This window comes from Fusarium coffeatum (assembly GCF_003316985.1).
Source record: "Fusarium coffeatum strain FIESC_28 chromosome Unknown BRIP53273_contig_216, whole genome shotgun sequence".
Classification (NCBI taxonomy): Eukaryota; Fungi; Ascomycota; class Sordariomycetes; order Hypocreales; family Nectriaceae; genus Fusarium; species Fusarium coffeatum.
Window position 1 is genome coordinate 1 of NW_022158009.1, and position 117,377 is coordinate 117,377.

The 117,377-nt window shown below is 48.7% G+C and overlaps 41 protein-coding genes across 41 annotated transcripts; 23 read left to right on the forward strand and 18 right to left on the reverse strand.

Annotated features, from left to right (window-relative positions):
• Positions 1-816: 816 nt before the first annotated feature.
• FIESC28_08867 (uncharacterized protein) lies at positions 817-1,518 on the reverse strand (the record flags this gene model as incomplete). The annotated part of the gene is made up of 3 exons (XM_031163004.1): positions 817-840; positions 889-1,368; positions 1,417-1,518. The coding sequence occupies 3 exons, from the start codon at positions 1,516-1,518 to the stop codon at positions 817-819; spliced, it is 606 nt and encodes a 201-aa protein (XP_031012897.1).
• Positions 1,519-2,841: 1,323 nt separating this feature from the next.
• On the reverse strand, positions 2,842-4,378 carry FIESC28_08868 (uncharacterized protein; the record flags this gene model as incomplete). Its single annotated transcript, XM_031163005.1, has 5 exons — positions 2,842-3,202; positions 3,253-3,636; positions 3,689-4,005; positions 4,052-4,073; positions 4,122-4,378. The coding sequence occupies 5 exons, from the start codon at positions 4,376-4,378 to the stop codon at positions 2,842-2,844; spliced, it is 1,341 nt and encodes a 446-aa protein (XP_031012898.1).
• Positions 4,379-6,655: 2,277 nt separating this feature from the next.
• FIESC28_08869 (uncharacterized protein) lies at positions 6,656-7,837 on the forward strand (the record flags this gene model as incomplete). The annotated part of the gene is made up of 2 exons (XM_031163006.1): positions 6,656-7,031; positions 7,080-7,837. 2 exons carry the CDS (start codon positions 6,656-6,658, stop codon positions 7,835-7,837), a joined length of 1,134 nt encoding a protein of 377 aa, XP_031012899.1.
• A 224-nt stretch (positions 7,838-8,061) lies between these two features.
• Positions 8,062-8,535, reverse strand: FIESC28_08870 (uncharacterized protein; the record flags this gene model as incomplete). The annotated part of the gene is made up of 1 exon (XM_031163007.1): positions 8,062-8,535. The coding sequence occupies one exon, from the start codon at positions 8,533-8,535 to the stop codon at positions 8,062-8,064; it is 474 nt and encodes a 157-aa protein (XP_031012900.1).
• Positions 8,536-9,914: 1,379 nt separating this feature from the next.
• FIESC28_08871 (uncharacterized protein) lies at positions 9,915-10,817 on the forward strand (the record flags this gene model as incomplete). Its single annotated transcript, XM_031163008.1, has 1 exon — positions 9,915-10,817. The coding sequence occupies one exon, from the start codon at positions 9,915-9,917 to the stop codon at positions 10,815-10,817; it is 903 nt and encodes a 300-aa protein (XP_031012901.1).
• Positions 10,818-10,919: 102 nt separating this feature from the next.
• FIESC28_08872 (uncharacterized protein) lies at positions 10,920-13,007 on the reverse strand (the record flags this gene model as incomplete). The annotated part of the gene is made up of 1 exon (XM_031163009.1): positions 10,920-13,007. One exon carries the CDS (start codon positions 13,005-13,007, stop codon positions 10,920-10,922), a length of 2,088 nt encoding a protein of 695 aa, XP_031012902.1.
• Positions 13,008-13,368: 361 nt separating this feature from the next.
• On the forward strand, positions 13,369-14,494 carry FIESC28_08873 (uncharacterized protein; the record flags this gene model as incomplete). Its single annotated transcript, XM_031163010.1, has 5 exons — positions 13,369-13,964; positions 14,014-14,087; positions 14,136-14,170; positions 14,218-14,390; positions 14,440-14,494. 5 exons carry the CDS (start codon positions 13,369-13,371, stop codon positions 14,492-14,494), a joined length of 933 nt encoding a protein of 310 aa, XP_031012903.1.
• A 1,633-nt stretch (positions 14,495-16,127) lies between these two features.
• Positions 16,128-17,155, forward strand: FIESC28_08874 (uncharacterized protein; the record flags this gene model as incomplete). Its single annotated transcript, XM_031163011.1, has 2 exons — positions 16,128-16,396; positions 16,444-17,155. The coding sequence occupies 2 exons, from the start codon at positions 16,128-16,130 to the stop codon at positions 17,153-17,155; spliced, it is 981 nt and encodes a 326-aa protein (XP_031012904.1).
• Positions 17,156-17,573: 418 nt separating this feature from the next.
• FIESC28_08875 (uncharacterized protein) lies at positions 17,574-18,196 on the reverse strand (the record flags this gene model as incomplete). Its single annotated transcript, XM_031163012.1, has 2 exons — positions 17,574-17,969; positions 18,026-18,196. 2 exons carry the CDS (start codon positions 18,194-18,196, stop codon positions 17,574-17,576), a joined length of 567 nt encoding a protein of 188 aa, XP_031012905.1.
• A 2,639-nt stretch (positions 18,197-20,835) lies between these two features.
• Positions 20,836-22,675, reverse strand: FIESC28_08876 (uncharacterized protein; the record flags this gene model as incomplete). Its single annotated transcript, XM_031163013.1, has 7 exons — positions 20,836-21,072; positions 21,121-21,221; positions 21,263-21,557; positions 21,608-22,003; positions 22,058-22,344; positions 22,395-22,452; positions 22,502-22,675. The coding sequence occupies 7 exons, from the start codon at positions 22,673-22,675 to the stop codon at positions 20,836-20,838; spliced, it is 1,548 nt and encodes a 515-aa protein (XP_031012906.1).
• A 1,021-nt stretch (positions 22,676-23,696) lies between these two features.
• FIESC28_08877 (uncharacterized protein) lies at positions 23,697-27,363 on the forward strand (the record flags this gene model as incomplete). The annotated part of the gene is made up of 10 exons (XM_031163014.1): positions 23,697-23,861; positions 23,918-24,246; positions 24,292-25,226; positions 25,277-25,579; positions 26,250-26,299; positions 26,371-26,556; positions 26,604-26,769; positions 26,823-26,843; positions 26,896-27,022; positions 27,078-27,363. The coding sequence occupies 10 exons, from the start codon at positions 23,697-23,699 to the stop codon at positions 27,361-27,363; spliced, it is 2,568 nt and encodes an 855-aa protein (XP_031012907.1).
• Positions 27,364-28,322: 959 nt separating this feature from the next.
• FIESC28_08878 (uncharacterized protein) lies at positions 28,323-29,811 on the reverse strand (the record flags this gene model as incomplete). The annotated part of the gene is made up of 3 exons (XM_031163015.1): positions 28,323-29,063; positions 29,289-29,538; positions 29,591-29,811. The coding sequence occupies 3 exons, from the start codon at positions 29,809-29,811 to the stop codon at positions 28,323-28,325; spliced, it is 1,212 nt and encodes a 403-aa protein (XP_031012908.1).
• A 2,210-nt stretch (positions 29,812-32,021) lies between these two features.
• Positions 32,022-33,379, forward strand: FIESC28_08879 (uncharacterized protein; the record flags this gene model as incomplete). Its single annotated transcript, XM_031163016.1, has 3 exons — positions 32,022-32,171; positions 32,301-32,588; positions 32,636-33,379. 3 exons carry the CDS (start codon positions 32,022-32,024, stop codon positions 33,377-33,379), a joined length of 1,182 nt encoding a protein of 393 aa, XP_031012909.1.
• A 1,349-nt stretch (positions 33,380-34,728) lies between these two features.
• On the forward strand, positions 34,729-36,789 carry FIESC28_08880 (uncharacterized protein; the record flags this gene model as incomplete). Its single annotated transcript, XM_031163017.1, has 11 exons — positions 34,729-34,817; positions 34,869-35,073; positions 35,122-35,191; positions 35,241-35,396; positions 35,449-35,614; positions 35,661-35,756; positions 35,805-36,047; positions 36,099-36,190; positions 36,239-36,435; positions 36,504-36,549; positions 36,602-36,789. The coding sequence occupies 11 exons, from the start codon at positions 34,729-34,731 to the stop codon at positions 36,787-36,789; spliced, it is 1,548 nt and encodes a 515-aa protein (XP_031012910.1).
• Positions 36,790-37,269: 480 nt separating this feature from the next.
• On the reverse strand, positions 37,270-38,274 carry FIESC28_08881 (uncharacterized protein; the record flags this gene model as incomplete). Its single annotated transcript, XM_031163018.1, has 2 exons — positions 37,270-38,166; positions 38,215-38,274. The coding sequence occupies 2 exons, from the start codon at positions 38,272-38,274 to the stop codon at positions 37,270-37,272; spliced, it is 957 nt and encodes a 318-aa protein (XP_031012911.1).
• Positions 38,275-39,017: 743 nt separating this feature from the next.
• FIESC28_08882 (uncharacterized protein) lies at positions 39,018-41,117 on the forward strand (the record flags this gene model as incomplete). Its single annotated transcript, XM_031163019.1, has 2 exons — positions 39,018-39,084; positions 39,202-41,117. 2 exons carry the CDS (start codon positions 39,018-39,020, stop codon positions 41,115-41,117), a joined length of 1,983 nt encoding a protein of 660 aa, XP_031012912.1.
• Positions 41,118-41,713: 596 nt separating this feature from the next.
• FIESC28_08883 (uncharacterized protein) lies at positions 41,714-43,717 on the forward strand (the record flags this gene model as incomplete). Its single annotated transcript, XM_031163020.1, has 2 exons — positions 41,714-43,171; positions 43,223-43,717. 2 exons carry the CDS (start codon positions 41,714-41,716, stop codon positions 43,715-43,717), a joined length of 1,953 nt encoding a protein of 650 aa, XP_031012913.1.
• Positions 43,718-45,455: 1,738 nt separating this feature from the next.
• Positions 45,456-46,825, forward strand: FIESC28_08884 (uncharacterized protein; the record flags this gene model as incomplete). Its single annotated transcript, XM_031163021.1, has 4 exons — positions 45,456-45,488; positions 45,562-46,068; positions 46,120-46,438; positions 46,488-46,825. 4 exons carry the CDS (start codon positions 45,456-45,458, stop codon positions 46,823-46,825), a joined length of 1,197 nt encoding a protein of 398 aa, XP_031012914.1.
• An 864-nt stretch (positions 46,826-47,689) lies between these two features.
• Positions 47,690-49,481, forward strand: FIESC28_08885 (uncharacterized protein; the record flags this gene model as incomplete). The annotated part of the gene is made up of 3 exons (XM_031163022.1): positions 47,690-47,930; positions 47,980-48,779; positions 48,828-49,481. 3 exons carry the CDS (start codon positions 47,690-47,692, stop codon positions 49,479-49,481), a joined length of 1,695 nt encoding a protein of 564 aa, XP_031012915.1.
• Positions 49,482-49,633: 152 nt separating this feature from the next.
• FIESC28_08886 (uncharacterized protein) lies at positions 49,634-51,522 on the reverse strand (the record flags this gene model as incomplete). Its single annotated transcript, XM_031163023.1, has 6 exons — positions 49,634-50,242; positions 50,290-50,650; positions 50,699-50,759; positions 50,814-51,031; positions 51,089-51,281; positions 51,330-51,522. 6 exons carry the CDS (start codon positions 51,520-51,522, stop codon positions 49,634-49,636), a joined length of 1,635 nt encoding a protein of 544 aa, XP_031012916.1.
• Positions 51,523-52,973: 1,451 nt separating this feature from the next.
• FIESC28_08887 (uncharacterized protein) lies at positions 52,974-55,085 on the forward strand (the record flags this gene model as incomplete). Its single annotated transcript, XM_031163024.1, has 9 exons — positions 52,974-53,126; positions 53,178-53,311; positions 53,359-53,608; positions 53,665-53,840; positions 53,888-54,087; positions 54,135-54,492; positions 54,552-54,617; positions 54,669-54,722; positions 54,770-55,085. The coding sequence occupies 9 exons, from the start codon at positions 52,974-52,976 to the stop codon at positions 55,083-55,085; spliced, it is 1,707 nt and encodes a 568-aa protein (XP_031012917.1).
• A 2,792-nt stretch (positions 55,086-57,877) lies between these two features.
• On the forward strand, positions 57,878-59,302 carry FIESC28_08888 (uncharacterized protein; the record flags this gene model as incomplete). Its single annotated transcript, XM_031163025.1, has 2 exons — positions 57,878-58,149; positions 58,369-59,302. 2 exons carry the CDS (start codon positions 57,878-57,880, stop codon positions 59,300-59,302), a joined length of 1,206 nt encoding a protein of 401 aa, XP_031012918.1.
• Positions 59,303-60,444: 1,142 nt separating this feature from the next.
• FIESC28_08889 (uncharacterized protein) lies at positions 60,445-61,353 on the forward strand (the record flags this gene model as incomplete). The annotated part of the gene is made up of 4 exons (XM_031163026.1): positions 60,445-60,546; positions 60,593-60,872; positions 60,921-61,088; positions 61,142-61,353. 4 exons carry the CDS (start codon positions 60,445-60,447, stop codon positions 61,351-61,353), a joined length of 762 nt encoding a protein of 253 aa, XP_031012919.1.
• Positions 61,354-61,456: 103 nt separating this feature from the next.
• On the reverse strand, positions 61,457-62,996 carry FIESC28_08890 (uncharacterized protein; the record flags this gene model as incomplete). Its single annotated transcript, XM_031163027.1, has 5 exons — positions 61,457-62,130; positions 62,180-62,351; positions 62,401-62,479; positions 62,530-62,889; positions 62,941-62,996. 5 exons carry the CDS (start codon positions 62,994-62,996, stop codon positions 61,457-61,459), a joined length of 1,341 nt encoding a protein of 446 aa, XP_031012920.1.
• A 1,385-nt stretch (positions 62,997-64,381) lies between these two features.
• Positions 64,382-65,920, reverse strand: FIESC28_08891 (uncharacterized protein; the record flags this gene model as incomplete). The annotated part of the gene is made up of 1 exon (XM_031163028.1): positions 64,382-65,920. One exon carries the CDS (start codon positions 65,918-65,920, stop codon positions 64,382-64,384), a length of 1,539 nt encoding a protein of 512 aa, XP_031012921.1.
• A 2,605-nt stretch (positions 65,921-68,525) lies between these two features.
• On the forward strand, positions 68,526-69,790 carry FIESC28_08892 (uncharacterized protein; the record flags this gene model as incomplete). The annotated part of the gene is made up of 3 exons (XM_031163029.1): positions 68,526-68,657; positions 68,725-68,785; positions 68,847-69,790. 3 exons carry the CDS (start codon positions 68,526-68,528, stop codon positions 69,788-69,790), a joined length of 1,137 nt encoding a protein of 378 aa, XP_031012922.1.
• A 7,046-nt stretch (positions 69,791-76,836) lies between these two features.
• On the forward strand, positions 76,837-78,582 carry FIESC28_08893 (uncharacterized protein; the record flags this gene model as incomplete). The annotated part of the gene is made up of 1 exon (XM_031163030.1): positions 76,837-78,582. The coding sequence occupies one exon, from the start codon at positions 76,837-76,839 to the stop codon at positions 78,580-78,582; it is 1,746 nt and encodes a 581-aa protein (XP_031012923.1).
• Positions 78,583-85,592: 7,010 nt separating this feature from the next.
• Positions 85,593-87,413, forward strand: FIESC28_08894 (uncharacterized protein; the record flags this gene model as incomplete). Its single annotated transcript, XM_031163031.1, has 2 exons — positions 85,593-85,726; positions 85,790-87,413. The coding sequence occupies 2 exons, from the start codon at positions 85,593-85,595 to the stop codon at positions 87,411-87,413; spliced, it is 1,758 nt and encodes a 585-aa protein (XP_031012924.1).
• Positions 87,414-87,834: 421 nt separating this feature from the next.
• Positions 87,835-89,206, reverse strand: FIESC28_08895 (uncharacterized protein; the record flags this gene model as incomplete). Its single annotated transcript, XM_031163032.1, has 3 exons — positions 87,835-88,659; positions 88,768-89,054; positions 89,104-89,206. 3 exons carry the CDS (start codon positions 89,204-89,206, stop codon positions 87,835-87,837), a joined length of 1,215 nt encoding a protein of 404 aa, XP_031012925.1.
• A 970-nt stretch (positions 89,207-90,176) lies between these two features.
• On the forward strand, positions 90,177-90,514 carry FIESC28_08896 (uncharacterized protein; the record flags this gene model as incomplete). The annotated part of the gene is made up of 2 exons (XM_031163033.1): positions 90,177-90,348; positions 90,396-90,514. The coding sequence occupies 2 exons, from the start codon at positions 90,177-90,179 to the stop codon at positions 90,512-90,514; spliced, it is 291 nt and encodes a 96-aa protein (XP_031012926.1).
• Positions 90,515-91,147: 633 nt separating this feature from the next.
• On the reverse strand, positions 91,148-91,435 carry FIESC28_08897 (uncharacterized protein; the record flags this gene model as incomplete). The annotated part of the gene is made up of 1 exon (XM_031163034.1): positions 91,148-91,435. The coding sequence occupies one exon, from the start codon at positions 91,433-91,435 to the stop codon at positions 91,148-91,150; it is 288 nt and encodes a 95-aa protein (XP_031012927.1).
• Positions 91,436-92,260: 825 nt separating this feature from the next.
• Positions 92,261-93,729, reverse strand: FIESC28_08898 (uncharacterized protein; the record flags this gene model as incomplete). The annotated part of the gene is made up of 2 exons (XM_031163035.1): positions 92,261-92,611; positions 92,659-93,729. The coding sequence occupies 2 exons, from the start codon at positions 93,727-93,729 to the stop codon at positions 92,261-92,263; spliced, it is 1,422 nt and encodes a 473-aa protein (XP_031012928.1).
• Positions 93,730-95,278: 1,549 nt separating this feature from the next.
• On the reverse strand, positions 95,279-95,812 carry FIESC28_08899 (uncharacterized protein; the record flags this gene model as incomplete). Its single annotated transcript, XM_031163036.1, has 1 exon — positions 95,279-95,812. The coding sequence occupies one exon, from the start codon at positions 95,810-95,812 to the stop codon at positions 95,279-95,281; it is 534 nt and encodes a 177-aa protein (XP_031012929.1).
• Positions 95,813-96,707: 895 nt separating this feature from the next.
• Positions 96,708-99,575, forward strand: FIESC28_08900 (uncharacterized protein; the record flags this gene model as incomplete). Its single annotated transcript, XM_031163037.1, has 4 exons — positions 96,708-96,872; positions 97,366-97,548; positions 97,593-98,398; positions 98,447-99,575. The coding sequence occupies 4 exons, from the start codon at positions 96,708-96,710 to the stop codon at positions 99,573-99,575; spliced, it is 2,283 nt and encodes a 760-aa protein (XP_031012930.1).
• A 587-nt stretch (positions 99,576-100,162) lies between these two features.
• FIESC28_08901 (uncharacterized protein) lies at positions 100,163-101,945 on the forward strand (the record flags this gene model as incomplete). Its single annotated transcript, XM_031163038.1, has 3 exons — positions 100,163-100,702; positions 100,757-101,740; positions 101,790-101,945. The coding sequence occupies 3 exons, from the start codon at positions 100,163-100,165 to the stop codon at positions 101,943-101,945; spliced, it is 1,680 nt and encodes a 559-aa protein (XP_031012931.1).
• Positions 101,946-102,284: 339 nt separating this feature from the next.
• On the reverse strand, positions 102,285-102,773 carry FIESC28_08902 (uncharacterized protein; the record flags this gene model as incomplete). The annotated part of the gene is made up of 1 exon (XM_031163039.1): positions 102,285-102,773. One exon carries the CDS (start codon positions 102,771-102,773, stop codon positions 102,285-102,287), a length of 489 nt encoding a protein of 162 aa, XP_031012932.1.
• A 709-nt stretch (positions 102,774-103,482) lies between these two features.
• On the forward strand, positions 103,483-103,992 carry FIESC28_08903 (uncharacterized protein; the record flags this gene model as incomplete). Its single annotated transcript, XM_031163040.1, has 1 exon — positions 103,483-103,992. One exon carries the CDS (start codon positions 103,483-103,485, stop codon positions 103,990-103,992), a length of 510 nt encoding a protein of 169 aa, XP_031012933.1.
• A 2,072-nt stretch (positions 103,993-106,064) lies between these two features.
• Positions 106,065-108,221, forward strand: FIESC28_08904 (uncharacterized protein; the record flags this gene model as incomplete). Its single annotated transcript, XM_031163041.1, has 2 exons — positions 106,065-106,322; positions 106,374-108,221. 2 exons carry the CDS (start codon positions 106,065-106,067, stop codon positions 108,219-108,221), a joined length of 2,106 nt encoding a protein of 701 aa, XP_031012934.1.
• Positions 108,222-108,796: 575 nt separating this feature from the next.
• On the forward strand, positions 108,797-110,415 carry FIESC28_08905 (uncharacterized protein; the record flags this gene model as incomplete). Its single annotated transcript, XM_031163042.1, has 4 exons — positions 108,797-109,219; positions 109,266-109,342; positions 109,394-109,862; positions 109,915-110,415. The coding sequence occupies 4 exons, from the start codon at positions 108,797-108,799 to the stop codon at positions 110,413-110,415; spliced, it is 1,470 nt and encodes a 489-aa protein (XP_031012935.1).
• A 386-nt stretch (positions 110,416-110,801) lies between these two features.
• On the reverse strand, positions 110,802-112,729 carry FIESC28_08906 (uncharacterized protein; the record flags this gene model as incomplete). Its single annotated transcript, XM_031163043.1, has 3 exons — positions 110,802-110,828; positions 110,876-112,484; positions 112,536-112,729. The coding sequence occupies 3 exons, from the start codon at positions 112,727-112,729 to the stop codon at positions 110,802-110,804; spliced, it is 1,830 nt and encodes a 609-aa protein (XP_031012936.1).
• A 1,946-nt stretch (positions 112,730-114,675) lies between these two features.
• FIESC28_08907 (uncharacterized protein) lies at positions 114,676-115,638 on the reverse strand (the record flags this gene model as incomplete). The annotated part of the gene is made up of 1 exon (XM_031163044.1): positions 114,676-115,638. The coding sequence occupies one exon, from the start codon at positions 115,636-115,638 to the stop codon at positions 114,676-114,678; it is 963 nt and encodes a 320-aa protein (XP_031012937.1).
• Between the last annotated feature and the right edge of the window lie 1,739 nt (positions 115,639-117,377).

The window sequence follows — 117,377 nt, forward strand, 5'->3', positions numbered from 1 at the left end:
AAAAAAAAAAAAAAAAGAGAAGGGAGGAAAGAGCAGAATAATGTGAAAAGGCAGGCAACAAGCGAGTGATTCGTAATGGTGGAAGCCCTAACGCATTCGCGGCTTTGGAATTAATGATCTGGCACTGCCAGACAACTGTCAACAGCCGGCAGCGACTGTGGGTGAATAGCTATGAGCTAAAGAGAGAAACCAGTGGAGGTGCTTGGAAGGTGCTATTGAGATAACGAAGCCTCCTGTTCCGTGCAAAATACCTTTAGTACAATACGTATTATATATGAAAGTTCATCTCTTATCCAAAGACATTAACTGAACTTTGCATTATTAACACTACTGAACCACTAATAGAGCCATTGCCTCTATTTCTATGAACGTCTTTATCTTACCTATTGATAATATAAACACCTTTCTCTCCTGGCTCTATCCAATTCCCAACCCGACGAATGACGCTAAGGCTTAGGAGGAAGAGAGAATGAAGGAGAAGGAGAAGGAGAAGGACAACGAGCGGATGAGGGATAATAATTTGCCCTGACAGTTCCTAAGCTCTATGTACCTATAATCTTGATGCTAACTCAACTAGGAACGTATATTCCTTGACCGATGATTTTCCTTCCCCCTTCATCATCCTTACTCAGTATCCTTAACGCGCCTAATTCGTCTTTATCTCCCGCGACAAAACCCCCAGATCAATCCCTGGGAGGTTAAAGACGAAATCATCCATCAACATTTACCAATAGGATAGCATAGCATCATGAGGGCGGTCCCCCCTTGTTCTTGGTTTCGTCGGAATGGAGCTCTGGGTTGAAATATGTATATTTATCAAGATTGCGAGAGAATGTAAGACTGCCTCAAAGTTAGAAATACTTCAATGATTCCAGGGGTTCTACTCACAAGATCATGCCAGGCCACGCCGGCATATTCAGAATCACTTTTACCATAGTGCTCGAACCCAAGCTTTTGATAGTATGGCACAAGTCGATCGTAAGTCAGAATTGAGATCCTATTTCCTGCGTCGATCTGCTTCATTCGTTCGATATATGCTCGCATAGCCGCCTTTCCTAAACCAGACCTCTGGTAATCAGGAGAAACGGCAAGGGCATGAAGAGCGATTGTTCTTCCATTCTTCTTGTGGCCCACATCGTAATCGCCCTGGGGGTCAGTCTTCCAGTCGCGAGGATAGTCCATGTCTTCATCTCTGACGGGCTTGTTGGTAGACTTGGTGGAGATGACGTGTGCGAGGAGCACATCGTCTTTGGATTCAGGAGTCTCGACGAAAGGTATGTCTTGAGGAACAGGCGATGGAAGACTAGCCCCAGCGCGAAGGAACAAGCCCATGCATAGTTCGGGGCATACGCTCAAGCGGTAATCGATCTGAGAAGTGTGAGTTTACTTGGTCTTTCAGTGGATGGATTTACGTACCTTTTCTCGAGTTGCTGCCTCGGCTGGTGGAAACGCCGCAGTCTCGACGACGAGTGACTCTTCAAGGTCGTTGATACTGAGTTGCCTAACGTAAAGTGACATTTTGGCTTTGTCCAGTAGTTCGAAGGTAGATATCGTTATGCAATTCCTGGCTGTATTTATATGGTTAGGTAGGTGATGGAGTTGGAAGATCAAGGCGGGGTTTGGTGGGGCTAAAGTTAATTCAAGGGCGCGCTCTTTGAAAAGGCAGGAGACGCTAGAGGTACCATGGCAGGGTCTGGACAAGATCCCTTTTATTCCTCTCATTGGAAGCTATTCCGATGGATGACTTTATGCTCCAAGACATATTCAATATATTAACACGAAGAAGTCGACTCATGTTAATGGGTAGTAGGGAATGAACCCCAAAACTCGGGAACGAGCTGTGGCTATTTTTCTAGACTTCACAGACTCTCTTCTGAAAGAATTTGAGACATGCATGGCAATCAGGGGTGACTTGAGCGGCGCTGTTGATTGCTGGTTGTGAATATGTTTGTGACATCCAAACATAACAAAACTCCACCTCTATCATGTTTGCCGAACCAAACCACCATTCCACGATTGAAAAAGTCTTGAGAATAGGATTTTACTTAACAAACTCCATGGATTGTGTATTACTTCAGGAGTGAGCTCGTAGTTTACAGAAGCGATCTTGCGAAAACGGCGGACATGCTTTGGATCACTCTGCAAACATGCACTCGTAAACGGGCTCTAGGTCATCGGGGTAAACAGATAGATTGCATCACTAACTAAACATTGCTTGCAATAGATGTTTGGGCTCCCTGGCCTTTGGAGGTTGTCGTTCGTCCGATCTCTGCTCTCGACTATCGCTACATTGATATATACAAATTATCTCGGAGATAAACATCCGAAAGGCAACGTGGCCGAGTGGTGAAGGCGCATCACTCGAAACAATGTTAGATATGATGTTCCTTCGGGAGCGTAGGTTCGAATCCTGCCGTTGTCGATTCTTCTTTTTGATGTTTCGTGGTGCTGGGTTCGGCTGCTGTGGACCAGTGGCTAGCCTTTTGCCAGCGGTGAAGCTTTTCGGTGGGACAGAAATGAGAATATATATCAGATAAGATTAAATAGTATGATGTCGGCCCCTTGTTGATAGATTTATCTATAGGAAGTTGTGTTACTGTTTGTTGTAACCAAGTGATGGCAGGAGGCCGTCGCTTGACAACCTCTCGAGAGTCAAATCTCTTGGAGTCGGTCGGTCTGGAAGTTAACAGATATTTTGCAGAAGGAAACCCTGGTTTGATTTATCTCTAACATAGATCTTATTCGTTATATACTGAAATAATGTCTTTATATATATTATATTAATCTAAATAACTTGGCACTATAAACCTACAATACACAGAGTACCCCATCTTTCTACACTTAGCTAATATTCAACTCGCCAACAAGCGCAACAACAGAAGCAAAACCTGCATCAGCCGTAGGCCGGATCGAAAGCACCCTGTTACCCAGATCCCACTCAGCGACGTGGGCATTCTCCTCGGTAGCCTTCTCAGCGTCACCCTCTGGAGTAGCAGGAATACCAAAGACTCGCACAGAACCTCCCGATGTTTTGGCATTTTCAAACATCTCGTCGACTTGTCTAGCGAACTTCGTATCTCGGATGCTGATTTTGAAACCGAGGTTTCGGACCACCACGAGATAGTCTGGGAACGCGAGCTTGCGAGACTCGTCTGAAGCGGTGTTTGACAGTTGGTATCGTCTTCCAGGACTAGGGACGTTCCTTTGAAGTAGTGTTAGCATAGCTTATGGGACCGAAAATCCAGAACTTACCAATCTCCAGCTGGGACCGAAACCGTTTGGATTTCATCATAGGAAAATTGAATATCAAGGCCAGTATCAGTATCGATAGAGTCAAAAGATACCGCCTTCTCGCTTGTGCTTCCCTTGCTGGCGGAGAACGAGAGCCAATGGCCATACGAAAAGCCATCTGTAGCAGCATGACCAAAGTCAGACTCATCAACTTGCTTTCCATCCGCGACGTTAATCTGAGTTGAAGAATCTCCATCACCAACACCGTTTATCCAGTGCTCCACCTGGGATGTGTAGTGTGGTGAGATGAACTCGGGCACGTATGTGATTGCGTGCGGTGTCCTGTCTTTTTCAAGAAGCTCTCGAGTGATCTCAGCTGATGCGTGACAAGCAGGCATAGTGATCCTATGAGAGTTAGATGATGGCTGATAGGTTTGGGTTTGCTTTGGATTCTCACCCGTCAATAGACTGTCCGCCAATAAGAGCTTGAATGATTCTGTTGACATCTCTGGCGAGAGAACTAGCAGCCGGACCTCCAGTATTGAGGAGCATAGCTCTATAATCTGCAGCCACAGCATCAACCTTTTGCTTGGCAGCAGAGAACGCTGGAGCATGTGATGGCCACCACTGAGAAAAGTCTTCGTCTCCAGTTAGTCCATAGCCTTCCTCCTTCTCGAACTTCTCTAGAGCACGTTCTCTCTCACGTAGAGCTTGATCAAGTGCGCTAGTCAGGGTTCGACCAGCCATTGTGATGCGAACCTGCTCACTATCGCCCTGTATCTTGTTAGAAATGCTTGAAGCGACCGCACTGTTTACTTACGACTTTGACGGAGAGAAGATATCTAACAACGGTCAGCTGAATTCTGATAGCCATGGATGAATGTAGTTACTCAAGAAGACATTGGGTGTATGTCTTGTGATGAGACGGATCATAGAACAAATCATTGGTCTGCAAAAAGTTGTTTATGATGTTGTTAATGCCGTAGTTGGTATAAGCAGGGTCAATATCTGGCGATGCAACAGGTGCCTTTTGGGCCTTCTTGGTAAAGAACAGAGCAGGCTTGTGTCCAGGCAGGCCACCAACAGCATTCTGGACTGCCTTGCAGTAGGCCAGCCAAAGGTACTTGTCGACTTCAGAGATAGGCATTTTGGTATTAGACACAAAGGGTATTATGGAGTGAATAGAAAAGACGGAGAAGACCCTGAAAACAACGGCAAAGGGATTGTCGGTTTTAAAGAATTCTGGCAAGTCATGCCTCTCCCGTTGGTAACATCGCTTAGATCTGGACCTGAGACTAACATTTTAGCTCGGTAGGGCCACTAGGCGATAGCTTCAAACTCTATGAGATATGGTGGTAGCCTGGGAGGACTAGCAGGCATCTTGCATCAATAGATCTCGCTCGGAGGACGCGGCCGTAGATCCGGACCAAAGTGGCCTGAGATCCAGCGATAGCTTTATTGATTAGATGATACTAGGAAGCCCGTATTGCTTGCTATCCATGCAACAAGTGTAGGAAATTAATAATCAAAGACCCTACTCGAGAGTGTCATAAACCGACTCAATAATTTTGTCTCTTGTGTTCTTAGCAGTACATATCCTTGGCGCCTAGAGATTACTACCACACTCCATGGCTACCTGCGAAGGACTACCAGCGAAATGATAAGTTGCATCCCCGCTAGTTTGTTGACATCCTCTAACCGAGGTGTCTCAGTTGTTGCCCGCACCTCGTGGTTATTAGTGCAAGGAGTGAACGGCTGAGCAATCTCCCCTGCATTGTCTCGGTTCCGGACCATTTGTCAAGATTCACGAGTAGACGAGTAGGTAGTACATAAAGGTACTTGTTTTCTCTTTCCCCGAAAAATGCACAGCCATCATTCCAAAGGTCGGCAATTCTTGAGGTTCCCCGCGGAACCAATTGCGAAAGTTGGTGGCTTGCGATCAAGGGTCTCTCGGATCTTTACAGAGAGTTTGTGGCTGTAGCACGAGCAACAGTGGAATGCTTACATTGGCCATTGCTAACCATGGGCATTGGCACATCGCAATTGAGATGTCGACATCCGCTGCTCATCAATTTCTGCAAAGCAATGGCATTAACTTGTCCTCAAGCCTGTCTACCCCAGATAAATGCCTCAGCAAACACGCTTTGACAAAGATAGACTGGGTTAGTAGAGAATACTGTTACAAAAAGGCCAGTCTAACCCGACGCCACACCACGTTCTCGCCCAAGGACCGCCAACCAGGCTAAGACCTCGCCAAGAGATGGAACAGAATGCTGCTGCCCATTAACTCTGGGCTAGCAATGAAACAAACACGGGAAAACAGACACATGCTAATTAATCTCGACAACAAAACCGCATCTGGAAAATTCTAGTGCAGACATGAATGCTATCGGACTTGAATGGAGATCCGTGGGCTTGGAACGTGGCGCAGGAGACGGGCGTCGAGAGAAGAGATGTGGGAGTTTGTTTTTCTTGACACGCGGAATAAGGTATAGGTTAACTCCATGGTATTTTGTCAGGTTTTCTCCGGACAGAAGTAGGCAAAGGGTCCGAGTTGATCGCCGATTATCTTTAGAAGCTGAAACATTGACTTTTCTCATCTGACTTTATGATACATAGCGACAATCAGTTTACTAAGCAATTCAAGAAATATTCTAGTTTTCCAGAGATACGAAGCTCATATTCGAGCATATTATTCTACTGAAGTTGTTCCCTGCCGAAATTTGCGAAAAAAACGTGGCTCGGTCGTTTTCCATCCCTACATCGTCGCGACGAGATGCAACAGTCCTGTTCTAGAAAAATATATCCTCCGAGATCACATCTGATAACCAATCGGAAGATACGTAATGCAATACTGCATGAGCAGTCACAGCGTTAAAATTCCAAAATCCTACCTTCTGCTTCAAGTCGTGGATCCTATCCTTCGTGATGTGGGAGAAAGCCGAGCCTCCCCACAAGGCTCGGAAGCTTGCGTGTAACTAACGACACCAAAGAACCAATCGTCGTCACCTTGACTCGCTCAGACATTTTTTACAATCAATCTCATAGGACAATTAACGATATCCCCGGCAGTGCTCCTTAGTGGCCGTCTATGCTTCATGCTTAGTTCGTGGAATATCCCGTCTTTGACTCTATTTGGAGAGGATTGGCGGTTTCGATATCTTTGATGTAACGCGTCACCGGAGACAAACCTCAATGCGCCTCTCTGAGGCTGCGAATTCGATGATGTTGTTGGAGGAAGGCGTGCGGTATGTGGGCTACTATCTGAAATGTTGACGATGAAGCAAGAAGAAGTCTTGGCAAAGAACATTTATAAAAGAGACAGGCCCTTGGCAGTAAATACATATCTCAGAACAACTACACAGACAACCAACTAAGACCTCCATCATTCAACTCTCATTACCAACTCTCAGAAATCCTCACAATGCCTTCTATTAAAACCGTCCTTACCAGCCTCGCCCTCGCGGCCAACATCGCCTCAGCCCATCCAGGACACGACATTGCCCACGAAGCCGCCGAGCGTCGAGAATTCCTCGGCTCTGTCAAGAGATCCTCTCTCGCTCACTGCGCTCCTAAGCTCAAGGCTCGTGGTGTTGAAGCTCGCAATGTTGCCCGTCGTGCAGTCCAAGTCAACAAGGCTCGCCAGAAGCGCGCCTTGAAGAAGCGAGATGCCGACAGCGTCTTGGCCGCTTCTCACAATCAGACTGATCAGGGCTTCACTGAGTGCACTGATCCTGCTACTCTTTTCGCGAGCATCAACTCTTGTGTTTTGACTCCTGAAGTTACTCAGGGTCCTTACTGTAAGTCATCATATACAATACATTTTAAGCGTAGACTAATACCGATAGATGTTGCTGGCGAGTATGTCCGAGAGAATGTCATCGAAGAACAAGAGGGACTCAACATCATCCTCGATTACCAAGTCATCGACGTCGAGACCTGCGACCCTGTTCCTAACGTCTACCTCGAGATGTGGCACTGCAACTCTACCGGAGTCTACTCTGGAGTTATCGCAGGTGGCAATGGCGACCAATCCGACGAAACCAACATCGACAACACCTGGCTTCGCGGTATCCAGAAGACCAACTCTGATGGTGTTGCTCAGTTTGAGTCCATCTTCCCTGGTCACTACACTGGCCGAGCAACTCACATCCACGTCATGGTCCACACCAACGCCACTCTCCTCGCGAACCACACTCTCGGCAGTGACAACTATGCTAGCCACGTTGGACAGGCTTTCTTCGACCAGGATCTCATCGCCCAAGTCGAGACTCTCGAGCCCTACGCTTCCAACACCCAGGAACTCACTCTCAACGAGGATGACAGCATCTTGAGCGAGGAAGCCAAGACCGATGGCGTCGATCCCATGATGGAGTACACTCTTATTGGAGACAGCATCAGCGATGGTCTGTTTGCTTGGCTCGCATTCGGCATCAACTCTACCCGATCCGAATCCGTTACTCCCGCTGCTTACTACTGGAAGGAGGGCGGTGTTGCTAATGAGAACTCTGGCGCTGGCGGACCTGGTGGTGCCGGTGGTCCTCCTTCTGGATCTCCTCCTGGAAGCACTCCTGGAAGCACACCTCCGGCTTCCCCTGACGCTTAAATGGAATACCGATCATATGATTAGTTTTCTTTACCGGTTTACCCAGCATTGCCGAGTCTGTGGCTGTGCCGCAAGATGTTGATTCGTCTATTAGATGTCAGTCTAGTACTGAGTTTGATATTTTGTTGTATACATTAAGTAGGAAGAGCTCGAAGCTGTTGGATAGATGATGGTAATTAAATCTACACTCTTATTCCTACACTAAAATTATATGCTCGCTATATCTACAGCCAGAAGGCCAGTACAAGGCCACTGATTATGCTTAGTGTCCATGTAGCGGCTTCTGACCTCTTAAACTGGGCCTTTTTGTATCCAAATCCCAAGTCAAACACCAAGTGCCGAATTCCATTGATGAAGTGATACGAAAATGGAAATCCCAACAATCCAAACTTGATAGCCGCCTTAGCAACAAAAGGTAACGCACCAAACGCCGATACGAGGGCTGTGGAATCAAAGCCCAGTCCAAGGTAAGGAGCAATAGCATGAGCACCTAATGTGAGATACGCCGTGCCACCAACGAGAAGACCCGTGATTCTAGTCCAGGCTGAAGCGCTGAACCAAATCTGTTCAGTCTTGTAGATGCTAAGGTTGGGGGTTACTGGGCGGTTGAGTCGCTGCTTTACGAGGATTTGCTGGCCTTCAACTAGGTTCAGTCTTGTGATAGTCGGTGCTCTGCAAAAGGTCAGAGTCATGCCCATGTTCGTTTCTGGGTCATGGTGGAGATTTACTGTGACTTCTGTGGGCTTTGTTGTGACAATAAACGGGCGAATACTACTCTGGCGGTGTTACGTGTGAGGATGGTGCTTGGTCTCCCTGGAGCTGCTCATAAGTCAGTATCCGAGCAAGGTCGATAGCTAAGAAAGGCATCGTACCAAGCATTGCGCGAAGGCCAAGTCTTTGCAAACTCATGTTGGGAAAAATAAAGAGTATAAACAAAATGCAAATCAGTCAGTCAAACAGCGCGTAACCGGACTCGACAGTTAACCCACCAGTCATTCGTTCGGTTCCGGGTACAGCAGCGACTTATATACAAACAATATCGGCAACTTCGCGCTTTCATTCCCGGCACCAAAGTTCTTGTAAGTCAATTCGCCAATCGAATCATTGCAATTGCTCAGTTGTCAGTCCAGGCATGACAAGTCCGTGGAGTTTCCGGGTGTTCCCGGTATTCGGTATGCGATGCGCCGGACATTGAACGGCAAGAACGGGCTGTCGGAGACGTATTACCGGCACGACCAAATTTATAAAAGGCTGATTACTGGCATAAGCAATACCTACAGTGCAATTCAGCCATTACAATGGTACAACTGTAGGAACACGGGCTAGTGTCTTCTAGTCGCATGTCAACTTTGAACGCAGTTTCGATCATATTTTAGACACCTTAAATAGAAGCTCGGTATGCTGTTGCCACTATCACATACCCATTTGGGCCGACACCCACCACAACACGGGATCTGCCTAATGCAACTCCCAATTTTGCCTCAATTAATTGCGCAGGTCTAGATTAATCATATTGCCAAGTGTTGTTTCTATTTCAGCCAGGATAAGTCAACATCAAGTTAAGCTCGTAGAGTTTGGAATAAGGTTATGACTAATGATTCGGGTTTCAAGATCGAGGAAGGAACGTCGACAACCTTAACCTTCCATTTTTACTGTTGGCCAACTCATATTTATTCCAGTACTGCGCTATTGAATAAATGCGCGGATCATTGGAGGAGATCAACTTGCAATTAAAGTCGAGACGACCGACAAGTTTCAGCCTTTCAGCTGCATCCCGAATCGCGTTGGCTCAAATGCAATGGACAAGGATGGATCCATGCTCCAGAAGGGCTGAATGACTTGACCGCTGGAGCCTAGACTAATAACCTGAACACCTCACATCACTTTAGGTTAGCATCTAGACTCGTAATTTATGTCAGTCTCAATCTTAGGCAGCTTTTGTAATACCCGCTAACCGGTTATTCACCACCATCTACTGGCGCAATAAGCTTAAATATCCTTCCTTGTTCTCTCCGCACCTGCAAACTGAAGTGCTGGTTCTTTTTTTCTTTCCTCTTTCCTGTTTCTTTGCAGTAAAATGCGCTTCATCCAGTCAACACTCATCAGCCTAGGGCTTTCAGTCCTGGCAGCTGCCTCTGATGAAGATGTCGTCTCATTCCCTGCCATCGGAGAAGTTGATGTCGTCTTCCCACGAAACGATACATACGCCGTAGAAGCGCCTTTCCCTGTTATTTTCGGCCTCCAAAACGCCCCAGTCTTGACCACTTTCAGCGGCACACTCAACTGGGAGCTTAACTGCCGCTACACGCTTTTTGGCATCGGAAGACTGTACCTGGACTTCATGCCTGACTCCGAGCCCTACTACTTTCTCAACACCAGCGACGCCAAAGCCGATCCTGATGAGGACCAGTTTCAATACTGGCGCGAAGAGGAAGACTCTTGTATGCTCAAGTGGGACTTCCGATGGACTACCGTCTGCGAGCCTCGATCTGACGGAAGCGTTCTTTTGAAAAACAATCAATTTGAACGCTCTGGAAATGTTACTTTCAAACTCCGTCCAGGCGCAAAGACTGCTCGTAAGGCTATTTCCGAATACGACGATTGTCCCATTGCCGGCACTGCCATCAAGCTCGAAAGAAATCACACAGTTGGGTGTCCCATCCTTGCGGGAGATGCTTCACCAAAGCCAAAGCCTTGTGGCCTCGATGTCAAGAAGGCTCGAAGTAGCCTCGCAGAGGCCGTGGCTAAGCCTACTACCAGTCTGACTGAAATTCCGAGCAAGAGTACAGATGCAGTTGTGGCAACGGGAACGAATAGCGGCGCTGCGCCGACGGATATTGGAGTGTCAACAGGCAATGGTGCGGATAGTGGTGCTGACAATGATAATGGGACACAAAGCCTCAGCTTTGGTGGTATGACTGGGATTTTGACTTTACTTGGTGCTCTTTCTTGCAGTATTGGAATTTCACTGTTCCTGTAGCATTTGCTACGTATAAATCCAAGGCTCCTTTTCACTACAACCCATTAAGTACCATGAAGGCTACATTCAAGTTTGTTGGATTTATCATATCTACTGGACTACCTATATAAGCCGGAACTTCTGTAACCGAGTGCCCCTCTCCTTTAATGCCGCCTCCGATATTCTAGGATCCTTCACTGAAAAGTCATGCCCATCTTTGCCCCAGACCGGCATGCCACTTTGCGCTCCATCGAGGATAACCTCCATAAACCCGTCGGTGAATGGAACATCGTCTAGCCGAGGGTCTGTGTAACGAATAGGATGCCCTTCTTTGCAGAAACCATACATCATAAACTCCCTGTTCCATAGCCTTTGCCAGCCGTAAAATTCATCGCCGAGAAATGCTTGAGCTGCCGAGAAGCCAGGATGGTAGCCTGCGCCTATAACAAGGTAAGAGTCATCTGCGGCCCGAGGTCGTAGGATGATCGATGTGGTCAAACCGAGAAAGGTAGCGACTATATCCCCCTTACGCGCCTGCATTGGAACACGAATGAAATCTCCACGACGGGTCTTTACACACCCATATGCCGAGCTCCCTACGGGCAAGGACTTTATGTACCCATCGTCGGTCTCCCTTGGATCCTGTGTATCGTCCGCATCGCCCTTTATCCATTTACGTATCTTTCCTCTCCAGCTTTCTAGACTTCGAAGTGAGTGGGCTTGAGGCGCGTGAAGCCTCTCTGTGCTGTAGTCCCTCACACTTCCCCATGTGAACATCAGGATCAACTTGTCGAGAGCCGCGTCATCCTGGAGTGACTCTTCCTTTACCAAGGACAGGAAGGTATCAAGAGTTCTTTGCCGAAACTCAGCAGCCGTTTCGACAAGTGCTTTGCAGGGAAGCGCTTGTGGTTCCGTGAGGATCTCATCGCATGTGACTCCCGTCACCTCCAACACATGTGGCTCGACGAGACTCACTGCAGGTGCCGAATTACCTGCTGCATTTGAATCTAAAACAAGATTTCCCCACGTTCTTTCCAGATCCGCTACCCAGCTTGGACTTGTAGCTGCGTTACAGAGCGTCATAAAATCGAGATCCCGCTGTCTTGTGATTTCATCGAGACAAACCGAGGTGAAGATGTCTTTCACAGACCTGGTATAGTCTACCTCGATCGACTTAGCAACATCTGGCTCGACTAAGCCGCGTAACGCGTATATCCTGTCCCGATCGTCAGAGCATTCCATGTATCCTGTGACAGTAAGAGCCCCAAGCCAATATTCGCTCTTTTGTTCGTCGTCAGCGCAAGCCAGTATTCTGCCTCCAACGATTTCTGCGTTGTTATCGTATGCAACAATATCATCGACAGCATCGCGCGGTGGGGGCAGCAGGAAGAAACAGATAAGGCTGACTGCATGACGGAAGTCTTTCCAAGATATCTCCTCATATCCTATCATCACCACGCTCGTCAGCTTATTTGCCAACACGGCCTCCTGGTGAGTCCACAAACGTCTATGCCAGTCTAATGCTAGCAGTTTATCAACGGCTCTCCGCTGGTGAACAGTCAGTGGGAGACTATCTCTGGCCATGACCCCATCATTAGCGGAATCTCTAAAGGTGAAGATCTCTCTGCGAATATTATGGTCCATTTTGACCGATTCGACCAAGTCGGCATATGATCTCAGGGTGTCTATGGCTAGAACACTCCATGAGGTTTCTGGTCCTAGCCACATTACTACACTTGAAGCGCAGTGATATATATGATGCATCATCTGAACTTGGGTCGCGCGGTCGTGAATGTCGGCCTGGTTGATGCAGATAGAGTCACACCAAAGATTCCGCTTCTCCTGGGGATCTCGAAGAGCTCGCAAGGCTGCAGCTAGATTTTTACCGATAGGTAGCTGTCCCATGGAGGTCTGAAGGGAGCCATCGGAGTGAATATGATGCTCCTGTGCTAGTGTGATAGAGTCTGGTTGAGACTGATCGCCCCAGCAGTAAGATATAGCATTGTAGTATGGTATCTCTTCCTCATCGGGCAAAAACGTCCGGTGCAAAATGGTACCTATGAGAGGGTCTGCAGGCTGTCCAGGATTCAGCTCAAGTATGCGAATATCTGAAGGTAAAAGAGCGGGGTATTGAAAACGCGCCTCCGGTTCGTTGTTATAGATACGTTCTCTCTCAAGTGTTTTAGCCTCGGCGACCATATCTGGTGCCATCGTGACGGATTTGGCCTGGCAAATATCAGTTGTCTGTGGAATGGTGGTCACAATACAACGGATCAGTACCAGGATTATTTTCCAAGCATGTTGGGCGGGGTAGGGTTAGCAAAATCGCATGCAAACACAGATATAAATTGTTGATACTTTTGACACTCAAGATCAAGTTACTTCGACATGACAGTACAAAGAGAAGGTTGCTGTAGGCTACTTTGTCCGCGTACTGCAATGATTAAATAGCCGATATTTAGCCCACGAGAATCATTTCTCCGGTCTTCGGACTCCGATCTTGATGTCATTGTCTAAATCTCTCAATTTACCTCTAATTCAACTTTACAACAAATCGAGGACGGAAATCATAATGGTTGATTTTGTCAAGGTCTACTCGACCGTTTCGGGCGATTTGCTGACGCTGCTGAGCCATCAGTTACCATATTCGTTACCCCTCCTTCGTCGACTACAATTCGCCCAACTGGAGGGAGGATTACCGCAAACTGCAAAAGTCATCTTGGCTGCAGATTCTGAGCTTAGTGACTCAAAGAGTCCAAAGAAATTCACGGTAATGTACGTCGACGTGGGTGGGGGACCGGACACGCAAGCCTGGGTGTATTCCACATACGAGCACCCAAAGCTGGCTACGATAGAGGACACGACCATCTATGAGCAACAACTTGATAGGATTGTCCAAGAAAGCATAGGAATAGCAAAGGAGTATGGTCAAAAGCTTTCATACGGTGATGCTGTTCTAGTAGGGACAATTCACGATTCTGTTCGTGAGCTTCTTTACAAATCTGGCCGAGTCGAGCCGAGAGAGACGGGAGCATACGATAAGTGGCTGTTCAAGTACGAAGATTTGCCTAAAGATGAAGTGGAACTACCCAAGGGGATGTACTGGGCGACAGCGACCGAGGATGATTGTCGGGTGGTCATTTCTCGAACAGATATCCCTAGGACAGTGTAGGTTTTGTCAGCTTGCAGTATGTACCTCGCTGATGAGTTTGCACAGAAAAGCGTTGAGTCGCATGCCAAGTCTGGTAATCAAACTCGAAGACGGGACTCCTATATCTTGGGCATTCCTAGGTATGTGCTCTGAGGGTTGAGAGTGCGGCTCGATTCTAACGTGTCTAGGTTTCGACGGTTCGTTGGTCAGTCTTCACTGCGAAGTAAGTTTGCCTTCTCCAGAGATAAGACGGCAGCTGATTGTATGTAGGAACCATATCGACGACGTGGACTGGCAAAAGCACTCGCTGCGAAGCTATTTCGGGAAAGGTCACTCGAGTTTGCGGACGATGGTTGGTGCTGTGCTGATGTTGCGCCTGATAATGATGGAAGTAGGGGCATGTGCAAGAGATTGAATGGAAAGCCCTATTGGAGGATTTCCTGGTAAGTTTCTGCGAGTAACCTTTAATGGGACTTTGACTGATGGCTATAGGGTATTGTTGTACGTTGGAGAGAAACCTCCGAGCCACACGAACGGAACGACATGAAGAGCAAGTACAATAGTTCGAATCAAGGAGCATACCAAACAGGTTGACGCAGAATGACGAACTTGAAAAGAGATAGAGTCATGTTAATTACGCAATAATTAGAATAGAGAATATCATACAGATCTTGGAAATCCAACATTTGGGTCACCGGTATGGAGTCACCCAAGCCTGTTCTCATACCTCAACAAGTACGAGTCATGATCGGCAATCCTTGACTTATCTGATCTATGAACAAACTCATGGTCCATTAATCGCTCAGGCCTCCTCCGAGATGAAGCGCCGGCAATTTTCAGGTCACGAGCAATAGTTTGTCACAGTTGGGCTGTAGTCCCCAGTGCAAAGACCAACTCTTGGTCGAAGCCCAAGCTTTGATATCCTGGAGTTCGGCGATATCGCGGAAGCTTCCGCCTACTGATGAGCTTAGGCTAAATGGCAAAGCTTATGTCTTTTTAGGAGCATTTAACGTTGGAATTTAATCTATCTAGATTGAATATTGTATTGATCCTTGGTGGACTGAGTGTCTGGGGGATGCCTTCTGCTGTCACACTGGGAGTTGAGGTTAATTGACCCCTAGCGTGCCGAGTTCTTTACCCGACTGTTAATCTCTGCCAAGTAGCTGTCAAAAATAATCCCCGATGAGCTATTATTTCCAAGGATGCTTATAGAATACCAATTATCATCCAATCGCATCACAACCAAAAGTTCCGAATGTCTATCAATATCGTGACTTCAAAAGCCGAGAACAGCCTGATTTCCGGTTATTATGGTACCTGAAACGGTTCAACTTTGACACCTGGTCCTGGCTTTTTGCATGTTTCAAATTGAAGAGAGAAGTTCTAGTCGAGTGCCAAGATGGGTAAAAGTACCGACAATCAACACCAAAACGATTGCACTTGTTTCAATCGAAATTAAATATGGGTCATCGCTGACGAAAAAGAACAAGAGAACGAAAATGACTGTATTTGACAGGAAACGACGTGATTATTGTTACAATTAATGTTTGTAAACTACTGTTTCATTCCAAGAGAAGGGACGCGTTCAAAACACCAAACATAAGATTCTCAACTATAATATCCCAAATATTCCAACATCCAAGTCTCACAGGTGGTGTCATGACATTCAACATCGAGCAATGCCAAGGTCAGAAATACTACCCAAGATCTGTCAGTTACGTTTAGCCGAGGGAGATATCATCATGAGGCTGAAGAACGGCATAATATCGTCTTGGCATATCGGGTTCCTCGTCCCACAATCGCTCCACCTTGATTGCCCAGCCGGCATTAACGCATTGAACGCCTTGTTTCATAAACATGAAGATATCGCCAAGTCGGTCGATAAGCGGACGGAAAAACTATTCAGTCGATCCTCCTTCATCAAAAGCTTAGGCCATGGGCCGATCGGAAGTCCGGCCCGCATCCTGGTAAACAATACGTGATGGTTGTTTCAGCCTCAGCAACCATGTGAAACAAGGGACTTCACTATAGACTTGATCCAATTATATATCTTGGCTTCTTCTTCCACTTCTTGGTTCCAAATCATCCTTTCAGCTCACCATCACTCGCTTTCTATTCAATCTTATACATTCTTTTCTCTTTCAACTCTGATCTGGAATCACCTTCATTTTTTTGACAAAATGGTTCAAATTACTTCCTTCGTCTTTGGGCTGTCGCTCGTAGCTGGTTCTATCGCCGCGCCCTCTCCCGAAGGCCTTTTCTCTAAGCTTGCCAAGCGTGGCGGTACTCCCAACAGCTCCGGTACTCACGATGGCTTCTACTACTCCTGGTGGTCTGACGGTGGTGCCGAGGCCACTTACGAGAACGGCCCTGGCGGTTCTTACACCATGTCTTGGCAGACTGGTGGTAACGTCGTCGGTGGAAAGGGTTGGAGCCCCGGAAAGGCTCGGTAAGTACCTGTTCTAAGTCATCATGACACTATACTAACATCAATAGAACCATCTCTTACGAGGGAGAGTACAAGCCCAACGGCAACAGCTACCTCTCCGTCTACGGATGGACCCGCAACCCTCTGATCGAGTACTACATCGTCGAGCAGTTCGGTGACTACGACCCCTCCACCGGTGCTCAGAAGAAGGGCACCGTCGAGGTTGACGGCAGCACCTACGACATCTTCACCCAGACCCGTACCAACGCCCCCTCCATCGACGGCACTCAGACCTTTGAGCAGTACTGGTCCGTCCGCAAGGATCACCGATCCACTGGTAGCATCGACGTCGGTGCTCACTTCGAGGCCTGGGAGAAGAACGGCATGAAGCTTGGTACCCACGACTACCAGATCCTCGCCACTGAGGGTTACTTCAGCAGCGGATCTTCCCACATGACCGTCTCTGAGGGCGGTGCTTCTTCCGGTGGTGGTGCCTCCACTGGTGGCAACACTACTGAGCCCGAGACTGGTGCCGGTAGCGGCGGTGATGCTCAGCCCGGTGCCGGCAACGGTGGTGACTCTGGTGCTGGTAACGGCCAGGGACAGCCCGATGCCGGAAATGGTCAGCAGCAGCCCGGCGCCGGTCAGGGTAACGGTCAAGACCAGGGTCAGGGACAGGGTAACGGCCAGCAGCAGCCTGGATTCGGAAGCCCTGGCCAGCAGCAGGGTGGTTTCCAGCCTCAGCAGCAGGAGGCCGGCGAGTCTTGCCAGCGCAAGTAAGGTGGAAAGCTAGGAACCTGAACCAGGACATCTTCCAAGGCGATCGAAAGTTTGGCTAGTGTTGGATGATGGGTATCAAACAACTTCTTGTACCTTTTGTACAGAAGTGAAAGGATCCGTATTTATTTCGTGTATATATGAAATACTTGCTTGCAGATTACTGCGACCACTCAGAATTGTCTCCAGACTCCAAGTGACTTAACTGATCACATTCATGTTGTTTGTATTCTTTCTTTTGTGACATGCTGACACTGAGAAAGAATAGCGAGAGAAGTAAAAAACAGTCCGTTACGCCTACCGTCCTAATTAAAAAGAAAGACAAGAAGAAAGACAAAAAGCCGAGGAAAGAAGGCAGAAACACATAACAAGAGCACCAAAGCAAACGACACAGCCATACCATAACCATTCCACACCCATCTCATCGGTTCTCGTTGGACCACTCGTAACTGCCATCAATATAGTTGAAATAGTACCAACGACAAAAAAGCGTGTGCCAAAACATTAAATGTCCCATGCGCATGGGAGGTCTAGTGAGTTGTGGTGGGGGACCGGGAAGTGGAAGAAACTCAGGACCAGGTACAGGCATGATATATGCTTGACGGACTGGATCAGCCTCCTGTGCCGGGGTCTGAGTTGTCGTCGGGGGAGTAGAAGGGCGGACAGGAGGAGGAGGGCGAGGGAGAGCGAGGCGCTGGACAAAAACAGGCGGAGCCTCTCGAGGAGGAGAGGCATCCTGTTGCGCTGGAGCCTCAGTACGGAGCGGAGGGCCACCCTTGCAAGGGCAGTCTCGGCTGCGATGGTCCTCTGAACCGCACTATACATAGGTAGGTATCAGTTTCAAAGTTCCAGATATGTCGTGGGAGAACTTACATGGAAGCAGCGTCTGGGGGGCTTGCGGACACGACAACGATCCTCACCACCTCCACGGCCGCCTCGGCGATCACCTCCACCCCGGCGACCGCCACCACGAGCGCCTGCTGCGTGAGCTTCGGCCAGGGCTTTGCCGATAGTACGGCCGACACGCGCGCTATCGTCAGACATCTAGAATGAATGTTAGTGGCTGTGGACGCCGAGTGTTTGAGATGTAGAGAACTGCCCTCAACTCGCAAGGGGTGTTTGGGGTGAGGAGATGAAAACGTACCTTTCTAGTCTGATATATCGTCACTGTATTCTTTTTATTCTTTGCGAGACGTCTCTTTGTGTATGGAAAGAGGTATGATGTCGTTGCGATAATGGAGGCGTCGGGCTATACTCAGGTGTACTGTGGTATGCTATGTAGATGACGAGGAAAAGAACAGAGGAAGATGAACAGGGGAATAACGGCAAAAGATTCGATAGTGTAGGGAAGCCCTAACTCGTGACGCGTGTTGGTTTATTTCATAATTCAATCTCAAGTTGCGGGTGCCAGGCACTGCCAGACACTGCCAGCTGCAACTAACTGCCAATAGCGGCTAAGATAATTGCAAGCCAGATCTTGCCAGTAAAAGAAAATTAACTTGTGATAGGGAAGTAAAGTATCTCAGGTATATTGTATGCTCCCTTTATCCTATGTCGATAGTACAGAGATTACCTCTGGTGCATTTACCGGCCAAGGCCTTGACGGTGGTAAACACAGAGACTTCGCAATGTCTTGATAGCATGGTAACATATTAAACTCTACGTATACTTCCAACGTACTTGTCTGAGTCTTTAGTTGGCCTAGAGCCTTGCAACGGTATTCTGGAAACGTTCAAATGAACATCGCTTACAAACTATGATCTGTTGCCTCTGCGATAGCAGCCTCACTTTGATGTGCAATAGGCCGTTTCAATAACCTCGGAGTGCACCCAATATTGATATGAGTATTCATAGGCTTGTAAAGTTAACGTCTAAAGTACCTTAACTTGATTCCATCCGAATTACCCCTGGCCACCAAGACTTGTTTGGCATTCCATTATGCACTAATTTGATAACCTCTTCAAGGGAAGCAGAGACTCAAGGCCGGTATTGGACCTTCATTTTCACTGTGTTGTCTTCGCAAGTAGGGTCAGAACTCAGCTGCCGAAGGTGTAGAGCTGGTAGGATAGTTGAGACCTTGAACCTTTTGTTCAACTTCACGCACTTCGTGAGCGGAATTCGTCGAACTTTGAGTTGGTGATTTGGGGCCAGTTTAGCCCATTGTTCTATCACTTTCTCCTCCAAAGTGAACCGTTCGTCGGTGCATCGCCATGTGATTGTAAGTCTGGAGTGACCTTTGGTGCATCGGAATAAACATCCGAATCCATCGCCAGCATCCCATAGTTCCACAGTCCGCAATGCAGCTAAGTATCTTGCTGCGTCACCAACGAAGCACAAACATGCTGTCACTGCCCCTTGGTTCGATCTGCGGCCAAGGTACCTTGTCCTGAAAGCTAGGTTCTCAAGCTTGGAGTCCTGGCGCCTACCTCCTTCCATCATTTCAGCGAAAAACCAAAACCAATTGATAGATTTGTCATATGGGAGGAAGCACTGAGTAAAGTCATGGCTGGCCTTGGCCAAGAGCCCCGATATTTGTTCTCCTGCGTGGAAGGAATGTTCAGTACTGGGACAGTGGCAGCGAATCTCCAATGACCCCTCCCAAGAAGATAGTGCCTTGAGGAGAACTTCCATAGCTTGCGTAAAGGTCTCATTATTCCTGTGCACAAGGTGTTAGCCGTGTCCAAAGCTGGGAGGAAAATGGCGCCTCCTACTGGGTAACAGTCGTTGCGCTCTCTGGTGTGTCTGCTATACACGGGGTGTATGTTGCAAGCTTGATGGTCAACAACACACGAGTTATATAATTTAACCTGATAGCGTTCTCTCCCAGAATGGTTGTTGAAAAGGTAGACAAATCCGTCGCTTCTAGATCCAGTGTTGAAAATGTTTCTTTCTCGAAAAAGTCTTGCCACTCTTTGCACACAGTGGTTAGTAGAGATGCTGGAGGGAAACCGCGGTCGCTGGTGGATTCTTCGAGTCCATATCGAGGAACGATACATTCTAGAATTAAGAGACGAATCTCTAGAGGCATTGATCTCTAAGAGGACGCTATAGTGGGTGACGCAGTACAGCTGGATTTCTCGTTGTATGGAGGAATCACCTCGACCGGCGTGATAATGCAAAACTGAACGGGCTTTCTATCGCTATGGAACGGAGCGATGTGGAGGGATGAGAGTCAACTGACCTGCTACTCTTGCTGGTCGATGTGGTTTTACGAGGCAGGACGGGAGGGCTAATGACCTCCCTTTCTGCGCGTGCGCGTGAGTCACTGTTGGCGATAGTTAGAGTTCAGTGACTGTGGGCGACTTCAACTGAGATTGATAAACCTTTGACCTGCCTGGAGAGGTTAACCTTCAAGTCGAGATGCTAGCCCATCATTGAACGGAGGGCAAGAGAGTTCAAGCACCGCAAAGGAGGAACAGGCTTGTGTCTCTAACACGATACTCGATCAGACATCGCCTGGCTGAGGGTCAAATATGATATACTGCCCAAATTACGCGGATTATCTCTCTTATTAGGCTATTAGTAGTCATATAAGGGATGCAGGTCGTACCATGGAATAGGGCAAGATAGAATTTCATTAACCGATAGTGAACTTAAGCACGGTGAAAGCTTATGCACGTTTGTCCTTGTACTTTGTCTGACCTGCTCCTACACAAATTCAAAAACAGAAGATATACGGATCCCTAGTGCATATATCTCCAGGTCACAGCCTTGTCTCCCTTGGCCGAAAGCTCCTCTTCAGATATTGTCTCGTGTTCGCCAGCCGCCATCCTTCTCTCACGACTTTTGTTGATACGGCTATATCCAAAGATCAAGATAAGAGCTGCGATGATACCACCACCAATAAAACCAAGTTCCAAAGCATGACCCAGGATGTAGCGAGGTCCGTCCTTTTGTCGATAGAAGTTCGATGCCATAGCCTAGTTCTGTAAGTAAAAGAAACAATACAGTTGACCAAGAGTACTTACGCCGCCAAGGTTTCCAACACCGATTTGAATAGCCATACCGACACTTCGTTTGTAGCTTCCGGACAGATTGTTGGCCAACCATGTGATGACTCCAGGGAATGCTGGATAGATAGCGCAAGCCGCAATGAAAACGCCGCCATACACGACCTTTGGATTGGTGGTGGAAATGCACCTGTTTCGATTGTTAGCGTGAAGTTCTTAGAAAAAGCTGCATCAGGGACTTGCATTGAAAAACCGACGATCATGATGCAGAGGAATACTACGATGAAAGGACTCCTCTTTCCAACCCGATCTGATGTCCAGGCAACAATTACAGCCAGGATAGCTGCAGTGATGTAGATAGGTACAGTCATCAGTTGAGCGGTGCTCGAGCTGTAGCCAAGATTTCGAATAATAGTGGGCAAGAAAAGGCTGATTCCATAGAGTGGGCAAACAATCTGTTGATTTGTCAGTATTCCTCTCAAAGCGTAGGTGATGTTTGACTCACTCCCCAGTAAACAAAGATGTTGACCCAAATTTGCCAGTCTTTGAAGGCGTCCCAGACATAAGTCCATTTGAACTCATCGGTCTGGGCAACACGAGACTGGCTTTGACCCTGATATTTGAGTCGGAAGACGACGAAAGCTCGCTCCTCCTCAGTCAAAAAGCCTGCTGTCTCGGGGAAGTCGTAAAGAGCCCAAAAGGCAAAGACAGCGACCAGAACGGTGACAATACCCTCAAGAATGAAGATCCAGCGCCATCCTTCGAGTCCACCGACACCGTCCATCTTTCCAATGGCGAATGCAAGAAGACCGCTGAATGCACCGGCGATAGAAGCAGCGGAAAAGAAAAGGGCCTGTCGGAATTGGATCTCATGCCGGCAGTACCACATTGTAAGGTAATACTATCGATGCTGCAATTAGTTTCCATGCTCAAGGTCAATGTTCTGAGGACTTACCGCGACACCAGGGAATAGACCAGCCTCGGTAACACCCAGGAAGACTCGAGCGATAAGAAGGCCAGTATAGTTCTGAACGATACCCATCAAGGTCATCACAAGACCCCATGCTACCATGATTGTAGGAAGCCAGATGCTTGGGCGGAGCTTTTTGAGGAGCAGATTGGAGGGGACTTCGAAGGCGGCGTATGTAAAGAAGAAGACGGTGAGACACCAGTTGTATTGGTCCGGACTCATTTCGAGATCCTCCTGGAGGCCTTCAATCTTTGCGTTTCCGATATTTCCTCCTAAGAAAGAGGTCAGCTTGGGTTCTGAGATCAGATTGGCGGCGACGTACGGTCGAGGAACGAGAGAAGATAGAGTAGTGCAAGCATGGGAATCAGGCGCAAGTCCATCTTAACAAGTATTAGCTAGTGCAATCTTCCCGTGGAGTATCGGATATACCTTTCGTAGAATCTTCTTCTCATCGAGATGGGAAAAAGACTCGAGTGTCGTCCCAGGCGCAGTTGCCATAGCGCCGATGCGCCCAACCTGTCCTTTAACGTGGCCATGATTAGGCGCTGTCTCTGCTTGGAAGACCTCTGCCTTTTCATTCGGTGGCGTAGAAGAAGGTGCCATGACTGAAGCCGTTGAACATTGACACCAAAAAGAATTGCTGGAGGCTTGATCTGAACGCCAAAAACGTGGACGATCAACGTCCTTAAGTACGTCAAGGAACCCCCATGTCTTTCCCCATGTTTTCCCCGCAAGATTCAGCAGCTGGTATTGCAGATCTCTGGTCTAACGTTGAATCGGCCCTAGAATGTGGGCGTGCCACAGTCGAGGAACCGGCAGACACGACATTGTGACCAGGGAGGGGCGGAATTGGTCAAAAATTGCTGTGGGATGGAAAGAAGGTGATATTTAGTGAACGCTTATCTGGATCAAGAAATTGAGACTGCGAAGATGCTGATGACAGATCCACAGCATAGCAGGGATCGGATCCGATGTTGTCTCATAATCGAGTCATTCTGCCTTCATGATGGTTTTTATCGGGTTCATCTGGCTTTCGTTTGGGGAGCTCAAAGCTTTCATCTTAGGCATAGAACATAGAAAAAGAAATCATCTACCTTGGTACCACAAGTAACGATGTTGAACCGTCCTCTTTTCTCCTAGAGTCACGCTTCTCATGCCCTCTCGGAAGTAGGCGTCATCTCAACAAACGGTTCCGAAGATCCCTGCCAGGACATGGCTTTCACCTTTTCCCATCGATTGGGTTCAACTAATCCAGTGGCGGCGCCCGTTAACAGCTTGACGCAAGGCAACATTCAAGGCTACCATTCTCCCGTAACCTTAAGCTACCGTTTAAATGGTATCGCTCATTATTTGCCCGTTTGTTGTCTCCAAGTTTGGTAGGTGAAGTGAGCGACGATCGCATCCCTAACCCAGTCCACTAACTCCAGTGACACTACTCCAGATTCACTGAACTTGGCGATGGACACCACTAGAACTGGAGCTACCCCGCATCCCATGCCAGTTCCCTGTTCTTCCCTCAAAAGTGGAATCTCTCGTCAACAACTCCCGGATCCGAAAAGCTTCCATCTCGTACCACTCTTACTACCGTCCGAGATGAGCGGAACGGTATTGTAGCGAGACAAACATGCCAACCCGCCTCGTTACGCGCCGTACCCAGTTTTCCAGCTGCGACGAGTGCCGCCGATCACGTGTAGCGTGTGATGCTCAAAGCAACGCCAACAATGCAGAGGGAGGATCTTCTCCACAGTGTACACGATGTCGGAACCGAGATAAAGCCTGTACCTTTCAGGTATGGGAACGTCTTAAGTGCGGTTTCGATCCATAGCTGATTAGCTGTTTTTATAGTGGCTTCAAAATGCCAAAGCGAATGGCTCGGCAGGCGCAAAGCGGCAATCTCGCAGGAGGACCGTATCACGACCGACAAGTGATACATCGTCAACGCGTGAGGGCGGGAACACGGATGCTCCTGAAAGCCTAGATCCTTGCCAAGCTCGTTCTACAACAGCGGATGACGTTCCAGAGTCGGTGCCGCAGCCATGGCACACAGTCACTAGGAGCTCGATTGACGGTGTCGCGATGAATGATACGGATGCAAAATGGCTCGAAACAATATACAGGGAAGGTTTTGAGGCAGTCTTTGGCTCGTGGATGGGCAAATACAGTTGTCCCTTCTTGTAAGTCTCACCCAGTTATGTTAAAGCCAAAGCTCACAGCTATAGATTTGGTGATACTCGAGCCGAAAAATATGTCAGCATATCCGATCTCTGTCGTCACCTAGACGGGTGTATAGTGGATCCTGGAAACAGTCAACTCGTTCGCAGATGTGAACAAGCCGAACAGAGTCTCCAAAGCACTATCTCTGCCTTCGCCGCGCGCTGGCTCCCTGTGACCTCTCTGGAGACTGATGAAGACCACTGTAATCTTGTACAGAGCCTTTGGAGATATGCAAGAAGAGACATGTTACGCGTCATCAATAGGCCATGCTACCGATCGATGCTTTCACTTTTTCTTTTCGCTTTAACACCAATACCTGAAGGGATTTCAGAGGACGAAGAGGCAGATGGCATATCTGGCCAGGCGTGTGTTCATGCAGCGTTGCAGCAAGTTCAGACTCTACGAGCTCGCCAGAAGAATCTTCAATTTAGCGGCTCTAAAGTCTCTCCTCCTCTAAGATCAGATACCATCGTCACAACACCTGAATCGATCGAGTCCTCTGGCTTCATCAATGCCGAAAGTACTGTATACTGGGCAGCCCTGACCTTCGATACCTCGGCTTCTTTGACTCTCAACTGCCGCCCCCTGCTATCATCCGGCTTGTTCGGTTTCGAGTCTGAACTCCCTTGGCGTTTGGTCAGGACCTGTGCAAAGATGTTTGACGAAAACGCTCCACAGTGGAAGCAAGCAAGCTCCAGTATGACCGATGAAAAGGCAAATCAAATCATCGCCGCTGGTGCCTGCTGGAAGCTTCTCGGCTGGAAGCTTACCGCGGTATTCAAAGAAGCGCTGCGTGATGGCCATGAAGAGCCCGAAGTACGGAAAGCCTATTTCGCTGTGGTAGATTCCATCAAGCAATTTGGTATCATCTTTCGCCCACCTTTGGACGAATGCCACAAGAGGATGCCTTTTCTTGGCCAGCAAACCAAGCTGCGATGGTGTAAGTATGGGATAATGTTAAAGTAAGGGCGATATTAACCGACGATGCAGTTTCTCTCATGCTTCACTACCACCTCAGCATACTGATGCTAGTCGATATGATAGAGGCTACAGATCGCCAAGACCTGCTCCCAGACATCACAGATATAAGCATTGACGCCGAAAACACAATCATGAACACACTAGCCTTTGGACTGCACAACACCTTCACACTGAAGCGGCCCCGCGATGATTCGCATGTTGGAAGCAAGACAGTATTTACAATACCCATCGTTTCCATTGATCCATATCCGCATCACGCAGTTGTAGGCATACAGCTATTACGGAAGGCTATTGATCGCGATTTTGCGTTAAGTAAGATTACAGAAGATACGCATGAAAGTCTATTGTCGACATTGGAGGATACATTGAAACACCTACCGCAGAGTTCGAAGTCTGTTCAAGCCGCGATAGAGAAGCTCGCAGATGTTTCGGACACAATGGCATCCGTGCACCAGATACCATAGTCAGGATGAAGTCTTAATTTCCTTCACTACTTCAAGCGCAGGGGTTAAACCCGAGTGGCTGCCGAGACCTCGACCTCGGAATTCGATAATAATAATGCTGGCCAACATGCCCTCCACCTATTCGTTACTTTTGTCGCTTATGATTTTCCGATGACATTCTTAACGTCTAAGGAGGAATTATTTCCGCAATGCGGAAACCGTCCCAATTGCCTTAGCGCCAGCCACTTACCTCATAAGAGCTATTGGTGACAACTGTCCTGGTCTTGTTACCGGATCCGTTGAAACTTTGGAGGGTGAGAGGGGTTGGAGTTTTTTGCCAGTTTGCTTAGGCTATTCTATTGAACGTCGGATCCGGAATGATTGTGGTTGTTTCTATTGGTGTCTGGTGCCAAGGCTTCTCCACAATCGCAACTACCTACTTCGGATTCTTGAACAAAGACGGTTTAATTTGATGGCATTTGCATCTTCAACCTGAACACAAGTCGAAATTATGGTACTCATAGTAACTGACAGACAAGCCGTCACTCTGCTCGGAGCTGGCACTCAAGGGAGACGCCTTGCTTTCATGGTTAGTGGTACGATGAGCTAGAGTGCTTCACGCACGCTGCATCTTCCAGAGCTGATACGAGACGTCTCTAGTGGTCGAGTACCGGCAATGATGTACATCTAGTCGACAGCCAGGAGGCTCAGCTTCATGCGAGCATTGAAGCCATTGACGAGTTCCGATCAAACTCATCCAACACGAACACGTCTTGGGGAACCATTATCACCCACTCACTTGATACTCTACAGGAAGCTCTAGAGGCTTCGTGGTTGGTCGTAGAGGTCAGTAATCCTAATTCGTATATAACGTCGAGATGCTGATGTTTTAGTGTGTCCCTGAGCGCCTCGAGCTCAAGCAGCAGGTCATTTCGCAACTGGATTCCCTTGCGCCGAAAGACACAATCATTGCCTCGAATTCCAGTAGCTATTCTTGTTCGGAGATCTTGAAAGGTCTTGAGTTGAAAAATGAGAGCCGGTTTCTGAGTGCTCACTCTTGTAAGCGAGGCGATGAATATCTTGAGTACCAGTACTGACTTTGATATCTGAAGATTGGCCACCTGAAGTACCTCGTAAGAACTAAAGGTTTACTTGAAAAACAAAGTGTCGTGCTAATTGTATCAGAAATCGAGATCATGGGACATGATACCACCGATCCTTCACATGTCAGCTTGATGATGGAACAGTGCAAAGCTCACGGGTTTCCTCCCTTCCACGTCAAGAAGCCCTCTATGGGATACATCTATAACAGGTGAGCCCCGTCTGTTCCTCTATTTGATGATGATGCAGTGTGGCTGACCTATCAGGATATGGGCTGCCATAAAGCGAGAAGCGCTTCTCACCGCTGCAGAAGGTGTTGCAACGCCAGAGGAAATTGACGGTATCTTCAAGGGAGTTTTGAAAACACCCAAAGGTCCCTTTGAGCAGATGGACTTGGTCGGCTTGGACGTCGTAATGGATATCGAGCAGCATTACGCTGATGCGAGAGGCAACATTCCAACCGCACCCCGCGAATATCTGCAGAAATTCTTGGATGAAGGAAACTTGGGTATCAAAAGCGGACAGGGTTTCTACGACTACAGCAAGCAGTAAAAGTTTCAACGGTATCGAGATCGATAGGCAAGAAACATACTATAGTTGATAATAACGACGGGAGAATTGCTCCGCAATGCGGCACAGTTTTCTATCCTGTTGATAGCTCTCGGGCGGTTATATGTCAATCGTGATATACTTGAAACATTTCTCTCATTGACCCTAGTCCCAAACAAGGTTAAAACGTCTTGGTATCGTCCAAGGTTTTCAAGTTCGACCTTCCTGGAACGTAGTATCAACTAGGGAGTAATCGTTGGGATGATCGTTTACGCGGGGAGGGTGTCATCAGGCACGGCCCGTAGAGGAGCAAATAGAGTGCGCAAGGGAGGTAACACAAAGCTGTCTACTGCAGGGGATGTACAGGGATGGACTATCACGTGTCTATAATAGGCCAAGACAGGCAGTTGGTTCATGGTGGCGGATTCAAGTGTCTGTCTATAAGTAGAAGGTGAATTTTGAGCAATCAGAAAGATAAAAGATGGCATGGGTATCGGATGAGAACCCGGGACTCGGACCGGGAACGCCTCGCTTGGCACATCCTCACACTCCACTGTGATGTGTCTCCAGAGTTACATGATCTCGTGTTTGAGATATATGTGCTATTGATATTGACCTAATTAGGCTCTGTTTGCGAATGTTCTGTAGAATAGTAGCAGTATTAAGCGCAAGGTATGAGCAGAGAAAATTAGCAGCCTAAGAGCTAGTCAAGTTGAACCAACGAGCATAGTCTGACCCCTGTATCCACCGGACAGTCTAGAAAATGGTGAGCACGTCGGCTTGTATCTGTGTCAGTATGATTTATCAGTGAGCTTCGATCAAGTTACACACAAAACAACGTCAAGAGACAGCAATTTTAGAACCAATTTTACTTAGAATTATACTTTGGTAATGAAGTAGAGCGATCTGGCGCACGAAGATAAAGGTTTTTATGTACAGGAGATTGTCCATCACCGCTCAGCCTACAAATAGACGTAGCAGAAGGGGCCAGAGAGTGTGCTCATGAGATCCTTGATCTGTCTATCAGGTCCAACCCAACCCAGGCGGACGTAGTCGTCGAAAGTGGTCTCGGCGCTAGGAGGCATGTTGAGGAAGGTGTTAGTGCCCGCAAGAGCATCCTTTCCGAGGATACGGTTCGAGGGGTCAAGCATTTGCCAGATCCACCAGACACGGTCAATCATGGAGTGGTGCAGGTAGAAGGCAGGGTCACCGGGGGAGGTGTAGACATCTCGACCAGGGTCACCACCCATGGCGTAGTGACCACCACCGTGGATACCGATGTCACCAGTGCCGGGGACACCCTGCATCTGCATCTGGAAGTCGAGAACGTTCTTGGGCTTGAGGATATTGTTAAGAACGGACGTTGCGTTTGCGAATCGTCGGTTGACTGAATCGCTCAAATCACGCTTCAAACAACGGGGGTTGTACTCGAGAGGATGAGGGTTGGCCTCGACCTGGCCACCGGGAAGGTCGAGGGCGGCAGGGCCAAGGTTGACGCTCATGTCCTTGAAGGGACCCGAGGTGACACAGCCACCTCCGTTACCAGTCTTGAGGTAGACGGGAGGAAGACCGCTGGAGGCACCGAGGATAATGTCATCTTGCTCGCCAATGTCCTCACCATCACCAGAGAGTGAGGTTTCGCTGCCATCGAAGATGGAAGATTTTGCAAGGCCGGTGATGGCAGTGAGGGACCAGTCCCAGTACTATTAACAAAGTCAGTAAAAGGAGGATCTACCGTATAGACTCATGAAATCCGGCAGTGTTGGCATAAACAGACAATAATTCATCTCTTTGATGCGAAGAGCAAACCGACGGCTTATCACCAAGTGGATGAAGACTTGTTGAGCCTATCAGAGCAGTCGCTTGATAAGTGGAGCGAGTGTCCACCAACGCTAACCGAACTTCGTGGGCCCTGATTGGGTACTTACTGGTTGAGTTCCCTTGTAACCACACTCGTTTCGAAGAGCCTCCTCGTACAGCCAAGTGAAATATCGATGCCATGAGAGGAAATTACCAGTGTAGTGAATAGTCTGAGTGGAATTCAAGTGGATAGAGACGTAGTCATCAAACCTAGTCTTGGCTCCAGCAGCAAAAGACTCGGGGCCTTTGGCAGGTCGCGACTGAAGACACTTGACAGCAGAGATGTAAGACTTCTTATCAGACTTGGAAAGGGTGTTCCTGTCGGTAGTTAGTATCGGTTATTCTCCGCAAGTGGCACAGCATGTCTTACCATTCCCGTCTAACACGGATGTTCTTCCAGCTGCAGGTGCTGTCACGCTTGGTCTTATCACCAGCAAGCTTCTGGGCAGCCTTGTAGGCGGCAGCAGCAAGATCATTGACCTCATCAATGTTTGTAACCTCAGGAGCAGAGGCGTCAACAGTGGTAGGCTGAGGAGCAGCCAAAACGCCAGCGGCGTTAAGGGCCAGAAGCGAAAGGAGTCCAGCACGCATGATGAAAGAGTGAGGGGAGTGAGATAAAGAAGGCACAGGGATGGCTCCGGTTTCAACACTGGCAGATGTGACTTGAAGGACCAGTGAATAAAGAGTGACGATCAAGCAGAAAGTGATTGAGCTATATACTGCAGGAGAACCTCCTGAACGGAGTTTTCCTTCACTCACTCTGCATGAAGTACAGGCCCAAGGTCCGGGGCCAGAAATAGCGGTCTTGGCTCTCCATCGGGGAACCCATTGATCATGGATGGAGTACCAACACAATTACAGTACACAGAACGGCAGCTCTACCATACAGAAGCTCAAGCCCATGGTAAACATTCGCGGAATCTAGACTCAAAAGCTACAAAGCAGACGGAAGAATCCTTCTTCGCGTAGACTCATAAAATCCTCTATACCTTTTCCATGCTGTTCAACCGAGGCAGGGTTTCGTGTTAATCAGATCTAATCCGATTTAGGATCCTGATCCTGAGAGTTGGCAGGGTCTAATAGTGGACTGCGGCACGGTCGTGAGAGGGGCAGGGATTGATCTGCAAGACCGAGGTACAGCAACGGGGCAATTGTTGGTAAAGGTATTAGTTCAGGGGAATAAGGTGCTTACAGGCCTATCGTATCAATGCAGGATATTTTGGTAAATGAGCACATATAGGAAAGGCTAGGTTAGAATCAATCTCATCACAAATATGAGAGGACGGCAGTTTTTTTCATCATGAAGTTGACAGCACCCTCCACGTAGTGCTGACGGTGGAGAACGTAGGGCCAACTCAGTACCCATTTGACTACCACATAAACGGGGCAATTGCGAACGATGGATGGGCGAAGATCCGGAAGAGTTCCGTTCCTAAGAATCCATGGGTAAAGAGGCCGTAGGTGGAGATGGGATCCATTTGCGAGAATATGCCCGACACTAATTAACAAGAGAAGTCATTCCCGGCCAGCCGCTTGATTTACCCGTTAGGGCCAACGAGAATAAGAAATGGCCATGACTCGTATTGTTCCACTGCACTAATTCCTATTCTCCGATGAAGGAATTAGTGAAGGATCAGATTAGATGGGCAACGCAACACGAAGGAAGAAAAGAAAAGAAACCAACTCCAAGCTCAGACATTCCGTCCGAACTCCTTGATCGACATGCCGATCACCCTCGCGAATCACACAGGAATTAGTGGGATCCAGTTGACATGCAACTTAACCTGGTCAACCCCAGAAACACTTTATATCGCTTTCAATATAAGTATAAGCATGGATGCAATACATCCAAGACGCCATGGAATTGAGTTTGGTATGCAGGCCGCTACAGTTACATACAGTCCATGCATTTCAACCTGCACAGAGCCTCGTTCAGTTGGCTCTTAGTGGAGAACCCCCTAACCACCACCGCTAAAATCCTGTAACGCTTTGGGCGCGCCACCGGGCAATTTAGCGGATATTACTCAGGTAGGTTTTCTGCATGCATGCATATTCTTAGTCTCGGCAATAATCTCAATTCAGGAATATTTTTCACGTCTGAGCGTTTCATACGACAAAGCAAAGCCTGTGACGATCGGAACCTGGCCAATGCGATGGATGGATCCTCCCCATCAGATCATTATTCATGTACCGAGTTTACCGGGCTAGTGCGCCTGTCAGGGGAGAGTTTCCACTCGCCGTCGACCAACTCGTACAGGTACAGCAGCTATGATACGCCTAAATGTCAGAGAGCCGGCGATAACGTCTCGGCAACATGATAACCTTAGATCAACTGGGTAGTTGACCCGATCTTAGTTCAGTTCAAACTAGTCTGGCAGTAGGTCGCTAGTTTCCTCCGAAGGATCAAAGAGGAAATTCGCCAATACTCGGCCGAGGTATTCTGGCGTGACGAGTTCTTGTGGAACCAATTACGCTCCAGCAGTAGAAGACGAAATAACCTGATCACTTTACGAGACTTTTGACCAAGGTGTTTATGTCCCTATTTCTTACACCCAGCGTTAAAGTTCCTATACAGATCCAAATTATGGGAACCTGCATGTTCTAGCTCATGATGAAACCCTGTTAGAAACGTGGTGCAGCTGGGCTGCAAGACACCTTCTCCTTGGAATGGTGCCCCTGACAGGATCTTCTTGCTCCCCCCTCTTGTGTTTGCTTCTTATGTATCCCGTATTCCCTGCCTTGTTGCTCCATCGTTCCCAAGTTCTGGGATCTCTCTTGCAAATTTCTTTACATCAGCGATCATGGATCCAGCCAACCTACCCTCAAATCCGAACGAGAACGGAGCAGCCGATATTCTTGGTTCCACTTTGTTTGTTGTTTGCTTAGCTACAGTTGTTGTGCTTGCTCGCTTGTATGTGAGGGTTTTTATCATCCGTGGTACTGGATGGGATGTAAGTTTATTGTCTCGTCTATGCATATTCTGCTTTGCTTTTTTCCGATCTCACACGTCTACCCCCACCAACTCTCCACTTGATGATTGCCCGACACTTTTCTTAGCAGAGTACTGATCACTTTCCCAGGATGCCTTCATGCTATTGACAATGGCCATGAACTGGGCTGGCGAGGGTGTAGTCATTGCTTCTGTGGCCTATGGTGCTGGAAGACATATTGGTGATGTTGACCCAGCTGTCTTCCAAACCGGAATGAAACTCAATTTCATCACTCAGCCCATCTTCCTTATAGCCATCTGCGTCGTCAAATTGTCAGTGGGATGCGCTCTATTACGAATCGCCTCAACCAAATTCTACCGTTGGTTGATCCTTGGTATCATGGTTTTCATGTCAATCTACACCATTGGATGCTTCTTCGTAAGTCATACTCCTCATAACAAGCTACAAAACACTGACCTGTCCAGACCGTGGTACTCCAATGCACAGACCTTCGCGCCCTCTGGGATCCTATGGTCCCTCGTCAGTGTTGGTCACAAAACACACTACAGAGTCTATCATACACAAACTCTGCCCTCAACATCTTGACTGATCTTTTTTTCGCCATCATCATCCCTACACCCATGCTATGGAATCTCAACGTCCACTTCCGCACCCGTATGACGCTCCTCGCCATTCTTGGCCTTGGTATTTTTGCCTGCGCCGCCGCCATCGTCAAAGTCGGTTATGTCACCAACTATGGTAAGCTCGGTGACTGGCTCTGGGACTCTCGCAACATCACCATCTGGACCGTCGTCGAGCTCAACGTCGGTGTCATCGCCGCCAGCTTGCCCTGCCTCAAGCCTCTCTTCCGTCGCTTCCTCGGCAGCTACTATGGGAAGAACTCCAAAAAGACTCCAACAACTGGTAATACTGGTTATGGGCGTGGTACACTGCGCAGTGCAACACTGCGTAACAGCAAGAACTGGCACACTTTATCAAGCGGGCACAGACAAGACGATGAGACGGCTAGTCAAGAGCACATAAACGATTATGAGCTTCGGGATAGGATGGCTAGCCCTGCTGGTGCAAACACAACAACAGTACTCAGTGATCTTGGACGATCGAGTGATGAGCTGAGCACAGGTAGTACGGGACATAAAGGTTCTTACCCAGTTGGCATCACCAAAACAACCATGACAACGGTTGAAATTTCGACCAAGGGCTCCTAGTCGCCTATATAACCTGTTTTCCGTCTATGTTGGTACGAATATTAATAATTCCACGGCATCCGATTCCATGTCACACTTATGGATATACGATGGATGGAGGTGTATATGGGAGTATCTTGGTGGTCCAAAAACCTTGTACATAGTTTCCAGTATAAAGTTTCCTTGTAGTCAATCAAACGTTCAAAACCATATTATATCGACTCACATAACCTTGAAAGATTGGTAACAAAGTCTGTTGATTTTCGAGTGGGAGGGGAATGTGTCAGAAACCCACACTGAACTGCATACAATGCGCTTTGGTAACCATGAAGAGTTTAGTATCTCCCATGTACATACCATTAATGACCTGTTAATTGCTGGGAACATTTATTTTTTCCATGATTCTTCTGAATATGCGAACCAATGCAAAGCTTCAAGTGCCGAATCTAACAAGTAGAGTTGAAGTCAGGGGTAAATTTCCATGAACATTCCAAACTTCTTCTGTGTTGTCGGATGGGTTCCCGATTGGTAGAATGTCATGCAGAGCTTTGTGGCGACGAATCAGAATCATTGCCGGTCGGATGTCTTGAGCTTGAGAGGGGAACTTTTCCAAATCGATGTATCATATCATGCCATTTTGCTTTTTGCTGTGGGAAGCTCCGTGCTGAATATTGGTTTCGGATGGCCAGCTGAAAAGTACTTATCTATTCTTTCGCGCATTGATTGGCTAATGGCACAGATACTCTGCGACTCTGTGCAAAATAAGGTTTCCTCACTTTAACAATAAGAGAACGGACCAACATGCTGACTGCTTTTGGTCAGCAACAAGCGTTGACATTCCTGCGGCACATACCCTGGAGCTCCGGCGGGTAACGGAGATGACCGGGAAGTACCGACAAGGCTGAACCTGTTTATTCGTCTTATTATTCTTGTCAGTAACTCTTATCAATTGAAATCTGTATAGAATTGGCCTATCTTGAGGCTATTAGAACCATGTGATGGCGATACCAAAACAAGGATGCCAAAGGAGACCAGGGATTCTTTATCATTATCTGCCGTGAGCAGGTCATCCTTCATCTCCTCAGGCCCGAGTAACAGGGAATTCCTAAGCTTATTTTTGCCGGTCTTGGTTTAGTTCATTGGTAAGCTCCATTTCCCCCGCAACGCGGAGAGACCGGACGGCCCACCCCCGATTGGCCAGTGGATCCCAGCAGGACGCGAGTAAGGTGACATCAAACTTCGTATCCCCAATCGAATGGGCTCTCAGCTCAAGATAAGGGATCAATCAGCTTTTTATATTTGGACTGGTCGCGTCTTCTATCCTTTTCTCGCCAAGAACAACGTTCATCAATCAGTTACTGGACCACACAATGACGGCAGATACTCCGGCCCAAGAGGGCCACCTCCAAAAGAGGTTCTCAAAGATCACTATGATCGGCATGGCATTCGCAATTCTCAAGTAAGACAGTTAATGAAACAATGGTATGATACCCAACACTAATTCGCGCAGCACTTGGATCTCTCTCGCCGGGTCCCTAGGACTTGTCATGCCATCAGGTGGCTCTGTCAGCTTCGTCTACGGCTTCATTTTCTGCGTTATCTGCAATATCTGCTTGAGCGCCAGCGTAGGGGAATTAGCATCCCTGTATCCTACAGCCGGAGGACAATATCACTATTCATTTGCCCTATCAACCAAAAAATGGAGGAATCTTATGGTATGAATAACACCAACACCTTAATTACCCCCAAACTAACTTCAACAGAGTTTCCTTGTTGGATGGATAAATATCGCTGGGTGGTTAACACTTAACACAACTGCAGCCTACTTTGGAGGTACTTTACCCCTGAATTGTCAAAGAGCATATCGCTTACCGTAAATTAGCTCGCTTCCTTGCCGCAGCCGCAGTAGCTGGTTCTGGCGGTACATATGAGATCACTCAATGGGGCACGTATTTGATGTTTGTCGCAGTATCAATTGTTGGCGTGTTCCTGAATATCTTTGCCTATCCAATTCTGAACCGATGGAATGAGGGTGCTCGTGAGTCTTGTTCAACCACTCAGGGTCTTCCCGAAGGTGCTAATTGTGATAGTGTATTGGTCCATAACCAGTGTTGTGGTGATCAGCATCGTGCTTCTGTCCACCTCCCCAAAGACTGATGCCAAGTTCGTCTTTACCAATTTCTCCAACACAACTGGATGGAGCGACGGCACGGCTTGGATGCTTGGACTGCTTCAGTCAGCTCTGAGCATGATCGGGTACGTTTTTTTCAGCCAGAATATATCAAGTCTCTAACAATTCTAGTTTTGATGCCGTCGCACATATGACGGAAGAGATGCCCCGACCACAAAAAGATGCCCCTCAGGCCATGGTTGCTGCTGTTCTAGTCGGTGGTGTAACGTGAGTTTGCCTTGTAACCTCCATGAAGCTGTACTAATTTCAATCTAGTGGTATTGTCTTCATCTTGGTCATGCTCTTCTGCTTCGTTGACCTCGACCTCCTTCTCGCATCACCCACCCAGAGCCCTCTCACTGAGATGATCTTCCAAGCCACCGGTAGCCAAGTCGCGGCGACAGTGTTGAGTGTTGCCGTTGCCCTGTGTTTTGTTAATGGAGCCAATGGCTGTGTAACTTCTGGAAGTCGACTTCTCTGGTCTATGGCCCGTGATAATGGAACACCATTCTCCAACTAGTAAGCATTTCTTTATCATCGCATACTAAGTATTACGGCTAACACATGTAGTCTCTCACACCTTCACCCCAAGCTGAATGTTCCCGTCCGAGCTATCTTAGTACAAGCTGTCTTCAATCTTTGCTTTGGATTATTATATCTAGGTAAGTTATTTCGTCAAGCCATGGAAGCAGCATACTGACAAATCAAAGGCCCGGAAGTTGCTTTTAATGCATATATCGCCAGCTGCACACTGTTCCTCAACCTGTCATATGCCGCGCCAGTTCTCATCCTTCTTATCAGAGGGCGACAGCTTGTTCTCGCAGAGCCTCCTGAGTTTTCCCTTGGACATGTGTTTGGATACACGGTGAACTACATCGCAGTCATCTTTGTTCTTGTCACATCAGTTGTAAGTCACGCTTTGTTGCATGGAGGATCACATTTCAGCCTGGAGCTATGCTGACTATCATCAAACAGTTTTTCTGCTTCCCACCAGCAATTCCGATCAACGTATCAACTATGAGTAAGCATTTTTTGCTCTGAGCTTCTTTCCATCATCTAGCTAACATTTGCAGACTACGTGACAGCTGTCTTGGGCATCTTCATCATTTTCGTTACTGGACTGTGGTTCATGAAGAAGAAATCCTACGAAGGGCCTAAACTTGAGTGCATTTTGGGGGAAGAGTTGCCCGTGGCTGATCTGGAGCCAAAGAGAACAGAAAAAGAAGTTGTCTCCAGCTCACATTCCAAGCAGGAAGAATGAGTCGTCAGCATAGAAGGCGGGGTATCTGCAAGCAAGCGAATGGATTTAGCGAAGGATATTTATTAAGTTATTGATTGGTCTTGGGTATTCTCATTTATGTATCTCTGTAATTAGTTCTAGCCCTTATTTCATACTGTTAATTGACCACGATGGTATATCCAATTAAAATCATTAAAGACAGTTGGGTTAAATAGATGCGGCGAATAAGTATACCTTCGACTGGTGCATCAAGGACTAGTGACCTATTAGTAAACGATAAGGGAGTTTGTAAATGTAGAGATGATATGTATAGGCTCAGACTTAATAAGAAACTTTATTACCAAGTCTTGATAACGTTATACTAACTTGAGCGTATGGCTTGCTGTGCTATGGTATTGTACTTGTTTGTAGGTATAGGTGGACAGGAAAGACAGTGCTGATTTGGAAGAACCCCTGCATGATAACCCCCGGTGCGATAAGAAAGAAGATGCTTGTTATAACTCACAGCTTTGCCGATGTACTCCTCACATATCCGTAATGCCAATCCTCCCTCGCCAAATCTTGCCTAATCTGATAGTTGCGCTCCGCAATATCCACCGTCTGCATGTCAACATCTAAGATACGCATCGCCTCCTCGCCATCGGTAAAGCTCCCAGGTACAGTCCCAACAATAGGCAGAGTGACTTGACTGCAACCGAAGAAACCCTCTTCCGCTGGTCCGCCAACATTGCAGTAGATTACCGCGGCAGTGTTCTCGAAAGCTCGAGTCACTAGAGCGGACTGTATGAACATCTTTTCGCAGTTGGCATTGTATGCAAGTCCTTCTTCTGACATGTCCCCTGATGTCCAGTATGAAGGGATTATTATTATCTTGGCGCCGGCGAGGACCAGCTGTCGGAAGGCTTCGGGGAAGGCAAGGTCCCAGCATACGAGGATGCCGACTCGGCCGAGAGGGGTATCGATGACTTGATGGGGGTTGGGGGCTTCGTAGTTGTCTTTGGATGTATTGCGGGCATGATCAACGAAGGACGTCAATGTAAGACGCTCTGGAATCCAGAGGTTGGTCTTGGTGTAAGTGCCCAGAAGGTTGCCATCGTGGTCGATAAAGTCAGACGTATTGAGTAGTGTGGGTCTGGCATCAGCAGCGGCGAGACCACCTTCGTTGGAAGTTTGAGTTACAAATGTTCCAGCACAGATGTTGATGTGAAGCTCTGCTGCTAATGCCTGGTACTTTTGTCGATATTTCTCAGCATCCTCAGGTGTAAGTGCAAAAGATGGCTCTTCTGGCACCCAACCCGTAAGGTGGTACTCTGGCAGGACTGCTAGTGATGCACCCTGAACCGCCGCGAGTCGTATCTGTTCGGCCGCAAGTGCAAAGTTGTGTTCAGCGTCAAGGGGCTTTGTAACTGTTAGCAATCATCTAATATCAACGTCATTGTTTCTTACCTTTGGCTTCATTTGCACAAGAGCCACCTTGAAAGAAGGACTTGATGTTATCAACGCCATATCGATTAGCTCTGATCTTGACAACTGCAGAAGCGAGGGAGCATCAGCATGGCGTTCCTGGTACTGATAGCTATCCAAGATAGCTGGGAATGACAGACGCACTTCGGCAACAATGGTCAAGAAAGGCAAGTAATAGCCGTGATTCCTATGTTAACGACTTCCGTTTCTGGTATTGATATCCTTAGCTTATTATCACCAAGTTCGGAATGGGTTGGTGGAGCAATAGCGAGGCTTGGAGAAGGATGGACCATTTCCTGGGGAATTTGATAGATGTGTTACCTCATGTCTTGAACAGGAAGTAAAATGAGATGCAATGTGATGAGATACGCATATCGTCTCATTGATTTCCGCATTTCCGCCTTGTTTGATCAATTTTGGCAATGTCTTGGAGGAGGTGGCGATGGAAATAGTCGAGTGGAGATTGTAGTACAAAGCTAGTTCCACTCTGATATAAGTACTTTGATACTTTGACACTGTACTCTAGAATGTCAATTGAGGCTGAGAATTACCAGCACAATGAACCAACATAACATCGTCAAGAACGCTGCAACGAGACACGTCCCTGGGAGAATACAATGGAATGATACCTCAGAAATGAGATCCAATGAGGAGCCGATGGCTTTACGCTAAAGAATCACGTGATATGGGGGAGCCTGGAGCCTCTATCTCTCTTCTCCACCCCCGACTATCCCGCACCTTGAAATCTCCACTCCTCAAACGCGGATACAACCAAACGGGTCATAATGCTCTCATCAACACACTCGGCCGCGCGCATGAACATCACTAGATCACGCACGGGTTGCGCCGTGTGTAAGTCTAAAAGGGTAAGACCTTGTCTTTGCTGACCCCGCGATGGCCCTACCTGACCGCTCATCTAGCTCAAATGTGATGAATCTAAGCCCGCTTGTTCCCGATGTGTAAGACTAGGCATCCCGTGTCCTGGATATCAAAAGCCCTTGCGTTGGAAAGGCGGCTCAAAATCACCACCAAAGGACCCTCCAGAGACTCCTGCGGATGCATCCCCTCCTGATAATACCGCGTTACCCCCTCAACAGCCTCAACCAAGCCCAATGTATGCGACTTACCAACCACAGCATCAACCGCAACAGCCTCACCCTCCACCTCCTCCGCCGCTTCAGCCTCAATCTCAACCTCGAACTCAGCAGCCGGAACAGTTTGTCACCAATTATTATGATCCAGGACTCTTAGATCATCTCACTAATGCGATTGACGCCGGGTGTATGGAGCCTTCAGGGCAGGAGGCTCTGGATGCCTCCATGCCTCTCATGCAGTTCACCGATGATATGCTACAGCTATATCCCGACCAGTCACTTGGACAGACACCACCAGATAATGGATCCCAGGAGCAGAATGAGGAGAGACTTTGGCAAGCTAATGCTATGGGGCCGCAACAAGTATACTCGCAAGCTTTGACCAGAGTGGAACCGAACCAACCTTCTGAGCAAGTTATCGAGATGCCGTTAGCACAAGCCCTTCAAGACCATTCCTCTGTTCTCGTCGAATACTACTTCAAGGAGGTATGCGGAATGATGTCGTGCTATGACAGCCCGATGAACCCATATCGAACTACTATTTCAAACATGTGGTCCGGATCACAGTCCCTCTACTATATCACTCAGAGCATGGCCGCTGCGTGTCTCTCGGAGGTCTCACCCACTTTTGCATCAGTTGGGCATCGACTTCGCGACCAAGCTATGATATGCTTATCCAGGGAAGCCAAGATCGCTGAATTAGAAACATCGTCCTTGTTAGCTTTGGTCATGCTGGGGATGAGCCTTTCATGGCATGACCCAGATAGCCTCGGACAACCACAGTTCGACGTTCTCGCTCGAAAGGTTATGTCTGCAGAAGCGCGGGGTGACCCTTTGGCGTTGGCCGATAAGAAAAAGGAGTTTTTTTTCTACAACTCGCTGGTATACTGGAAAATGCTGCTTTCTTTCGTCACGGATATGGACCCCAACATGAGAAGTGCTCAGCCTCAGCCAATCCCGCCGGACTCTCTTGATAAGCACGAGCCTCGCATGCCTCACCCACAGACAGGTATCGGCATCGAGGTACAGGAGTTGGTAGCAAGTGTGGGTAGCCTTGTACGGAAAGAGCGAAAGCGCCTACGCACTCGTCGATTTGTTTCCAAGGATGATATTCAGCAAGCCCAAGATGCCATTATTGCTTCAGAACGACTGCACGCGGAACTCTGTACAATTGAGTTGCCCCAGGAGGGTGATATCGTCGACGCTGGTGATGATTTGACCCCAGCGATTCACCTGGTAAATATTGCGGAAGCATATCGATGCACTGGATTACTTCAGCTGTATCGGAATTTTCCAGATCTTCTTGTGCCTTTTGCACAATCAGCGCATTATATGACGGGCTCGCCTGATTCATCAGGGTCTTATACGGACGAGAGGGCCTTTACGGATACATGGTTGACCTGTTTGGCTCTTCATGTGCTAGATCTGGTCAAGGATATCCCGACAACATCTCGAAGTCGGTCTATTCAGCCCTTGCTGTTCGTGAGCATCTGCAGCGAACTTTCGATCTGTCGTCCATACTGCACAATTTCAAATCTGCAACGATCTCCTGTGGCGAGCATAGCAGCCAGTCCTCGCTTTAGAGTGCCCTTGAACGGCTTGGAAGTTCTTCAAGCAAGGAAGATAGTCATCTCTCGGTTATCAGCATTTGAGAATATCTTGGCGGCTAAGCCGATTCGGCGAATGTTGATGCTTGTTAAGAAGACATGGGCTTGTATGGACGAGGAAAAGAAGGATATGTATTGGATGGATGTGATGATGGATAACGGGTACGAGACTCTGATGGGATAATTGCAAGCGAGAGTGGGATAGTCGTATAAGTTTCCAGGATAGGAGCCTTTCTTTTCAGATGTTGGACTTTTGTTATGCAATTTTAGAGCTGGATTTAGAGGATGCGGGTGGTACCACTGTATAAAGCTTTCAGTTCCCACTTGAAGCCGTTTATTTGCAGGTGACGAAGAAACGGTGAGGGTCATGCTTGATGTTAGTTAGAATTAAGCACTGCGGGATTTTCCTTTAGCTTCCTAAGGTTAAGCTGATGATCCGGCGCAATTGAATGTGGTTCCTAGCATGACATTCCAGGGACAGGGTCCAAAATGTACTTATCCACAAAAAGGAAAATCAAGCAGTGGCTTGGCACGAGCTTGACCAAACTCGGGTGATGGAGCCGCCGGCTCACAACAACGTTGAGTCCGGGGGGGCTGGAATACGGGTCGGCTTCTTGACTCGATTAGGTCAATGGCAAGTCAACACCATCTCAACTGTTGGTGAACCCTTGTTTTTGTGTGCAAGGACCAGATGAAATAGATGGCATATAAACCGCCACTGCCGCTCACTTACCGTCGATAGTTCACCACCATCGTCGTCATCACCATCAATTCAACGCCATGGCTCGCGGTCTTCTCACTCTCTGTGTTAGCGCGCTCGCTGCCGTCGCTGGCGCCGCTAAGTCAGCCGACGTGGTCTTCTACAATGGCAACATCTACACCATGTGCCCTGGCAACAGTACGGCTACGGCCATGGCTGTGCGCGGAGGCAAGATTGAATACGTCGGCAACAAGAAGCAGGCGCATACCTACATTGGAAAGAACACCAAGGTCATTGATCTTGAGGGCCGCATGGCTATGCCTGGTCTTGTAGACTCTCACATGCACGTCATTTCTGGAGGTCTCTCCCTTTTAAAGTGCGATCTGAGCTATCAAACCTTATCGCTCGCAGAGACCCTGGAGCACATCCAGGGTTGTCTTGATGATGAGACGGACAAGACTGACGATGATTGGCTGGAGGTCGTCAACATGGACTACGCTGGTCTTGTGTCAAAGAGCGGAACCGTTGGAAAGAAGCAGCTGGACAAGCTGAGCACTAAGCGACCTGTGTTTATCCGCTCAAGCGACTACCACACTGTCCTTGCCAACTCCCGCGCGCTTGAGCTCTCCGGCATAGATGAAAACACCAAGGACCCCGTAGGTGGAAAGGTTGACCGTCTACCTGGAAGCAAAGAGCCTTCTGGTTCCCTTCAAGATGGTGCCCGCGACCTTATCAAAGTCCCTCCTCCCTCCGAAGCAGAGAACCTCGAGGCTGCTCGTGCCGCCCTCAAGCTTCTCCGCGAAGCCGGTATCACTACATTCCAAGAGGCTGCCGCTGCTGACAACCACCACGACGTCTTTGACACCATCAGGAAAGAGGGTGGTCTCTCTGCCCGCGGGTACTTTGACTTCTGGGTCGAGGCACCCGATTCTGTGGATGGAGTGCCTGCTCTTGTCAAGAACGTCACCGACACGATCAAGCCCTGGAACGACAAGAAGCCTCTTGGTCCCAAGCCTAGCCTTAAGTGGCAAGCCATCAAGGCCTTCATTGATGGTGTTATCACTTACCCTTCTAACACCGCTGCTCTCATTGAGCCCTACTGGGCACCCGTCGACGGCAATGAGAACGGTACCTGGGCTCCTGATAAGAACTCCCTCACTGATCCCTACTGGAAGCCTGCCGTGCTTACCAAGACTCTCGAGGCTCTTTTTCTCGCTGGCATTGACGCTCAACTTCACGTTGATGGCGATCTTGCTGTCCGTGTTGCTCTTGATGCCGCTGAGTCTTTCCGCAAGAAGCACCCTGGCAAGGACATCCGCCTCGGTCTTGCTCACGACGAGCTCTCCCACCAGGATGATTGGGGTCGCTTCGCCAAGCTTGGTGTTGACTCTATTGTCAGCTACCAGTGGTCTCAGCTCAGCTCATTCTACATTCCCAACACGTTCAACTCTCTCGCCGAATACCGTCTGAATAACCTCCAAGCATGGGCCCAGATTGAGAAGCGAGGTCGCCCTCTTGTATACGGAAGCGACTGGCCTGTAAGCTTTCCATTAATTAAATTCTAATTCAGAGACTAATTGCAACGACAGATTGATCCTCTTGACGAGTTCCTCGCTCTCAAGGTCGCAGTCACCCGATCAGGTGACCCCGAGAACCCCAACTCACCCGCATCTCAGGGTCCTCCTTTTGATGGTGTCTTCCCCGGCAGCGGTATCTCACGCACTTCTGCTCTACGATCTATCACCATCAACGGTGCTCGCTTCCTCCGCGCCGACAAGCAGATCGGTTCATTGGAAAAGGGCAAACTTGCCGACATCATTGTTCTCGAGAACAATTTCTTCAAGGTCCCCGAGGAAGAGCTTGGTCGCCAGAAGGTGCTACTTACCATGGTTGGTGGTGAGGTGGTTTACGTGGCCAAGGGTCACGACTTTGGTGTCAAGGCCAAATTTCCCAACGACGATAAGGCTAGTGCCAAGTTGGCTCGTCGCACCATCGGAGGATTCAACGCCCAGGAGCTGTCAGAGGAGGCTAAGGCGGAAGCCGCAAAGCTTCGGAAGCGAGGTGCCTGCGTTCATAAGCACTAGAAGAACGCTACGTGAGGTGCCGTGGACTAACTGCTGGAGCGCGAATTCTTAGTATATACTTAATATTTGACTTGTTCAATTGAGCATTGAAGCAAAGTTTCGACAAGAACCCCTGAACGCACAGATCGTGTGATTGTGACTGCGAATCCCCATGCTAAAGATAACCTCCCAGATAACTCCGGACAGTTTGTGCGGTATCATGAAAGTTGGGTGCAGATAACTGATTGGATCGACTAACCCTTCGATCCTTCAACTTACGACTTCCCCTATGCAGAAAAGAGTTATCAACTCGCTGACTACCAAAGCGTTTACAGCTAAGGCTACGGAGAAATAGTACGATGTCGGTGCGGACTGGGATGGCGATAGCTTATTGGCGCCTTTTCCCCCCGTGTTCAGTTAGCACGTCTCATCATACCGCGTTATGTCCGCTCGACTACCAGGTACTTGACCAGAAACAGGCAATAACCCTGAAAAGGATCAAGGCTATAAAAGAAATGGCACTATAAACAAGGGATCAGCGAATCGCGTCAATAGCTCAGCCACGATGCGGTATCAGGGCTCCGAAGCGGCTTAGGATCTACCGGAAAGCAGGAACATGATTCCGACAAGGTAGGATTCCGAGGAGGCGTTCATGTTGGGTATCAGTATCTGCAGATTTGGCCGAGTAAGTCAGTAACACGGACTATAAATGATGTGATTTGTTTAGAGGTGTTGGTTCAAGATGCAGCATTTCTCAGGTGTGGCGCCTGTGACGCGATTCATGTTTGAACTGTCAAAGTGTCACAGAAACGACGATCTCTCGGAGCGAGAAGAGTTCATTCAGCCCTGTAGATCTCTAAAGAGAGTTTTCCATCGTATCTTTCACCAACAATCAACAGGATGAATCGGTTTGTTATCTCCGGTTTGGACAAGGGAAAGGAACACGATGGATGGATTCCCTGTAGGGTCGTATGAGATTAGGTAGTGAATGCAACTGTGATGATAGCGAGTTATGCCACTAAAAGTTAGTTCCCTCGCGCGGACAAGTTCCACTTTCGGGTGGGCATGTCCGAGACTCTAGCGCAAACTCTAATTATCCCACCTAAAAGTTCCCCCGCGAGGCCTAAATCCTACCTCCCTAATTATGTGCCGACGTCTGACTACCTGACTCTTCACTTCTCTTCAGCTAATCCTTTCACTGTTAAAATGCGCCACTGGGCAGAGAGAATAAATGAGTAAAAGTTCCAGACTAAACTTTACTGGGACAACCTTCTTCTTTGGGCCCGTATACTGTCAATCACTTCTTGGTCCAGGTCAAGTGTCTCCAGGTTTGTCGCATGATCCAAGAAATGTCTGTGTGAGTTTCCGTCCACCAACACCAACAGTTAAGCCACTGGCGCTAGACTAGACGAGACGTGAAATCTACAACGGGGTGAACCCTTTCCTTTACTCCCGTCACCAGTCGATACTCAAGCCACTTGCGGGAGGATCCTTGCAGTCATCTGAGCTGAACTGGAACATGTCCGTAATGGATGTCCAAATGTGCAGACGTACAGCAACTACCTAAGCAGCCATGACCATGTTTGATGCAGAGTAATTAGGTTTCGGGTTTATCAATGGCACTCATCCCATCTTTCTGCGTCATGCTTTTGTGTTATTTCTTTTTCTCTCGTCAATCGCAGCATCAGTCCATTCATTAAGTATTTGCATGATACACGATTTGCTCTTCTAATGCTTTGATCCCATTGAAACTTTCACAATGGTTGCTGCGCCGTCTGGCGCCGCCGTACTGGTAAGTACCGCCTCCAGTTCCTGTTCCTCCACTCTCTTCCCACTCCCAAGTACCGAGATACTGATGGATTCAGACTGTCGTCTTTACACTCGTCGGAGTGGCAGCTGCCATCTTGGTCGCTCGAATCTACCTGCGCGTCGTCATACAGAAGCAGAAACTCATAGCCGCCGACTGGCTACGGATACTAGCATGGCTATCTGCTCTCGCCACGGCGTCCTTCGACATAGTATACGCAGTCGAGGGGTCGTTAAATCCCGAAAACAATTATACTCTGGTCAATTGGGACGTGTCACCAGAAAAGATGGAAAGGGTTCTTAGGGTAAGCATCGCCAGAATCATGCCAACACTGGGACCAGGTACTGACCAAGTCGACTCAGATTTCATGGGCCTCAATGATACCTTTCTTCACGACATTCTACCTATGCAAAGCATCCCTCATTGTTGTATACTTTCAATTATTCCCGCCCTTCATGAAGAAAAGACGAATGGCGCTTTGGGCAGTGTCTATTTACTGCGTGTGCGCATTCATCGCCTCGATGTGCCTTCAACTATTTCTCTGCTTCCCCGTAACAAGAAACTGGTATATCAATGCGCTCTCTCATCTTTACTTCGGTTTCTAACTTCTCTATAGGGAGATAAAGGAGCCCGAAAAGGCCTGCAGCGACTGGTCGCTTATCACGACCTTCCAAACTGCTTGGGCGCTACATTTTATTGGATCTCTTGTTTGTACGTATGCCCAGCTCTACTATCGCGGTCGATCCTAGCTCACGATTACGCAGTATTTGCTTTGCCATTCTTGATTCTTCACAAGCTCAACATGCGCCCTCAAGTGAAAGTCAGTGTTTATGCCATTTTCCTTCTTGGCTTCATCGACATAGCGTTTTCCTTGACTCGTTTCCTCACTATCCAACTCACTGTTGTCGGAGATTTCAGATCCATTACAGCAGTTGGTAAGTTACATTCGCTTCACATGAAAGAATACCTCTAATACACATCTAGAGCTATGGAGTTCGCTCGACGTTTACATCGGCCTAATAGTCGCCTTCCTACCTGCTCTTCGACCCTACCTTCGCCGAAAGGGTGCCAAATACAGTTACGCCGATTCAGGCCGGCCAACAGGAAACTCAACCCACCCTGCACGCAGGACAGTGGACCGAGGTTTCACAGAGATCGACGAGACACCATCCTTAGAAGGCGATCCAAGGCCCGGCCCGTGGACAGTTTCACATTCACCTGAGCTTGGCGCAACGGGATGGAGTGATAAGAAGAGTAATAGTAGCGATGTCGAGCTCGTAAGCCTTGACGTCACGGCAGCCAAGGATCGAGAACATGTGTAAACTATAATTTATTGGATGTAACGGTGATGAAGCATATAGATATGCTATATAGATATCCATTTGACAATGATATTTCTTTCAGTTTTTGCATTGGTCACATACCAACCAGGCTACTGAGCAACAGGCACTTTCACACACAATCATCGTCTTGAATACTGAGTCTCATCCTGTTACGCGCAGGGATTCTCGAGAGCATTTCACGAGGAGGGGCAAGTAGCAATTAGAGTTGAGGTATATGTCAGGGGAGCCGCCTTGCAATCCAGGAACTTATGACCCCTGTGGCTTGGACCCTTGATACAGTAACATTACTGGCCTTTAGAGTTTGGCTCATGACTCGCATCTCACGATCTTCCCGTCAGATGTTGGTTGTCGCTTACCCGCGGCTAGTCATTCATGATGTGCAGCTTCCCGACAAGGAACGGGATGATACGTCCGACGAAGCATGGAAACCCTAACTGTAGGAACTCGTGATATCCGTGCGTGTTTATGATGCCGGATACAAGTTTGTCGTCGTTTCTAATACCTGGACAATATCAGTTCTAAGATGGGGCCTTATACCAGGACTTCTTGCATATTGAGACCTAATTATGGAGAATTATCCTGCCAAGAGTCGGCAGTTCACATCCATTCCTTGACTTCGCACGGTATCGGCTTGTTTAAGCTTCACTGTGGGTATCGGAGCAATGATGGGATTCTCAAAATAGTAATTCAAGGAACCTCGGAAATCAATCGTCGATCATTACCTGGCCCAGGTCGCTGAAGAACTTGGCAACATCACCGTCCGGAAGATTAATGATCCGACACATCGCGACGACCATCACGTCAAGCTAGCAAAAACACCAAGGACGTCATCACCAACACAAAATGGAAGCTTCACTCCCTTATCATGAGCCTCCAATTACGGTTATTGCCATACTATCTGGCTTTCTACTTTTGTTGAATATCATCAACTATGGCCTGGACAAACTTGCTTACTGCGGACTGATTGGCCAAGTCGCGATAGGGATAGCTTGGGGTACGCCAGGGGCAAAATGGCTATCTCGTGAGGTTGAAGATGCGATCGTACAATTGGGTTATCTCGGTCTTATTCTATTGGTATTTGAAGGTACATATCAGCGATCCGGCCTTAAAAGCAAATACTGATTCCTTGCCAGGCGGTCTATCAACATCTTTCAGATCCCTAAAAGCCAACCTTGGCCTCTCATCTGCCGTTGCCACCACTGGAATTCTGATTCCAATCGGCCTTTCCTTCGCCGTCATGTCGATGCTCAACGCGACTCCACTGCAGGCGTTTGCAGCAGGCGCGGCACTCTGTTCTACCAGCCTTGGCACGACATTCACTATCCTTGGCACCAGCGGTCTTTCTGCAACTCGTCTTGGGGTTGTTTTGACGAGCGCTGCCATGATGGATGATGTCGTTGGTCTAATTATGGTTCAGGTCATCTCGAACCTTGGAGGTGGTTCTTTCGACGCTGTTACTGTTGTTAGACCCATTATGGTTTCTTTGGCTTTTGCGATTGTTATTCCCGTCATGTGCAGATTCGTTGTCGCGCCAGCTACGGTGCGCCTCAACTCCTACCGCGAGGCAAATCCGACCTCCAAGATATCGAAGCTTTTTGCTTCTAGGCAAACTGCATTTGTTATTCACACGGGGTTTCTGCTCGGTATTGTTGTCGGAGCGACCTTTGCTGGCACTTCGAGTCTCCTGGCCGCTTACATTGCCGGTGCTGCAATCAGTTGGTGGGACTCTGAAGTTCCGCACTTGCAACATCAGCATTCCAGTAACTCTGCATCCCGAAACTCCGAGCAAGTTGTAACAGCCGATGATCAGACTATGGAAGGGTCCCCCTCTACTCAAGCTTCGCCTAAAGTTATGGAAGGCGGTTCCGGTGCTGAGATCTTCCATGATTACTACGAGCCTGCATTGCAGCGACTTCTCAAGCCATTCTTCTTTGTAAGTCAAGTTCCTTTCATTCTACGCACAATAACTGACATCTTCTAGGCCTCTATTGGTTTCTCTGTTCCCATCACTAAGCTATTCACTGGCCCCATCGTCTGGCGGGGTGTGATCTATACCATCCTAATGATAATTGCAAAGCTCGCATGCGGCCTATGGTTGGTTTCTTTCACTAATCCCTTCCACATGCTCACGAAGCCTATTCGCAAACTTACGCCCCAACTCAAGAAGTCTTCAAAGACTCTTGTTCCTGGTGCTCAATGTGCGGATACCACACCCCGTGATGAGACGAGCGATTCTACTCAGCGGGTTGAAGATCGCGACGCTGTTCCTCTTGAGTCAATTGCCGACACGGACGCATCGCAAACCTCCCCTCAAGTACGCAATTCTACTCCCAAACCTGAGAAGGCGCTGTCTCTCTATCCGGCTTGTATTGTTGGCATCGGTATGGTAGCTAGAGGTGAGATCGGCTATTTGATTTCCGCACTTGCTGAGAGTAAGGGAATCTTCGGTCGTACAGAGGATGGTGAATCATCTGAGCTTTTTCTCATTGTCACCTGGGCGATTACTCTTTGTACGGTGATTGGGCCCATTTCTGTTGGACTCATCGTCAATCGGGTCAGGAAATTGGAGAGTGGGAGTCAAAAGGCCCAAGGTGAGAACAGGAGGAATGTTCTCGGGGCTTGGGGTGTCAGTTAGGTGTCTCACAATACGTCTCGTACAGTTGAAGGACTTCGCATTCTCAAATAAATCTCATATATCAAAGCAATATCGATTTTATAGCCTAGGTAGAAGCCATCAACCATGCAGTCAAATCATCTACATCTTTTTCAGTCTCCTCACTGCATCAGCTATAATGATACGCGAGCCGACTGCGATGGCCCAACACTCAGAATCTCTCGGCTTAACTCGGCCCATGGTGACGACCCTCTGACGCCGTTCACGGAAGTCTGATTCGAACTCTCTTTCATCTTATTCAGCGCCTGGAAACCACCCCTGATACTATCCGCTTCGTGTCCCTTGGCGCGAAGTACACTCGTTGCCACACGAGAACTATCTCCGTCATAACAAGTGAGAAGAATCCTTCTGTTATGTAGAAGACTCTGAAGCTCTGTGCCAGGAGTTTTGAAACTCTCTTCAAGGTTCTTCCATAGACCTTCTAGTAGCTTAGCATCCGAGAAAGGACTTGGTGTGCTGTCGGACACGAAAGGCATGTTGATAGCGCCAGGAAGATGGAAGTTGTCGAAGTCCTGTGGCTGTCGTAGGTCGATGATTGCTGTATCTTGTCTCGAGCGAAGAATACTGTGCAAATCGAGTGTGTTTACAGATGCACTTTGGGGATCAGCTAGGAGCATATCGAGCAAAGCCCCACGGTCAATATCGAAGAATGCATCGAGAGCGTCGGATGCTACGCGCTCCCACTTCTCGTCATATCGGTATAGGTCAACTTTCAAAAGATCCTAGACAAAATTAGCATTCGATAAAGCTGCTTTCTCATACAAAATACCTCATTCTTGATTGAAGGAAAGTAACTTTCTCCAAGCTTATCAAAATACTCGCTGATATACTGGTACGGCAGATCGCAGCAAAGAAACACACAGTTGATAGTTCCGTCTGGTCCAGCCAGATCCGAAAGACAGCCCTCAGCCTTGCGTTTCTCGATAAGCTGGAATAGTCCTGCCAAGTTGAATCCAGATGATGGTCCGCAAACAATGCCGTTACGGCAGAGGTCTAAGGACATGGAGAAGGAGTTGTGAGAATCGACTTCCTCAATATGGTCGACTGACTTCTTCCAAGGAAACTGGACGGGAGCCATGAGAGCGAAGGATCTTGGGCCGGGCACTCGATCTCCGGGTGCGGTACATACACTATGAGCCCGTTAGATGTGACGTCTGTGGTAAGACAACGAGACTCACCCCAGTCGATACACCGATGGCTTGGATTCTTTGAAGTACGTTCCAAGACCAGTCATAGTGCCTAGGCCGAGCATTCAGTGGCTGTACTAAATATGTGATTACCTGCTTAGCTCACCAGATGTTCCCATTCCTGCACATATCAAGTTGATTTCTGGAAGTTGTGCATGAATCTGTGGACCTGTCCACATGACATGGGCATTCCAGTTGAGATCATTCTCATATTGGTTCGGATTTATGATAGTCTCGTCCGATTCTTGGGCTAAGCGCTGGGCTGCTCTGATTCCACCGCGCTCATCGAGAGGTTCTGGTTGTGATGGGCCGCCAAAGAGAGTACTATAGTCCTATTAGCATCTAACAGTGTATGTGGGCCAGGCGTTATGGTCAACTGACATATCGATACCAAAGAATTGCATAAGCTGAAGTTTCGTTGCGCTGGTCTTGTTACTCAAGAATGCTCGCACATCGTCAACACCGTGGATGGCCCTCGAGATCAACGACATGGACAAAACAGTTGATCCAGAACTGTATTCCACGACTGTCTTTGTCTTTCCCGGAACAACACAATTGTTCAAAAGGTTCAACGCTATTTCTCTGTTAGACAAACTAAAGCTAGATAAGATAATCCTCATACCTGGCATAGCTTTGACATTATTCGCAGGATGCATAGTCATCATCTTGGCGTAGATACGTACTCCATCCTGACGATAAGGATTAAGTGAGTCTGGGATCTCGACTAGAGGAAGTGGTGGCGCCGATTCGGGATCGAAGTACTTCTTGACAGAGTCTTGTCCTTTGTACACGTTGAGGGGGTTGGGGTTGGCCATGTTGGAGTAAAGTTAAGCTATGGCTTGGAGGATGCGTAGGCTCAGACAGATCCAAAGATATTAGAGGCGTAAGCGGACCTCTATATAAGTTACTTGAGGCAAATTCTCTCTGCTTGCCAGCCTTCTTTCGAGAGTCTTTGGGTTGCAGTACAGTAGGCTTTGCTCCGGCTGCATATGGCCGTGGGATGTCGAACTGACCAACACATCGTTCTTCATTGAAACTCTGTATACCAATCAACCTCCTCGGTTACAATCCACAGTCGAGATTTTCACGGCACTAAGATCTTCGCCTTTGCGCAGAGAATGGGGAGGATGTTGTGGGTAGACCCGGGTCAAAGGCATTAAGGGTTACAGGGTTACAGCATGGTAGCTTGATGGGGTTTGGGTAAATTGAACCCATTGATCGGCTGGTCTTACCATTACTGTAGCAATCTTCCTTCCATTCAAGATTATTTGGCTAGCACAATGAGGTTATTACTGTCCACTTTCGCGGCGCATCTCAGGTCTGGAGTGGCGTAATTACCCATCAAGGTACCGTCATCGAAATGGATCAGATCAATGACTACCAAAAAATACGTAGTCTGGTTTATATGGATTCTCGTACTCAGTAGCTATCTGTTTACGCCCACTCTTGATGCGCATGATTTGCAGCTATGTGTGTCACTCCCACAGACTTAATCGCTTTAGCTTACTAGCCCTTGCAGAGGGGGACCTTGATAGTTTCTGTTCAACCGAATTGGCAGTGCAGATCTGCCAGGGACCTACCTAAATCTGGATCCAGTTCAATGGTTTCTAGAAGAACCTTGATGAGTCTTCAGCTCCATAATCTCTCACCTCTCAAGGTGCAGAGTACAATATCATACACATGGCAAACATGTAACAGATATAGGTTTGTATTCTTGTCCGGCCATTTATTTCACAGTTACATGCTAATAAACTGGTATTGGGACTAAGAAAAGGCCTTGGTGTGTCATTGAAGGATGTCTTGTCTCGTATTCCCGCCTGGAGGCACTAGGTGGCTGGTCTAAAGTCCTTTTGATAACTTAAATATTGATGCTTAAAACTTTATTATAACGTTAAGGATCGACAGACGTTGTCATTTTCCTTCCATTAAAACGTCTGGATCGTGATCTAGAATTCCGTCAAGTTTTCTGAAACGTAGTCCATAAAGGTAATTTTCTCTTTGCAGAGAACGGCAGTTGTCCGGAGTCAAAGCGGTATGCATAGGGAAATTTGAACTCGCCAAACAGGTTCTCATCATAATTGTCGATCCCTGAGGTATGTAATTCGAAAAGGAGAACTGCAACAACAACCTGTGTAGACGCAAAGGCCCTAGCATCAGTCAAGGTGTCCTTAGAACTCTGGGGCTAGGTTAAAAGAGTTCAACTGCAGACGGGTCGACCGTGCCCATTTACATAGTCCCAAAGGTGTACCTTGAAGCACAAGAAATAATGGCTGACAATCGTGCCGCAGACGCCAACGTGGTCATGAGCCGTGACCTTGGCTCGACAAATACCATCGTTGTTGATGGAGGGTCTGAGAATGGCAAGGCTCATCAGTTCAACGAGCAGACGAATTATGTACCCAAAAGAGCCATTATCACAGTATGTTATGAGCAGTCATCGAAGAAGTCCTAGAGCTGACATACTGGACAGATATTCCTAGCTTGTGCAAGCGTCGACTTGCTAGCATTGATGGACCAGACCATGCTGGCAACCAGTCTATACATCATTGGAAATGCCCTCGGCTCGACGGCTCAAGTCTCGTGGATAGCGAGCGGATATTTCATGTGAGTTTCCACTTGACGATACATGAATGCAACCTAACAGACTGCAGAACCTCGACTGTCGGGCAACTCATGTATGGAAGACTGTCAGATATTTGGTCTCGCAAGATAATTCTCCTCATGGGTCTTGCCATCTTCTTCATCGGATCGCTTGCCTCTTCTCTTGCACAGTCTGTACTTCAACTAACTATCTTTCGTGCTTTTACTGGTATCGGAGGAGGTGGACTCATGACTGTTGCGCAGCTAATAGTGAGTGATGTGGTTCCGTTGAGAGAACGGGGCAAGTACCAGGGCATTTTGGTGAGTCCCTTCGAGTTCATGGTTGAAGGTCAATGGCTGACGAGGTTTGCTACCAGGGCGCTGTGGTTGCTATCGCCAATGGCATAGGACCTGTCATAGGAGGCGCACTCTCTTCGAGTTCCGAAGATTCATGGCGGTGGATCTTTAGAATGCAGCTTCCTTTGACGCTTCTGACGACTTTTTGTGTTCTCTTCTTCATGCCATTAAAAAAAGTGGAAGGAGACTGGAAGTTGTAAGTGGCCCGGTGAATGTGATGAAACCCGGCTGACAAGGGAGCAGGAAACTCAAAGCCGTGGACTTCCTCGGCATATTCCTCGCCCTAGCTGGTATGACTGTGGTCATTCTGGGATTAACTTGGGGAGGAAAGGACTATGCCTGGAACTCTACTCAGGTCATTACAACCTTGGTTGTAGGTACAGCAGTCTCCGTTGCCTTTATGTTCTGGCAGTGGAAGGGTCCCAAATACCCTCTGATACCGTGTGAGAACCTTCGTCCCCATTGCGGTCTGTTATCTGACAGACATTAGTGCACATATTCAAGTCGAAGATCGTCAACGGCGCATGTCTAACCATGGCCATCAATGGCTGGAACTTCGTCATGCAAGTCTACTACATACCCTCATTCTACCAACTAGTCTACGGCTACGCAGCCACCAAAGCTGGAGCAATGCTCTTGCCAATCACGCTTCTCCAAACCGCCAGCAGTACCCTCTCAGGCCTCATAGTACATTGGGTAGGCCGCTACCGGGAGTGCATCCTCTTCGGCTGGCTTTGCTGGGCTGTTGGTCTTGGCCTGATGTCAACTCTGGATGAGAGTACTGGCGTAGGCAAGCAGATCGGATACTCGGTACTCATTGGTGTCGGGGTAGGAAATACGTTGCAACCGTAAGTAGCAAGGCTTCGTGATGTTTGAATGAGATCAAGAGGAGTTGACAGGGTGATAGTGCGCTCATTGCTACGCAAGCTGGTGTTGAGAGACGTGATATGGCAGTTGTCACGTCATTTCGCAAGTAAGTAACTGGTAAGCATATCTGAGAGCAAATGTTAACGAGAGTGGACAGTTTTGTAAGGAACCTGGGAGCGACATTGGGCCTTGCGGTATGCGGCACAGTTTTGTACGTTGGAATGACCTCTTGTGACGTTCGTCGACTAATTAATTCAGGAATAACGTCCTGGCCAGTTCACTATCATCTCTAAATCTCAGAGACCATGAGTCCAAGACCCTACTAGGCAATCCTCAAACCTTTCTCGACACAGTCTCACCAGAAGAAGCAGCAAGGATTCGCTCAGTTCTCATCCCAGCTTACAGACAAGCCTTCCGCATAATCTTCCTTATCGGCGCGGGCGTAGCCAGTCTCGCATTCATTTTGGCATATTTTCTTATGCCGCAGGTCAATCTTACTCGACCAGATGACTCAAAACTGAAAGAAGAAGGTCGCAGAGCGTACGAGGAAAAGAAGACAAAAGACATTAGTTAGGGGGATAAAAAGGGTATGACGCTAGATATGCGTGCTTTTTGGTGTTGAAGACAGGGAATTGTGGACTTTTGGGACACCCTGAATGTCTTACTTCAAGGATTAGAATCGGTCAGTGAGCGCTAGCAATGGCACATCAGATATCTTCTCCAATTTATATGAACATAGTGACGCGATTCTGGGTTGCTTTGTAGTAGTAAGGCGACATGTTGAAGTGGTTCCAAGACACCAGATCCATGCCATCAAGCGACAGTTGTTCTCAACACCCAATACCAAGGCTATATCGGACACTCTCCATCTATCCAAGAGATATAAATGGCTAAAACGTAATTGAACAAGGCTTAGCCTAACAAGTACCGCCGTGACAGCCGCGGCCCGTATTCTAATGGGTGTGCTGGGGACGAACTATTACTGGAGGATCTACTCCGACGGCAGCTATCTACAGTAGATGCTCGGCCGGCAGTTTCACATATGGTTTAGACTCCATAACATTCTTTAAGTCCTTCCGTCATTATGGCATGGACCCGTGTAACGGGTTGTAGGTACGGCTACTATGACGATCGACGAATTATACGACAGCCAATCATGGTCACCGGAGAGCATGCCGAAGACTGAGCTGAGTCGGGTTAGCTGGTTTTGGTAGACTTGAAGGACAGGGGCCTGGTTCTCACATGTGTCGCCGGTGTAGAAGGGTCTGGTAGGCCCATGGACCTCGTTGACCAAACTCCCTTGCTTTCCCTCGCTTTGGGGCTTCTCAAGACCTCTTTCCATATACAATTTCTCAAGCCTTATAATACCATCTAGGGTGTCGATTGTCGTCTCATTCTTATCACCCTCGCTTGACAATCTTAGAAATAATGTCTAGTTCAGACTCAAGTCGCAACCGACCACTTCTCCCTGCCCCTGCAACCCAACGCCCGACTCCTCCTCCTCGTCGTCGAAACATTCTTCCTCGTCAGCCCCGAGTCGGCGTCTCAATAGCCTGCGAGTCTTGTCGGAAACGAAAGATCAGAGTACGAAACCTATACTTGTCAACAACGTGCTATATCTGACTGTCAGTGCAGTGTAACGGGAGTAGACCACGATGCACAAGCTGTGTCCATAACGATGTAGCCTGTACCTACGCTCTACCTGTGAAACACCATGAGCTACAACAGCGTGTGAGGCATCTAGAAAAAGAACAAAAGGCCAATAAGAGGATCGTCGAGCTACTACAGTCGAGGAGCGAAGAAGAAGCGAACCTTATCCTCCGTCTTCTTCGTGAGGGTGTTAGCGTCCACGGTATATTACGCCAGGTTGAACATGGGGATATGCTGTGCGACTTGTCACATACGACTGACGCCAATTGTTCTTGATGTCAGGAACTCTTCTTGTATGCAGTCGCGTACATCCCCACCCTCAGGGCATCAGAAGAATTGGCCCCGGACAGCGTAAGAGACGAAATACTTTGGTCGTCTCATGCAAGCTTAGACTGGTAATTAGGCTACTTTAATTCTGTAGCCTAAGCCTTAGAGGATAATTCTTCTACCACTAACCTACCCAGCCAACCATGTTATAGGTGGTTCCGACTACCTCATCAAGTGCTTACGAAATCTTCCTTTGAGTGGTCGATCTCATCACACCACCTCGAGATGCAACATCCTCATATGCCAATCTAACCATCCAAATCACTATGCCTCGCTACATACCAACAAGCATATCTTCCACCCATAATAGAACCCTTAGCATCTTGCGGGATGCTGAAGAGGGCAATTATGGAGTGTTGGCAGCAATATGGTTGGTCATTAAATGAAGCTATATACATGCCCGCTAACAATCGATACCAGTTACAACATTGAACATCTGACAGCTATGGTCAGGGCAGCGGAGTCCAAGCGCTCGCCTCTCATCTTACTACTCTTCCCCTCTACTTTGAAGCAGCTCCCCACGTTGGCATGGGCAGCATCGGCAGCCATCAAGTCTGCCACCGTCCCACTAGCCCTTCACCTGGATCACGCACAAGACATTTCCCAGATCGAACAAGTGGCTTGCACACTCCCTTTTAACTCTATCATGGTCGATATGAGTCATCATGAGCATAATGAGAACCTCGCTAAGACTAAAGACCTCGCCGAACGGTGCCACGATAATGGACAGTTGTTGAGGCAGATCTGTTGCCTACCTGGTCATAACTCTATTTATCATCAAGACCACAACGGGCACGAGATCAAACTGGGTATGCCGTCCGGTATACAACGATCATATACCACAGGCAATGCCCAAGACATTCTTCGGTAATATGTAGTGCATCTCAGTGTTATTGCAATCTAGCAGTAATCTTCTGCAGGATGCTGATCGCACCTTCTTAGAATCCTCGTTCCTGTCTCGTGCCTGCTCAACCTTGAGATATATCTTGAGCGCATTTATGAAACCTACTCCAACGCATCAAACATTTTCTTCTATATAAAGGCAGGAACATACCTCATAGAGACTGTTCACTAATGCATCCTTCGATTCGTTGACGGCCAAAGAAACACGTCTTTTACGACCCCAACTTCAAATCCCACGCTCGTCAATACGAAAAGAAACTCATTACCAAGTTTAACCATCCTATTTCTGAATGACTAGTACTAACCTTTGTGACAGTTGGTAATAGAAGAAATATCCTCCAAGATTTAGGCTACAGAAATAAAGTAGCCTAAATAATAGTCCAAGTTAGCACAAGGTGACCAAGTTATTTCGTCTCTTATGTTTTCAACGGTCAATTCTTCTAACACCCTGCAGCTTAACACCACGACTCTTGTCGAATATTCAAAATGGATCGAAACGTCACTCCGAAACTGTCATTGACGAGACTACCACGAGACATTCTCCTTTGCATTGTCGATGCTATACTCGAGAAGAATTATGACCACCCCGTGAAGTGGTCGTGGGACCCCGATGAAGAGCCCGAGCCTAGATTCAACCCTCTGCAGACATTCCGGGATGCACTCAGCCTTGCTGCGACATGCAAAACCCTCTATACCGACCTTACTGGTGGAATCTATCGCAAGGACGTGGAACATAACGGATTCGCTGCGTTATTGAGGTCAGCAATTACTGGGAATGTAGCTGGCATCGTGCGATCTCTTAATGCCGGCGCCGATATCCATATAGGCGACGCTACCCAGGGTCTCGTCGTCTGTAAAAGCACTCGAGAACGCTCTGCAACCGGCCGAGTCAAGAAGATCCCGAATCGTACATGGCATCCTTGGGACATGAGCGACCAAGTCACTGCTCTTCATTGGGCCGCCTAACATGGCCATAGTGACGTTGTGGCTCTGCTGCTGGAGCGTGGCGCCGACATCGACCGCCGCGTCCGTCTCGATTCTCGGTCACAACTCGAGATAATATATTTCAACGATCCAGAACAGGCGGCTTACTTGTACCCTGCGGGCTTCTGCTGCGATCTCGTGAGGCGCAACATCTCCTCAGGCGGAGCATTTCTGCAGAGTGTCAACAAAGCTGTCGCAATATGGACCTTGGAACACGGAGCAAGTCCCCTCTACTTCGCCATCAAAGGGGGGGATTTGGGTACGTCGAGATTACTGATCGAGAAGGGTGCAAGCCTTGATACCCACCTAGGCACTCGTGTCCATGCTCTACATCAAGCCGTGGCGAATTGTGATGTCAATCTTGTCGAGTTCCTGTTGAGTATCAACCAAGTTGCCAACAGAATCAACACCATACAGGATGGCCGCCGCGGATCAGCTCTTCACTGCCTCAACTATGACGTTGAGGAGGTCCGGCATGCGAATTGCCAAATCATAAAGTTACTTGTGTCGCATGGCTGTCGATTAGATATTTTAAACAACTACAACAATATGCCCGTCGACGAGGCAGCGAATGACCTATGCCGTACAGCGGTTGCAGAGTTGATCCGACATGGCTCTCATCTCCCTCGCTTCCTTACCTCGTATGGTCGCGTTCCAGAGGAAATATCGGTAGCCATTGGTGAAGTCCTAGCTAGAGGTCTCACCATCCCTAAACGTAACTGGAACACAATGATCAGCAGCGAGATTCGAGGAGGATGGTGGATGTATCCCCATTTCTATAAATTTGTTCATCGGACAAACTCCATTCCCGTACCTTTGAGTGGCTTTACACTCTTCCAATGGATACTTTACTGGGAGGCAAGACCTTTCGCGTACACAGTCTTGCCAGGCCAAGAATCGATGTTACAGGCTTTAGCGATCACTTGAAAGGGGTCGTGGGGCTTTTACCTAAGGGTATCATAGAAGTTAGGATATCTAACCCAAGCTTAGTGCCTAAGCAAGTATAAATTATTTTGTCAATAGACTTCTGTGTCCTGATCATTTTATGGACCGCCTGATACTGTCCCATGCTCGCGAGTAATGCCATCCGAGTGTTTCGACGACTATAGTCTTACATTTCCGAAATTCTGCAACAACGTCCGGTATGGTGTAGTGGCTAACATTTCGCGCTCTCACAACCTGAGAGATCAGTACCGCGGAGCCCAGGGTTCGATTCCCTGTACCGGAGTTTCGTTTTGCTGTACAAGCACGTCCTTGCCTCTCTTTTTGCCAAGCAATGCCTCCAACTCGAGGTTCACAAATGCGGGTAGGCCCTGCCTTATTTTATCTACTCAAGACATCTGGAATCAATGGCAAAACGGATAGCTTGCACATATGTAAGCTCTTCAACTGTGTCCGGCGTGTAATTCGGATCCGGAAGTGGGGCCAACAAGTTACTCGGGGCGGAGGAATCGAGGAGATTTGAGAAAAGTGACGACGGTAGAAGGACCGTAGAATTGGAGAACCTCTCTCTTATCGATAAAGATTTCACCATTATTCGGCAATTATGCTGTCAGTAGCGGGATGACATCAACGACCCTGGGATCATTCAGAGTGCTGACTCTGACTGTAACGTATAGTTGCCAGAAATGGCTATTTCAGATCATCGCAATAGAATGTCATATCACAAGATAGAGTCTACAACGTTGGTTCATGTCTCCATGGAGCATTCGGAGACGGGTTGATTACAAAGATTGCTGTAACAATCGCGCAATTGAGTTACCTTGGCTGGCCTTGGTCCAATTGTGGATGTGGGTTTAGCTCCTCCACCCTCCAGAACTTCGGATTAGAAATCTAAATCGGGCACCTTATGAATAATCGATCCAGTCCATTTCATTCCCCCAGACAAGTGCAGTAACCCCCTCACTCACTATAACTTGCATATGCATATTGCCTTAGTAAAGGTCAAGATCTTCTATCCATTCTTATAAAGCTCTCACCATTCCCCCTTCGAAACTCACTTCACTCACTCACCACTTACTACATTAATGACAACGCGCATTGCCCAGCTAGGCAAACAATTCTTCACCATGGCTCAAAAGATCAAGACTGACATCACCCTCTACACCACCAACACCCCCAATGGCATCAAGCCTTCCATTCTGCTCGAGGAGCTCAACCTCGACTACAAGGTAAATTACCTGTCTCACAGCCACACAATCAATCTAACAAGCTCAGGTCCACGCTATCAAGATGACCGAGAATGAGCAAAAGGAAGAATGGTTCCTCAAGATCAACCCCAACGGTCGCATTCCTGCTCTCACTGATACCCTCGATGGCAAACAGATCCGTGTCTTTGAGAGCGGTGCTATGCTTCAGTACCTAGTTGATCGCTATGACAAGGACCACAAGCTTTCTTTCCCCTATGGCTCTGCTGAGCATTGGGAGATGACTAGCTGGCTGATGTGGCAGATGGGTGGCCTCGGTCCTATGCAGGGACAGGCAAACCACTTCAAGCGTATGCATTCTTGTCTCTTTTCACGCATCAAATACTGACGGTGTTCAGGCTACGCTCCTGAGAAGATTGAGTACGGCATCAACCGCTACACCAACGAGACCCGTCGTCTGTACCGCACTCTCGACACTCATCTCGCCGAGCAACCCTCCGGCTACATCGTCGGCGGTAAGGTGACCATTGCCGATATTTCAATCTGGGGTTGGGTCGCCAGTGCCAGTAAGTCTCTTCTCTTCTCTCATCACATTCCGCATACTAACACATCCCGACAGAGTGGGCTGGTGTCGACCTCTCCGAGTTCCCCAGCCTGGAGAAGTGGCTCTACAAGCTGCTTGAGCGTCCTGGCTTCGAGGCCGGTCGCCATGTTCCTACCCCTCACGGCGCCTTTGAGATGAACAAGCTGTCTGAGGAAGAACTTGAGGAGAAGGCTTCTGGAGCCAAGAAGTGGGTGCAGGCTGGTATGAAGGATGATGCCAAGAAATGAATTAACGAGAACATGAAAGTCGAATAATTACTAAAACAATAATACATGCAATCTTCTTAACTCATCGATGACCCATATACCGAATGTGACCATCGCCGACTCATTACTTCTTGACAACAGCCAGCTGGCTTCGCACAGGCACATTCTCCTCTCTTCCAACCTCGGGGAAACCCTCAACCTTGACTCCCTTTCGGAAGATAACACAATGCGTCGAGCCTCCGAAGTGGAACATACCTGTCTCCTGTCCCTTCTTGACATGGTCACCCTCCTTAACCGTAATCTCACACGTGCTCACTTCATCCATACCGATACCAACAAACGCCAGCAGTCCAATGGCCGGCTCATCAGCTTCGATAATGATGATAGCTCTCGTAGCCAACGAACTCAAGTATCCCTGGCTTTGCGACAATCCAGCTGCCGAAATCTCCGTCGAGCCAGGCTCTCCCACACCCTCGAAGAGAGGCTCACTAAAGTACGTACCGTCCTGTACGAAAGCACGCACGATCTTTCCAGAAACGGGAGTGTGCCAACGGTGGTAGGACAGAGCGGAGAGGAAGGCCTGGTAGATGGTGCCGCCAGCAAACTTCTCGGCGAGAGGGTCGTGAGCGAGCATATCGAGGATAGAGTAGGGCTGACCCTTTGCGAAGAACCGGTCTCGGAGCTTAACGTCGTGCTCGATGTTGTACACGCGCGATTCACAGCAGTTGGCGATGACGAGATCGTCATCGGGTGATGCAACCGGACGAGCACTGTCGCGGATCTTACGAGTGAAGAAGTCTAACCAGTTAGTGGGTGAAAGAGCTGTGTCGGCAAAGTGATATCTTACCGTCCCATGACTTGAAGCCATAGTATTGAGCTGAAGCATCACACTCAAACATGTCCTCGAACTTCATATCCGAACCCAGAGGCTTGTTGGCAACTTCGACGAGGTCGTGAAGACCTGTCGGGCCAAACCAGCCCTGCTTGTGATCTCCCAGGACCTTTGCCGAGTCAGGCGTCTGTCCAGAGTCAGTGCAATTCTTCAGCCTTCATGCATACATAACATACCTGAAGATACTTGCCCCATTCATTGAGGACCTTCTTCAGCATTCGGTTCACATCAGGATCCAAGAAAGCCGCATAACCACTACACTCGTCAGTCTCACCCACACACTTCTCATCTCAGTGAAAACTCACCTGGGCGTTCCCATAGGGTAATCAAAGATGGCACAAAGCGGCACACCGACCATGCCCACACTCTCCGCCGCATCCGTCCACTCAGGAGCCGTACTAAAGATATGGTTCAGCGCCTGCAGCATGTGCTTGTAGTCGCGCAGCTGCGGCGTCCCCGTAGGATCATTCTGGTAGGGATGCTTCTGGGGGATCTCTTCAAACATCTGGATGAAGTACATGTACACGCGGGGTGTCTTCTCGATGAATTCCTTGAATTCTTGAAGGACGGGGATGAGCTCTTTGGGGTTCTCGTCAGCGTGTTTTGTCACCCGGCGCATGTACTCTCTGTGCACGCGGTGGTCGGCGGGAAGCCATGCACCAGGTCTGAAAGCATTGAGTTAGCTATGGTAAGATGGGATAGGAAGTGAAGCTCACTTGTTGATGCGGTGCTTGGCGGGGATTTGGTGGTGGTCTCCGTGTTGATGAACCATGTTTGCTGCTGTTGTGTCTTCGCTGAATATGTTCTTGACTGCGTATGATACTGAAGAGCAAGTTGAGATCAGTTCAGCTTCAATTGCCAAGCCAGAGGTTCTATATAAGACTCCTCTTCTCCATAGACTACCCCATCTTCAATCTCACTTAGTTAGTGCTACGTCAGCTAAATCTCGATGATGTAAACCCTCCTTCAGACTTACATGCAGCTGAAGCTCCCAAAAACTCCACCCCCGGGCATTACCGTACTAACCCCTCTCCGGAGTACCCGTTTATAAAGTGCCGTTATCCGTATTCAATCAATTCCCTGATAATTTCTTGTCAAGAATGCAAGGCGCATTGCTTTGTCGATTGTTGTGCCGATCTCCCGAACTACCAAAGCCAATTGGAAAATCACGGTGACGTTGCTGGCGTTTCTTCCAAGTATGGGCTTCTCCAAAAGATCTTGGTCTATTTTGGGGTTCAAACTTCATGATCATTACAGTTCATAGTACCTTGGAATATGCCGTTCTAGATCTTGGTATTACTCAACATTTCAGTTCTAGAATGTTTGTCAATTGACGTCCTGTTATGGTTTCGAGCCATCGAGATTGACATTGGATATCTGCAGATCACCACTCCCGATGTCAAGCCGGTCAATCCTGCTTACACAGACACCCTTGATGCTTTACAACACAATTGTAAGAATAACATAATCACTATGCAGAAGGACACTTCATAGTATTTAATCTTTTTTAATCATCCTCTTCAACTCTCAATCTCCAAAATCCCCCCAGTAATAAGATGCATCTTGGTGAGTAGAACTAACCCATATGCCAGCATCTTCAGACTTTTATTTCACTCAAAGTCTGTAGAATTGCACCATCAAAAAACCACCTTCTATCAATCCGCCCCATTTGTACTCCTTCTCCATGGGCAAGAATATAGCAAGAAATACCGTTTCAACGACAAAACGGTTATCAGTTACCAAAAGACAAAGCAGGAAGCTCGAACGCCTGAAATTAAATACATGTAATGAAGGACTCCAGGAAAGACATGTGTGCCCTTGCTTCACCAGAGACTCGGGCAGCTCACCGAATGAGCCCGTCACGTCGGTGAATCCATGAACTTTCCTCTATCGGATGTGTCGTTGTGACAAGGTCGCTATCTTTTGTTCGGAAGGGGCGGAACGAATCGCTGAAATAAGTAGAACAAAGGGAATGAAATTTGCGTCGCTAACCAGATGGCAGACTGGTTTGGTATGATATGGTGTAACACAGTGGCTGAATGTAAACAATTCGAAAAAGAAATTCGTTACGTCGTAAGGTGTTCTCAGGCACGTGCGGTAAGGAGTGTGTTCTCGGTATCGTGGTTCGATCGACAATTTGGTGTATGTATGAGTGGCTTACATGACCACGCAGCATCCGCAGCCTCCCTTGCTATCGTCGTCCGCAGGTTGTTGGCGTTGAGGACGCTGAGGTTCTTGCACAGGAGGCTCAGTAGACTGCTCCTCTTTCGGTTGCTCTGGAGCCGGTGCGTTGGGCGAAGTAGGTGCGTTGGGAGAAAGAGGTGTCCTTGGGCTCGGGAGAGGACTGGTAAGAGGCTTATCCGAGATCTTGGGCATTGTGGAGTAACCTCCAGCACGAAGTGTTGGGCTCCTGACAGGCTCCAGCTTGAGCGGCCATTCACCCTCTGGTCCGTTTCCTTCTTCTTTCCGCTCGTTCTCCTCTTCAGATCTATCCGCTTGGTCGCGATGTTCTTTGCCCAAAGCGTTGTCGTTGAGCGGCCGGAAGTCCTTATCGTAGACATCGCCGAATTTACCCTCCTTCTCCCACTTCTCTTGCTGTAGGCGGCGCGCCACCGTGGGCAAGAGTTGTTGGTCAGGGGGCAGTCGTGGATCAGGTTTATAAGAATTAATCATCCATGGAGGGTCACCTTCGGGAGCCTTAGTCGCCGCAGACAACTCGCCAGATCGAGTTGAAGGTCGTGTAGTAGAGATGCTATTTCCAATAGAACCAGATCTCGTCTTTGGCCTGGTGGTTCCGGTCGTGCCTGTCTTCGAAGGACCAGATGTTTTGCGTGGGCCGTTCGCGTTCTTCTTGGGCGAGGGATTATCGGTAGCCGCTCGCTTTGGTGCGGGCAAGCTACTGTTGAAGTTGCTGTTGATCGACATGGCATCGGATCCCTTCATCATATGTGCGCTTCCAGGTCGAGCCTTTTCATTTGTCAAAGTCCGTTCATCTTCGGGGCTCGAGCTCGTCTTTCTCGTAGCAATGGATGCTCGCTCAAAACGATCAATACTGATGGGCACTGGACTAACCTTGGCAACCGGAATGCGAGAGCCTCCTTTATGGTTGTTTGGATGAAAGTAAGCATTGCTTTCTTCCTCAGCAATCTCTTCTGGAGTTCTCAAATCCCAGGCTTCGCCTGTAGTCTCGGGACTTCGCGCATCGACAGCAGATGAGTTCTTGCGAGATCTGGTCTCAGATGCGTCTGTGCCCCGACGTATAGCACTTCGGCTTCGGTCTCGGTCACTTCGTCGTTGCTTACTCTGGTTACGAGGTCTCGGGATATAAATACCGGCAGCTTGAAGCTCTTCGTTTTCTATCCTTGCCAATTTGTCGCGGTGAATCCATTTGGAACCCTCCTCGATAGGCGGTTGATCGATAGGCACAGCATTGCGACTGTATTCGTCTTCGGCCTCATCAGGGCCATATGTTTGTTCCCAGGAGCCGCCATTCAAGGCTGGGCTTGTCTTGGATTCAGTGATATGACGAGCTCCGGCTCCGTCAACGGAGTTGTGAAGTTTTGCACTCGAAAGATTGTCGTGGGAATTTACTTTGCGACCTACTCGGTCCATTCCAGAGTGGTAGGAGTTGGAGTTGCCATTTTGGGTAGAGAAATGGTTCCTCTGAGAGAAGTCGTGACTGGTCACAGCATTCATATCGTTATCAAAATCCTAACCAATCGTCAGCAACTAGCCCCTGCAACCTCAATAGCTGTAGACAGCATCCTAAGATGCAGAGCTTCATACCTCCTTCTGGGACAAGTTGTATCCCCATGAATCTCTATGCCCATGACTGCTACGCGGCGGGGTTATATTCTCGGTCGAGGTCGGGGCTGGAGCCATTGTCGCCTTGTCGATGGCGCCCGCGACCTCCTAGGAATGACTTGGCGGCGCGCAAGGCGGTAAAAGAAAGGTATGTGTTTCGATGTTTTTTAAGACGGAAAGAGAGCGATATCGTGATTAAAGCCGGCAGATTTCGGAGTAGTAGCCGTTAGATAAAGTAAAGGTAGTGTTTGTAGGACACAATCGGTAGTGCGAAGGTTGATCGAGGCGGCTAACGAGGGGATCCGGCAAGTTAAGGGGTGGAGAGAGATCGTATGAAGAAGTGATAACTTTTAATGGAGTAGAGTAAAGAAACTATCGACGGCCAGCGATACGTTGAAAGATATCGTCGTCACTAAGATATCATTCTTTGGTAAATCGAGGCGCGTCGGGCTCCGAGAGAGCTGTGCAGAGAGAAGAGAAGGTAGGACAGAAGATGAGGCGAGAGAGAATTGCCATGAGGGGGCTGGTCTGCGGCAAAGTTAACACTGTGTTGGTGTGCAAATAAATGGCACCTGAACGGCGCTGCCACTAGGTACATCCACTGCACGGCCCCTCACCCGGGCGGGCTAGATCCCCTGGAAAGCCCCCTGTACGGACTCAGCGAGCTCTAAGTGGACACGGACGGAAATACAGTAGAGAAGAGGCAGGGATTGTCAAAGGAACAGTCAAAGTGGCTTGAGATGGGATATGAAATTTGTGATGATGGAGAGACATTCTTTACTAGGCAGGTTTAGAGCTTTGTCGCTTGATTTGCACCTGACAAAGATAGGATCCATACTGCAGATAGTGATAGCTCTACGCATCAGCGGTGTGGTTGATGGATTGGATGGATCTGATCGGGTATCTCGTGGCTAAAGCATTCAACCAATGGCTGGAAGAAGCCAAACTAGAATCCATGATTGCGCCACGCTTCATGTACAATGACCAAAGGCCGCAAGCCGGAATATTGATTGAAGGCCAGTTGATTGAAAGACCCTAACTCCCAAGGCGGTCCCCCTTAGCTGCCGGCGCCGTTTGTTTCATTCTAATTGCTCAATGGGCAGCAACAAAAAGAATGGGATGGATCATGCTGTCGACGCACAGATAACTGCAAGCCAGCGAGTGGAAGGGGAATATTCATGGTTTCCCCTGATGAGAATAAGCCGCGCCGGGGTCAGAAAGCCACTGGGCAGGGGGGAAGAGCAACGGGCCAATTTGATGAAGGAACCCGACAGTGGACGTCCACGTCTTTACCTGAAATTTCGTTGCTTTTTTTCGTAAGTCGTTTTGTCAGTCAGTGTTCATTTTCTTTTCTTGGTTTGAAGCAAGGTATACCCCATACGGAATTATTCTGGCAACGTCAGCGCTTCATGCGCTAGAGAGACAAAAAGTGATAGATGTCAAGTCCTTTGATCAATGCTTTGTTTGTCTTTTTTTTTTAATCGCTAACTGACCTGCTATAGGCAGAAAAACGGCGTGCTTTAACTCAAATGGATGATACCGAGATTAGATTCCCTCCAAGATGGTTGGACCGTTGCGCTGGGAATGGACTGTCAATCAGCTGGCCCCTGTGTTGAGCGACAGGGGACATATTATAATTCATCATCGCCTTGGTTTATGCAACGCTGTTGAATTGCACGTCAACAGGGGTCAACTAAACGAGGAATCACATATTTAGTTATATGGGAAAGGGGGCCCAAACAGACAGACACACTCTTTTTGACAGCAAACTTGCATGAGGCTTTCTTTAATGAAGTCATTCACAGACCAAGAAACAAGCAAAAGCGGGAAGAAACTTGGCCGCCTCAGAGCGTGAAGAGGTTGCCATTTAGGGTCTTTCTAGCGTTCAAATTAGCGGCGCACTGTCTGTGCACTGTATTGTGTCCGTGAAACGGTCCCACAGATTCCAACGGCACTTGTTTCTCCAGCATCTCGGTTCACTCTTGCAACCTCCGTCATGCTTAAATTACGTAGCATTCTTATCCGAGTATTCCTTGATCTTTGAATTCTCTGTTACATTTGGGTGTTCTGTTGATGATAAAGTCATCTTCTAGAATCATCAGATGAACCTTTGGTGGTCCCTCAGCAGCATATCATCGATAGGCTTGATCCACCATATCTCATATCTGCAGCCTGCACATCACCCTCGCATTTCGGGTTTAAGCGAGAGCCTCATAAGGACGAGAATCAAGTAAAAGACGCCCTCGAAACGTGCTTCAACGGTTACTCCCGTCTGGCAGATACCCCCGAGAGTCTCCCTTGCAGAGGAAAAAGAAACCACCTCGGCCACTTGACATAAGCTTGATTTCCGTATTCTGAAAAGAAGAGCAATTGTCTTAGACAACTCCACTGAAGATCAACGCTAGTGATTACACTTTCGGTTCCTCGAATTTGCTCCAAAGTCAACCGTTTCCTTGGGTTCGCCCGTTGAATAATTGGCTTTGCTTTTGACGACATTATGACAACATCAATGAGGAGAAGGACTAGAATAGTCTGTATCTCGGACACTCACAACTGCCAAGTTAAACTGCCCAAGGGCGATGTCCTCATTCACGCAGGAGATTTGAGCAATCAAGGGAGCCATGCTGAGGTCTGTAGTTCTGACTCACAAATGTTCTTGACGGCCACATACGAGATGGAGGCTGATACATCTTCAGCTTTCCAAAACAGTCGCTTGGTTAGAGAAGCAGGACTTTGAGGCCAAAATTGTCATCGCTGGTATGGCTCTTCAAGACTTCATGACTGTCGAGAAGTGTCTAACTTGCCTTTCAAACTCCAGGCAACCATGATATCACTCTAGATCGGGAGTTCTACGCCGAGCATGGTCTTTACTTTCACAACAAGAGCCCCCAGTCTGATGACGAGTGTCTACGACTGTTCACTTCTTCGCCTTCGATAACGTATCTCGCCCACGGCTCAGCCAACGTCCGCCTCACATCGCCTTCGGGGCCGCGTACGCACTTCAAGGTCTTTGGGTCACCATACTCTCCGCGACACGGGCTGTGGGCATTCTATTATGACGCTCCTCAGAATCCTGGCAACTGGTCAGACCTGACGTCGCTCTGGGAGTCCATACCACTTGATACAGATATCGTCGTGACACACACGCCTCCGAGAATGCATTGCGATGAGACAGATGAGCGACGAGCTACTGGCTGTGAAGCTCTAAGGCAAGCGCTTTGGCGAGTGAGGCCACAACTCGCAGTCTGTGGCCATATTCATGACGGAAGAGGTGCTCAGCGAGTGATGTGGGATCTAAGTTGTCGGAATGTTGCCTATCAAGAGAAGAGTGTCGTGCGCTGGGAGGACCCTGGAGAAGGTAACAACAAAATCTGTCTGGTAGATCTGACAGGAAAGAAGGCGCCGTCACTCGACAACGATGGCTCTCATCCAGGCCGTTATGGAACAAGTACAGGAGACTCTGACGTAACCGGCATCAATCGCCCCAAGGAGTCAGCAATGAGTTCATATGCATTCGGATCTAACCCTACAGATAGTCATGCTTCTCATGGAACCATCGGATTAGGGGGTGATCCCGCTTCGCCACGGAGCGATCAGGTAGCTCTGTTTGGGAGAATGGGTCGAAGAGAAACATTTGTTGTTAATGCGGCGATCATGAAGAGTCGATATCCACATGTCGGAGGAAAGCAATTCAACAAGCCCATCGTAGTCGACCTTGATCTCCCTGTTTGGGAGCAGGACGGCCATATCGATGGCCATTGATTCGCTCGTGCTTACCCTAGACTCAGGCTCGAGTTGATGCCCAACGAACCACCATTGGGAGAGAAGATGGCCTCAAAGAAACTTCAAGCGATAGCTTCTGATGGAGCTTACAGTTGGCCATAGGCTATTGATATGTTTGCTACGCTGTGACGCACCTTCTGCATTGTGCTGGATTGGGATGTAAATATGGTGGTATTTTACGTCGTGCACCAACGCTGGCAGATGCATGTCATGGTCGAGTCCAAAAGATGAACTACAATTCTAGTGCAGGAACGTGGTGCCAATGGCTGCTCGAGTACTTTTAAAGTAGATAGGTTAGCCAGTAATTGAGCTTCATCAATATCTTGGTGTACTTGACGCTTGCATGATGTCTCCAAGATGTAGTTGTAGGTATCCATCCCAGTCTTGGACTGTAGACTACCCTGGAGCAAGATGTGAGCAAAGTTGGGTTTCACGACTTTCAAAACTCCAACTCCTCGAGTGATAAAGGAAGTAATCGGTTCAATGCTGCCAAACGTTCACCGTAATTACAACACCACATACAATGCATCTCTGGCTCTACTATGAACTCATAGCCCCTCCCATTGAGACGCCAAGAGGACAAAGGAAATGCCTCCTTGGCACATGAAACAAGGGAATCCCGTTGATGGACATCCACGTGCCTATCGCATGAAGATCGAACAAACCTTCTCCTTGTTCATCGTCGTCCCGAGTTACAGAATCTTTACCCAGCCCAATACAAATAAATAACCACAACGAGGGATTTGCTTCATACCTGCGGGGAGGGCTCCGCAGCAAGAGGGGGAAACCCAGCGATTGAACCAGTACAGTCTCGTCTCCTCACCGCCAGTCTTTGTCGTGATACCCTCAGCCCAATAGCGCGGTGCTTAGTCCCCCTGTATTTTTTCCTGTTCTATCTTGGGAATGGCGAAGCAAAGCACAAAACTCGTCCCCCTTTTCTGCGTATTTTAATACAAGGCTAGATCAGGTACGGCAGTTCCTCCATGAAACCAACGCGACCTACCTTACGGATACTGTAATACGATATTACGCTTCGCTTCGCTTCACAAAATACGACCCCGCGTTTAGCGACAATGCATACATAGGAGAAAAGGGAAAAAGCAAAAGACAAACGCTCACGGGGATCTTCCCAGGAACATGGCGCTTGAGGCATTTGACCGACGCGGGTTGAAGCGGCCTGTTCCCTGCTCGTCCATTAACGCGTTCGAGGGGTCAGTCAGTCATGGTCAAGGTCATGAATGACATCGGCATCGCCAATCGCGGGATCGTCAAAGGGTATCGGTATCGATCGATGCGTGTAGCACCTAAAGATCAAGGACCAAGATTTCTACAGGTACAATAGGGAAGGGAAGTACACCTCATCTTTGGGCTCACATGGTGGATAGGACAATTCCCAATATTTCGTCAACTGCGAGCAAAAAAACTTGGAACAAAAAAGGTTGGATCATACAAGAGGTAAGGTGAAAAAAGCCGGATCCAAGGATTTGACGTCTGGTAGAGAGCACGCCCACGTGGTGCACTACGCTATCGAATCCCATCCTGCCATCTCAAGCTATGGACCGAGAAATAACGTCAAAGAGCTCGTGCCAGAGCCACACACTTGATAGTTGCCCACCCTTTTATCCAACTGGATGATTGTTTGTCATTGTACATACTCGCTTCCCATTCATCGCGAGATTGATGATGTGGTATGGTGCCTGATAGCGGGTATCCAAAGACAGGAATTTGATCATCAGCCTTGCTTAGTGAAGCTCTCAGAGGAGGAACCCTTCTAGAAACTCTGCTGCCACAGGTGTTTCGTGTTTGTTAAGTCACTCTACGCTTTCAGTAAGCGTAAAAAGTACCTGGCTTCCTCTCTGTCTTTTCTTTCTGGTCAAGGATTAGCCTAGTAAATCAAGCCTGTGATCCTCAAAGCCACATGCTGCGATCAGATTCAAGCAATCCGGCCTTGCCTAGAGATGGCTAGAGAGCTCTCGTGAGGAGGGGTCTTTTATCAATCTTCTGCCGCTTGCTATTCCTAACAGAGAAGTCTCCCTTCCTAGGTCCTTACTCAGAGAGGAAAGCCCCCTGGGCGAGAAGGTCGATGATCTTCCTCTTGCTTCGCTCGTTCTGGCGGTGGCCCCCTTTGGTTTGGTTCGCTTGTTTCCCCAGGATTCTGGTCCTCTTTGTTTGTGTACCTGTACCTGTGTACTGTACTGTAGTCCATGTATTGCCTCAGCTCCCGGCTGTAACCTGGCCAGTTGCGGAGGCCCAGATCAAAGTTCCGCTCGAGTTGCTTACGGGCATATGTACGATTTAGGCCTGATCTGTATCTTTGTCATCTTTTCTCCCATAAAAGACCTCACTTGAAGAAAACCAACGACGAAGAAGAAGGACTTGATTGGTCGAGATATCATCCTAGATGTGATCAGATGCGAAGCCCGTTGGACGGCCCCGCCTTTTCCCGAAGACGGGGAGTTTTGCTTTTTATCCAATCAAGTATTAGATATCCCACCTTCTTTTATCCCTCTGTCTTGGCCTGGCTTCAGCCCAACGGTACTGGGCCATGACGCTGATGACCACTCGTCACAAGAGCCTCTGATCTGGGGGAGCATCTGACTTTTTTCTTTTTCTTTTTTCTTTTCCTTTCGTCAGCAATCGGAGCAATTGTTAATTCTATAATAGTGATAAACGTGATGTGTGGTTCGTTCTGCCGTCACACAGGCGCTTATTTGTGAAGTCCTGTGCGAGAGATGTGATGAGTCCAGTAGACGACGACCTTTTGGGTATCAAACGTACATACATAGGACTCGATACTTCTCCTGGATGGTGTCATGCAGAAGAAACAGACCAGACTGCCCCTCACCACCATCTCCCGTCTCCCCTCTATGGTTCATTGGTCTTTGTCAGCCTGTGCCCACTGCATCTCTTTGGTCTTTCTGCAGGTCCATCTCCTATCGGATGAGGAGTCCACAGAGAAGCCTTCTGCAGGAATGCTCGTGTGTCTGTCTGGTGTAGCATCCACATCATGACACTCTTTGCTTCATGGCAATCACTCCACTTGTGCTTGGCTGTCTGCTTTGCTTCTATACATCTGCCGTGGGGGTATCTTTTACGTCGGATGTGGAGATATCCAACACATGGCTTTCTCGAATCTTGTAATCCTCTTTTCACCGAATATCTGGTTACCTGCGGAGTATAGTAATTGACGATTGTTTACCATCATGAGGTTCCTGGGACAATGACCTGAAAGCCACAGCAACCACACATTTTTATCCACCTATAGCGGGTTACAGGGGGTGAAGCGAGAGTCTAGAGACGTGGTGCAACTTGGAAATGCAGGCCTCGTGATGCGATGGCCTGCGAGCTGCGTGCCCACTATCACTATCGGCCGTCTCACAAGGGGTCCAAAGGGAGCTTCATTCAGGGATATCTGCTGCAGCTTGTCGACAAGTCTCCTAGGCCGATGAATAGAATCGCACGAGAGAGAAGTAGGTCCCTTACTGGAGCTCGCTAGCGGCATCGGTTGATCAAGCGAGCTGAGCAAGGTCCAAGGAACGGAACAGAAACATGGAACAGCATCTGAAGCTAAAAGAGCTCATGAGACGTTCGTCGCTATAGTGATTACATGTAACTTCCTTGAAGCAATTGACCGCACTTGTGTCTGCTGTATCATGGAACATCACCAGGGCGTAGCTTGGATCTTGCTTGGCTCGTTTAGCTTACACACCAAGCCCTGACAGCTCAAGCTGTCGATCCCTAGAGCTCTACACACCGAGTAATTGATCGACGATCTGTGCTCATGTCCTCGTGGTGGGAAAATCACTTGTACATTATGCTGTCGACTTTTACAACAGGCATGATGCTGTATTCCAATTCGAATTCTTGTCGGATGGCCTCACGACCAACTCATTCAGCCCAACGAAGAAGAATTAGCCAGTCAGCCCATGGGTGTTAGTGGTCCAATGGGATGAGATAGGGCAACTGTGTCGACTGTTGAAATGTGATATGTCGTTGCTTGCACTATGTACTGTACTATGGTTGCCCAATCTCAGGGACACTCTGAGACAGCTCTACTTTCAACTATACTGCCTCAGCACCGTAACATTCTGCTTCACTTTACCTCGGTGATATTGTAAAAGATTCTTACAGCCATCATCGTCGTCATCATTTAGTTCAATTTTTCAGCCTTGTTAATACTGCTGAAATAGAAACCTCCATTCGCTTTCAGCACCGCCTCACGTATTTTCAGCTGGCTCAGACACGACTTTTCGGTGCAATGCTAAATTTAAGGAAAGGCGCCAGTCATCAGCCTCACCGCCTCTGGGCTTCGTCCCGCTCCCTCCCGCTTCCGCTCCCATCCCTCCCGCTGGGCACCTTCAGATGATTAGCCTTAGGACATGTCAGGCTTACTTCAGAGTACAGGGCACCTTCAGGTATCCAGATGCGATGCATTGCCCTGCAGTCGGGCCAAGGTTTGCCGTCTCATAACGGGGCTTGATGAACGCCTGAACTGTATTCTGGGAACTGATGATGTTTTTACTGGGCCGATTCAAGTGTCAGGATGTTCCTGGGCTGATTCATACAGCTCAGCAGCTTCATGGAGTTGTCGGGCTACGGTACCTCGGGGTCGGGCTACTCAATGGATGATTATCTCCACTCGGACCCTGAATTGACGACAGACCCGGAGCATTGGAAAGCCTTGCCTCATCATTGTACATGATTCTGATGGCTCATCTTTACGGTAAATGAACAAGATATTCAAGGACATTTCCGAGGTTTGCCCCGAGCTCAACAAAGACGGACGGACTTGAATTGAAGGGTCTTACTCGCCACACCAGCCACTCCGATTATTGAGGACTTTAGAGTCGGGCTTAGCATAGCTGAAATGCGAGGTACCGAATCTTTTGCCTTAAACAGTCACTACACTACACCACACCGGAGTCGCCTTCTACTAAGCAATTGATTATCAAGGGGAACGTTGTAATCAAGATTGACACTTTTGGATACGGGGATTATTCAAAACCAGTAATTGATCTAAATCCGAGGCTATATCTGATCTTACACCCATTATGAGATAATGGGCCATGGCCAGTCATTCTGGTTCATCGCCCTCCGCGGCCGCTTCCTTTCTGCGTCGTCCTCGCGCAGCGAAACAGTGACGCGGTACATGAGCCATTACCTGACTCATCTAGCACGGTACCTTTAGCTCGGTTAACTCGCCACTAAGATGCATGTACCTCCACGTGTCTCGACTCGTAAGATCCGCGTACCTATAGCGAACCGCGCCACAAACCCACTTCCAGTGAATCAAGTCCCCCGGGCACGCATTTCACGAGCCATTTCAGTGAAAGAGCGCGCAATTGACCACTAACAACCAGGGGACCAGTCACTAACCTGGTATAAGTGCGGGCTGCAGCAGCGCTGTTCTTGGCTGGGCTCAAAGCATTCGATGTCCTTCCATTAGTTGCTGTCTCTTCCAACGGGATTCTCCATATACCGTGACGCTATTCGCCCAGGACGTACGGATACTGCAAGAGGGTAAAAAAACACCGATCCCTTTTACCAAGCATCTTGTTCCGTCGTGTCAGTTCAGTTCAAGGTACTAGTCAGCTCATGATTAATCGCCGCCGCCGCCGACGAGGACAAAACACGAAACGGAAAACACGACTCTAAAGGAGGCTGAGGAGGCGATTATTAAACCGTTCAAGCGTCTTAACACGAATAAGACTTTTAAAACTGAATTAAAGTAAACTCAACTCGCCACGTTCCTGGATTCTTTGCCTTTTGAAGCAAGGAACAAATTCCCCTCGCCCAATTGACTCTGATCTTCCGTTGCGTTTTGATTCTTTTTCACTCCACTAGAGTACGTACCTCGACACTATTCAACCATCTGGGGCCTCAGGCAGAAGTCCTTGGCACAGGGAAGGTACTTACGCCTACATTGCTTTGGAGCGCCCAGCCACCTCGTTTCAATCACACGCCTCACGAGTCAAACCATTCGATTTAATCAGTAGCTCGTAGCTACTTGATTCATTCTAGAAAATCAAGATTTCAAAGGCGATAAACGGATTTCATCGGTAGAGAAGTGACTCTTTTCAGGTCTCGAGAGTCCATAACCAAGTCACGACTCGAGAAAAAAAAAGAGAAACTCCACAACGGCCAGACCAGACCAGACGGGACCCAACTCCATCGCAAAGAGGGACTCTGACTACCTCTCAAGTACTTGCGGCCACAACCAGTACCGCTTACAGCACCCCTCCAGGGGACCACCTTCTGGACCGACAGCGACCACTAGCAAGCAGCTCAGCGCGACGCACCACCAGACGAGACAGCACAGGTGGACCGCCTTGACCGGCGACCGGGCACCCCCAAAGCCAAAGGCGACCCTCCAGAGTCGTGGACCCCCTTCCCTGGCGTCGACGATCAAGACTCTAGCCCGTCCTCTCTATCGACCCCTTGTACCGGCGAATCAGTCCCCCCTGTCTTCTACCACGCTTCGCCCGTGACCTCATCTTCCTCTTGTTCTTCAATACCCCAACGACCGCTGTCTCCTTCTCCCTCATTGTTTCTCTGTTCCCCGTGGACGTGAACAACCAAATCAACACCACCAAACTTTACATCTTTACTTTCTGTCGTGTTCAGCAGCCGGCTGCTCACGTCAAGACTCTCGCCTGCCTACCCCGGTCTTTCGTTTGATCTGGCATTGATTGCATTTACTTGCAAGTTCAAGTTTTCTGCCTGGTCTACGGTACCCTGCAAATCCGAGCATCCACCCGCCTTAGGTGCTCTGGCGACGAGACTCACAAGACACCGCCCCCAAAAGCCCAGACCACTCAACAACATCAACTTATACCCAACTGGCTTTTAATATACAAACGGCCTCCCAGCCCTGCCTTGCTTGTAGGACACAGCCTTATCAAACCCGCCAAAGCCTCGCCCTTCCGACGACCTTCGGATCCATGCAATAGACATTTTCACGAACAACATTTGTCTATTTTATATACTCGACACCTTAAACAGTAGTCGACATCAACTCATCCAATATGTCTACACAAACTCCTGATCCTTACAAAATCCTGGGTGTTGCCAAGGATGCACAGCTACCCGAAATTCGATCCGCGCACCGAAAGCTTGTTCTTAAATGTCATCCCGACAAAGTCCAGGATCCAACATTAAAGGCTCAGAAGCAGGACGAGTTCCAACGGGTTCAAACCGCTTACGAACTACTGGCCGACGAGAAGGAGCGGAAACGCTACGATGATCAGGCCAGACTCGCGGAACTTCGGGAGCAAATGAGGGCAAAGGCAGCTGCAAGCGCGTCAAGTCGTCAGACAAGCGCTGCGGCAAGCCCCTCTTCAGCTCGACCTACCCCTGCAACTACATATAAATACGAAATTCACACCCCTGAGCGCACTTACAAGGCTACTCGAGGACCTTCACCAGGTCCCAGAGGCTACTCTTCATATTCGCGTTCTTACGAGGATGATCATCCTCGCGCCGCTGATATCTTTGAGGGAGTCCGAACTGTGAGGAGAGAAAAGTCCTACCAGGAAAAGACTTCAACAAGACGTGAAGACAGGGAAAGAGAAGAGAGGGAACGAGAGAAGGAGTATGCACGAGAAATGCGTGAGCGAGAGAAGGAGAAGGAGCGTGAGCGTCAGCAAAAAAGAAGGGTCGAAGAAGCCGTTCGACGTGCCGAAAAGGAAGCCAAGGAAGCCGCCAAGGAAGCCCGACGCGCCGAGAAGGAGAAGAAGGCTCGCGATAAGTCTCGCAAGCGGGAAACGGAGAGCAAGAAGACGAAACCTTACATCGAGACCGACGGTGAGCCCGTCTCAAAGTCTGACAAGAAGAAGTCAAGTAAGAAGCACGATGAGCGACGCGAGCGTGATCGATCGACGCACCGTGAAGAGATTGTTCCTCCTCCTACCAGCTCGATGCCCCCGCCTCCTATTCCCGCTCAATATCAGACTGCCGAATATCAGAGCAAGGCCGATGCTGCGATGAGCTATATCCAGGCCTCTCGAAGCAAGGGCCAATCTTCTTTCGCCCGGCATGTTCAGCCTCCTGCGCCCACTCCACCTCCCGTTGGCTCGCCCTTCGCCGCCCCCGCCGAAGACGACGACGCTCGCCGATCATCCGCCAAGCCCAGACGTAACTCATCTGGCGAGAAGGCTTACTCCAAGCCTGAGGTTGTTGATGATCCTGTTGAGGCTACTCCTCCCACTGCTCGCCCTCACATGCACAAGTCTGCTACTGCTACTGGTGTGCCGACGAGCTCCCCTCCCCGACGCGACCTTCCCCGGACTTCTACTCTGCCTACCGAAGGCCACAGCCGTTACGCACCAGGCATTGCGAGAGCTCAGACCTTCAGCGGCGCGTATCCCGAATTGGATCCCCGCGGTCGAGGCCGCACCAGGCATCAGGCCCAAATTCCTGAGAGTGATTCCGAGGACGAGTACGAGCGTCTTCGACGTGAGCGCAAGGCTCATCGCAGCAGCAAGAAGCACCGCTCTCCTGAATCGCGTGGCGAGCATGTGATGCAGTACCGAGTGGATGGTGGCCGTACAACGCTCCAGAACTCTTACTCGCGCACCACTGAGCCCACCGATGCCTACGGATACTACGCCAACACACCTGGTGTACGTGTCGTCGAGCGCCCTCCCATGCCTTCTCGCGACGCTAGCTACTCTGGTAGCTACGGCGCCCAATTCTCCAAGGTCAAGACTTCAAGTTACGGTGACGTGCAGTTCAGCGAGTACCCCAAGTACCATGAAGCGTACGCTGCCTAGTTAGCAAGTCAACCTTCACATATATCGTCACGCGGCATCATTCCACGGCGTTCGAACGAATGTATTCAGCACTTGGGTTTTCTTTACTATCTTAGCCCCGGCATTGATATTTATCATTTATCTTGTTTTGATACTTAACGACACGAAATATGTCTTACGAAATACGAAACTTTCCTCGATCGCAGCCAGGCGATCGGGATGCGGGATGATTGGCGTGAAGGGTAGTGGTTGCTTGATTTCACCACCATATTGTTGAGTTTAGCTCCTGGCATCTGGAAGGCATGCACGGATCGCTGTGGAAAGACAAGTTTGCATGGTAGACGTGTTTTCTTGGCTTTGTCGCTGTGTGTTCTTGTGACCCCCAGGGCCACTCATTGTACGCTGTTAGGGAGCGCAGCATTCATGGCATCGGTAAGGGACACGTTTGGGCGGCTCTATCTGTTTTTAGTTCTGTTTTTCCATATCATCATCGGCGTTGGGGATACCACACTCGCTCGGGTTTCTTACTTACTCGGATGACGAGATTTTATATCAGATAGAGATAGGAGGCAGGCCTGAGATATGGCCTGGCTTGATTAGAAATGAAGCTAATTCGCCTCGCACTTTTACTGTTCTATTGTGATCTATACTTGTCTACTGATGTCTACATGAACATTCCTATCGTGAGGCTATACAACCCAGCCACCTTTACACTATCACATATCTTGGTGGCGATTTTGATCGCACACAAGCATAAGCTGACACGATTCTGCGCCGCCGTGAACAATTTCACGGGTTATGATCGGCCGAGGTGTCTAATTGCCCCGGATTGAACGGAGTTCATTTGATAGGTCGCATTTGTCCTCTCGGCAAGTATCATGAGTGACAAGACCCGCATCCAAAGTCACAACTTGTAACCCTCGATGTGGTGCACGCCGTAGCGATACAAGTACACGTCCCTGTCTGATTCGTTCATACACAGAACCGGGTCTAGATTATTTGGACACGGAAAGTGACATCTTTGCACGGGATCTTGCTTGCGCCTCCGGGAGGGTATCTTGTTTGGGACGGTGAGCCGCGGGTAGACGCGTAATGAAAGGCGTCCCCGGATTGTTGCCTTGGATCCAATTGAAGGAAGGCTGGAGTATCACAGGACGTCGTTTCGGGACTATTGAGGGCTGAAGTGTCAGTGGGGATGAATGAGGTGGCGAGACATGATGCCTGGTAGATGGCCACGTGCAGTCAAGATTTAAGCGAAGAGGATATCGTGGAGATGTTGTTTGTTTACTTACAGCGTGTCTGATCCTTCAAGTCTGTGGGTTAACATAGTCGTGATGCAATGCCAACAGCGTACTCCGTCGCGGATCCGCGTGAATAAGTGACATCGTGTGCATATACGGGTGTAGAACAAACTTCAATAGTCAATACGTATGCATCGAATTAAGGAGATGGTCGTGTTTGGGATGTATCAGAAGGATCGAAGTGGTCCTAATGGCCATGCATTATGCCGTGTCAGATATCCAATAGACCCATGATAACAACTCCAGTTTCATAAACAAACAGACAGGGTAAATGTAATTGAAACGGGAGCATACGCAAGATATGCAACGTCATGTCCATCGTGACTTCAACTTCCCAGCTGTGGTGTTCCGTCACTGCGATGCGATATGTAGGTATGCAGCCAAACAATATCAATTGCCGACTCATAGTATCTGTAGAATAGCTGGCATTCATCTGGCTTAGTAATTTGTAAGAACAAGTCTCCGTATGCTCTTGCTCCTTCCCCCAAGTCCTGAGTTGCTTCTTCACATTTACACAGCACTTCTCAAGGAGTCGTTTATCTTCACTTATGCTCCCTTATGTCCAGCCAAAGGCAACGACTCTTTGAGAAGTGGTGTTATCCCGAGCACATTGTCTCCGTACTTTGCAAATTGGGCATGGCTCATCACTCAATGCCCGCCCCAAGAATGAGCTCGAATAGAAGTTGCCTTGGAGTCGTTGCCCTTGAAACTACGACAACATCGACACAATGCATCGGCCTTTGGCACCGATGAACCTTCGCAGCCCACCGACCCTGTCAGATATCGGAGTAAGTTTGACCATGAGTCCCTTCCTACTTTCTCATAACTGACCTATTATGAGCTGTGAGAAGACTACCGTCACTTGGAAGTCCAGGCCCAAACATACCATCACTTACTTCCCAAGATGGGTCGCCACCGCTGCGGCCTACAGGCTTCTCCATTCATCAAGCCTAAGTTCTCAACTTTTCACCGCAAGAGATCACTTCGTTAGAAACACCAACTAAGTATCGCTGCAAAAACCACTTAACGTTGTTCAGGAACACAAACACGGGCCAAGTACGTTATCCCTCAACACATAATCTTTCTCATCTGACACTCGCAGGCCCCGAAGTTACTTATATATATTATCGACGAAGGAGCAACCTTCATGCGGTGTTCAGATGCCAACAAACCCTTCTTCGGTACCTTCCAAGGTAACGATGAGTGGACCAAAACCGCCGTTCAGTTTATCGCCGACCAGCATCCTACGTCCCGCCCGATCTCTGGAGATGACCATTGGAACTCCTTAGATACCAATCTTCTCTAATCGCAATGAGTCTATGAGTCGTCTGGAATAGGGTGCCAAGTACGCAAAGAATGGACGATTTCTTGCGAGGATAGCTCAGTATGCATCTGCCCCGGAGCCATGTAACGCAAAAGTTACAAATGGAACTCAATCGATTCAACCTAAAGCATTCTGGGTGTCCTGTTTCAGATGACTCGAAAACCCATCATAGTTATGAGACATTTGTCCTTGAGGATAGCCAGTTTCATGACAAACTACAAAATTACCAAGGCAACCCTCATCACTCAAACCACACCACTAGATCCAGCCACAATGATACTGTAACAGTTGTTGCTCCATTCTCCTCAAACCTTCTAGTCACCATCAGCACCTCGATCTGTTCCGCCAACACTCCCTCGGAAGTATCAGCCTGCATCATCAACGATAGTATCATCAACCACACCTACCTCCCTTATCCTTATCATCAGCCTTCTTCGCAACAGTACCCAATACTCAACCCTCCATCAAACCTGACACCATCAGACACACAATCCACCAACTGGCCCACGCAGCTGGAGACGTTTCTTTCGAAACTGTTCATCTCAGGACAGGGCCCCAGTTTGCGCGCATCATCGATGGACAGTTGTCATTTCAAGATATGGGGTCTTCAATACATCAGGCCACCTACCCCTAAGCATTGCCATGAGTCTGTGTTGCCGCGATGATACAGACTCTCGACCATTGCGCATCAGTACGAAGGGGATTATCCTTGATATCCCATGCGCCAGGTTGTGGCCAAACGGTCAGAGCGACAAGATGCTTAGGCGTCACAGTAAGATGCCAGTGCGCTGCCAGCCCAAAAGTTGTCCTAAATGGCCAGCCAAACCTGCAAAGGCATTTCTTTCTGGAGATCCTCGAGCCCAATGCATCACGGGCTTGGTTCACGATTATACAGATGGGGGGCATCGCACGACTCAAGAGAATGCTAGCCAGTAGCTTGCATCGAGAGACTTCCAGAATCCCTGATGCTAGCAGCTCCCATCAAGAAGCATCTATGTCCAAGCCTTAAAGGTATCGGGTATGGCAGCTAATTGCTAGCAGCACATGCGGGCAGGCTGTTGTAGAGGGCGTCCACATCGAGCTCTTCTTCTTCGCCTCCGATGGCGGTTTCCATTCGCTCAACAGCTACGATATGAAAGCGTTGCTCTGAGTCGATGGGTACACGTAATTGGTGCGGGCTCGCTTTGGGGTGTTCGTATGCGTTGTAGCGGCGGGTCTTGGATCTATCTTACGAGAACGAAGCAGGCGGCTGTATTGATCGGCCTGAGGGCATCTATGCCCAGGTATTCCTCGAGACGAGATCAAACTCGGGGACTCACGGGGTGTACAACAGCAAATTCGTTTCCGCCAATAGCAGAGTCCGCGTCGAGTGGCTTGATAACAACTGCCCGGTAATGAAGAGGTGGCTCTACGAAACCCGCGATATGAAGAAGTTCCTCGAGGAAATTGATATCGATAACGATTCATTCTTATCATTATCAGCCAGCATCAGTCTAATTTCAGGGGGGTGCAAAAAGGAGAAGAGAAGGACAAGAGTGCATCGCATCTGAAGGCGCACAACAACTGTTATCATGGACAGCAGCACGATACAAGAGAATCTTGCCCCTCTCTGTTTCCGGAGAATCCTCTTCTACTGAGTAGAGTACTGGTGCTTCGATGCGACGACAGGCTCGCTGAATCGAATAATTCAGTGGCTTCTAGGCGTTCTTGTGATGAACAACCCGGTCATTCTCCGTTGGGCCCCATCACAAACATCCCGATAGCCCCATTGCAAGAGACCATTGCCGTCGGCCGTGCAGTTGAGGGCGCAGAGGACGTAGATGCAGCACGCAAGACGTCTGGCAGAGCTTGCAATACCCCTCATAGTGAATTTCATCCACCAGTGGATCTGACAGATGATTTGCATGATGATCTACATACCCAACAGGACCAGAGTACCCTTACATCTCATGTCGACCGAGTGGACAATAGTTTGCTAGCGACATGGAGGGTTAGTTGAGTTCTCGCCCGTCAAAGCTGTAACGCGACAAGCAGAGTACGATTATATTTGTCTCCAAGTGTCACTACACCAAGGTTTCCTCTTTGCCTGGCAGCAATATGGCCAGGACAAAGCATGTGCCACCATTCGAAATCCCCTGGACCCTGCGTCCGATGGTTGCGTCCAGAATAAGAGGACCAGGCCGTTAGCGAGTACATGGAGTGCCTTGAGAGGCATTGCTACTATTGTTACTTGGCGGTTCTCCTGACCACATGGGCATAGAAAACTGAACAAGTCCAGTTCATCCATCTTACTACCCCCGACCGATCAACCCAGTGGGAAGAGGGAACTGAGCAAGGCATGGTCACTGATCCGACTATTCTCAGCCACCATGGACTGAATCTTAGATGTTACGGCGCTACAACAACCTACCGCAAATGAGTAACTCGATGCTGTTAGGCTCGAGCTCCAAACGCTATCCACCCAGGCACCAGAAGGAAGTCAAATAGGCGGCAGTGCCTTGTCAGATGGACTATTCCAGCTCAATGGTATTGGGGAGTCCAACAACTCCAATTCTTCTTTCTTCCTCTTTCCTAGTTCAGTGATCTATTTGTTTTGTTGAAAGAAACTTGGATGTCATTATCTTGAGCGTATCATGGATAAAAGGAGGCTTCAGTTCTACGGGTGCTATTGCTGACTTCGGTCGAGCCTTGAGCATCGAGTATTACAAGAGAAGGGGGTTGGCTTGCTTCGCCCTATGAGCCAGTCTACCAACCAGTTCGAACTAGTACCTCCGACCTTCAATTCGACACGAGTATCTGGGCGTGAGACGCAGCTATACGCTGGAGTTGTTGATCCTCGAGCCCCGTCTCGCTGACGGCCTACGAATCAGCATAAGCGAGCGCCAGATGCAGGAGACAAACCCTCAGCTCCTCTACAAGGACAACCAGAGAAGACATGACGAAAGTCCTGGAGCGTGTACGATTTTGTCACATCCCCTCTCTTCAAGGTGGCTCATGATTTCTACTGCTTGTAGCACGAGAAGGGAGAACGTTTGATGAGAGGGGAAATGTTCTCCTATATTCAAGGAGTGGTACAACTATTTGAAGGAGACTTGGGAACAAAGTCAGGAGAGCAAGATGCAGTGAAACAATATCAGGCTTCACTTGCTGGGAACGATATTCTACTATGAGAAAGCACTCTGCACTCGGGAGCAAATTATTGGGTTCTGAGAAGGAGGTTACAAGAGGACGTATAAAACATGCCTATGTTGATCGGGTCGGAAAATGGAATAGAACCAGTGTTCTTGTCAGTCGTATTTCACTAGTCCTCGATGAATACATACCGTTTTTCATCTCGATGATCAAGGTCGAGCGAAGGTCTTGTTTCATATCGCTTGTACATAGTAGCAGGGAGGCCAGCGAGACTCTATCCGAATAAGCCATATAGAACAAACAATCCCAACACCTCGAGGATGCTCACTCCAAGTTCATCAACTGATCGATCGATTGCCTTTGTTGGGCAGTTGGACGCGTTTAATGCACTCTATCCCACCCTCGAAATGAATCCCTGAGCCCATCCAACGATTTACTCGCAAGTCCATCATGAAACACTACCACTGAAGTCCCAGCGAGTACGATGTGCGAATGAAGTCGAGTCACTCACTACAAGGAACTCCGCCGGATTCAAAAATGTTGAAACAGTTTGGATACCTGGGCAAGAACAGAAGGTACGAAGGCAAAAAAAGAAACTCCGGTACAGGGAATCGAACCCTGGGCTCCGCGGTACTGATCTCTTAACTGATGTTGAGAGCGCGAAATGTTAGCCACTACACCATACCGGACGGCTATTTGTTAAAATTTTGTTTGAGATTCTGCAATATGTTTTTCCTAGCATCCTTCGATGCAACTCATGCGTGAAGCCTCCCACGTCCAAACACTCACCTTTCACGCTTGCTATGTTCTTTCGAGCAACTAGATTACCACTAGATTGGCTCCTCAGACAGTGGATATCATTGTACCCACCCTTGAATGTTGGTGACAGTCGGTGTTGAACACTTAAATAAATGCTGGTGGTTGAGTTCCAAAAAGGGGCGAACACGAACTTGAGAAATAGCCCACCACAGTAACAATAGCAGAACGTTTCGCACTTAACTTCAATTGCACTAGAGCCCCTCGGTTTAAGTAATCGAAATTCAATTGTAATAATTGTGCATAACATTAGAAGCAAGTGCGCTTGCATAGAGGTACCCCGCGTTGCCGGGTGACTGATTCACTGCCCCTAATTTCGCTGTGAATAGAAATAGCTGCCTGGAATACAAGTTCTCAGAGATCAATTCATTTCAGGATTACAGAAACACAGACCTCGAACATCTCGCGAGCTCGTAAGAGGTTCGTATCATCTTGCTATCTTTTCTTGCTTCATCAACATGGAGTACTCGGAAGATGATTGGGATCCGCCTGAGGGCTACACGTCTCTCGAGTGTCCGAATTCACCCGAAAACAAGACTCTAACATGTCCCTACATCGGCTGCGATGGCTTCACATTCGCTTCAGCTGACGAGTGCTAGAAGCATGATCTCAACTGGCACAAAGGCCCATACGCTTGTGGCGAGTGTGGGTACAGGTTCGCAGCCGCGCCTGCTCTAAGCAGGCACGCGAGAGAAAGTGGCCATCAAGTCGAATGGTTTTGTCGAGCCGAAGACTGTGAGCGGTACGGAATGATGTTCTTCACTGGTGCTCTGTATTTCAAGCATCTCCGTTATTCGTCGGGTCACCGCCGGAACGATGAGAGCGATCGTGAACCTCAGGATAATGAATCCCTCTTTTCGCCTTCTTCCACCACCGGTGCCCAGAACACTGGTGACGATGTCTACCACCCTACCCTTCAAGTCACTTATTCTAGTGACTACTTTTGCGACGAGCCCTGTTGTCACCGTTACCTCAGGGATTACAAGTGCAAGTCTGAGCTCAACCGCCATGCAGATACCGGCGCTCACCAGATTGCTGCCAACCTGAATCGAGTTCTGTTGAGGAACACTCCCGCTGAACACCTCTGCGCTGATCAGGAAGCCATGCGAGCCCTGAAATGCAACTGGTCCGACTGCGAGCTGTTCGGGAAGGATTTTAAGAATGCAAGAACCTTTTACAGACATCTTCAGGAGGAAGACCATCGTAATGGGTGGGAGCTCCCGCTCCAAGATGAGGACTTTGAGTACAACAGCGGCCCTGAATCATTCCCCGGAATAGCTCTCTATGTCGGCGACCACATGGGAATGTGTATCAACGAAAAGTGTCCCAGACTGGGTATGAAGTTCGAAACCTACACGGCCATGAGGCAACACAGCAGATCTTTTGGTCACGCCCTGACCGAAGAGGACCTGGTCTCTACAGACACTGAAGACCCCGACGATAACGATGAAGAGATCTGGCAAACAAGTGATCTTTACGGCATGGAAGTCACTCAAGATGGTGGTCTATGGAGATGCGTCAAACAAGGCTGCAAGGGCTACCACAAGATCATGAAAAACCTGAACAACACCCGGTCGCACTTCAACTCTAACGCGCATGCTACAGCGGATTTCGAACTCAGTTCTTCCGACGAGTCCCAGGAGGAATTAGAGGGTATGGAAGCCGTCCAAAGCGGCGGTGGTTGGAAATGTGTGAAGCCAGGCTGCCAAAAGCTCGGAGCTACCTATCGCCTCCTGCACAACGCCAAACAACATTGCTCGACAGACGCCCATGCTCTTGCCAAAGAACCGAGCCCAGAGCCAGAAGAACCGCTTCTTGACGTGGAATATGATGACGAAAAGGCTGCCTGGGTTTGCACAAAGGCTGCCTGCAAGCGTCGTGGCATACCGTTTGCTCATTTTGGCTTCGCTCGACAGCACGCTCAATGCGCTTCTCATTTGAAGGCTGTTGAAAACACAGCGACACCTACGCAACCAACTGCGCATTTTTTCAGGACCCCGAAACGTCTGAAGCGTTCTTTCCCTAGCTCACTTCTTACACCTATCGAGATAGATGATTTCGCAGTTCCTGTCAGTCCTGGAAGTCCCTCTGCTGGCCGAGGCTCGATCACTGTGAGGCACCCGGATGGCAGTCCTCATAATGACGCTTCCACTCGAACCCCAAGACAGATTCGAGTTCGACGATCTTCTGCCGTCAGCCCCGCTGTTGGGAAGCGAATGGCAGATCTCGAGAAGGAAACTCAGCAGCTGAAGGACCGTGTCACGGAGTTGGAGGGTTAGATGGCTCGGGTCGTTGGGTTGAAGAGCCCTCCTGTGCCTCGCTCGCCTATCCCAGGATTACTTGCCGCGCAGGCACCTGCTGCTCCGGCGTCTAATGCTCGGTCGTCTTCGCTCTCTTCGCCTGCCTCATCCGGACGCATGGAGGCTTTGACCCAGTATGTGCAACAAAGCTTTAGCCCTATTGTGCCTATGGATGTAGATGAGGACGAGGTGTGGGAGGTTGGTAGATTCTAAACGATGGCATGATGAAGTTGAGAAGCTGTTACTATTTGGCACTGAATGAGAAGGTCAAATGAGAGGACTAAATGAGAGAGTTGGACGGAACTATACGACGATCAATACTTTGCTTGTAATTAGTAGCTGTGCAAGAGTCTAGATGCATGAGATGAAAGAACCCGATTGACGCCAAATACCGTCTAAATCACCATGAGAACCCCTCCTCAGTCTCCCGAAAAATATCGCCAGTCCAATCGTATGAAATCGCCTGTTCCGCAACAGGGCCCTCCTGAGAGCTGGAAAGAAGACCATCATCCGTTTCGTTCTCGGCGCCAATCCGCTGCTGAATCACCTCATTCCCAAAACACCCACGAGAAAGTTCCATAGTCGCACCGTCTCCATCTTCTCGAGTACCAATACTAGCACCGCCGATCTGTAAATCATCCAAATCCATTTCTTCTCCTTCCTCAAAAAGTGCACCGGTGCAAATGAGCTGACTCCCTTCGATCTCAACATCAACTACCTCCTCAGCGTTGAATAGCTCTTCATCAATGTCTCCCTCCAGGCAAAGCTCCATCTCGGGGAGATCTTCAACGTCCTCATCATCGTATACCTCGTAGATCTCGAGATCAACGTCGCCATATCGAGATGGAACTCCCACAACGTGGGCGCCGTGGAAGATGGTTGGCTCATCAGAATCAGAATCAGGGTAGTGCGGCTCGGGATCGAACATGGCATCGGCTTGAACCATGTCGTCGAAGGTTTCGATGGGGCTTGGTTGGTCTTCGGGTTCGGACTCGCCGTCGCTGTCAGTGTCGGAGGAAGAGGAAAATGATGGGCCTAAGAAGCTGGAATGATCATGAAACTCGGCCATCGCGCCTTCGCATGGCCAAATCCCTTCAGTGTCAGGGACTTGTTCAGCCTCAATATCCTCAGTAGATACGAGATCATCTTCTCTGAGATCTGGAGTGTGGTACTCATCTTCGTCTTCAGTTTGCAGGAATCGGATCGCTTCCTCTGCTGCCGCGCCCTAGACAGGTAGCAGGTTCAATCCGATGTAAATATCCTCCAGTGCAAGCTCCTGAGCTCTAGCTTCTTCCAACTTCAAGCTAGTCTTCCAGATGATGTCCTCGCGTACTAGCTTGTTAGCTTGCTGGGATTCATCGTGAGCAGCAAGACGAGACTGGATGTTGTGGTGTAGAGACTCTGAAGCAGGGTCCCAAGTACGACCGGACCAAGTAGGGAGGCAATCATCACCAACGACAATATCTTCAAGACTAACACGGCTTTCTTTGGCTTGTTGGAGACGGAAGTTCGAGGTGTAGAAGAGATAGTTTTTGAAGTCGGCGGTCATAAGATTGACAGGGACGCCGTCAAGACAGAGTTGACTGAAGCTGTTGGTCTCGGTGGCGGTGACATTTCCTTCTGTCGTTTATGTTAGTTAAGGGTAGAACTTAGGAACAAAGATTCATACGTGGAGTCTCCGGTGGAGAGAAGTATACAGTTCTGCTGGAATCATCGCTATCGGAATGAGTATCAGAAGGACCTGGTTCGTCAGGGTTGTTGGTAAGAGTCATTTCATCCGTAGTGCAATTGAGATCATTCATCCCAGCGATTGATGATGGGAAGGGATGAAAGAGTTGAGAAGGAAAGAAGTAAGATGAAAGAAGGTATCTGCCTAGGTTGTTGAGTTGAAGGGGAGAGAAATAGAGTGCCCGAGGAACCGATTTTTTCAGGGTATGTGAATCACTGCTTGTAGTGATGGGACATCTGCCTAAGAGGTTCAATCTTAGTCTATATCTAGGTCAGTAACTTATTTTGTTTCGGACAAAGACCTTTCGAACAACAATGTTTGTCAATATCGGATTGCAACCCTTTATCAAGGTAGGATGATCACTAGGCAAACCTGAGCGTTCAGCCTATCATCCTTTCTGGCAGCATGATGACTTCCAAGGTAGGTGTTTTCGTATCAAGATACTATTCACACCTTATGTCCAGGAAACAGGGGCTTCCTATAAGATATACAGGCATATAGCGTAAGGAAGCAACTCTGAGAGACTGCTCGCGACTCGGACATAAGTGGATGAGATTACCGACTAATAAGCCACATTCTTTGATACAGATTCATCTTCTTGTTGTTGTCTGCCATGATTGGCTGATTGAGATTCACTGGCCAACATCATCAATTCGGAGTGATGCGTACGATTCAGGGGAAATCCAGTCAACCACATCTTGTAAAGATCCAGACAAACTACCAGAAGAAACGGCTGAAACTTTCTATTTACCAAGTGTTAGTACTTCCATTATAACCCTTGTTTAAGTGCAAAGATGTAGAACATTGATACTTTGACAAGGTCTACCGTATTTGTAACAATTTTAGGTTTGGAGAACACCAACATGTCGTTGTCAAGGCATCAGCTTTAATCTTTTATTTTCTTGACAACCTCAATTTTCATTTTTGGATCCTCCTTGTACTTGACTGCATAGCTCAGCGCTCCGATCTGCCTATCCAAGCCCAGCATGGCGTGCCACATCATATACGCCATCATGTGGTTCTGCGATTTTCTCGTCGTTCAGTGTATATGGCCTATAGCAACGCGCATCAATAGATTCTTCAGTCGTTCCAACAAAAACAAGAGGCGTCCCATAGCTGGCTCTGCTATAACCAAGAACAAGGCCACCGACAAAGTTCTAGCATGGATAGACAATGTTGCTCCTGGTAGGTACTCTGCAATTATGGGTATGTTAGCCTGGCTGACAACTCAGGGCCGCCTGAGAAGGTGTATATGAAACCCAAACGCAAGAAGACGGGCTCCAGGAAGAAGACAAAGAAGGCTAAGAAGCGAAGAGGTTCCAAAGATAGCACTGCACCAGCACAATCATAACATCAACAGATAGATAAGAAGTTCGAAGAAGTTAGCAACTACGAGCAATTCCGCCCACGATACCACTCAGACAAGCTCCATCCCGTTCGTATCACACTGGGACGGAGGCGGCGACTGCTCGATCAGCATCGGAATATCACATTTAACTTGCAAGGATATGACATCTTGCCATCACTATCACCAAACGGACAAGCCAGCTAGAAGCCAAATATGTCAAGATCGAAAACAGATCGTTATGTTCATTACTCTCGGGGGTCTCTATAGTTTATTTCCCTCCATATGCGCCTTTGCGACACTCGGTGCTGAATGGTTCGTCAGGATGGACACTCTCCCGTCTGTGCCAGTATCCGATGTAGGCTTCTTCAAGTTGGTGCACATCGTATCTCCTTCGACACGACGTTGGGTCTTCGCCAATCGTTGGTGGGTTGTTCAAGAATTGTATCGTTGAAGGGCTTTTTTCTCGGCGCTTGTTGCGAGTCTGTTTATCCGCTCGCTCGTTCGTTTCATCTGTTCTTCTTCCCCATCGCATGTTCCTCACTGGATATCGGCCATCTCAGCCTCCTCGGTCTTGTCCTCAGTCTCAACCTCGGGCGCATCTACATCAAATTAATTAGTACTAGGTCACCCAAACCCTCAATTCGTTCTTAACTCGCCCTTCATCTCAGCCTCTCCCTCGGCCTCCATCTTTCTCTTCAGAGCGTGCGCCGCTCTCTTCTCAACCTTGCGCTGCTTCTTGGCACTGAGCTTAGCTCTGGGTCCGCTCGTAGGCAAAAGGCCCTTTCGCGCGCCTCGTGTGGTGTCGGCCTTTGCGACCTTGTCCTTAGGGGTCTCGGACTTCTTGCGTCGCTCCTTGCGGGCTTTTGAAGCGCGCGCCGCAAGGCGGTTCTTGGAAGGTCCGTTGGGGTTGCTGACGGACGGCATTGTGATGTGGACTTTTTGGTTGTGATGTTGGGAGGTTTTGCGATCAGAGGCTCTAACTAAACTTTTTTTTACTCTGGGGTCGAAAATCTCGGTGAACTCTCGGTGAGGGATTGCGCTAAAGGTCTGCCCCGCCGTGGGGATCGGCAGTCTTGCATGTTCCAGAACGCCGCTTCAGGGAAAGATAAGATAAGATATGAGGAAAGCATCGACGTTTTGATGACAATGATGGGAGAGCTACAGTTTGGCAGATTAGTCCATATAGACTGTTTTCACGTTTCTCATAGTGAATTCGTTCTAGAGTAGTTTACAAGGCTTCCTCTAACTGTCATGCACGAATGCCTCAAATCTAGCACTTATACCCAACCTAGGTACTCCCTCTACACCCTCCTCAAACACTTGGCAAGCTAGCAGGGCATCCAATGCCTGATTAGAATCCTTCCCGTTGCGTACCTGCGTTTTGACATGTGTATTTAATACAAAGGTATGTTCAGAATTCGCCGTAGAACAATGTGCATCAAAGTATAGCAGACAGAGCTGTTCCTTCAAGGTGGACTTTCATTTCCATCATGGGAACTAGATGACAAGCTTATCGTTCTTCTTTGCAGTCTTGTACCGATTCCTATGTATTGCGCCTGCAATATGTACCTATGTAATAGTTTTAAAGAAAGCCACTTTCCCATTCATCAAATAGTTGCGCCAAAAGTCGTTGCATCATGAACATGCCATGCAAAGCGCCAGAGAAACGTATATACAGTCTTATGAACAGGCACCGTCTCCGCCTTCGAATTATATGAACCTTTCAGCCTCCACGCTCCCAGCGCTCCGTTAGTTTCTTTGCGCAGTTCTCGTGTTGTTATCGTTAAGCATTTGCCGGCTAGGGTCGTCGTCGTCGTCGCTCATCAAACCATCCAGTTCAAACTCTTGAGCGTCGCGCAATTGCCCGTTCTCAACCGCCTGGCCATTGGCGTAATGGGAGCTACCAAGCTCCTTGGTGTCCAGTGCGGGGTGGGCAAGGCGATCCCAAAGTCCAATGAGCATGTTGACGAACAGAAACATAAGCGATGCGAGGGAGAAAGTGATGAGGATGTACGAGACGTGATCCATCGCTGAACCGGCAACGAGCAACATCTGCTCTTCTGTCGCTCCCATGAAGAGGAATCCCGCGGCATACATAAGCTACGAATGTCAGTCGCGCGATCAATAATCAATATGGTTAAACTTACGAAACAAGGAATAAACTGGAAGCTGTTGGCTGCTCGGCCATCCTCTGAAATGGAGTGCGCATCTCTCAGGATAAAGGCAATCTCGATAATTCGAGTGAGACCAACTCCCATAAGAGTGTACCCGAACATGGTGTGCGTAGCAGCACTGACCATGAGCTCCTGGGGATGGGCGGACATGGCCCAGCCGGTGATAAAGATAACGAAGGCCGGAATAAAGTTGCGCTTGGGGTTTCCATCGCGGTCCTTGCTTAGCCAGATACCTCCGAGACCAGCAGACCACCATATAATGCCCATTGTAGTGTGTTGCCAGTCGTTCTTGACCCAGTCGGTACCCCAGCGGTGCTCAGTGAAGGTGTTGACGCAGCCCCATGCGGCAATGGCAACGCTATCGTAGAACTCTTGAGAACGACCATTTCGGCGAATCCAAAGCTGGCCAACGACCAGAATAATCGTAAGAAGGATTCCGTATGCGATGAACGCACCGCCCATAATGAAATGGGCTGCGCATTGGCCAGTGTGATCTCCTTGGCAAAAGCCGAGAGCAGTGACACCACCAAAGATCATCTGCGTCCATGCCATCACAGGCATCAGCTTGCCAAGGAATGAATGGCAAGGACGAATCAGTTTTCGAATCTTGCCATTGATGCCCTTTTCCCAGTGTCCCTTGAGATACAGTCCAAGAACAACCTGCGCGACAAGGGAAAGCTGAAGAATGTGTGCAAATTTCCCATGGACATGATTCGGAATGAACTGGCGACCTTTATGCGCATGACCAAGGAAAAAGCCAAGAATAGCGAATATTGTGCCTACGGCTTGAGTTGGCACATGCCATCGGTTCTTGGTCATACCTAAAACCATACCGACTGGGAAAATAACGCCATAAGCCAGCATCTGAATGAAAATGTGTATCCATAATACCGTATCTAATGGCTCTAAAGAAACGGTTTCGCCTTCAGGAATCTTAGTTGTGTCGTGTTCGTGAGCTTGTGTAACTGGAGCAAGAAGTGCAATTGTCGCGATGCTGAATAGCGAAGGCACCGCCAGGGCCTTGGCTTTATGAGTGCCGATCATGGCGGTACCGTGTTGGATTTTATATGTGTTGAGTAATGTCGTCGATAACAATTCCAATTGCAATATTGGTTGCGTCTTCCCGTCGCAACAACCGTTGGGTCAGTGGGGGATCGTCACGATCACGATGATTTAGCGGCGTTCAGATGGTTCGACTGTAAGCAGTAGATACTGGCGTCGATAAGCGAGTCGATGACGACGTTAAAGGCAGAGCAAGTAAATGTCTGCGCTCGTTGAAGATGGTAGAATACAACTCCTCTAGGGGGACCGAAGACCAAAAGAAAAGAAGGTTTAGGAAAGCGAAAACAAAATCGGGAAACCCCAAAGATTTGTTGTTTCCTTGTGTTGCTTTACCTCCGGGACCTCCATAAAACTTGACGCCGCAGGGGGGGGTCTACATCGATGGTGGGCGTCATTCCGGAGTCTTCGGCAGGTCCAGCATTACCTTGACAGCCATCCTGATTGGTTGTCTGTAGCATGAGGCTTGATCCTTGCCCGCTAAATCCTTGGACGACCAGGGGGTGCTCCGGAGCTTTCATGTCCGCTAATAGAGCGACGTGCAGCTTCTGGGTCCCGATATACCCGGATCCAAGAATGCCATGTTTATGTTTTCTAGGCTAAATCTTGGGATTCCTTGGTCTCGATAGCTTGAACTGTATTCTTCTCCATTCCAAGAGCGGTGGGTTGGACAACAATGAGAAGCATTAAGCTCTTATGGGCACAAGCATGCAAGGTCTAGCACTGAGCTCTCTCGCCAGATGGCTAGGATCTGTATATCCGAAGAATCGGCAGATAGTCGACACCAGGTGTAAGTGGTTCCTGATGCATTTCGAACTTGGAAAAAAACCGCAAAGTAGATCCACTGTTCTCTTTATCTCCAAACCTTCCTCCATAAAATACTTAGTGTCCACATGCCTGGTAGGCATTGAAGAGATCCCGATTGGGTGGATCGTAGCCAGCCTGTTGACTGCAACGTCCATGATCGAGATAGCCATGGGTACCTAACGAGTTGAGCGGTACTATTCTCTATACTGACAACTATATATATTCATATTCCCTACCATCCCTATTCGTGTCTCACAAGATCTTTACATAAAACAGAGTAGGAAGATAGTATTTGTTTTAAGATCCGCCCAACCTGAAAGACTGTATCTACAGGGTAGATACCATGCAACTGGAACAACAACGTTGGCTCTTTAATTCAACAAGTAAACAAGTCTTCATCTAGCGACTTAGACGGTTACGTTTGCTTAATAGTTAAGTGGTAACGTCTCCTGAGCTGTCCTTTGTTTTAGATATGGAATGGAGGCTCCGAAATGTGGCTACCAATATGCCTGATATCACCGAAGATCCAAGCTACCAATTCAACGTATTATCAGTAACCTATTGTTTTCATCTATTTCTTTGCTTTATGATTGGACTAGAGAGTAGTGCGGTCCAATAATCACGATTTCGAGTGCCGGCGGCCGGGCCATGAGTGTCGAGGGTAGGCTGTAGGTACCCTTAAAGCTGCATGTTTGCCCATTCATATATCACTCCGTAGTCAGAAAAGCTAAGACGCTTCATTCTTCTTCAGCAAGTCCTTGGCCTTTTCCCAAAGTTCTGCTTCCATATCCCTCTCCACCCTTGTACCCCGGCTGTTCAGCCAGCCAGCACCGATATTACCGACGGCTCCAACTCCGTTGGGTTTCTGCGATGCCAGAACAGGTCCGTTATTCTCTTGACGCTGCGGAGGCGCCAGATTGATGATACTAGCCTCCTCGAGAGCAAAGATCTGTCGCTTCATTTTGACGTCAACAGCATGTAGTGAGGTGAGGAATGAATCTGTCGCTGAGCGAAAAGCATCCTTCTGTGCGGGAGGGTCCAATGATGGCTTGGGAGGCTCAGCTGCTGGATCTTGGGTTTGGTTGGACTCTGGCGTGGACGGTATTGTGAGTGCATTGAGGGCTGTGGCAGTGTGCTTCATGAGCTGAACAATTTGTTGATCGATGGCGTTGAGCTGTCGGATGTTTTCCTCCACAGTGAAGGGCTCATAGCTGCGCGATGTTTCGGCGCCTGCCATACTAACATCGTTCGGAGAAGACATATTGTGACTGGAAGGACTCCTTGTTCACTGTGATAGCTGGATGTAGCTTTATGCTTGATATTTGGTGAACAGAAGCCTCAAGGCGAGCAGTACGCGTCGCTAAAAATACGTGGTGACAGGTATGATATCGTAATTGCAAATGAACTTGCCAAAAGTCAAGACGTTATGATTGTTCTCAAGTTTTGATGAATAAGACGTGTTCGAAGCACAACGACTTGATGGAATTGTTCCTGTGAGGTTGGAAGGTACGTATCTTACAGCTCCTGCCACTGCCCGCCCGAGCAGATCTCGTTCGTGGGCGAGCGTGTATGTATCCTCACTCGATCTCTTGTTCCAGCCACGAGATATTCAGTCAGCCAAAGATTGGTGACCGATAAAGAATAAAGTTCTAAGAAAGAAGAAAATAATAATGTTATCCTTTTTTTCCTTGGAGAATATTTAAAAGATGCCTTTGGATATCCTGAAGTTTCTTGGTATATCTGGTCGCTTAATCTTCGGCTAACGGTCGCGCTCACGAGTTGGGGCGCGCTTGAGTCTGTCACGGACATCAACCTTTAGCATCACCTCGAGGATACATATTCAAAGATTGCCATCAAATTTACTTTTGCCTTTTGAAAGTTTTATCAGAAGCTCCTTGAATTAGTCCTAATACTCAGTGTCGAATCACTTTTAAACCCTTCTCAACCACCATTAAACGATAACTCACATACAGAAGTTGGCGATTTCATCTCACCAACAGCTGTCGGCACTCGAACTGCCATCTACACGAAGGCCTGTCATTGGGACATGATCTTTAATTGAGAGACTTTTTCATTCTTAGTACGCGCAACGGATAGGCGTGTCTGGGTGCTTTCGATACTAGGCAGCATTCTGGTACCAGCCGTCACTTCTCATCATGTCGGCTCCGTCACAAACACCAGGCGCCCCTGCGCCGGGTGCTTATCAAGGAGGACCTGCGGCTACTCCTCCAGCACCCGCGCATACAACTACATCAACAACAGGACAAACAGGTACCAGCACGACGGGAGGACCGATGTCCAATCAAAACCTTAACCAGATAGTAGGTTTTCTTTTACATCTTGTTGTTTCTTCTCACCCCGATTGTGTGTTTGTTGGATATATCAGCACAGTACCTGCCGTCAGTCAGTTGCATACACTGAGTGGCATAGCTCTGATGCCTAGAGGGTTTTGCAATGCCCAACTCGCAAAGCCGCTCTAACAAGAAAGGTCGATGCGCTTATCCACCCGAACTTCAATGAACCGACAACTCAGGCGCTCTCTTAGCAGTCACACTTGTTCGATACCTCTGGATGCGCACTAAATAAGGGTGTCAAGTCTGTTGATTATCGTTGCGGTTCATTCGTTATTGGTATACATCATGCCGATGTCGACCTTTCAACCTTCCGATGCTCTCCGTCCATCTACTTATGGAGAACGGGTGGTCAGCCTCTCCTTCCATCGCTTCCTCTTTTGCTTTATCTTGATTCAGCGCATGCGTGCCCAGCCACTGTGGACTTTAGGGGAACTTGAGACTGACATACAATCGTTCATAGGTAACTGATTATCTACTCAAGCGGGGGTTTAATCGCACAGAGGAAGTGTTTCGCCAAGAATCCAAACATCTTGGCCCAGATGGTAAGCCCATCTATCAGCTGGCTAATCTTGGCCCAAAAAAGTATCAAAAGGCCTTTGCTCTTCTTCGCGAATGGGTAGAAAACAACCTGGACATCTACAAGGTAAGCCGAGCCTCATTTTATTCTTGCTCCGCTAACAGCTCCAGTTTGAACTGTCTAAACTGCTTTGGCCTGTCTTTGTCTACTCTTTCCTAGAGCTTGTCAACCATGCCTACACTGAAGATGCCAAAGCCTTCCTTAGGGATATTGGCCCCAACTTCCAGCCAGTTCATGCAGATGATCTGAAGACGCTTGGGACCATCACACTGTCTCAACACATTAATGAGAATCCCATGACAAAGCTATACCGGGAGAACAAGTACCGGATTCCTCTAAACCAACATGCTAGCGGGGATCTCTTCAATTTCCTCGAGCGCGAGTCTGATCAGGGCGGTTCCGTCATTCGACAGCTTTTGGCGACGTATTGCCAGATTGACTCCACAGCTCGCGGGCCTATCACTCCCTTTAGCTTCGAGGCTGTTTACAGACGATCAAGAAACATGGAAATAGAGAGCGTGGACACCAACGAGGGCATTCCAGGCGTTAACATCGGGTTGTCTAACAAGGATGTTCTGGACCCTACCACTCCCTTGAAGCTCGGCCCCTTGCCTATGGACGCAGATCTTCGCGATGATGTGCGCGCGGAACTAGAAGAGGAAGAAAGACGAAACCCACCCCCTCCAGGAAAAGCATCATTAGTGGATGAATTTGACCAGAAGATCAAACGCGAGGAGAGTGTGGATGCCCCAAGCAGAACAGAACTACCTCTACCGCCGTCTAGACCGAGAGACATCATGCTCGAGATGCAAAAGCTCAGGGAGAATCGCGATCGATTCAAGATTGATGGTGCCACAGGAGGCGTAGGCGTGCCGATCAGTGCATGCATGTTCACTTTCCACAACACACTTGGGAGGTGAGTAATCTAGATGAACACTGTGAGCTTTGCGCTAACAAATTGCAGTGTCGCTTCTATGGACTTTTCCAACGATGGGCAGCTGGTGGCTGCCGGCACCACTGAATCTTATATCAGAGTATGGTCGTTGGATGGCAAAGCCCTGCCCACAATGAACGCGCACGAGAAGGATGCCAAGTTCAACAGCCGCAAGCTCATCGGACACTCGGGCCCTGTTTACGATGTATCTTTCTCTGACGCCGTATCTGGTCCCCCACAAAAGCTCTTTGGCGATGAAGGCAAATCAAACCCAGCCATGGACACCCGGCCCAAGCTGCTGCTATCTGCATCAGCGGATGGTCAGATTCGTCTATGGTCGTTGGAGTCTTGGAGCTGTCTGTGTCTGTACAAGTCTCACGATGGACCTGCATTCAGAACACTCTGGGGACCCCATGGGCACTACTTCCTCAGCGGAGGGTACGATAAGGCTGTTAGAGTATGGATGCAAGATCATGCCTCTCCTCAGCGACTACTGGTTGGCCATGATACAGCCATCTCAGCGCTTGCATGGCATCCCAACGGTCTCTATGTGTTTTCCGCCTCTGATGAGACTGACAAGTCGATCCGTATGTGGTCCGTAGTGACTGGTGCTTGCATGCGTGTTTTCACGGGCCACAACGAGTACATCACCGCAATGGAATGCGCGCCAAATGGCAAGATCTTAGCAAGTGCCGATTGCGCAGGTAACATCTTCTTTTGGGACCTTGCTAAAGGAACACGCATCAAGCGATCACGTGGACATGGCAAGGGTGGTATCTGGTCACTAAGCTTCAGTGTCGAATCCAACGTACTCGCATCTGGTGGCCAAGACGGTACAGTTCGACTATGGGATGTTGAGCTGCCCGCTGACCCGCAAAAGGCTAGTCAGCAGCAAGCCGGCCATGACGCAACGGCAGTGGGAACGGATGGTGCAAACGCTGGAGGCGCTGCTGGTGAAGGTTCTCGCGTTGCAGCTGCAACTTCGGGGCAAAATGGAGGCGCCAGCACGACTGGAACTCACAAGAAGAAGAACAAGGAGGTCATGATCACCCCAGACCAGATCAGCGCGTTCCCAACTAAGAAGACGCCGGTGATGAAGGTCAAATTTACACGGATGAACTTGGTAATTGTGGGAGGATGTTACGACCCCGAGCGTTAGGAGCGAGAGGGTGCCGACCCAATTGCGCTTGCGAAATACCGAAAGCGAGTATTTGCCGCACAGTTCGGGATAGACTTAGGGTTGCCAACCATGGCTCCTGAGCAGCCAACGGAAGCGGGTGACGAAACGGACGAGATATACGCTTTGAAGAAAACAGCACGAATTTCAATGCCCTATTCACTGGACAAATAGGTCCTGACTGGGAATGGATGCATCAATGCTAGATAGATGTTGCTCAAGGCGTTGGCTGTATTCAGTATTGGGAGAACTGCTTGGAGATTTCACAGCAGACACTGGGCTCCCGACAATAATAGAAATTGATAATGCCCAATCACTATTGTTCGTACTGGTGAAATAATTAGAATATGGTGGTGTAAGTTGTAAGTCGCAATGAGACGGCGCAGCTGATATTACGATACGTACCTGCCGTACGGGGAAGAGTGGGACCGTCTCCGCTGACGTCCGCCTGCGTGGGTGCTTGCTCTCCAAGCTTCCAACCTTCACCTCCCAAGCCACTCCATTAACCTCAACGACATATTACGACAGTGGAAGTTTAGCTTCAAGTTTCGTGATCGCATCAATTAGTCATGGACGTCGAAGAGTCGCCTTGGGCCGATTCATCACAGGCTTCGCAGCAGGCGTCGCAGCCTGAAGCTTCGGCCTCCGCTTCGCAACCGTCTACCCCAGCTCCCTCCGCTTCCTCATCCGCCCCTCGTCCGTCGAGAGGGCCCCGTCGCCTGGTCGCTCAACCCACACGTCTCGAAGCTGTCGATGATCCTCTCGGTCCCCTCGGCGCTGTCCCCGAAGACAATGGCTCTGCCCAGGATGCTCCTCCGGTGCCTCCGCAAAAGGAGCAGATGGTGATTCGTACCACCATGCCTCAACCGCAGCAGCAACGACGACCTACGGATCCTCACCATGTTGACGACGAGGAGAACGATGGACCCAAGGCGCCTCGCGCACCTCCACCAGTTGAAGCTGCGCAGCCCAGCTCTGTGAGGAGCAGCAATCAGCCTAGCGTTAGCGTTGAACAAGCTGCCAAGCCAAGTTTCCAGATTACCGTTGGCGATCCTCACAAAGTTGGCGATCTGACGAGCTCTCACATTGTTTATTCTGTTAGAACTAAGGTACAGGGAACAGTTTTCTAATTGCCTCAACTGAGACTGACTTGGGAGAAACAGACCACTTCTAAGGGATACAAGCAGCCCGAGTTTGAGGTCAAGCGACGATACCGGGACTTCCTCTGGCTTTATACCACTCTTCATGGCAATAACCCCGGAATTGTCGTCCCACCTCCCCCGGACAAGCAGGCTGTTGGTCGATTTGACAGCAACTTTGTTGAGAGCCGACGAGCTGCACTCGAGAAAATGCTCAACAAGACCGCGATACACCCTACGCTGCAGCACGACCCCGACTTGAAGCTTTTCTTGGAAAGTGAGACCTTTAATGTAGATATCAAGCACAAGGAGAGAAGGGACCCCATTCCCACCGAGAGCAAGGGCGTACTTGGATCTTTGGGTATCAATGTTGGAGGCGGAAACAAGTTTGTCGAGCAGGACGACTGGTTCCATGACCGAAAGGTCTACCTTGATGCCCTCGAGAACCAGCTCAAGGGCCTTCTCAAGGCAATGGAGACTATGGTTGGCCAGCGAAAGATGATGGCCGAGGCAGCCGGCGACTTTTCGGCTTCCCTTCATGCACTATCTACTGTAGAGCTGTCGCCATCACTATCGGGCCCCCTCGATGCCCTCTCCGAGCTTCAACTTACTATCCGAGATGTTTACGATCGTCAGGCCCAGCAGGATGTTTTGACATTTGGAATTATTCTAGAAGAGTACATCCGCCTCATCGGCTCAGTCAAGATGGCGTTCGGTCAACGTCAAAAGGCCTTTTATTCATGGCATGCTGCCGAATCAGAACTTCAGAAGAAGAAGGCTACTCAAGACAAGCTGTTGCGGCAAGGAAAGAGTCAGCAAGACCGACTCAACCAAATGAGTGCCGAAGTAGGCGAGTCAGAGCGCAAGGTGCACCAAGCCAGACTTCTATTCGAGGATATGGGCCGATTGATGAGGAATGAGCTTGATCGATTCGAAAAGGAGAAGGTGGAGGATTTCAAGAGTGGAGTCGAGACATTCCTTGAGAGTGCAGTCGAGGCACAAAAGGAGGTGAGTAAGATCGCATCTGACAGACAAGAAGAGTGCTAACAAGGCATAGCTTATCGAGAAATGGGAGACCTTCTTGATGCAACTCGACGCTGAAGACGACGAGTCAGTGTTTTATAGGCCTCCAGTATACCAGCAGCAGCAACAAAAGGGAGGTGATACTGCTGTCGACCGTGCTCGAGCAAGGATAGACGAAGATTCGGACTAGATCCACGCGATACATCTGTTCACAGCGCAATACCACGGTTCTGTCTTTTAGGAATGGCATCACGTTCGAAAGAAGGGATTCATGTTCAGGTCCATAGGGATGGCTGACTGTTGAATAATTCCGAGAATCGTGGGCACGTGTTTTTATATCTTACAAGCCTCGGGGACTGTTAAACTGTTGTACATATTGAACCACCCCCCATCCACCTCATGCTCCAATTCTCGGACGTTGCCAGTAGTAATTTATACAAGACGCACTTATACCCTCTAAGGATTTTGGGTAGAGAAACTGGTGTTGCGGTGGTCGCTTTTCGCTTGTTCCATTCACATATCATATCGTTTACTTTCTCTTCTTAGCCTGCTTCTTAGGTCCTGAATCCCTCATAGTGTTGGCATCTTGTGCAGGCGCATATCCAGTGATAAGATCCGCGTAACTTCCATCTGCATCCTCAGCAGCCTCCTCGCCACCCTCTTCAGCATTAGAGGTATCGTAGGCACGACCGTAACGTTCTCGGAAAGCAGCCAATCTACCAGCCTCATCGAGCTCGACGTTCTTGAGTGACTTCTCGGATGGCTGCCATAGCAGTGTGTTGCGTGTGTCCTTTGCGGCTCGGTAGATGGGTAGCGGTGACGTTGTTCGCATGGTGTATGAAGAGCCGTCGGACAATGTGACGAGCTGAGTGAATGTGTAAGGTCGGCGCGGTCGGGGGATAAAGGTTGCATGACGGACTTGGCCGAGGGAGAAGCGGCTTGGTGAGTATGATGATGTTGAGGAGAGAGTTGTTCGAATTGGCGACAGAGTCGCTGGTGAGACGGAGAATCTGGCCATCGTGAATTAAAGTGCTGCTACGAGCGAGGCCGAAGGAAACGAATTGACGACCCTGAAGACAGGGTATAGCGATTGACGACCGTTTGGCTGGTGGTGGTGAAGCTTGAGATCGACCTGAAGTTGATCGGTAAAATTTAGGATGCGAGGTCCGAAGGCGGGTACCACCAAGCAGGGGTTTGGTGGCTTATCGATAAGAAAACGGTAATTGTTCTTCGTCATTTCTCGACTGGCGTCGGAGCCCGAACCTGCGAAACGAGTTAAATAAACGTGCGTCTCTTTTTCTATTTCAGGAAGAATCCTGATCGCCTGTTACGGTTCTTGCGAGTGCATTTGTTGATAATGCGCTGTGGTGGGCAATGAACAGCTCCCGAGCGCTGCGCAATGGCGCTGCGACAGCACTTGTCATGACGAGAGGTGGGATGAGAGGATTGAGCTCTTTACGGCATACCGGGTGTCTCAGAGGTTCGATGCTAGGACTACCAGGCTATGATACACCTTCCAGGTCAATATCCAGGTCTTGCGCGTGGCAATGGTCGCTACATCGTGAGTCTTCTTCGTCCGGTGGTCGATACTCTAGCTAATGATATATACTATAGATAGAAGAAACCATACTTCTGCCACTCTAAACTCATGGCATAAATCACCAGCCACACCTCCGACCACTCATCCGACCAAAGATGTTCCTCTCCCCGAACAGCTTCGCTCCATAATGCGTCTTCTCCCTCATAGTGTCGTGGTATGCACATCCAACCAACCCGGCGACGGCCCACGAGCTATGACAATGTCATCTTTCACCTCTCTTACACTTACGCCGACACCCCTTGTTACGTTCAACATTGCGATACCGAGCAGAACGCTGGATGCGATAAGAGCAAGCGGGGAGTTCAACGTGCACGTCCTCTCTGGGGATGAGCGGGGCGCGAATGTAGCAAGTCACTTTACGAAAGGCAATGTTGGCGGGCATGCGTTTCAAGGACTTGATTATACGCAAGATGGCGACGAGGCACCAGTGTTGAAGGAAGATGGCGTCATGTTTGCATTGCGATGTAAGGTGCTACAAGATGCGCCGGAAGAGGGTCTTATGAGAGTGAGAGATCATGTCATTGTGGTTGGTGAAGTGGTTGAGATGGTGAGAGTTGGAGAAGAGCAGGATGAAGATTTTGGTCTTGTATATGCGGATAGAAGATATAGACAGGCTGGAGGAGTCTTGGAGATGTAAGTGTTGTATATCAGAAGCTGGGAGTGTACGAAAGCCTGAGAGAGCGAGCGTGTGCTGTACTATGTATAGTAACTTGTATTTATGACTAGATGTATGTTTACATGGGTATCATGAGGCCGTATTTGCTTCTCGAAAGTTCAGATGATTACGAGGAACTTGTTCTTGAGTAGGAACGCAGTAGAATATTCCCCACCACGTTACGGTGTAAGCTGTACCTATCCTCAGGGTATCAGAAGAATTGGCCCCAAGAGCATGAGAGACAGAATAATTCGGTCACTTTGTGTCAGCCCAGACTAGCAGTTAGGCTACTTTATTATGGTAACCTAAGCCTTTGGGGACAATTCCTTTGTTACCCACATGCCTATGTCGTCTGATACCATAGGTAGTCGCTAGAATTGACTTTGGAAGCTGGGGGAGAAGACTCCATGATCTTCTGAGGAGCAGTGGACAATGGTATGGATGAAAACTTCCAGATATGGTAAGTGAGCCCAGAGATCGCCTAGAGCCTAGAACAAACACCAAGATCTGACAACTGATGTTTGAAGTCTTATGCAGTCCGCCTCGTTTTTGGCCCCCGATTGGTGAATCAGCTATTTGTACACACCAAAACTCAGCCTTGTCAGTGTCGATAATGAATTTTATTGGTCTACGCATAAAACAGAAACGGTTTGGCACAGTTGCAGCCTAGTTTGCTGCGGTTGACAGGCCTCAATTAGATCCATACTGAAGGCAGGTAACAGGCAACAGAAGCATTAGCCCGTCTAAATGGCTAGAAGATTCGATCAAATCGAGGGGTTGTCGTGTTTTTGCTGGGGATAGGAAGCGGTGGGACTTTGTTAGAAAGCCTAGGAACGTGAACAGGGGTCCTTTTCAGCCTCGAATGAGGGGTCGTATTGTGTCGCAGCCGAGAATCTCGAGGACAAAAAACTACAATAGCGATAACGGAAGGCTCTCTGCTAACTTGCACTAACAATAATGGACGGGATTTGCCTTCACAATGGAGCTTTGTATGATTCATGTAGATCGGTGAAATCTCTGCTCCCGCTATCTCAATAGTCGAATGTTTGATCCGGGAGCTTGTGGTACCTGAATTCGCAAAAGATGAACATTCTGAGGCGCTGCACATCAAGGTTGGGGGAGAACGTGGAAGACTCTAGCAGGGTCTGGCCAATCAATTGAGACCAAGCTAGACAAACGTGGATATTTGCCGCCTGGTCCCTTCGTGCTTTTTTGGAGTAAGCGTGTACGTACTCGATGAGATTGCAGACCGCAAAGGAAAAGAAGGCAAGGAAGGCAAAAGGAATGGAGACAAGACAAGTCAGAGAGAGGCAAACTGCAGTAGCTGCGTTGGCCACTTGCCGTACAGTAGTGCAAAGTCGGGCGGTTGCTATGGCTGCCTTTTTTGCAGCGCCCCTCACTAAGTACACAGTCGTAGGCTAGTAGCAGCGGAAGGCGGGGGAGAGCAGCTGTAGGCGGCGCTAGGTGGACTCTTGGGCCGTGGAATCTCATGGAACCCTTCACATTGGGAGAAACAGATGGAAGGAAGGAGGGGCCGGCCGCCAGCCTACATATTTTTCTTGTACCTACCTCTGCTTCAACCTTTCTTCCCTTTCTCTCCAAACATCATCTCTCTCACGCTTTTGCAAATTCTCCTTTTCTCTCTCACCAGGAGATTCACTTTACCTTTAGACGAGCAATCTTGTCTTTAGCCTTTTCTTTTTTGTAACGAATATCTCAAGGTACGTGCGTTCGCCGTTGCGTCCCCCGCTACACCTCTATCAGCCTTGCACGCAGCTTGCCTCGAATTCTTCCTCACGATCATTTGCAATACCCTTTGTTGCAGCTTGAATAGCTTTAGAATCTTCTACAGATTACTGTCTACTGAACTTGCTATTCTCGCTTACACTGGTGGCTCATGATTGTTGGAAGTTTGAATTCCAGAGCATTCTGTACCCCTCCATCACTTCCCACCCTAGTTCACCGATCAAGATGTTGCAACTATAAATTTATTCTTTCATCCTTCAATATCTAACGTTCTTCAACAGTCACGATTTCCTTTGATACCCGACACAATGTCTGAGACTTTCGAGTTCCAGGCTGAGATCTCTCAGCTTCTCTCCCTTATCATCAACACCGTCTACTCCAACAAGGAGATTTTCCTCCGAGAGCTTGTCTCCAACGCTTCCGATGCTCTCGACAAGATCCGATACAAGGCCCTTTCGGACCCTAGCCAGCTTGACTCTGGCAAGGATCTCCGAATTGACATCATCCCCGATAAGGTCAATAAGACTCTTACCATCCGTGATACCGGTATTGGTATGACCAAGGCTGTAAGTTAGACCGTTTACCAGTTGCCTGTTTCAGTAACTAACAAGATGCAGGACCTTGTCAACAACCTGGGTACGATTGCCCGATCTGGTACCAAGCAGTTCATGGAGGCCCTTACTGCCGGTGCCGATGTTTCCATGATTGGTCAGTTCGGTGTCGGTTTCTACTCCGCCTACCTTGTCGCCGACCAGGTCAAGGTTATCTCCAAGAACAACGACGACGAGCAGTACGTCTGGGAGTCCAGCGCTGGTGGCACTTTCTCCATCGCCGAGGACACCGAGGGTGAGCAGCTCGGCCGTGGTACCGCCATCATCCTCCACCTCAAGGATGAGCAGATGGAGTACCTGAACGAGAGCAAGATCAAGGAGGTTATCAAGAAGCACTCCGAGTTCATCTCTTACCCCATCTACCTCCACGTCGAGAAGGAGACCGAGACCGAGGTTCCTGATGAGGACGCCGAGGAGGTCACCGAGGAGGGTGATGATGACAAGAAGCCCAAGATCGAGGAGGTCGATGACGAGGAGGAGGAGAAGAAGCCCAAGACCAAGAAGGTCAAGGAGACCAAGATTGAGGAGGAGGAGCTCAACAAGCAGAAGCCCATCTGGACTCGCAACCCCCAGGACATCAACCAGGAGGAGTACGCTTCCTTCTACAAGTCTCTCTCCAACGACTGGGAGGACCACCTTGCTGTCAAGCACTTCTCCGTTGAGGGTCAGCTCGAGTTCCGTGCTATCCTCTTCGTTCCCAAGCGCGCTCCCTTCGATCTCTTCGAGACCAAGAAGACCAAGAACAACATCAAGCTCTACGTTCGCCGTGTCTTCATCACCGACGATGCCACTGACCTCATCCCTGAGTGGCTCGGCTTCGTCAAGGGTGTTGTCGACTCTGAGGATCTCCCTCTCAACCTGTCTCGTGAGACCCTCCAGCAGAACAAGATCATGAAGGTCATCAAGAAGAACATCGTCAAGAAGTCTCTTGAGCTCTTCCAGGAGATCGCTGAGGACAAGGAGCAGTTCGACAAGTTCTACAGCGCCTTCTCCAAGAACCTCAAGCTTGGTATCCACGAGGACTCCCAGAACCGATCCATCCTCGCCAAGCTCCTCCGATTCAACTCCACCAAGTCTGGTGATGAGCTTACTTCCCTCTCCGACTACGTCACTCGCATGCCTGAGCACCAGAACAACATGTACTACATCACTGGCGAGTCCACCAACGCCGTCAAGAAGTCTCCCTTCCTTGACGCCCTCCGCGAGAAGGGCTTCGAGGTTCTCTTCCTCACCGACCCTATTGATGAGTACGCCATGACTCAGCTCAAGGAGTTCGAGGGCAAGAAGCTTGTTGATATCACCAAGGACTTCGAGCTCGAGGAGACTGAGGAGGAGAAGAAGGCCCGTGAGGAGGAGGAGAAGGAGTACGAGAACCTTGCCAAGGCTCTCAAGAACGTTCTCGGCGACAAGGTCGAGAAGGTTGTCGTGTCCCACAAGCTCGGCTCCTCCCCTTGCGCTATCCGAACTGGTCAGTTCGGTTGGTCCGCTAACATGGAGCGTATCATGAAGGCCCAGGCCCTCCGTGACACTTCCATGTCCAGCTACATGTCCTCCAAGAAGACTTTCGAGATCTCTCCCAAGTCTCACATCGTTCAGGAGCTCAAGAAGAAGGTCGAGACCGACGGCGAGAACGACCGCACCGTCAAGTCTATTGTCCAGCTTCTGTTCGAGACCTCTCTCCTTGTCTCTGGCTTCACTATTGAGGAGCCCGCTGGTTTCGCCGACCGCATCCACAAGCTTGTCCAGCTTGGCCTCAACATCGAGGAGGACGACTCCGCTCCTGCCGATGCTGCTGCCACCGACGCTCCTGCCGCTGCCGCCGCTGGTGACAGCGCCATGGAGGAGGTCGACTAAACGATCTATGCATGCTAAACGGGATACCATAAAAAGTCAACGGAGTTGAAGGGTTTCGGTTTTTATGAGCAACAAGGTCTTTGTGTTTTCTGGTTTTATGCGGACTCGTCGGATTTGAGCAGCCGCCTTATCTGCCATAATTCCCCAGTTCGAGAGAACGGGGTGTAACTCTAGTTAGCTCTATGATCACGAGAAAGATGAAGTAGATGCGAAATGGAAATGGTATAGAACAATAACTTTTGGTCTTTGATCGTGTGACTGGAATGCATCTCGATGTGTGTGATTCTCAATGTAACTAACTCCCTTGACTTATACGTCGGAACGGGTCAGGATGCATCCATGATTGCCTTTCTAAGACTCCAATTCGGATCAACAAGACTTTCTTGGGCATGATCGTCACAATACTACACCAAGACCCAGATTTCCCCCCGCATCTTTATTCTCGGCTATAAGAAATGGAAATGGGCTCGATCCTTGTTTTGGTACAAGAGATGCGACTATAAAGCCGCAGACAGTTTTTCGCTCAGCTCACCGTTGATGTCTGTCTGGCTTGGTAACGCTGTCAATAATCAGCCATGCAGATTGGCGTTTTCAACGTTCTAGCCGTCCTCTCAGGACTGGCCGTTGTATGCGCTAACGACATCTGTACAGCGCCAAGTCTAACGGTCAAGATTGCCAATGGTGAGGTGAAGGGTTTCAAAGACGAGTCCTCCAGCGTCGCCCAGTTCCTCGGTATTCCTTACGGTGAACAGCTACGATGGTCTCCAGCGATACCTAAAGGCAAATTTGGAAAACTTAATGCTACGTCGTTTGGCCCGAATTGTCCTCAGAGTGAACCTGCTGCCACTGGTCCTTGGGCTCCTGAATTCCTCATTAAGCCTAACAGCACGAGTGAGAACTGTCTGTTTTTGAACGTCTGGGCGCCATCGCATGCTTTGTGTCCTGAGACGGAGCCGCTTCCTGTTATCGTTTGGATTCATGGAGGAGGCTTTGTAGAGGTATGTTCTGTGCTCTGTACAATAGCTCGGACTGACTTTGATATAGGGCGGCGGTGGTATTGCTTATCAGATTCCTAAGAAATGGGTCGAGAGAAGCCAAAAGCATATTGTTGTCAGCATCAAGTATGTGAATCTGTTGGTATCCTACTGGACCGTACTGACCAGTCTCTATAGCTATCGCCTCGGAGTCTTTGGCTTTCCCAACGCCCCAAGCCTTGGGCCCAAGCAGCAGAATCTTGGACTTCTAGACCAGCGTCTTGCCATGCAATGGGTCAACGATAACATCGCTCGTTTCGGCGGCGATCCCAAGCGTATTATCCTCTGGGGTCAGAGCGCTGGCGCTATGTCTGTGGCTTTCTACCAATACGCGTACCCTAATACACCCATCGCTGCTGGATATATCGAGAACTCGGGTTCAGCTTTCCTCGGACTCAGGAGCAGAGATGATACCAACAGTAACTTCACTTCACTCGCTAGGTCTTTCGGGTGTAGGCGTGACTATGTCGAGTGTCTGCGACGTGTTCCTTTTAAGGATGTTCAGAGACATGTCGATGAGGCAAATACTATGAGCTTTGTCCCTGTTGTTGATGAGCGGACTGTATTCTCCAACTACACTGAGAGGATCTTGAATGTTACCAAGCTTGTAAGTCACTTCGAATGCTTAAGCGGATCTTCGTACTAATCTCTATCCTTAGCCTGCAATCATTGGCTCGACCCGAGACGAAGGCGACTTGACTGCCAAGCCCGGACATACAGGAGCCAATACACCAGACCAAGTCAAGCCCGACGACACTTTCCACTGCCCAGCACACTACGAAACCATCGTCCGATCCTCTGCAGGCGTGAACACATGGCGTTACATGTACTCCCCCAACTTTACCAATATCATGCCCGGCGGAGAAGGCGCATTCCACAGCGCCGAACTCCCTCTGATCATGGGAACCCATGACGAAGCACGTGAGAAGTCCAGCGAGTTCGAATACGAAGTCAGTCACGCCATGCAGGATTATTGGCTCGCTTTTGCGCAGGATCCATCTGCGGGTTTGACCCGGATGGGATGGGAACCAACGTCAAAGGGAGGGGTTCAGAGCGGAATTGAGTTTGGGTTCAAGAATGAGATTGTCGTGAGGCCATATTCCTGGAGTAGCTTGGAAAAGGGATGCAACAAGGCTGCCGCAGTCAAGAATTCGGCGTAGGTATATAGTAGTGCAGCCAGATGATCACGTTGGGGTTCGATATATGTATAAATCTTGTCAACATACACACATCATGTTTATATAGGATACGTCTGATTCAATGCAAATACTTCGTTCATTAGTTGACATTTGACTAAAACAAAGGATAAACTCAATATTGACTAAGGGGTATATATCTATATATCTGTAGTGTGTGATAAACAACAGTCCAATTCTCCATCCGATCCTGTACTTGATTCTAAAAACTCAATTGTACACAAGTCACACCAGCGACTTTAACAGGGACCATGAGTCCTCATTTCCTTCATCTCTTCTGGTCGATTATCTCTAGATATGACCAGCATATCCGTGCTGTCGCAATATTTGTTCTGTAACATGACGGCTGACTACACAAGAACGTAGAGAGCACAAATCTACTGAAGATTAGCGATATTCGGGAAGCAGGAGATTCAAAACTTACCATGCTGAGACCAAGGACCATCGAAGCCCAGAAACAGACATTGTTCAGGGTCTCCTTGCCACGGACCCATCGTGTACGTTGGAGCATAACGATGGGTAGCTGAAGCATCTGGCAGACGAAGCCGTATCCGCGGAGCTTCTTGGTGATACAGGCCATGACGATCTCATGACCGAAAGCAGAGATGAGGAACGTAAGCGCAGTGGCAGCACCTCTACCGATGCGAGCTCGAGAAGCGCTATAAACATGGCGCCGAAGGAAGCTGTATACGGGGATGTTCCATTCACGGGAGAACTCCATCCAGTCGGTTGAGTTCCACCAGTCAGAGTAGAAATGTCGATCAGCGAAACGAGTGATTTCGGCGAATGCACCGAGGACGTATTCAAAGATGACGAGGAATACAAGGAGAAACGTGAGCATGAAAGGGAAAAGTAGCCATGAGATGGTCTCGGCTAAGATAAGTAGCTTCTCAGATACGGACGACACAGCGGGGACGGCATCGAGACGCTCCGAGGCGTCCAAAAGGACGGGGAGGATGAAGTCTTCGGAAATGATGGTTAAAAGAAAAATGCAGCCAAAGGTGGCGACGATCTTTGCAATTAGGGAAGTCCAGTTGATATGCGAAGTTCGGGGGTATTCGATTTCGTAACATAGCGTTGGGCAAAAGATATAATCCGTGTAGTTCGACCAGGTCAAGTTGTTCGGGTAGGTAACATTGCCAATGGGACTCGTAAGCTCACGGGCAAGGTCCTCTCGTAGCTCATCAACTTCATCAGCGCTGTTGTTGGCGCTACCAACAGGGCTAGGAGCTAGAAGGTCGTTGTTGACATGCTCTCCCTCATCATGACTCTTGTTGCCATTGGCAATATTCTGCTTGGCCTCTTGCTTCTTCTGGCGCTGTCGGCGACGCTTCTTTGCGCTGGCGCTGGTAGAGTCTCCAGTTGTAACACTACCAGGGAAATCGGTGCTGGGGTATTGGTAGGCCGGTCGTCGGTCGTGAGGAGAAAAGGGGTTATCGAGAGCGTGCAGTCGCTTCTCCGTATGCGACAAGTGGCCGTTGTAGAAAGCATACGAGTGCATCTTCATCAGAAGCACCATAGTATGCAGGAGGAAGAACACTTGGGAAGTCCATGTCCACTCGAAGTAAAACGGTACAACGATCCAAAGAGAGAGCCAAACAACCTGGTAGATGCTCTGGATGGCGACTCCACCTCGATTCCAGTCGAAGAAGCTTCCTGCTTTGGCATTCCTTGCCGCGCGGTTCAGAGGCAAACTGACAGCAGTTGTCGCAACCATGAGGAAATCAGCAATGGCAAGATGCCAAAGCTTGACCGTAAATAGACCCCATATTTGCACTCTTAGAGGAAACCCTGTGTCTTTGAGGTTGCGCAGCATAGAGGTAATGCCCATAATAGCAAGACCTATCCAGAACAAGTTGAAGAAGCCGTGGAAGTCTCGATATTCGCTCTCGGGGTCGAAGTGGCTCACACGTGAGGCAAAGTCTGTCGCAGGAAATATACGGCGGCGTTGCTCAGCGCGAGCTTGTTTTCGAGCGGTGGATAGTGACTTGGCCGATGGTGGCGCATTCTCTGGGACGGGTGTAGAACGACCGCTGTGTACAATTAGCTTCAGCACGTAGTTTAGGACCTGATCTCTGGCATACCTAGTCAATCCACTGGCTGTTCCTATGCTGACGTTGTCGGGCATGAGGTGTCCTTCACCATCACTTGTCGTTGACATGCGAACAACATCGGAAACTTGTGAATGTTGGGGTTTGCGCGGTCGAGGGCGAAGGACGTGATCATGATTTCCAGCATGGCCATTCCCATTAGGAAGAGCCTCTATAGAAGAGCTCATGGTCGCGATCGTATCTTGTGGTGTTGTGGTATATCGCGATCAATGTTGGGGATTCATCCGACCACGTCTTGGGGGGAAGACTTGGCTAATGTACTACTGTAGTCTAGTAGCTCGGCGAAGACGGAGAGTCAGAAGCAAGACTTGAGTCAAGAGCAAAGTTTGTTGTTTTAGTCGTACAATGCGAGACACGGCAGCGATTGGCCCTAACGGAACTAAAGTAGTCTTGGCTTTAAGACTCGAGATGTCGTCAATGATGCTGGAAAAGGGTACTATAAGTAAAAAGAGGGGGTAAATGAGAAAAGATGAGCGGCAGGTATAACCCTAGAAAAGGAAAGGAGAAGGAACGACGTAGCTGTAGGACAGCCAAGAAATGTGAATACTTGTTTGTTTGAATCCTTGAAGGGACCACGCTACGGATACAGAAAAAGGATCCAAATAATTATTGGGTCAGGTTGAATTGGGGGTCACCTTACAGCGGAAGCAGCGGCGTACTGTAGGGCTTGGCTTGGCTTTCTGATGACAGCTGGAGATGGATACACTATGGAGATAGACTTGGAGAGAGCTCCAGCCCTTTTTTTGGCGGGTGAACCCCTAACTTTTTCTCCTTCTCTCATGACGTAACCCCAGAATATGGGGGGTCCTTCGTCATTTCTGCACGCACTCAAGTATTGTCTCTCTACAAATGACAACGCATTCACCTCGTGACCCGAGAATTCATTCTATCGTCTATCAATTCGCCTTGTCTAGGCAGAATCCATCATAAAACAAAATTATGCTGTCACGAAACAACCTCCAGAAATATCGCCTCTTGCGCAGACCCCTACCTTGATTAGCAACTTTACGCGTATCACGTACCGCCGTATTCTTCTTTCCATTCGCGTGCCCCTTTCTTTATTCTTATTCGCTGATAGCTGGTTTCAAAGGGTTGACATTGTCTGATGTGATTCGTTTCCTATCAGAACCCCTGCAGCATATGTTCTCCTCGTTATCCCCGGCCGTTTCTCGATTCATCGCGGAAGTGTCTTGGGTAGTATTAGTACCTCCTTGTCAACAGCTAACATGACATTGGCTTACGATCGGGTTACGCAATGACGATCCGTAGGCTCATGCACTGGGGATTTTATTTCCGTCGTAGTCTTCACCCATCCCAATTTCGATTATGTTAGCTGTCAATTGTCTATTCTACAGAGCAAAGAAATACACTGAGTGAACTTTGGGGCAACCACCATATTACCATCACATATTGGCGCATGCTTGTCTGGAAGTTTAGAAGCAATAGAGGAGACCGGAACCTGCATGATGAAGTATCCACATGAATGTAGATATTAGAGACATAGAACTTTGACACCATTATGAGGCTCTCTGCTCTCTATAAGTGAGCTACTCAGATCATTAGGGAAACGGTTGAAAAAAGTGACATGAGATGAATGGCTGTCTCGTTACACTCCAAATGGACAAAGCCATACAGCTTGACTCATCACTGTAACCAAACCTGACTCCATTACAATGGGAAACAGAACATTACTCACTTTGTGCTTATGCAGACGAGATTTCATATCATTTGTTTCCGGTTCTTGTCATGTTGTCTGCTGCTATACATGTCTGATCAAAGAATGCCCTATGGAAGGACAAAACCTCCAAATCCTGAACATTAAACGACTTCCATCCCATGGCCCTATCTGTGCAAACGCAACAGTTCCAAACACATTACTATCAAACGCCGCAGTTACCGCATGAGCTTCTTATCGCGTGGTAACGCTGTAAGAGTCTGTATCATTTATTACTCATCTAGATTTTTCGATGTTTGTGACATCTCGGAAGTCGAGGTCTTAGGGAGTTTTTTTGACTTGACGTGGTTTTTAGGATTCCAGAAACTGCGGCAATGGGTTTCCTCTTTACTTGTTGTAAACGAAATGACAACTCAGTTCTCCCTGAGCTTGGTTCCCTCACTCCTCTTCGCACTGAAAAGGAAACGGAAACTTTTGTGCGAGTTGGTTGAATTGGTCCGCCGAGACCAGAAGGCGGGATAGGGCAGCCAAGTTCGCGATCGGCAGGTCCGCGTCTTGCATCTCCTGCAAGCTTCTGTCAAGAAGTTTGTACTCAATGACACTGACTCCGTGTGATCGTGTTTCTTTCCTCAGCTTTTCTTGCTCTTCCTTGGACCAGAGTAACTGTCCATGCGATTCAGACTGTATGTCGTTGAACTTTGCGTCGATGGTGCTGGCAAGTTCGTTAAAGAATTGGACCAGTTGGCTATTGTCTCCCAGTAATTTTCGCAGAGCTTGATCGATCTTTCGCATCTTTTCGAGGTTCGCGTTCGCACTGCTTCGGGTGTTCACACGACGTCTCTTCGTGGGTGAGAGCCCGACCGAACTCTGGTCTTGAGTCTGTAGAAGCTCCATTTTGGCCATGATGGCGGCTAGGCCTTGTCGATGGGCCTCTAAGATGTCTTCTTTGGCGGCATCAATTCTCTCCATAATCATCTCTTGGGTATTGTCGGTGGTTCTGGTCGGTGCGTCAGGCGCTTCTACCATGGCGACATATTGGTACTCCAGAAGGTCTTCGTCCGCACTTCGGACGGTTTCTAGCCAGGTCTCGTCGTGCTGAGCGCACCACATAAACACTTTGTTTTTGTACTCCTCACTGAGCACCTTGATCACCGGCTCCGACAGCCAGTGAGCCATTCCAGTGGCAAGTGATGCCTGGTCGCATCCTCGATTCCCGAGGCGAATCGCAATATCTCCAGCTTTTTCCATGGCTTTCTCCCTGGTCATCACGTACGTGGCCTCTACAAGTCGAGGATTTGTAGCCGTGGTGGAAGCTAGAGCAATCAGGTCGGTCACTCGATGCGCCATAGTGTAGGTAGGTCTGATTCTCGTTGATCCTTCAAGTTCCATGTTAGCAAACATCTTTGCGGTCATTAGATTTCCGCCGTTGACTCACAAAGTGGTTATGATGTGTGTATGAAAGAGTCTTGATTGAGTGAGTTCCAATACCGAACTAGATCTTTTTCAACCTTGAAAAACAAGGAAATCAATACAGGAGAGTGTTGAGGGCGTGATGGAAAGGAAAAGTGAAGAAGAGGATGTAAACAAACAATTGTGCAGCTAGCAGCAGTAACAGGCGGTAACTGGCCGACAGTGATTCACAACTGCTCATAAACGATGCGCATTGCAACTTACACTTACCACTGCAAATCGCAGTATTGCCGCGGGCGTTGATGGCCTGGAGACACACGCTTGCACTGTCAAGTTTCTTAAATGCTAATGACATAATTACTACAATGTCCCGAGCGATTTGTTTTGAACTATCTGTACGCGAAAGAGCCCCTGGGACTGCGATTAGTTCCAGTGAGTTCGCATTTAGTAATGTGAAGCTCAAATCCTGGGTTGCTTCCTTGAACAAGATCACAACACTGATGTAGCCGGTTCTCTCTAGCTATGCTTCTTTCGTTTCATTCAGGACACTAGCCCTATTCGCATTGTGGAGGGAGTTGATGGTGGCCACGGAGGGCCTTATTCTCGCAGCGTCTTCGGCAGACTACACGTAATTTCGAAGTGTCAGTAGTATATAAAGCCAAGGAATTGTGCCAGCTAGGCAATATCGGCATCATGCTGTCCCTCACTTCTCTAGAATCTTGGGAAATGTTAAGCATACAGTTCCTCTTCTCAGATTCAGACAGTTAGGAGCAAGCAAGACTCCCAGCCGAATAGCAGATAGTGGTTGCATACATCGATACATAGCAGGCTGTAGCGGCATGTCCACGATACGTCAACAACATCGAGGAGAGCGAGCCAACTGTCGGTCCCTCAACCGATGAAGCAATCTCCTGTGTTAACTTTAGCGAGACTCAACGACTTGCGAAGAACGTGGTGGCTGTTGCTGCCCCAAATCTCAACAATAGCCAAATACTTCCGGTATGGTGTAGTGGCTAACATTTCGCGCTCTCATAACCTGAGAGATCAAGTACCGCGGAGCCCAGGGTTCGATTCCCTGTACCGGAGTTGCTTTTTGCAACTCGTTGTGATTGCGACACTTGTCGTTTCGGCGTTCTTTTTGCGGTCATCTTTGTCGCTTGGTGGGTGGGTGGTTGAGTGACGGCTAATTGATGTTGGCTGGGATGGAACAGACTCTGCAGAGGTTGGTTAATCTAGTTGAGCCTTCTCGATCAATTTGTTGTTAATGAGAAGAAAGATAGGATCAAGACAAGTCATTAAGGGGTTCGTCAGCTTTCAGCAGATGACTAACGATCCTGGCAATTGATGATGACATGAAATGGGGACTTGCCATTCCTAGAAACCACGTTTCGGAACAGGAAGGTTAAGCTTTGGCCCGACTGTTCTCCTCCATAGTTGCGGGGATTAGCATTCAGCAACCGTCAGCTCTAACCTGACTTCTTCACCAACACATCATCAACGCTACTATGAGCATACTGAGCAGCACATCACAAATAGCTCGTCTTCGGTGCATAAGCCATACGAAACCTTGACATCCCACCCAGGATAGCTTTTCGTCCTCTTAGGTCCTCTACGCCTCGCCTTCTTTCATCAAAAGTCAACCACTAGTCCGGTATGGTGTAGTGGCTAACATTTCGCGCTCTCATTCAATGAGAGAGAATCTTCTCGATCCGCGGAGCCCAGGGTTCGAT